General features: G+C 41.6%; 2 protein-coding genes and 1 long non-coding RNA gene across 7 annotated transcripts; all 3 read right to left on the reverse strand.

Moving 5' to 3' along the window:
- Window positions 1-3,878: 3,878 nt before the first annotated feature.
- Window positions 3,879-66,194, reverse strand: itga9 (integrin, alpha 9). Its single transcript, XM_015944486.3, has 28 exons — window positions 65,771-66,194; window positions 65,445-65,572; window positions 63,736-63,842; window positions 61,328-61,451; window positions 59,222-59,289; window positions 54,250-54,379; window positions 54,056-54,141; window positions 53,898-53,960; window positions 53,232-53,369; window positions 52,856-52,961; window positions 50,916-51,010; window positions 49,324-49,414; window positions 48,971-49,016; window positions 48,708-48,862; window positions 46,042-46,202; window positions 23,520-23,672; window positions 20,583-20,659; window positions 20,086-20,233; window positions 14,468-14,554; window positions 14,301-14,380; window positions 14,134-14,217; window positions 13,600-13,708; window positions 13,406-13,513; window positions 11,476-11,601; window positions 11,217-11,336; window positions 11,034-11,129; window positions 6,875-6,994; window positions 3,879-4,194 (listed from the first exon to the last, which is right to left on the reverse strand). Exons 1-28 carry the CDS (start codon window positions 65,959-65,961, stop codon window positions 4,096-4,098), a joined length of 3,096 nt encoding a protein of 1,031 aa, XP_015799972.3. The 5' UTR covers window positions 65,962-66,194; the 3' UTR covers window positions 3,879-4,095.
- A 1,522-nt stretch (window positions 66,195-67,716) lies between these two features.
- golga4 (golgin A4) lies at window positions 67,717-98,060 on the reverse strand. Of its 4 annotated transcripts, none has more exons than XM_015944481.3 (25): window positions 97,846-98,060; window positions 94,917-94,994; window positions 93,595-93,696; window positions 87,550-87,618; window positions 86,731-87,057; window positions 86,597-86,644; window positions 86,440-86,496; window positions 86,258-86,356; window positions 82,319-82,472; window positions 82,010-82,200; window positions 80,327-80,410; window positions 80,092-80,239; window positions 79,840-80,018; window positions 79,546-79,608; window positions 79,303-79,458; window positions 75,243-78,982; window positions 75,041-75,162; window positions 73,989-74,119; window positions 73,580-73,666; window positions 72,539-72,559; window positions 72,369-72,437; window positions 72,039-72,114; window positions 70,832-70,929; window positions 68,383-68,469; window positions 67,717-68,286 (listed from the first exon to the last, which is right to left on the reverse strand). In XM_015944481.3, the coding sequence occupies exons 1-25, from the start codon at window positions 97,921-97,923 to the stop codon at window positions 68,272-68,274; spliced, it is 6,279 nt and encodes a 2,092-aa protein (XP_015799967.3). In that variant the 5' UTR covers window positions 97,924-98,060; the 3' UTR covers window positions 67,717-68,271. The 4 variants fall into 4 exon arrangements, with proteins under 4 accessions (XP_015799967.3, XP_015799966.3, XP_015799969.3 ...); XM_015944480.3 differs by having other exon boundaries at window positions 79,546-79,644; XM_015944483.3 differs by lacking the exon at window positions 93,595-93,696 and having other exon boundaries at window positions 79,546-79,644.
- An 8,356-nt stretch (window positions 98,061-106,416) lies between these two features.
- LOC129166787 (uncharacterized) lies at window positions 106,417-107,374 on the reverse strand. 2 transcript variants are annotated; one of them, XR_008565695.2, is made up of 3 exons: window positions 106,890-107,374; window positions 106,564-106,796; window positions 106,417-106,495 (listed from the first exon to the last, which is right to left on the reverse strand). It is a non-coding gene; the product is annotated as an uncharacterized lncRNA (long non-coding RNA). The 2 variants fall into 2 exon arrangements; XR_011515670.1 differs by having other exon boundaries at window positions 106,417-106,796.
- Between the last annotated feature and the right edge of the window lie 5,398 nt (window positions 107,375-112,772).

Consider the following 112,772-nt stretch of genomic DNA (forward strand, 5'->3'; position numbering starts at 1 on the left):
AGCTCTTAGAACGACCTCAGTGTGAAGAAACAGAGACTAGCTCTGACTTAATTGACAAGCTAACAGCTAGCCACAGCTGTAAAATTGTCACAAAGGTTCACGCATAAAGTTTCCATAACAGGTTTTTCTGCAGTTGAAATGAACAAAACTAGTTCAGAATTAACTCTCCTAGTTGAAAATTCACCATATTTTTGCCTGAATAAAGTTTAATTTTACCTTTTATGATTGCCAATTTACATAGATATAACATGTCAGTAATAAAGAAACACGGTTAAGTCATTTGCTGCCAGCTGTTTACTGATCGGTAAAGCCCTTTGCTGCCAGCATTTCTCACCATTTTTACTGTGTTTTTAAAAGTCACAGAACGTTGCACGCTAGGATGATGTTGATGCCAAAACAACCAAAACAACCAAAACAAAGCGGAGACTCACCTCTTACATCAGGAAGAATCCGCGCGTTTTGAGCGTTATCCGTTCTTTCATAATCCGTTGTTGAATTGTGATCGGCAGAAGCTTTTCCGGTTCGCGCTTCACTTTTTTATTTACAACTGCGGCCCAAAACGATCTCCTAACACATGGATTTTCTGCTTCCTGGTCACGTGACGTGTGACGTATGCAGATGAATATCAGCTTTAGAGCTGAGATGTTTGTTCTCACGGTGCGGGGGCTCGTTCCGACACCCCCACAGTAAAAAAAAATGCAAATGACGGCTTTAGTCGTCATTGGCAGTGAATGGGAATATTAGCTTGTTCGCATGGCATCATGTAATATCTAGCAAAAGCATTAGGTAACACTTTACAATAAGGGTTCCTTTATTAACGTTATTTAGTGGATTATTAAGCATTATTGAACAAAGGGTTCCTTTATTAATGTTAGCATTATTGTTAAATATTAAATATTGTTAATAATGGGACACTTGTTGTATAGTGTTACCAACAAGTAAATTAATAAAGTTCCAGTATACACTATACTATACTATGCTGTTCTGTACTATACTATACTAAACTGTACCATACAATACTATACTGCACTAAATTATACTGCACTATTCTATACTAAACTAATGCATTTTACTATACTGTACTGTGCTAAACTATACTATACTGTACTAAACTATACTGTACTATACTGCACTAAACTGTACTGTACTATACTGTGCTATACTATACTATACTGTACTAACTAAACTATACTGTACTATACTAAACTGTTCTGTACTATACTATACTGCACTATTCTATACTAAACTGTACTGTACTATACTGTACTGTGCTAAATACTAAACTGTACTGTACTTGACTATACTGTACTATACCACACTATACTATACTATGTTGTACTGTACTATACTACACTAAACTGTACCATACAATACTATACTGCACTAACTGTACTATTCTACACTAAACTAATGCATTGTACTGTACTGTACTGTGCTAAACTATACTGTACTATACTATACTGTACTGTACTATACTATACTGCACTAAACTGTACTGTACTGTGCTATACTGTACTATACTGTACTAACTAAACTATACTGTACTATACTAAACTGTTCTGTACTATACTATACTGCACTATCTTATACTAAACTGTACTGTACTGTACTATACTGTACTGTGCTAAATACTAAACTGTACTTTACTTGACTATACTTTACTATACCACACTATACTATACTATGCTGTACTGTACTGTGCTAAACTATACTATACTATAATAATATATTTATGAGTGGTTTCATTGTTTTTGACAGAATTCAATTCAAGTTTATTTATATAGCGCCAAATCACGACAAGAGTCGTCTCAAGGCACTTCACATAATAAACATTTCAATTCAGGTCAGTTCATTAAGCCAATCAGAAAAAAATTTTCCTATATAAGGAACCCAGCAAATTGCTTCAAGTCACTGACTAGTGTCAGTGACTATACAGCAATCCTCATACTAAGCAAGCATATAGCGACAGTGGAGAGGAAAACTCCCTTTCAACAGGAAGAAACCTCCAGAGGATCCTGGCTCAGTATAAGCAGCCATCCTCCACGACTCACTGGGGATCGAGAAGACAGAGCAGGCACACACACACACACACACACACACACACACACACACACACACACACACACACACACACACACACACACACATACACACACCAAGCAATGTGGCCATGGTTACAATGTGATTGCTTAGTAAATATTCTATTTGGTGAGAGATAAACTTTATTGTATTTATCCTAGTGAATCTATTGTTAAACGGGTAAACTAGCGGTAGCACATTCAACGTCAAGGAAACAAAAAGTTATTATCAGGAGAGGGAGAATGAAGATGGTCTCAAATAAACAAAACAATTTTAAGAAGTTTTGTGAATATCCAATAATTGTAAAAACTACAAAAAAACATAATTAAAACTTTGAAATTGAAAATAAAGAAATAATTTAACAAAGTTGGCCGCTGTAGTAATTTGTGTACTATTTTTGGCCATTTTCTACTTTCCCTACCAGCATTTCTACCAGCAGGGGGCACCATATCCTATCAAAACACTGGCTCTAAACCAGGCAACAAACACATCAGACATGGTCAAATAAACAAACGAGCAAACACAGTTCAGATATTTCACTCTGAAATTTATCAGCAGATAAATACACAGCTCAAACATGATTTTAAACATCAAACATTCATCACACTATAATGAAAAAGATACTCACTGACAGTAGTATACTCAGAACAAAAATAACGACATAACGGTGGAAACAGACAGAAACATCACAGTTACACATTAAAAAAGTCAAGTGTTGGTTTGTTGCATATATTTAGTAAAGCGTCTTTAAAAATGGTGCAGAAGGTGGAAATGCGTTTATGAATGTGATCTATACAGAAACTCTAGGATTGCACTTTTTGCTCTGACCGGTGTTCTTCTATTTTATTACAACTTCCTCTTCACCCAACAGTCACTCATAGGGCGTATCTGCTATTTTCCAACCTATTTATTTGCTAAAATATCAAGTCCAAACATTCTTGCTGTTCTAGCCTAATTAGCTCATCACTTTGCAGAATGATGATGATGATGATGATGATGATGATGCATCTTTTTGGAGACTCCACTTTGTCTCTGAGTGACTTATTCCCATGTTTCTGTGCAGTGATTGAATGCAGCAAATTAAATTCCCACGTTTTTAGCGTATTACTCACACCCCAAGGTAGACTCTCCATGCTGACTTTCATCTGCCTACAGAGATCACTCTAAAGCCGACTGTCTAATAATAAAGTGTTTGAGGGAGGTCTGGAAGGGTTTGGAAGCTTTTAGATTAAAGGTAGAGAAATTTGAATTACTGCAAAAAGTAAAATATTACATTTTTATGTATGGATGATCAATGTATAAATGGTGGACCTTTTAACGGCAGTTTGAAGGTAAAACTAGCATTTTTAACATGAATAAAGTGAAAACGTGGCAAATAAAAGATTACTAATATCAATGCATTGTGTAAAAAGACATTTTAAAGGTAATTTTCAGAACAGAAATAATATTTGCTATCTCTCAAAGGAACAGATGATCAGGTGAACTAAAAATTCAGGAAAACACCCAGAAATGATACAATCTTCCATTCCCAGAGTGGGGTGATCTTTGGCGAGGCATTTACTTTTATCAAACATCAGTGCTTCAAGAAAACATCCTGCAGATGTTTTTAATGGCATTCAAAACCCTAAAGCTCAGTTTTATAATATGGCTTAAAGTGTATGTATAAAAAAATAGATTTACTATATAACACGGCCCTGAGGGGTTTGTTGTCCACCAGTACTCATGCTGTCTCCATGTCCTCCCTCTGGACATGGCTCTGCATCAACAGCTCCACTCCATTGGCTTAGAAGGTGACTGATTTCCAAACCTTCTGGAAAGCCACATAATGACCTCAGGAAAAAAATACAGAGTCTCCAAAAAATATGGAGGATAAACTTCTCTTCCACATATGAAAGACATGAAGGACCTGGTGCCACCAGGGCGGCTGGGCTGCGACACCCCCGTGCTATTGGATCCGTCTCGACCCAATCCTTAATCTCACTGGGACCACCCCCACCCTCCCTAAGTCTAAATGTCTCAGTGGTCCTTGTCCATCCAGTCCCAGCTTTCATCACTGTCTTTTCTGTTCTTTTCAGCCTCGATGATCTCTCTGTAGCGACGACGGAAGAATCCCATCTGTTCCAGAGAACGAGACAAATCGAGAGTTTAGAGATGCTTTAAAGTAACAGTTTTGGGTTTTAGCTCTTCACAAACACTCCACTGAATGATTTATTCACTTCGTTACAATCACAGGACATATTTTGATTCAACTTTCAGAAACCAACCATTAGATGTAAAACTTTGATTGAATAAAGCTCTCATTCACTCATTTTTCCAATACATTTGCTGTGGTGTTGTGTGAATTACTGCCTTGCGAGTCGTTTTCTTTGGAAAAAAGATTTATCTCGCACTCCAATTTCAGAGAGTGGAAGTTTGTCTGAGGAGTGGAGGACAGAAAACAACCGGATTATGGGTCTTCTGATTGGCTAACAGCAATGTGACTCTTCTGCCGCCTTCCTTTGCTCTTCTTTCTTGGGTGAAAAAATGCAACCTTGATGTGTTTTCTCGATAAATAACACAAGCTTGAACGTATTCCGCCATGTGGTGGAGTCGCTAATGCTAATGGTTAGCTTCTGGCAGTCAAGATGAGGTATGCTCTTTCCTGGTCATAAAATTAACAGACTTCTGCGGTCCCAAGCCAAGATAGGTGTGTCCATGGACACTATTGTTTCCTGTGATGTGGAAGAGACAGGCTTTTTCTGAACCGATCGTTTTCCCGTTAATTTCCATTCTGTGGCTAATACAGGCAATCAGGGTAGAGAAAAATGTTCACGTTTAGCATTCATATGCAACTTAGAGTGAAAGGACAATTATTACGCGGTTAATCAGTGAACGAGACCTTTAAGTTCTGGAGTCAATCAAGATGGCTGCCACAAACTTGCTATAATTTGATGAAGACCCTGTCCCAATAAATGCACATCCTCGCTTGTGCTCCTGAATTGTGCATTCCCTTCCAGGGGTGCAAAGGATTACAAGTGGATCTTGGCCCCGCCCCTTTTGCACCCTAAAGCCACACTTCACTGAAATCTGTGTAGGTGCGGTCTTTGGCGAAGGATAACCAAACCCACAAAACCATTGATGCATGTAAACTCAAAGAAGGCAGAGAAATGGGCCCTTTCCCAAAAAATGTATTTTCAAGTGTATATCGAAATATTGAAAATGTAATTCATTTGTAAATACCGTATATGATGATTCTCTGTTGGAAAGATTCATTACATACTGATAACTAATAACAATGTAATCACTTGTTTTAGTATCATTTGAAGCAGCAAATTTAAACAAATAGCAAACGGCATCCCCGTTTGATAGTCCGAGACACGAGTCAGTAATCATGCATTGTTCACTGTCCCAATTCTGCAATTATTTGCACACTTGTTCACTACACACTCGAAGCCTTACACACACTTCTACCAAGTGCACTTCGTAGAGGACTGTAGGCTGCAGAGAGGGTATTGAGACAGGGCCCAAGTAGATAAAGGCCATTCACAACACATATTGTTAAACACACTAGGGTATAAATAGCTATTTGGATTATAAAAACATTACGTTCATGCATTTATTTTCCTATTCTTTCTCTTTTCTCTATTTTAAACGCCAATATTAGTACAAGCTCACCCTCAGGCATCCTGTACCAAATTTCTTTCATTATGTTATGTATGACCCACAAGACAACAGCATTATTCAAAGATGTTCTTGGAACAATCCCCTGATTGTGTTTTTGATTTTACACTTGAAATGTTATTAGCTGATTCTGAGCAGCCGATTGCCTTCAAACACACATCCAGTGAGGGCTTATCTAAAAGAGCTTCTTGTTTCAGCCAAAATATCATAAAAATAAAATAATTTTGGATTGCATAACAAGAAAGAGCCCGAGTTACACGTGATGGATTTTATCTTTAAGTGAAATCATGGAAAGTTGAGATTTCTCCTGCAGAGAAACATATGGAAACCAGCAAGAACTCTGTTTAAATATTGTGCTGTGTCATTTTATCCACAAGATCCCATAATTTTAAGTTTACATACAAAACCATGCACAACCACAAGGTGCAAATCAAGTATTTCCCTTGTAGAACGGAGTTGTTTCTTTGGGAATGTTATACTTTGTAGTTGTTTGCATTACAGGGAGCTACAATATGTTTTTGACAAGAGTGACACGAGAGGTGTGAAAGTCTGAAAACAGCAGTATGTGTTCTGCAGCTTCTTTCACTACGACTTAATTCATTTATCTGCTTTTGGCTGTTGAAGTTTATTGATACAGACCGGCGCTCTCCTAAGGCATTTCCTGATTAGAGCAAAGCAGGACATGCGCCGATCTTGTAAATGGGGTTTATTTTGGCAGGATCTGGGGGTCTCGGAGAATGGAGGAGGGGGTGATGTATCCTTGGACGAACATTCCTTGGTTTAGTTGTATTCCCGGTGGACGATGAAACAGGGTAAAAGAAAAGGAGTTTTGTGCTGACAGGGGCCCCTGGATATCAGTGTGATGGCCATTTCCCCATTAAAATTCTTTCAAGTGAACGGTATGGTGTGAATTACTGTCCTGCCTGTGATTTGTCCATTTCATGCTTGTCAGAGGCCTTAAGCGAGCTCTCTCGGCCCCACGTCTTTCCCCGACCCCCAGCTGTCTCTGTTCAACTGGATGCTGTGCTGACATGGAACCAGAGGTAAGTGTCGCACGTGTTTGTGACTTATATCTGCTGCACGTTATGAGCTGGGGGAAAACAACAACACTCTCTGTTCTTTTGCATGTTTTTACCTTCCAGAGTAGCACAGCTAACAGCAAAAAGATGAGGATTCCCACCAGGAGACTGATGGCGATGATCCAGCCGACTACGTAACCCCTCGGCTCCTGATCATGGAGAGCCTCGAAAAACAGCTGAAACATAGCAAGCCAGGGTGAGTCACACTCTAATACAACACAGGGACACAGATTGAATCATGTGCTGATGATGATGCAATGCAGCAGACTGACTAGTCACATGCTGGTTCAGTCTTAGCTTTGCTACAAAATCTAAAATCAGAGCAAAAAACTAAAGTCAAAGCTTGAGCTCACACCCAGAAAGGCACAAAGTTGAGCATTTGTACACTCACTCACTCACTCACTCACTCACTCACTCACTCACTCACTCACTCACTCACTCACTCACTCACTCACTCACTCACTCACTCACTCACTCACTCACTCACTCACTCACTCACTCACTCACTCACAAATATGGTCAACAACAATATGTTCAGGTGTACTTTTTTCAAACCAGGAAAATATATAATTTGTTTACATAAAGGAGGCGGGGTTAAAAAGCTGTCCTGGAACCAGCCACCAGGGGGAGCTTGCTTTGTTTGAGCTTTATTTAAATAAGCTGTTTTCATCCATGCAGATGTTTACAGCATTAGCATAATTAATCAACAGATTTCCCGTTAACACATTAGCTAAAGAATTCATCTTTTACTGATGTGTTTATTATCATGCAAATGTTTGTAAATGTAAAATTTCAACTGCAAATGCATTTCCACATTGCTGTCATCTCTGCAGGTGTGAAATAAAAGTATCGATAACAAAATTAAATGATATATTACTGCCAGTTATTTTTTTGTTTGAGCGAGATTCTGATATTTTAAATGAAAACTCTTAAACACAGAGTTGATCTCACAGGGATTTTACTGCAAACCTTCATATACCTCACACGGTTGGAGCTTTTAAGAACACTATTTCATCCACTCCCTTTTTTGATTTGGTGCTTCAACCTTTTTAAGGGATTATTTTAGGTCAAAATGATGCAAATGATGAAGATTATCTTCATTTTTGGAGTTCTGGCAACCCCCACTGACGACTGTGTAATAAAAAAGCAGCTTTTTGGATGACATAGAGAACGCTGAGCAGCTGGAAGGTTTATCACTCAGAACAGACTCGGTTCATCTAACAGAGGATTTATGTGAGACTGGCTGAAATGCAAAATGTTAAATGAGTAAACAAAATAGTTTTTTGACATTAGCACTTTACATTTTAAGGCTGTTCTGGAGCAAAGTTATTCAAAATGAACAGATTTGACTTGAAGAATTGCATCAATCTCCAAAGCAGCTAAGCCTGTTTAATGTGGAAAACTACGGCCATAAAATGAATGGATTTATTTACTAAAAATCTTAAACAAGACCAGACCCTCTATTGTCTCAAACGTCTTCTAAGGCATTGTGATGCATTTTTACCCAAGAGATTCAAGACAGTTTAGGGAATGTCAGAGTACCACACCCCCGATCTGCACAGGCTCGAACTTAAATGTGGCATGAGACGCCAACTGTTAGCCAAGACGAAGCCAGGTGAAAAAAAGAGAATGAACCTCTCTGTTGAATAGTTTCCCACATTAACCCTTCGCTCTAACTCTCGCCTCTGGGAAATAACGGTTGTCATGCGCGCCACCTTTGTGTGTACAGAGAAGATGAAAGCTCCTCTGGTCATCGCTCTCTCACTCTGCAAAGTCCACTGAACTCAACTTCTGTTTGTAACCTGCGCGACATTTGGACTTTTTCTTTCCTTCACGTGTCACGGATGATAAAAACCAAGCCTGTCATTCTGCCAACAACCAGCTGAGCAGCACAGCCATAAACAACAAGTCATATTTGTGCTCTAGCTCGCCGTGATCCCAAGGGAGAGGGTTAGAGTGCTTAGGAAAGCCTACAGGGGCAACTATCGTAGGAATGAGCACGCCCGGTTAGTGCTGAAAGAGCGGCTCGGCATGCACAAATTCATAGCAGGTCAGAATTTTCCGAGCACCACTGGAGCTGAGGGTCAGCCGGGGTGCAACCCAGTCAGCACCCTAATCTCTCAAGAGAGCCCCTTCTGAGCACGCAGGGTGCTCAGTGTGATTGTCAAATTTGATTTGTTGGGCTATTTAATCACTCAGCAGCAGCATGGGGGAGGGTCTGTCCTTGTGCACAGCTGAGAACCCAAAAACAGTCAATCGAAGTGAAGCTGAGGTCCTCAGCTGCTCCCTAAACCCATATTCTTTATGACTAATCTACTAGAGCACTTTAACCCTAATCACAGCATGATTGACTGTGTACATAAAGACAATATTATACATTTACTTATTGATTGGTTTTCTTCTCCAACAAAGCAATATGAGGATTTAGTTGCTCTTTTATCTAAATGGATTGGTCAATAGTGCTTTTAAGCGAAGCATAGCCCTCGATGCTAAAGGAATTCAGCTCCTAAAATGTATAACAACACATTTTCTGTTTTTGTATTCTTACCTAAACCTCCGACACCTGTAGACTGCTTAGATGCCTTTCCACTATGAACTAGGAGTTCTAAGACATTTCTGGGAGGGGGGAAGGTGACCAGGATAATACGCTGACTCAGTCCTCTCCGCATTTGTGTCTCCATACTAAATCGGCCCTTTCAGGACTTTGCTAAGATGTCAGCATATCTCGACCCCATCGGCAGTCAGTGACATCACTGATCAGCACCAAAAGGCGTCCACAAACATTAATCCATCATGGGACGGCGAAAGCAGCTGTGTGACATAAAAGTGGTGTTCAGTGACCACAAGAGTCCATATTGCCTTTTTTTTTTTTTTGCATTCCATTCTGCTTCCCCAGCAGATTTTCCAGCTTTACAAATGCCGGTTGTTTGGCGAAATCTGTTGATGCCGCATCGTATTTCCTACTAAGTTATAATCAATCAGCATTAGTTGACTACAAGTCCCTCCCAATGACTGCACTGGGCCCCAGTACAGGTACTCTGTTGGTTCCCCGAAATGGCCCGGGAAGTGGTCCTTTCAGCCGGCTTGGTGAAATGGAGACACGTGCGTATTGTGAGGGTCTGGTAAAATTACCCGGAAGTTCCGATCGGGGAAATGTCCCCTTCATTTGGCAATTTTCCTTTTCTGTTCTTCATTCTGTACTTTAACATTCATCCGTTTCTTTGTCATCAGAAAAAATATGAATTAGTAAATATCTGCAGGTGTCACTGGCACTAGATGCAGGTTCAGTGAATACCAGCAGCATGGTGGAGGGATGGCCAGCGAAGGTACCACAGAACCAGGTCAAATTGAGGTGTCTCTTTCTTTGAAGTGATAGGATGGAGGCCTGCTGCTGGTAAATTACACATTTACCACTTGGAACGTTTTGAGCAGAGCAAAAGCCAAACAACATTTCTGATTCAGGAAAACAACTTTTCACTAAGTTTGGTTCACGCTTGACCAAAAACGCTATAAAAGCAATTAACTGTAAACTTTCTCGCTAACAAATTGCTACACACATTGAGATGATTGGTGAAGATCCACTCATATTGCTTGATGCGTCCTTTTTATAGTGTATCCCGCAATTTGCTTTTAATTATTTTGTTGACTATTTTTTATTTTATCACTATAATCAGGTAAGACAATGTGACCCAGTGTATCAAACTGCTGCCTAGCTATTCATCAGACAGAGAGTAACACAAATTTAGTGTTTTCACTGAATTTGTCTCCGCCAACCACTGACCAAGTTACGTGGTTCAGTTTCAGTTGAAGCCAGATTATGCGGCTTTAAAAAATGAATAAGTTTCTTGAGCCATTATGTGATAAAATTACCCTTTACAGGGTTATTGAAATGTCACTCAGACCCCCACTGCCCTCTGTGGCCAGAATGTCGCACTTGCAACTTAAGAGTATCTGGTCCGGTCCCTGTGGAGCTTGCATGCCAGTGCTGGAGCCTGCTTCCAGCCCGTTTCCTGCATGTGTCAGAGCATGAACACAGCTGATTTGTTTGATCTCGTGATGAACCGCTCCTGTGGAAACTAATTAGCCATTAGACTAAGGTGTTAAAATAACAAACACACAGTGAGGAGATAAGTTTCACTTTTGCCTTGACTAACGAACACTAGGGGGTGCTAAAAACTAGCCAAAAACGGCAAAGTATCCCTTTAATATACTCACTGAAATGTCTTCTGGCAGGCCGTTGGGCACCTCCACTGTCCGATCGGTCACTCGCATGTAGCCTCTTGTCACAAACTGGACCACGGAGGAACTATCCTGTGGGTGAAGGAACAACAAATGGTTTGCTTTTCCAATTCAAACCTAACACAACACTGTATTTAATGAGTTCAACAAATATCTTACTATTTTCAAAATTTCAGTGTTCAGTAGTAGTTTTATGTCTATGCTCAGAGGCTCCTCTTTCAACTGTGGACCCAGACTGCAGGAGATTGTCAGACATGCCCTTCCAGGCCGATCACAGTCCTGTAGGAGAACCAGAGGCTGGTTCAGATGTGTGCTGAACAGATGTTGAGTTGATCAAATGTAAGAAAATAAACAAGAATCCGCAAAGGAGGTGACGCAGTCATCTTTGATATGTCAAAGAGCAATGAAGATTGCTTACCAAGACTTTGCGTCCTGATTTGGTGAAGAAAGCAAAGATGGAGTGGAAGATGCTCTCGTTGTTTCGGGGGATGGTGCACGGTGTCGGGTTCCTGTGAGGGGTGCAGTTCCCTCGACCGTCAGACACCTAAAGAAGGACATCGTCATCGAAGAACCACATTTTTCTGGTTAAGATCTTACAACAACAGGGTTTTGTAGATAAATTAAGGCCAGTAGAAAACAGTTACGTACAAACTGATTAAAATATGTCTAAAGCTAGATACATATTATGAAAACTTTATAAGGGAAAGTAACCCACTCGAGAATACATGAAAAATTGCAAAAGTCATTGAGAATCCAAATTTCCATTGAAAATATGTCAACAGTTTTAAGTTAATTTTGGCAAATGGCCTGTATTTAATTTAATGTCTTCTTAGGGTTGGACAACCCCCCAAGGCGCTTCACAACACAATCAGTCATTCACACCCTAGTGGAGATGAGCTGCAATGTAACCACAGCTGCCCTGGGGCGTGTTGACAGAGGCAAGGCTGCCGAGCACTGGCGCCACCGGCCCCTCTGACAACCACCAGTGGGCGAGTTGGGTTAGGTGTCCAACTGCAACAGACGGGACTCGAACCTGCAACCCTCCAGTTACGGGCCAGGCACTTCAAACCCTCTGCCACCCACCATCAGCCTTTTTAAATGTAAATGAAGATGAGGAGACTAAATTCTTCATTTTCATTTAACATCTGAATCTGTGAAATGATTGGTTTCCCCAAAACTTACAGAATTTTGTCTCTTCTAAAAATCTAATACGGCTTAAAACACACAACTTTAAGCAATCGTGCACCAAAGAAGTGAAAAAACTAATAATTCTTACAGGTGTAACGGGAACATTGACGTGTTTACTGGCTCAGGTTTGCATTGCACCCAAAATCACCCACGCTGTACTTCTGTCTCCATAAATGGCCCAAATCTGTTACTGTTATGGCCCTCCAGGGCACACAGGAAGTGCCCCCCCAATTGGAACATGCAGGTACCCCTCCCAGACAGCTTTCCCATATGGAGTGATTTAGAGGTGTCTGTTTTACTGCCCAGACCCCGGGGAACACTTCCCCTTTCCCCTCTCCTCCGAATGACCTGAAGCTCGGTAGAACGTTCCTCTGGCTTATCCCGTCGTCTGCTCTGCTACCTCCCAGCATGCTTGGCTTTTACTGCCATTGCTGGTGTAAACGCAGTGATGCCTCCAGTAACTTTAACTAGACAAATCCTCTGCAAGAGCATTTTCACAATGAATAATGGAAATGAAGGGATTTTATGTGCAGCACGAACATGCAATGTATACAGTATCTTACCAAATACAGAGAATGCAACCGAATCTGTGCATAAAATATAAGCGTGCGACAGGCTGGATGATGGTTTATGATACATGCTTCCAGACTCGAGGTGGTTTGAGACAGTGGCCAGCTCCGCAGGTGTCCCATTCCTTATTTGTGCATGCTGGCTGATACCATGAAAGTGGCTCCAGATGGAGGTGGGATACACCAACTCTGTCCCCCCATCCTATTCACAGTAAATACAGTTAACAGCTTGAGCTCCACCAGAATCCACCTTTATGAAAGGAGCAATGCAAAGGTTAGGAAAACATCGAGACTCGTCGGGAGTATCGCGTATCTTTGTCTAAATGCAAAATATTGTGAAACAAAATGAGTCTACGGTTGCAGTGGCAGCACAAGCATTTGGGCTTAGATTAGCTCCAACGGAGCCCCACGCTGAGAAAAACCACCAAGAGACCCACGATTCTGGAGCTATTCATGAACTTGGGCTGCGAAGTGAATACAAGCATGAGGAAAAACATATCCAACGGACAAATAAGCTGAAAAAATGGCTTCCCGCAGGTGAATAAACTCATATATAACGACTCCTGGGGGAGTTCTACTGCTGGTACCCACCTGGGTTTCAACGACGTGGAACATGTCAGCTCCGTTTCCCGCCAGCCGGTTGGGGATCCTGATGTCCACAGTGGATCCAGGCAGCCTGCTGGGCCCCTTGTTAATAGCCTGGAACAACGTCACACAAGGAGATGGAGGTAAGAAAAGGATATAAAAGGAAAATGTTCAAAAATATAACCCTGCAGAGAAATTACCTGGAAAGTCAGGTTAAGAGGCTGGAAATTGCATTCCATGTCTTCCAAGTGGACGAATCGCGAGGCATCGATGGAGTTTCCGTACACAAAGGAGCTCGGTGTTACCACGCTGAAAAAACCAAGAGGCACAAATGTGAGGAGGGAAAAATATGAAGTGTTCATAAAAAGTCTAGTTTTCTCTTAAAAACAACAACAATAGCCTCAACAGATGTCAGATTTCTGATGAATATGAGCTGCTTTACATCCATCTCCTTCCTGTGTGAAGCCGAGCTGTGATAAAGCCTGAAGAGATACGGCTTTTCATGTTGATACCCTCCATATGGAGCAAAAACACTCCCATTCTCCCCTAGTCCAGACAGGTCGAAAGCCTTTAAGTAAAACTTTATTTATGAAGCACCTTCTGAGACATTAGTTACAATGGGCTAAACAGAGGAGCACCCCAATAAGAAACACCTCTCAGTGGAGCAATGTCCACATAAAAACTAATTTAAATTATTTTTGTGTATTTTAAAGCGAAACGCTTTTTTTTTTTACCCTGTGATGGTGGCATCTGTCTCGTGGATCAGAGGGATGGATAAATCCAAACTGTTATCGGAGAGATTGTGCTCCGGATTGGCACTAAAAGACACAAAAGATTCACATTTATATTTTTAGTCGTTTGAATTTTAAAAAATGCAACTAATGCAAAGACTGACTGACACCTTTTAGCTTGAACCAAAAACTGTAACGTATCATTTTCCCCGGAGAGCCGCGTCGTGTCAAAAATCGCTGCAAAATGATACTAGAAAGAAAAACAGAGAAACTGATCATAAAAAATTATTCTAAAAAAATCACCTTTTGCACTGAGATCTAATTTAAATGAAACTACCTTAGTTTGTGCTCTCATGAAAGGAAATCCCACGATGCACTTGAGGAAGTCCAAATCGACCAGCTCACAGGAAATGCCCTTCTCTTCCTGCAAAAAGACAGATAGACAGAGAGTGAGAGGAGGGGACGGAGACAGACTGAGTGGAGACAGATTGGTGACATGCATGGAGACAGATGACACAGAGAGGAAGCACCAGTAGACGGGAGGCATGGCTGTAACACAGAGCAATCAGTTCTGATAAGGACAAAAAAGGAGAGACTGTGGCTAGCTTCAGATGGAGCAAGGAACCTTCAGATGCACGTAATTCCTAAAATTAAGAGCTCAAAAAAGAAAAGCGAAAGGTTGGAGTCCCTCATGGAGGTCTAAGTCATGTTAAACAAAGAATGTACAAAGCTGCGATGGCACACACGTCTTAGCGGGTGGGTAATTGGACAACCTCCAGGCTGTGTGTTTGGAAGCTTGTCTAAACAATATGGAGCTTCACGGGCTGCGCTGTATAAACACAGAGGTCTCGACCTCGTGAGGAGTAAGAATTCTTTTAGTGAGAGTTCACTGGGAGGCTGTCAGCTGATCTCATGCACTGGGAGTCAAACCTCACAACTGTAAGGAAGAAGAGGAAAAGTTCAGAGTTAGCGCTCCCGGAATAATTAATGAGGAATTCAAACACAGCATCTGCTTGCATGGGCCGACTTCCAGATTTAGACTATTTACAACTTGTTTTGAAATATGACAGAGGAAGACATTTTTAGAGGGGGGTGTTGTCACTGCTGCCTGTGCACATGCCCATCATCGATCAGATTTCCAGGGTGGGACAGTGCTGCCCGTCTTCATGAAGACATCAGACCAGTGAGCCAGGCAGTGAGAGAGCAGGGGGAAGGGGTGCCCAAGCATAACTGGCGATGATGGAATTTCCTCTACTTCCTGTATCCCTCTGTGCCTCTGTGCAAACACGGTTTGTCCCATGGGACTGGGCAGGATTGGAGGAAGTCAGCCTATTTACCCATCACCCACCTGGAAACCTCGGAGAGAGCAGAGCTCGGAGAGCAGTAACAAAATCCGCGTTTGCACTGTAGGAGTTCTGAGAAATTTCTGGGAGGGGGCAAGGTGACAGTGACACAATAAGGGCTCTTCAAGGACTATGTCAAGTCATCACAGGGTTGGCGGCAGGTGGGTGCTTGGGGTTGCTATAGAAATGGCAAGATTAGGGCCAAGCAATGGTTTAGTAATCTCCAATTTTAACCCCCCGGATGATTTGCGTCAATTTGCATGTGCAATCCCCCTGGTTTGCCTTAGTCTGTTGCAGCGCTCCACCAATGACGATGGCGACCGTAGATCAAGGGAGATCAAGGAAGCATAATTTCACAGAAGCAGAGGTTGAGGTACTTGTGGGTGAGGTGGAGAAATGAAAGGAAGTGCTTTTGCAAAACAAATAAGAGAAAATCCACGGAGTGGCACAGCGTTACTGAAGCCGTCAATGCTGTGAATTCTTCAGAGAGATCTGTGGCGGATATAAAAAAAAAAAAGGTCCATAGGGATTCGATCCCCAGACTTCCGAGTGAAAGTCACATGCGCTAACCAGTCACCCAAACAGAGATCTCCCCTGTACAACTAGCCAGGGCACATGATCAATCGGGTCACATGGACAGGACACACACTGTCACAGACGCATGACCTTCTGTCTCAATCTGCCCCCCTGCTGATATTCTGCATTCCATAATCTGCGCTTCAGGCTGTGTTTGTGTGTGTGTGTGTGTGTGCGCACGCATGTGTGTGTGTGTGCGCGTGTGTGTGTGTGAGTGTGCACGCATGTGTGTGTACGCGTGCGTGTGGGGGTCTTGTTCTGTGTGAAAACGAAGCAGTACAAGTGATAATGTTGCAGGATTTCATAATTTATCCTTCTCAGCAGCAGCACTGGAGGTGCTCTCCATGTCCAACATGTGCATAAGCCAGGTCCTTACTTAGTCAGCTTAAAGTTGCGCACATTTTTCTGCTAAGTTTTCTTTCATAAATCCCAAAGTTTGCGTGGAAAGTTGCTTACGCAGTTTTCCGACCCCGTTTTGTGCGTAAGCAAGCTTGATAAATGAGGCCCCTGGACTGTTTACACTGCTTCATCGGCTGAGGCATCTTCTGAAGTGGTACATCAGTGTGGATGACAATACACAGGAGGACTGTTTTGCCTTCAAGTCTCTATTAGTCTGGATATTTAAACATTTGGCTTTAGTTCGGTCGATGTTTTCCAAGCCACTGTCATCACCTACTTAATACTTTCTTTGGTCGGTATGAAGATGAAGCTTTTCGATGGCCGAGTTATGCAAATCCGAAAGCCAACAAAATCATAGATTCATATATTCTTTGGTTTGAAGGTCCACAGAAATTTACACTTTTCTCTATTGCAATTCAAACTTCTGGGCTTTTCGCAGCAACGTTCATTTAGTTCCAAAGGTCAAATCACCAGAAATCTGGATTTAAGTAGTTTTACAGTCCTGTTTACAAAAACATCTGTAAGGAGGAACTTACTTCTCCATAGCACCATAAGGTAAAAGCCCTGAGAATAAACACAGTTTTAGATTTTTATTGTGTTATTTTGCATAATGTCGCAAGTCAAGTCATGGATATGAAATCTTAATTTATCATTGTGTGCGATCTCAAAAGTAAGGACCGTGCTTTTTAAACCATCAGTGATTTAAACGTTTCTTCCCTTTTTTTAAATTCTCATTTTAAGACCAGAACATCCAGGTTTCAGACAAGCACCTATCCTTAAGTCTTTCACTTCCTGAAAACCTCTGATTCCACCGCACAGCAGATTTAAACACTGGTGTGAGCAGCCGCTGCGTTAATGTTTTCATTGCATCTGAAGCAGGATTGTTTCATGTCGCTGTTTCAGTCTGCTTTGACTGAGTCTGACAAAAACTGCAAAGATGAAAAGTTCAAACGAAACGGTCCAATCTTTTAAATCAAAATAAGAAAGAAAAAAATAACTCTGAAGTTCATAAATCTCCATGTCTGACTAGCGGGCAGGCAGAGCTCCAGAAACCCCCTCACCTCCACATCTCACCGACTGGCTGGGTGGCAAAAACAACAGAGATAACACACTCTGCTATTTAATAAGTCACGGTTGAGTCTGAGCAGAAAAAGTCTCAGAGGATGGTTTTCTAAGCTAAATGTGACCCAAAGAAGTCTCATCAGCAATTAGGACTTTTTTCACAAGCAATTTAAATTCTATAAAACAAAACAAAAAAGGTTTTGCGTAATCTTTCCCTGTTTCCTCTTCCTTCACCCAGACTTACAAGGATCCTGATCACAATAAGGCTGTAACCAGGCCCCTTTAATCCTGTTTTCATTATGGGAATTCTGGGAAATTTCAGATAGGGGGAATGTAACTAAGGAAAGTCCTCTCAGCTGTAGTGCCTCCATAAAAAATGGTCCCATTCAGCACTTTGACAATGCTTCAGCATATCTTGATCGTTTTATCAGTGAGTGACATCACTAATCAGCGCCAAACGGCATCCACGGACATTAAAACATTGAAAGTTTTATTGTGCCAAAGTGTAGCATAGTTAAATCTATTCAGCAAACGGGGAGAGTGGCAGAGTTGTCTAAAAAGTTGCATTCTATGACCTGATGAAGCGACGGTTTGTACGGCGCTCTGTGGGAGACCACAAACAGTCAAACTTACAGCGTTTGTGCGAGGATTTCAATGTCCATGCTGCTTGCCCTTGTTCTTCCAAACCGCTTCACCGGCAACTCTTCCAATTTTATAAATGTTGGTTGTTTGGCGACGTCTGCCGATATATTTCCCATTGAGTTTCAACCAATCGGCATGATTTAAACACAAGTCCCACCCAGGGACTCTACCAGGCCATTTATGAGAACATAGCCCAGTTCAGGTACTCGGCTGATTCCTGAAAAGGCCCGGAAAGTGGTGGTTGCAGCCTGGCCCGGTGAAATGGAGACACATGCATACTGTGAAATTCTGGAAAGTTTACCCGGAAGTCCCAATAATGGAAATTGGCCTGATGTCAACTGTGATCAATAGATTTGCTATAAAGCCAAAACTGATTCAGTGATTTATTTATTTATTTATTTGTATTTTCCTTCAGTGTATTTTCTGTTTAAATTCAGCTCTACCTTTGTTGGGGTCCTCAGCTTTGTTGTGTGCTTTGCTCAGATGCTCTTCTGCAGCGTAAACATGACATTCCTCACGAGAGAAGTAAAGCCTTCCTGATGAACTTCATCTAAAGGAGCTCTCCGAGCTGAGTTGTGAAAAGGTCTTTGAGTCTTTTTGCACCAAGTGAGCAAACAGATGCAACCAAAAGCAGAGGCGGTCCCAGTGGGGCGTAAATAGGAAGACATTTCTTTAGCAGTGGCAAAATGTTAAAAACATTAAACAATGTGAGGTGCACCTCATTAAAGGTTGGTTATAAAGACTTTACCCCTTGTCCTTAAAGTCTATTTTCCCAACACAATATTGCATTTTGAACGGTATATTAGTCAAACTGGTGGGAATATAGTGTCATTGGGTCTCGCCGTGTTCTCATATAACTCATTTGCTGTTGACACGGCATGTCTGTCTTAAATGAGTCACAGAGTCATATGACAGGCCAGCTAAAGGGGCTGCCCTCGGAGGGCGGACAGCTGTTGCTGCTTGTGCCGGGGCTCGTCGGGTCTTTATCCTTTAATCTTGTCCTCTACCTACACAACTCAGAGAAACATCATTCCTCTCTCATAAAAGCCTAAAGAAGTAGTTTTAAAACTGGCAGATTTCTGAAAATGTGTATCTAAATGCAAGTTCTGAACATATTTGCTAAATGTTTGTATTAGTTTCACCCAAGAATACACAGGTTTTTCAAATAATCTAAAAGAAGATTGACTGAATTGAACAAAAATTTCAGAAGTATTTTAGAATATGAACATTTACACAACTAAATATTGCATAAAAGGACAAAAAAGGATGTATTTGCTCAAAGGATCAATAAATTGCTGCTACCCCCCCCCCCCCCCCCCCAAATATACAGAAACATGCATACCCCTCAGTGTGCATGAATTGCACATTCTTGGCTCAGAGCAGCCAAACAGGAAGAAAAGCCAGAACTGGGCTGCCTAGTGTAATAATCCTAATGTTCTCTTCTGTTTGTTGTTTGAAATGTCATTATGGAGTTGTTCTGTTTGGAGTCTGATTCCCTTCTTGTTGAAAATTGTGTAGGTGATGGACCTGCTGTCTGTGAGCGCAGCCTGTCATCTGTCGGCTGGCAGAGCTGTCTGTCAGTTTGTTACCTTGGCAATGTGATTGTGTGTGGAGGAGCTGGAGAGTGGAGAATGAGTCTGAGAAGGTTTGGGGTTGATTTCCGAAGTTTTGACCTGTTATTCTTGGGGATTTCCTAGATTGCTGGTGTCACCGAGCTGCTGTGATTTTCAAGTTAAGCTTGCTTGAATGGCAAGAAACTCAAAATCCATTGTACTTTTTTCTCATGTGGCTTGGTTTTAACTACATGCATGTTTAAATGTACCTATTAGAAAAACAGAAACAGTTTTCTGAAGGGTTCACAAACTTCCATGCACCATTCTGTTTAAAAGTCATGCATCTTGTTCTGATTCACTCGTTCATTCAAGCCACACACCTTCTGCCAGAAGTTGATGTAGAAAACCTCTTTGGTGAAGTTGAAGTAGATGTTGGTGTCGTAGGCGTCGTCTCCGGCATTGGAGATGGTCACGTTCAGCGAGATGTTCCTCACTCCTCCGAGGGCCAAATGGGGTTTGCTATGGAGACTGTTAGAAACAAAGTAAACCTCGTGATCAAAGAGAAATACAAAGACTGGCAGACTACAATGAGATGAATCAACAAGTACATTTTCCATTTCTAAAGGTAGTTTACTGAGATGGTTAAGGCCCATAAGAGAAAACATGTTTATTAATCAAACTGCAAAACTCCAAATAAAAGATAAACAAAAAATAGGTAACTCCCTAACTACGGAAACACATGAGGGTAATCGCAGAAGTGCGTCATGGTTTCACCACCCACACCCTCCTGACCTATTACGTCACTTTGTTCCCTTTGAGCTGGAAGAAAAGGCTGAGACATGGAATGGATCTGAACTACCAGGTTGGAGGTTTTTACCCAGAAAGCAGCAGTTTCCCATGAAGCCTCAGGTCTGCAGCACAGTCGTCTGACAGGCAGTTCTTCTCAAACCAGGTCTGGAGAGGAAACAGTGAAGCACTCAGTTAGGATGACCTCATGCTGTTTGTGCTGACTCCATGCTCAGACCAGGGGGCGGTGCTGTGTGACAGCTGAAACGCTCCCGTAGATTTTTATCCAGGAAAGTCAAAAACTCTTGATTCCTTGTTAAATTATTCAGAGGCTGGATCACAAAAAGAAAATCAAGTCAAGCGGTTGAGCTCGACTACTTTCTGTGAAATTCATTTTGTAGATAATGAAAGAAGCACGTCCCTTTAGTTTCTTCTTTTTTCTTTTAAACAAAAATTGCAGACACTAAGGAAACACACATGAGGTTGTTGGAAAGAAAATAAAGCAATCAGTCCTTTTGGATTCCTCTCACGAAAACTTAACAGGCAATAATAATAATCAGCTGGTAACCGAGACAGAATCATTATAACCCCATTCACTTATTTCCTTTATTTCTTTTGTAGCACACAGGAAAACCGTTGGCTTGCACCAGGTGTGAGGAGGAACTCACGTTCAGTACAGAATGAAGTAAAAACAACTTATCAGCCTGCTTGGAGAATATAAACATTAAATCAATTTAATAACAAATGCAAGGTTAGAAAGACAAAAAGAATACTAAATAAAATTGGCTCACAATTTAAAGTGAACTGCAGAAAAGAATTTCCCTGATTTTATTTTTATTTCACTTTTATTTGACCAGATGGTCAATTGAGAACTTATTCTCATTTATAATGACGATCTGGCCAAGAGGCAGCAACAACAGTCACATACTTAGCTTTACACCAAAGAAAAACAGATGAGATTAGAACAAAAGATACAAATAAGATAAAACAGACATAAAGACAAATGACTGTTCTCATAAATAATATGTACAAGCAATCAAAGCAGACTTAAAACAGTCTTTAAGTACTCAGAAGCAGGCACATTGATCAGGTACTATTGACTGCAATGAATAATTGAAGGTAGATAATGGAATGTAGGTAGCAAGCTTCTGTGACTTTTGCAGCTCATTCCAGTCGTTGGAAGCAGCAAACTGGAATGAGGAGCGGCCAAAGGGGGTGCGAGCTTTGGGAATAACCATAGTGATTCCGTTCCTGGAACATAAATTGCGCTGGTTGCTGGAAATTATTTACTGATTTACCGGTCGATCTACGCTCCTACCCTCACCAATGGTCACGAGCTTTGGATGGTGACAGAAAGAACGAGATCACCGATACAAGCGGCCAAATTGAGTTTTCTCCACAGGGTGGCTGGGTGAAAAGCTCGGTCATCAGGGAGGGTCTCGGAGTAGACCTGCTGCTCCTCCACATCGAGAGGAGCCAGTTGAGGTGGCTCGGGCATCTGGTCAGGATGCCTCCTGGATGCCTCCCTGGTGAGGTTTTCCGGGCATGTCCAACTAGGAGGAGACCCAAGGGAAAACCCAGGGCACGCTGGATAGACTATGTCTCTTGGTGGCCAGGGAACACCTTGGGATTACCCCAGAGGAGCTGGCTCAAGTAACTGGGAGGCATCCTGGCTTAGAATGCTGCCCCCACGACCCGACTCCGGATAAGCGGCTGAAAATGGATGGATGGATGGATGGATGGATGGATGAATAGATGTTGGAAGTGATGAGTAATGAGGGAAGATATGACGGTCTTCTACCGATGATTGTTTTGTATATAATTTGATACCATTGTAACATCCTGTGGGAATGGAGTGATGGCCAGTTAAATAACGAGTGAGTATAGATCACAATGATGAGTAGTGAAAGGGGCACCAGTGACGAAAAAGATTGCTGAGTGATAAATGACATCAAATTTATGAAGAAGTTTTTTGGAAGCAGTCCTATAAATGATGTCACCATAATCTAAGATGGAAGGACAGTCCTTTTGACCAAGGTTTGCTTTGCAGAGTGAGTAAAGAATGACCTGTTGTAGAAACCAAGATAATGACTGTAACCTGTTTGAGGACTCATACTTAAATAAAAACCAGTTTAAAAAAAAATGATAGTTTTAGAAATGGGTGACTTGACAAACATATGAAGAGTTAAAAAATATAACTCTGTTTTTATTAACTGTCTAAAATGCATCTTTTTATGTTACGTCATGTAAAAACAAACATTCAAAGAGGGCTTTTAAGTGTTTTTGCAAATGAGCTCTTCATATTGACCATCTGAGATTGGTGGAGTACATCAACAGATTTTAAAGGAGTAGTTCACTTGTTTAATCAATAGATTGGCAGTGGTCTCGTGTGTCCATCATCAGTCCAGCGGTCCTTTCATTTAACTAAAATCTGAGCTAAACCCAAATTACCCCAGATTAAGTGATGGTCTGTCTTCTGTTGTGTAGGTGTCTCGTGTGTCATAGTTCTAAGCTTATTAGTGTTCTACCTCTTTAACAGGATTAGTACTTTCCTCAAAAACCTGCTTTATTGAAACCCACCCAAGCATGTAAACACATTGTTTTTACCTTAACTTTAAACCAGTAAAGTTTAGAGGTCTGTTACATTGTTTTTAGTTTTTCCTTGTTTGTTTGGCATCTTTTTTGTACAACTGTGTCCTCTTTAATCTTTTAAATTAGGTTTTCTTGCCCTTTCTTATATTTTATGGGGTTTCTTCCTTAATCTTTAATAGTTTTATTGTTAAATGGGTTTTATTTTGTCTAAAACTATAATTTATTTGAATGGAAATGCACAAAAAAAGAATGCTTACAAAATGTAATAATGTTGTTTTACTACAAAAAAGAGCTTTAATGTTACATTTAATTATAATTTTGATGTATGATTTTCAGCCAGTATGAATTTTCTATTAATGTTGAGGTATCAGGCTCTGATGGGTTAAACTGGTATATGACAGTGTGAACTCTATGCATCCTCGCTGAAACACCGTACCTCGTTTCTCGCTGCGATCTTGTTCCCTCTCTTCCATCGTAGCACCGGAGTGAGCGCTGGCATGTCTCGCTCCTGGTGTCCACTCACCACATGCTTCCCCAGGCTGTAAGCCACCTCAAACGTGATGGCAGTGAACACATCCTTCACGTCCTTCTGCAGAGAGCACAAACACCCGGGAGATTGGAGACAGTTGGTCCCACAATACACACACACACACACGCACATGCAACGGTTAAAACTAAATGCAACCTCAAAGAAATAACCATCATGTCAGTGTCTGGGCAATTATAGCAATTTAACATCTTTCTCCAATTAACATGTGGTGCTAAGACTGAATGTGCTGCAGATCATGAGAAGATCACACAGTCTGGATATGGCAGTCCCCGAGCCAAAGGGCCTTGAGGTTGAACGCAGATCCAAGTACTCTGATAATTTCTTGTGAAATAGTTTAAATGACAGGGCTACTCATTTCTCGCATCAATGGCCATTTCATATATTTATTTTATATTTCTCAAACGTTTCTAGAACGTAACGTTTTGGAAAACTAGACCCTGCTCCCAACCTGCTGGTACTGCCTCTGGGAGATACCGTGGAGCTTTTGGCTGCTCCATCCAAGATCACAAAAGAATAGTTTAATTTGGCGCTGAGCTTGGAAACAGCGCAGACAGAGTAAAAACAGAGAGATTAATGTGATCAGAACCCATCTTCATTAGACGACGGCACTGGAGGAGGCACGTGGGAAAAGCTGATGTCGGAGTGCTGGTGGGGGTTCAGCGATGCTCCACTCTTTGTTAGAAGCTTGATGAGTCATGCTCTGGTCTTAAAGTAAAAACAAAAACACAAGATCTAAGTGCAACAAGTACCCCTGTCCAAACTGATGTCCACCAAAAAACAGCCAAGCCCACTAAGTCTACAGAAAGCACTTCCTCATCCTTCCACTCGGTCTTCATCACTTTCGCTGCTTTGTGCTTCATCAGAGCGCTTCCCTTTGTCAGACCACCCATCCTCTTTCCTCGCTCAGGTGCAAGGGCCAGTCTGGGCTTTGGGCACACGATGCATCACCGGTTTCACACACACCCAAACACATCAGCAGCAGGAAAGAGCTGGTGTTAGTGCAGGACATGAATAGACAAAAACAGCAGAGTTAGGGAAACGGTGCTGCACACAGATAAAGCCTTGGCCTTGATGATAACATCTAATATTTCGGTGACTGTTTTGTTGCTACCACACCTCAAAAGAGTGAAAGTGCAATCAAGCACAAAGAGAAGCTGACATGCGAGGATGATTTAAACAGAATCGCTGAGCTGCTGTTAGAGGGAAACTTTCACACACTTCAGAAAAAAGAGTTCCTAATAACACAGATTTACTATCAGAGAGTTTGTTTTAATCAGTAAATTGTTTTCTTTGCTAACATTTCCAAGAGTTTAAGCTGGAGTCTTTAGATCAATGAAGTTTTTAACATTTGATTGGTGAGAAAACAAGTTGTAAGAGCAACTAATGGCTGTAAATTTAAATAAAAGTAGTTTTCTTAGAGATGCTCAATATTATTGGCCGTTATTGGCATATTGCAAATGATTGGTCTTGGTTATTACTCTTTCAGTGGCACAACTTTTACATCCCATTCACATACTGTATTATAGTACATTAAACTCTTCAGCTACTTGTCCTCCAACTCAAAATCAAAATATGATGGATTTGAGGTTTAGTTTATGGGATATTTTTGTTTATTTGCCACAACCGTTTTCATATTTTGTACGGATAATGTCTAACGTTTAAGCATTGTCACATTGTGAGTAGGAGGAGGTTAGGACCCAAGATGCAGAACACCAGACGACACGAGGCAGGAGCGATTTGTAAAAGTCAAATCCTTTTATTAGGATGGGGAACAACAATCCAAAAAAGCAGGAAGCCAAACCTGATATCTAAACTGAAAGACAAAAACCAAAAGCTCACTCATGAGCAGAGACCTAGAGACTTAGTGGGGGTGGCAAAACAACGCTGACAAACATCAATGGACCGACAAAACAATGAGACGCAGACAGGGTTATATACACAGGAACTGGGTGATTGGGAGACGAGGAGCAGGTGCGTGGGGAGAGAGAACTGAGGGGAGACTGGTGAGATCAATTAACTAAATGGGAAGGGAAAACCAAGCAGAGGGGATAAACCCTAACCTATGAATCTCTAAATAAGTAATAAACCTAAAAGACTAAGGGCACAGGAGAGCCAAAGAGTAAATAACTAATGACCTGAGGAGTGAGGGAGACTAATTAACACGTGGGAAAGGAAACACACACTAAAGGAGACTAATAAAATGAAAAAGCTGAACCTATAGAAAAACTACAGTGGGGTCACTAGGGGAGACCTGAGGGAGACTGGGAGGGAGCTAGGGACAAAAAGGGGCACAGGAAGCTTGGGTAGACATGAGGGGGATTCTAGCGGGACACCTGGACGGGTTGGGGAACACAAGGAAACACATAAGGGGAACCCAGAGGGGGGCTGGAGAACACATGAGGGGGACGCAGGACACAGACCATGACAAGCATGAATGATAGGAAATATAAAATGTTTGTTAACTAAAACTATTTAGTTAACCCTGCATACTTTATTGATATCATTATTATTCCAGTTAAGTTGAGTGCTAGCTTTATTGTGGTTTAGGGTCAGGGTTAGTTAAATTCCTGCCACTTCTAAAAGTGACCCAAATAATAAAACATCAACATAATTGCTAAATAAATGTTGTCTTTTTTATTGAGGGATCGAATGATGACAATATTGAAAAGAACCCATTCAGATAAAGGACGTTCACACAACATCTGCCACAGCTTCACACCTCATTGGGCATACAGAGTTGGTGTTGTTCCAACTGGAGGAAACAGGACACGGTTATTCAGTGGCGGCGCAGTCTGTTAAACGCCGGCAGAGCCTTCAGCTTCACTGGCAATTAAAACAAAATGCTTGAAATGGCCCTTGTCCTCTGAATGAACTGACCTCCTGGGAGAAGACGGCTTCTTCCAACTCCCCCCGCTTATCTCACATTTTCAAATGTCTCAGCGGACACCACAGCAAACGACAAGGCTTGAAACGGAAGATTAAATCCCTCGTTTCTACGCAATCTAATGCTTTACTTGTTACACAAGCAAACAGGCCTGATCTGTCTGCTGCTGTGGATGCATTTCTCTTTCATTTCTAACAGACCATCTAGACTGTTCTCCCATTAACAGAATTAAGGACTGCTAATCAACCAGAGAGCTCCAGAGATGCACCACATGGGGCTGTTTGGCAACATTTAGAGAGCTTTAAATATCCATCGATCGATGCTGCCAATTTCCCCTCCCATATTCACACCCTTAGTTGGGTCATTTACTCCCTCAGAATCCTGCTCACTTCCTTTATTTATGGAACAGAGGAGTTCCTGCAGCTGTGAGAGGACACTGGCTGGTTCTAATTTTATAAGAAGAAACCCCAACAACTGCCCCTCACATGTCGGCTAAGCTCACACAAGAGGGACTAAGCTATAGTTAACAGACGTGCTCTGTTTTAATCCTCATTCAAACACACAGGGTGTGTCACAGATCTCAGATCAGAGACAGAAACAGAACGGATGACATTTCAGTGCCAATCTCCTACGTTAAGATGCAGTTATATGTGTTTTACCAATCAGTTATGGTAAATGTATTGTTCTATTGGAACATCTGGGTAATTTAACCAGACCCTCGTGGAAAGCTCATGTCTCTAAATAACAGGTTCCACCTAAAAGCTAAACCTTCCAGTTCATTTCAGGGACCAACCCAGTACCTGAACTGGGGTATGTACTCTGAAATGGTCAGGTAAAGCCATTGGGCAGACTTGTGATACATTCACACCGATTGGTTGAAATGGGAAAATGATATGGACAGACTTCCCCAAACAACCGGTATTTGTGGAATTGGATAGACAAATGGAAAGAAAACAAAACAAGCAGCATTGACAAAATTTCAAAACTCCCAATGCCTAAACATATGGTGGAAATCCTTCCACAATGTCATAATTTACTCTGCTTTGTGGTCTCAGAGAGCACCATGACAGCTGTTTCTTTTGGTCATTGAAAGCCACTTTTCACGTTACACTGCCTCTCTCTGTCTCCTGAATGACAGAGCTAAATTTTATACATGTTAGCAACATCCGTGGATACTTTTAGAGCTAATCAGTGAGGCCGGTTTTAGCATATACCTGAAAATGACTATTTTATTTGGAGACACAAAAGCTGGGAAGACTGAGCCATCATATTTAGTTTTCTGGAGCTCCTACAGAGGAAACACAGTTCTTGATAATGACCTTTTATTCCCTTGTCTGGAGCAGAAGCTGGGTGGGGGCCAGGAATGTAGCACCAGAGTGATTCCGGTTCTACTTAGAAGATTAATGAGTTTATGTCTGGTCCTTTCTTGTATGAGGTCCCTCAGGGCTCAGTTTTAGGCCCTCTCCTTTTCATGTTTTATTTGTTCCCACTTAGGTCCATATTTAATGCGTTTTCATACTTGCAGTGTTCAGTCCATTTAACGTAGGTCCAAACCGAGATACCAAGACCTGATGGAGTTGGTGGAGGTGGCCATGAAAATGATAACTCAATCTGATGAAACAATCACATGTATACTACAAGTTTGAGCTAAACGCCCTCCAGTAGCCAGGCTTGTGTTGCATTCTGGGACACGGGAAAGAACATAAATGTGTATTTAGCAAGCAGCCTCCAGGTAGTCAAAAATGAACCAACATAATCTCACTGATATATGAGTAGATGACCAGATTATTCACATCAGTCTCCTAACATACACTTAAGAGTTCAAATGGTTCATAAACGGCCCAGGTAGAGAGGGCTAGACCAAGTTATCAACTAGCTTAGAGGTTTCCCTGTGTGATAAATAAATGAGCCACAGGTAAAAGCTACAAATTCTGATTTATTCCAGAGGAGTTGAACTACAGGTGTGAAAACACCTTTAGAAATACTCATTTGCGTTCCACTGTTTTGTGGATTGACTGCAACATTTAAATTTAACAAGAAAAATGGCTGAAGTGGTGATTTTTGGAAGCTCCGCTGAAGCCCTCAATGTGGAGACAGATTCCTTGGCCCAGTAAACATTAAGAACCTTTTCTGGATTCATGAAGAAGAAGCAGAACAGAAATAGACATAAAAAAGACAACACACTTGATTTACACTGAGGCTGCTGCAGCCATTAGCTTCCAAACTGTCTCCAAGTGGGTGGAAAGTAAGGTAGCGTGTTGCACTTTTACACCTTAGAACAAATCCCTGAATGATACTAATAAAGTTTTTCATGGATCCCTAAACTGACTCCTGAAACTCTCATCCTTCCATGAAGACAGTCATTTATTAAAGGTTCCATTTTTACAGTGTGGAGAAAATCTACCGAGAATCAGCAGAAGCTTTCCATCGTAGGTGTAAATTTTCAGCTATTGGAATAAATACTAAAAATCTGCATGCTTCAGCACTTCCCGTTCTTTTACGACACTCTTGACACAACTTGAATATGAATTCACAGGATGCATGTCAGTTTGCATTCCTACACACTTTAAAGAAAACAACTTGTAGTCAAACTTAAGCGGACTCCACTCTGTTTATGTTCTCACTCAGAGCCTTTTTCGTTTAACAGAGCATAGTTCACACTTCTTTCTGTTACTCATGTGACTCTTTCCATAAAGTTAGCATGCATCCCCCAGGAGCACACGGCTGCTACTGTGTGAATTAATCTGACTGTGTTGAATTCATTCATTAGATTTCTACTGTAGTTCCACTACTGTTACATACGCTACGAGCTTTTATGTAGATCAACAGAATGGTAACACACCAAATCGCCTACATCCTGCGTTCGAGCCAGTGGGTGCGGGGAGGCTGACGTCAGCCTGCAAAAGACTCTGATGCTCAATTTAAATGCCTCACGCTTGGCTGAAACACACAAGAGCTCCACTCTCAGCCAAACCTCAGAAGTGTATAGCTTCAACCCCCGTCACGGGAAGTCTTTATTCACTCAGGAGGGCAAACGCACACAGAGCTCCTTTTTAAGCCAACGCATGTTTATTCGACTTACATGTTGAGGCCATTTTATTGAAGGGCTAAATGCCAGGGAACATCGGTTCAAACGGGGGAAAAAAGCTTTTTATTTATGTGATTAATGTCAAAGTTTAAGGCTACGTGTGTTTGGTGACACAACTTTAAAGCGTTACGAGGGACGTGTGCAGCATATGGCAAACACGCTCACTAAGAGCTCATCTTGGTTCATCCTCGGATGAAGAGTAGATGTTAGACGAGTTCCTTTTATGATTCAGCAGCTGCTCAGCTCAGAACACATTAGCAGATGTGGAGACGTCTCCAATGGCAAATCGTGTAGGTGAAATAGAGAAAGTTGTCCAGTTTTTTCTTATCCTTCAATGGCAGACACATTAGACTCAGGACCAGAACTCCATAAATGTATTTCAATAAACCACAGTTCTATCCCCCATTCGCACCACTTATCTCATACAAGAATTTCAATGACTTTTAGGAAAGTGCCCCCTCACATCCTGTTTATAGTCCCCAGAGAACGTCTCCTCGATCAGGCTGTTGTTGTCGGTGGCAGGATATTTATTTGTTTAATCTATATGGCTTCCTGTAAGGACAACCTCAAGGATGTCCTTGTGAGAAGGATTTCTGCTGCCCATAAACCTGGATTTCCTTTATTTAATTACATTTTTGTGGGCTTTATTGGTTATTTTTTGGCTGTGTGGTGGTTTTCTGTCTCTCTTGTCATGATAAACAATCTGCTTTGTCTTTTATGTCTTTGGATACCAACTTGGTGTTGTAGTCGCTTTTTATTGTTCCTTTGCCCAAAATGGGTTCATTCACATGAGAAAAAAAGACAATGTTGCAATAGCCAAAATTTCTTTGTTCCTCAAATGACCCATGGTGTTGAGTCTACAGTATTGGTTACCTCTAAACCTGAAATCGGAGGACGAGTCGGCTGCAGATCAAAGCGACGTCCAATTTGAACCCAGACTGTGATCTTTTCCACAACCTGAGTTATTGGTGAATGAATTAAAGCAAACTGTAAACATGTTGAAAAGGAACAGAAACAGCAACAGTAATAAGTAACCAAAAAGCACTGATTGCATACGGTCCCTTGGTACATTTTGGTTGCAGGTCTGAAACCTGCTCATGATGACCAAATGGTTTTATTACCTTTAGCCTGCTCAACCAGTTCTGAGAAACGTGAAAAACCCAGACTACCAGTCATACCAAACCCGTGCCGTGTCTTTGTTCTCATTCAGTGTGAGCCATGTTTCCTCCAGATCACTGGAAAGGATTTCACTCACACTGATGTTTTAATGGAGCCAGTCAGCCTCAGATGTTTGTCCAGCTTCCAGCCTGATACATGACACAAAAGCTGTTGTGCAATAAAGAAATATTGTGAATGGTAATAAAAAAAAGAGAGAGCGTAGTTTACAGTTTATTATATGTTAAACAGCAAGAAATAAAGTATCTAATGTTAGCTCTGCTTATTGTGCCTATTTGGCTAGAAATAAAACAAAAACAGATTTAAATGACTGTAGAATCAATTGAATCTAAAGCAAATTAAGGCCAATCACGAAATGAGTTTTCTCTGCCGGGTGTCTGGGCCCTCAGAGATATGGTGAAAAGCTCTGCCATCTGGGAGGGGCTCGGAGTAGACTTGCTGTTCATCCATATCGAGAGGAGCCAGCTGAGGTGGCTCAGGCATCTAGGCCTCCATGGTGAGGGTTTCCGGGCACATCCAGCCGGGAGGCGACCTGAAGGAAGACCCAGGACACGCTGGAGGGGCTGTTTCTTAGCTGGCCAGGGAACACCTTAGGATTCCCCTGAAGGACCTGGCCCAAGTGGCTGGAAAGTGGGAAGTCTGGGCTTCTCTTCTTTGGCTACATTTGAGCCAATCCCGGATAAGTGGATGATAACGGATGGGCGGATTAAGTTTATCACACTTCAGCTATAGTAGTGTTGCCTTGCCAGCTTTTGCACATGCTAGGTAACAAAAAACAAAAAGAAAATATTACAAAATATGGACAGAAGGAGTAGGCGGGAGGGACAGTAGCCCTAGCAAGGAAACTCAGACTGTCCTCTCCTTGGCCACTTTCACCAACTCCTCTGGGATCCAAAGGCATTCCCAGAACAGCCTAGCGATATAATCCCTCCAGCTTGTCCTGAGTTGACCTCGAGGTCTCCCCCTGACAGGACGTGCCTTACACACCTCCCTGGGAGGCATCCAGGGCATCCTGACCTCCTGCTTACACCATCTCAGCTCAAATCAACCTCTTCACCCAGTCTCTAAAGCCCTTTTCAGATAGATATTCTGGAATATGTGTGGACAATTCAATCCGGTTTTTAACCGGAACTGTGTTTTCATACACACCACTTTTGTACCGGAACTTGTCCTTCACACAGCAGGGAAAAGTTCCAGATGTCGTGGGGGTGGGGGGGTGGGTGGGGGGGTCGGACTTATGTTAAGCATAATTTTGCGCACACGAAGATGCATAAGAGACCTGGATGATGAAGCTCAATGGTTAAAGGAATCAATGAAGTGCTCTGTCGTGCGTCTAGACGGTACCGTAGGAGGCGAGCTGCCATGGTTCGCTGCATACTACAGCAGCGGGCCATCTAGGTGCGCACAGCGTCCCCCAGTCCCCTCCTCCTCCCCCTCCTCCCTGTCCGGAACTCTACCTCACCAGTCTGAAGCAGCCACCTTGTCCGTAACAAGTCCGGGCCTTTTACTAGGGGCTTTGTCCGGTTAAATTACGGAAAACGTTATTCGGATGTTTGTATTCAGACACAAAGGTCTTACGGACAGAGTCTGGAACATTTCCGTTTTTCATGGCCTGTCTGAAGGGGGCTTAAGGCTGAGCCTGGACGGAGGATACTCTTTAGGTCACCAATATTCACCATCTTTAATGACCTTTATTTAACCAGGTGAGTCGAATCCTTTTCTCAGGACACTTGGTTTGAGCAAACATCAGCTGGTATGCAGATGCTGCCCCAACCCACCAGTTGATCTTCTAAATGTTTCCTTTTCTCAAAAGCAAAACCCTGAGAACTCCTCCCCTTGAGGCCTACCCCTACACCCAATCCTCATCCCAGCTAACGCACACATAATGAAGCTAAAACTCAGAGATGTAATATTCATACCATCAAACTCAACACTTTACACCCCACCATGCTCATAAAAGTTATGAAAAGCCTTCAAGAGGTCAACGGTAACGGGAGCAAACCTGCACGCTTTTGGCAAAGACGCTGAAAGTCCCTTAACAAAAGGCCTTCCTCCCCATCCTCCACAAGTACAGTGATCCCTCGTTTATCGCGGTAGATGCGTTCCAGACCTGGCCGCGATAGGTGAAAATCCGCGAAGTAGGGACACCATATTATTTAACAGGTACGTATTCAGTATTCAGACTTTTAAAACCCTCCCTTTACATAGAATTTTTTTTACTTGGTTTATTTATAGTTTTATTACAAAAAGTGCATTTTATGATGAAATTGATGGAAAAAACAGGAATTTCTTGATATTTCACATAGAAAAATACCGCAAATCGGTGAAAACTACCGCGAATCAGCGAATTTCCCTTGAATAAGGCTCCAAAGAAAAAGTCCGCGAAGTCGTGAATCCGCGATAAACGAACCGCAAAGTAGCGAGGGATCACTGTACCCCCACTCAGTGTGGCTTGGGGGGCGCGGTCAAGAGTCATTTCCAAATCCCAAAATAACACGTCGACTGCTTGGGCAAACTCTTAAGCTGATTTTTTTCTGTTTCTAACAAATTATTGACCATCGTTTCAACTAACATCTAGACCTTTGTGTCTTTGATCCTTTAAATCTGCCACACTGAAACCTTTAGGATGTGATGGTGTGTTGCAAAGCCTCCCGTGAGTAATCAAACATTTCCTCCTGAATTCAGAGACTCACTTAGCTGTACGGAAATGCTCACCATCTGCTCCACCAAGTGCATTTCTGTATCACAATGGGAAAAGATAAATGTGTAGAGCTCCTTTTTAAAGAAAACATATACAACTTCAAATCTTTATTTTCCTTACAAAACAAATAAAGATGCAGATATCGATAGGCTTTCTGTAACAGGGTAAAATAGGGTGCAGAAAACGAGATCCACACCCTTCTGCAAAGAATGTAAATTAAGAGAATTTATGGGCTTTTAAACAATGCTCATGTAAAAAGGTAAGTTTACAGCAGACTTTTACGGCCTGAACGCGTCATGAAGAAGGCATCCAGCATCTAATCGCTGGGAAGTTGGCGCTACAGCTGGGATTTATGGAAGAGCTGAGAAAGGTGCCTCTCTTCCCCAGTGGAAATTAGCAGATGGAACCGGTTAGCTGCTCGAAACTCATCAGCATCTTTTTTTTTTACAACAGTCCATCAACAGTGGCTTGATGTAATGCCAATGCTAAGTATAACTGCTTTATCTGAATCTGAAATTCAGCCAGGCACCTATAAATACACAGATGTGCTCCCTCAGCTCTCAGCTACTCTCTCATTGGGACGTTTTTAATGCATTATTTTTTTCTGAATCATTTCAGCGATTGCAATTAAATCAGACTAGAAAAAAATGTAAATTTTTGCAATCACTACTGAAATAAACCCAGAAGCAACAGGAGCAGAGGGGAAGGGCTTATCTCACCTTAAAAACACAGTGAGCAGTTTCCTTCTTCCCCGCCCTCCTGGTGGAATTACAACTTTCGAAATAAACCCCTTCTGTGTAGAATTAACAACAAGCTAACGCTAATGTTAACCAACAAATACTGAAGTAAACCACAAAGTAAAAAGATCCACACTGTTGGACAAAAAATATAATTACTTAGAGTAGCAACAAAGCCAGGTCACCATCAGTCCATGATTTTGTAGCCTCCTCTAGCTTCCTCAAGCTAATGTAGGCCCTACCAATGTTCACTCCGGTTTTAGCTCTTTGCTTCGCCTCTCAAGACATTAATCTCTTACTTTTACTTCCATAAAAGAGAATTTGAATTTGGTTATGTTGCATCTTGAGAATTCAAACAGAATAAATATGTTGCGGGGGTCATTTTAGGAACATTACTGATAAAAACAACAAAAAGAAAACAAGAAATGTGACTAAAATTCTTCCAAGAGTTTGGGGCGATCGCTCATTGATGCTACTATCAAACCATGCTGCAAAACTCCTCTTCCTGTTTCTATAATTAAAGGATTCTGCTTGAGATGCAGATAACAAAGGGAGGATTGTAGACATGCTCCCTTTGGGAGTGATTTCAGTCACAAATGATGTTTCATTCACATTAACTCAGGAACCCTGTTGCTAATAGCATCGCAGTTCTGTTTCTAAATATTGTTGCTGAACAACAAACCTCTGAAAACTTCCTGTCGTTGAGAGATAAACTTCCTTCAAGATCCTGATAAATATCGCTGCATAAACAAGAAGCATGTCATCTAAATATTTTACACAATTAATTTTGTTGTGAAAACAAATAATTGAAAATAAACCACCGGTTTAATTTTTTAGAGGTCACAGTTGCTGATGTGAAAGATTTGATGAAAAGGGATTTTTCAGTCTCTACTGATGGGTGTGTGTGTGTGTGTGTGTGTGTGTGTGTGTGTGTGTGTGTGTGTGTGTGTGTGTGTGTGTGTGTGTGTGTGTGTTTCATCCTGGTGACAGAGTGAGTTTCCAGATGCTTCCTGCAGCTGATTTTGTCACCGTGTAATTCTGGGTCACTTTTACTGCCTTGTTATTGTTGGAGCCATTGTTTTCAGACAAAGCTCTGATAAAACTGCAGCAAGCAGAGATAAATTAGTTAAATCTACCTGCTGAACATCCTGCAGGATGAAGTTTTTCTCAAACAAAATATCATGTTTTTTTTTTGTTGGATTTCCTCTGTGAAGGACTTTGTTTATGCAGGAAGAAGAATTTGATAATGAGGCCACCAATTAGTTCTTTTAGTTTGAATTTATGACATTTCCCTGCAAAACAGTTGCTGGTGCATCACAGTCCGAGCTTGTGATTCCACACTGAACATTTGAATACATACAGTGCCGGTTTCCTCAGTGGTGTAAGAGGAAATCATGGCCAGAAAAACTCTTTCATTGTGGTCAAACTTGCCCACCCATTAAGCTGCCTTGTGGTGGCATCATGTGGCAGCAACATGGCCAAAAGCCTGCAGAAACACTCAGCTCAGCGTGCAGCCAAAATCAACAAATCATCAAAACTGCACAACCTCTGGTCAGATTTGATACGACTAAAAACGATGAATTTGCCATGGCAACTGCACAGACTTGGGTTAAACGAGCAGTTATACAAAATGTGATACTTTGCTTGCAGCTTGCATGCACACAACGACCTCATGAGAAAGTTGACTTGTTAGAAAATCCTTGGAAACAGCCTTTGGAGAAGGACTGTCTCGTGTTCTTGCTGGCGTGACCATGTAGGGAAATCCTGACGAAAATGTTACCCAGAGCTAAAATTAACTCGAACAGCTCCTCTTTAGTATCCTGCAAGTGCGATTAACACTCAAATTTGAAGCCAAAATATTTAGTTGAACTTATTTATGACTGTGTAGCTGACATTTTCCTGCAGATTTATTATCATCTGAACAATTTTAGTCTTTATTAAAAATGTTTCTTCAAATACTCTGTATAAATAGGTGCCTGACATTTTGCCACATGTAACAGAAGACAGCTGGGTTTGGTTATGCTCCTGTTATATGGTTTCACTGGATCAACTCTCTTGGCCTGAGCTGAATGAACCAGCTGGAGGGGACAGCATCAGGGGGACTGAAACGTTCTGAAGAACGTAAGTGGAAAACAAAGCAGTCAGTGTGACCGTCGCTCAGGGCTCCCATGTGTCCAATAGGGCTGAGACTTTGTGCCGCTGGAGACTTTTTGGGATGCAGAGACAGGAACTCCTGCCCTCTTTACTCTCCTGGGTTTCCTGTTTGTTTGTGGAGTGCAGACTAAGGTCAGACATGAAGGCTAGCCAGTTTAGCACTTTAACTTTGGCCTATTCTAAACAGATAGTTTGCAGAATAAAGGTCAAATTTGATCTGTGATGTATCAATCACAGGGAATTTTAAAATCTGTCAGCCACAAATTCACCAAAGCCTTGCACAGGTGTTGTGAGTGCAGTTTGGGCTTTCACATCACCGTTTAATTCACAAAAACTTTGCAAACAAGCATCTGCTGCATATCACTTCATGCTCCCATCCAAACCGAAACTTTCTTCACTGGTGCAGTTTGCCCAGATAAGTTGTTATGCAAGCATTTAAAAACAACCATGCACGTTCATGGAAATCAATGCCATGAAAAAAAGTGTGTGGTTCTGAAAGAGCTGCAATGTTTATGATGTTCATTTTGTGTGAAAACTTCATCCATCTCATGAGAGTTGGGGCTATTTGCATCTTGAGGAAATTAAAGAGGAGAACAAGCATTCAGGTGCACTTTTTCCGTAACAAAAACAGGGCAGGCGTGTCAGGAAAATCTAATTTACCACCTTTTCCTCTGGTGAGACAATGTCAGTTTGTTTTATTGGACTGATGTGGGCTCTGGCTTTAAGAGTGTATTCTGCCATCTTTGGGTAAGACACTCTTCCTCTCATGCTGGTGGTGATCAGAGGGACCGCTGGTGCCAATTGTGTGGCAGCCTTGCAACTGTAAGTATGCCACAGAGCAGCTGTGGCTACATTACAGCTTATCACCATGAAAGTGTGAATGTGCGTGAAAGATTGTACTGTAAAGCACTTTGGAGCCTCCAACTTAGAAAACTGCAATATTATTGTATCAAAATGTGTCTGATTCGTGTTGATGCTTTGCAACGATTAGAAAGCAGCAACCCAGACTTGTTTTTGTTCTTTTCTTTTTATGTTTGTTTGTTTGTGGAAAGAAGAATGTGTACTTCTGATTTAGGAAGCACAAGATGTCTCTGGTTGACTTATAAATGTAACCCCGAATCTACTTCCTCTCTGAGGAGGACTGCCTTTGATCACTATCAGGGAAAAACATCACTGTGAGAATATTTTTTCTCTTTTTTCTGTCATGTTTGTACCAGCTTGGCTCTTCCGTGGGTTCCTCAGAAGGAACAACTGAGATCAGATGTTAAAGATGATGGGCATGTTTGCACCAACATAGAACGAGTGCTATTTGGGAACCTGAAGCAGAAAATGGGTAGTTTAGAATCCAGACCAGGGGTATTCAATCCCGGGGTCTGGAGGGCCGGTATCCAGCACGTTTTATTTCTAACCCTGCTTCAACACACCTGATTTCAATCAGCAGGTAATTAACAGGCTTCTGCAGAGCTTGACGAGCTGCTGCACAGGTGATTCAACCGCTGAATCTAGTGTGTTGAAGCAGAGAAACCACTAGAACGTGCTGAATACCGGCCCTCCCGGAACTGAGTACCTCTGATCTAGACCATAATTTGCCGAAACAAAATAATTTTGCTTTGCGTGTCAGTCTAGGCACGCTCCATTGGAACCTCCGCAGCCACGGTCAGTATTGTGGCTGACCAATCACATTGTGTTTATTTAGAAAAAACATGTATTGTTTTATGTTTTCTTTTATGTTTATGTATTCTTCCATGACGTAATGGCGGACTACCCTGCAGACTGGCACCCGTAGAGGTCCAATCACAGCGCTCTATTGGTTTGGTGGACCACTCTGAAAAAACAAAGATGGGGACGGCTCGTTTGAAACTTTGCTTTTGCTTTGGCATCAACCATGGACTATTTGGACTTGGGCTTTTCTTTGACCCTAGAGCTGATAGAGCTACTGAATTTTATTTAGAAAAAGGATGTATGTGTACCTTCTTTGATGCTGCATCTGTAGCGGTGAGTACGTCACATTGTTTGTTATCCATTAGCATGAGAAGACAGTTTGAAAGACAACTGTTGATCCCGCCCAACGACTGAGTGCTGTCAGTGGATCATGGCCAGATGATATAGGATGACTTGCCAGGTCAAAAAAACTGAAGCAATTCAGACACAACATGGGAATCTTTCTACTTTGACTGAATTTGAAACATCCGTGTTTCTTTTTGTCCTCAAAGACCATCATCATAAATTCTATACACTGCAACAGTTGCATGCTCTGTACCGTGGAGACTGTTTGAGGTTTGAGTAAAGAAAGACCACCAGTGCTTTTAGCTTTGACATGCACCGCTCATCCCATAAATGCTTCAGCAACAGCAGCAGCCATCAGAACAAAGTTTGCTGGACCTTTAAATACTTGAGTGGAGCCAAGCAAATGTTACAATGACATGAGATATACATGTAGGACAGAGTGTGTAATGTAGGCCAGTGGAAAGAGGGGTGGAGAGGTTAGGATGCCTTACCAGCTAAATTAAACACACAACTGTTACAGGCAAGGCTCTGGCTGCTTATTTTAACTCCTCTTTGGAGAGCGGGATGCGTCTGTAGTGCTACACTAAGCTTGTCCCGACCACACACGCAACAGGCTTTAGGCGTGATCTCAAGGTTCACGTGTGCTCTGTAGTAACACGACTGCTGGAGTAAAACACACACGATGATGGGTGGATAACAAAACGATGTTAACATGAACAAACTCAGAACATTTAACAAAGGAATGCTTGCATGGTATTTACTGAGACACACATTAAATCAAAGCCACGTAAGCACAGTCAGCCTGATGGACACTTTACACTTCATAGGTAAACATTTACCACAACTTTGTGTTAGCAAAGCACTTGTAGTACTTTAAATTAATGAACACCCATGTTCTTCACTTAACAAGGACAAGATACACACACAGAAATCCAACTATGGACTAGGGTTGGAAAACGGATTCTGTTTTCTAGAAAACTCCTCCGAATAAAAGAACAGCTTCCACACAGGAACTAAGAGTCACAAAATATATTTGATGCCAACAATTTACTCAGAAAAGAAAGTATTGCTGTACGGAAGAGGGAACAAGGTCATCGACAAGCAAGTTTATTAAAAATGTTTAAGGTGATGCTCACCGAGGAGGCGCATAATACTTGTTCTTTGTAAAACACGATTGGTTGCTGACTTACATGTGTGCAAAACATGAAATCCCATATTAGTTACATAAAAGGTAAAATTGCCAAATCCTTAGGAGTGTTACATAGAGTCACGTTTTTACTGACTAATTCTGGTTTGTTGGCATTGTACAATTCACTGATTGTTCCATACTTGACTTATTGCGTAGAAATCTGGGGAGCAACATACAAAAACTACACACAACCCTTATGTATTTTACAGAAAAGAGCTCTGAGAATCATCAGTTATAGTGGCTGCAGAGATCCATCAAACCCATTGTTTATTAAATATAAATTACTAAAATTTCTTGATTTAAAAGACTGGAAAATCATACAAACCATGTATAAAGCCAATTTAGGAACTCTGCCAACAAACATTCAGGGGATATTTGAAAAGAGAACTAGTAATTACATGCTGAAAGAAACTGATGTGTTTACAAAACCCAGATTTAGAACTAAAATTAAGGAGTAGAATATATCTGTAAATGGTGTTAAATTATTGAATAACCTTAAAAGGGAAATGAAAAAAAACTCTGTAATTTAATATATTCAAAAAATGTACCAAATTGAGTGTATTAAATAATTATGAAAATGTAAATTAAATCAATGATCATGATCTCACTGGGATTTAGAACAGGAAAAGGTTTAAAATTAATCTGTATGTGTGTCTGACAAATGGTAATTGTGTATAAATTGATTATTTCTTCTGGAAAAGGGGGCAGAAATTATAAGATGTTTTTCTTCATTCTGCTCTTTTTCGTTCAAATTTGATTTTTTGTTATGTATTTCTTATTGTTTGTATGTTTTATTTGTTTCTATTCTGAATGAAATAAAGAAAAAAATAGTCTTCTGCCCCTACTTCTCAAATTAGTTGCTTTAAGAAAATAGACGAGGAAACGCCTGGGTCAGAAAAAGTCACACAGATCTACATCACACTGCTAATTTGCTTTAATGAACTGACCCATCTTCACTTGCTAATGTAGTAAGCTGTTTATTTCAGCACTGTGAGGACAACATGTGTTGGCTAGTAGAAGCTAACCATTTGCATTAGCAAATCCACATAAATAGAACTCGTTCAGGCTTGTGTCATTTGTGCAGATTAGACATCAGCATTGTAATTTTTTTTCTAAGAAAAAAGAGTGAATGAAAGCAGCTGAAGAGTTGTGTCGCTGTTAGCCAATTAGAAGCAAGCTGCTTGCATATCATGAATATTAATGAGTAAGACTCATAATCTTGCCACTTTTCTGTCTTCTGCTCCTCCCAAAACTTTAACTTCCTAAAACAGGAGTGCCAGAGCTTTTCTTCTACTGAAACAACTCTAGAGACCACAGCATTTCATTTAAAACAAGCAAATGATTAATTCACTCAAAGGATTTACAGAATCGCTGAACAAAAATGTCATGATTGTTTCCAGATGAGTGCCTATTTGTTTAAAAAATATGGTTGCCCGGTGGTCTAAGGATCAAAAAATGCATCTGAAGAAACAAAACGACTCCTGAAACATTGTCTTGAACAGAGAATATGATGTTTGTCCATGTCGTACAACCAGTAAGCATGGTGGGGGGTGGCTGGTAATTTGGGGTCTGGTTTGAAACCACAGAACATTACGTCCTGTTAGAATCAATTGTGAAGTCAATTATCTGACAGATTTGAAGAAACTGAGTCGGGATATAGAATGGTTTTCCAGAACATAAATCTGCCGCAGAATGGTCAAAAACAAAAGAAATTGTCCAATTAAAATGTGTATCATGAGCTATTTTAGGATTTTGCTCTTGCAAAAGCTTAAAAATGTACACAAGTACCTACAAAACTCAACATAACAAATAAGAATGGATCAAGATGGCGTAAAAAACAAACACAAGGAACCGGATTAGTTTTGGTCACTGTGCCTGTAAGCCCAGCCAAATCATGGCACTGTTAATCCACTGTTTCTGTTTCAGCTCAGATTTATGTAGATTCATTCAGACATTAGCTTTTGCATGTTTTTTTTATACATACAACTTTGTGTTATACCAATTGCTTTGTTTCCCAGCCTCTATTTGCCATTCTCCTACCTCACATAAAACAAGTTTACATTGAAATGAAGCATCTTTTTGTTTCTTGTATTTTCTTGCACCCAACGTACCCGCTGTGTCGGACTGTCAGGAACAGATTTGTGGCTCTGGGGTAGAAATACCTGTGTAAAAAGTCAGTTAGCTACTTCATAAGTAAGCCTTGTTATAATAAACTTCCATAGCTGAGGTTTCCATGTTCCCATGAGTCATAGCACAAATATTCAAGCTATTTTACTACAAAGAACTTTTCCTGAAGCTAATAACAAGCACACAATTACCACAAGAAATCAAACCTAATAATTCCTGCTCAATTTCCTTGTTTCTCTCAGTAAATGAGTATTTTCAGTCGTATGCACGGCTCCTCTGGTCATCAGAACATCTCATCACTCACCAGACAAGCAGGGCTGCTTTCCCTCCCTCAATACGACTCAAGTGAAAGTCAACAAGGAGATTAAAATTAGCCAAAAAAATGACCAAACGTGGACCATCTGGAAGGCTGGTATGCTTCTAGGTCAAAGACAGAAAAATCAGGATTAAATCAAAGAAATTGTGCATTTTTAGAAGGAGTTACTCCCTCGTTAAACTTTTAGCTTCTTCCCTCTCTGACAAACTCTCATTACGCATCAGTTCTCTCAGGACTTGTTCGTCTACTGAGCAACAGGTTCAGCTTTTTTCTTGATTTCAAGCAGAAAAAAATTGCGCATATCAGCCGTGTGTGTGCACAGTACTGCAAACACGACGATAGCAGTTACATTTAACCTTCAACAAGCTGCCTTTATTTATGTTTTCCCATAACAACTTGCTTTATCCTGTAGCTCCAGAAAATGTGTCACATGGGGATTATTTTCACATGTTTACTTCATGCTATGAACGTTTTCGGCACAGTTTATAATTCATTTGACAGAGATCCTTTAAAAGAGTTTAACTTATAAAATCAACAAAGGGTGGACTGATGGTCACAGTTAATATAAACATGACAGCGGCTCAGAATAGCCTGTGTACCGCTTTCACCATCCCTCATATATCAGCACTAAAGCAACCAACCCTGACATGAGACTTTTCCATCAGCGGCGCTTACGGTGGACACAACGGCAGCACAGCGCCCTGCTGAGACCCTCTAGTATGTTTTGTTTTGAGAATAGTTCAGGCTGGGGTGCAGAGTTTCCCTCCCCTCTTCCTTGAGGATGCAGTCCGGCCAGCAGCTGGTTTCCATTAGCATAACTCTCCAGCGGAATGACAGGACTGGCTCATGTGGGCAGAGTCAGACGCACGGAGGAGGCAGACGATGAGGTCGGTCGAGTAGACTAAACCATCTTTCAAAGTGACACTGGATTATCTATGATTGCTTCAGATTAACACAAATACCAAAAAAATATATATCTATAACATTTGACTGTTGCCATGCTAGCTTAATCTTTGGCATGTTCATGCACATTTAAGGTCAATCAGCCTGTAAACAGTCTGTTGAGTCTGTAATTTGAGTACCACACCTTTGCATTTCTGCCTGGTAATTTGCTTCTGTTTTCCTTCTGAGCAGCTGGAATCTGTGGTCGTATTTAGCAAAAGCTAATCTACAGTAGCGATCGTGCTGCACTTCATGCCTCGCTCCAGAAGGTATTTTTCATCTGCAAACTTAAATATTTACACAGCATGACTGGAATATTCCCACATGCCTGAGGATAACTTTATTTGCTTTTTTTCTCAAGAGAAGATCAAAACCCTCCTGTCTGCATATCACGCAGGTGCCAGAGGACATTTAGCACCAAGACTGACAGCAGAAGGAAGCAGTTAGCCTGGCTCTGTGCAGAGGTAATAAAATCTGCCTACCTGCACCTCCAGAGATGTGTTCAGACTGTTGGCAGCTCTGCCTTTCATTACCAGCATCACTGTTTATATTCATCTAGCAACTTTTGCACTGAAACCAAGCAAACAAGCTGCTAAAGAGGGCTCGCTCAAGCACCAATACATGACCTGGGGGCTTTACACAGAAGTATCTCTCAGCCAAACATCTTCAAGCTGAGAGATATTCCACTAGGCCACCCACAGACGTCAAGGTTTCTGCTTTAAAGCTGGATTACATAGGTTAGAGATTTTGAATTTATATAAAAATGCTTAGATTTGACTATCTGACCCTGTTCTATGAAAAAAGTAGACACCCATAGTCCCTCCCCTGGGCTCTACAGCAAAACTAATCATCTACGTGAGACTCGAGCATTTCCACACGAAGAAGCAACAAACAAAAGTGCATCCCAGTCCCCAGCATGCACTACAGGATGACGCAGATACTTCTCAGTCAGCTTAGCACACCAACATAGCTTGAACGCTAACTCAACCTAAATTTAATTAATGTTATTCTGTAAACGTCAAGCTAACTGAGGAAGAGCAGGGAGGGAATGAAAAGGGATTTATCGTTTGTGTTTTGGAGCTAAGTGGTTGGCGTAGCCAACCCTATGCTACATCGGGCTATTGTTAGCCTGTTCTAGTGTTAGCAACGATCGCTAGCACCAGTTCTTTGATGGTTTTAGATGTCCCCGTGCTTAAGCACTACAGATTTGACTAAAGCGAGTGATTAGCCGTTTCTGCAGAACCCAATGAGGACCAAGGAGATAATTCAGCAGTTGGAATCAGGTGTGTCTGAGCAGGACCATGTCAAAAAGATAACTTTTCTGTTAGCGCTACAAAGCTATTTGTGTGTGCAGTATGAGACGTGGCTTTCAGCTTCTTCCAGAAGAGGAGATGAAGCGGGAGGCAAGATCTGCTCGGGTGCAAGATCGGCTCGGTGTCCGTCGACTGCCGATGACGTCAAAGTAGTTGATTGGCTGAACATGAACCTTACGGAATTACATAATCACGTTACATTGTTATCACGTTACGTTGTTATAACGTTACGTTGGTCCAGGCAAATTTTTCTGTTGGAAAGATGGACAACTTTTACAAAGAAATCCATCATTACCTCTTTGAAAATACACTTTTAGCATAGAGTTGCATGTATATTAGGGCTGAACGATTAACTGCATGTGCAATTAAATTGCGATGTGACAAAAGGAGATTTTCTAATCGCAAAGGCTGCAATTTGGCAGTGAGTGGTTAGCACAATGCTAATATACGTGGAAAAACCCATAGGACTGCTAATGCTAATATCAACGATTACATTATTACAAATTATGAATTAGAAACGTGCCAAATGATTACATTTGGAGTCTAATAGAAAGTAAAACTACCATCAATCAAATAAGTACAGACAGATATTTTAGTAAAGCCAGAAAACTTTTAACTCCAGAGTTTTGGCCAGCAGCTATGAGCGTACCTGAACCACGCATGGACAAGACGTCAAAAACTAAACACAAAATACTTCAATAAATGGGACACACTTCTTTCCTGCGAATACAATTTCACAGGTGTTGCTAATACCTATGATCCTTCAAGGGATGTGCTCAAAGAGTTCAACATCATGAATACAATATAGTGTTTTATTTTACAAATACCATTATAAACACAAACTCACGTCTCAAGAAACATTATTTTAATAACGAAACGGCAAAATTCTTTCCAACAATATAGATGTGTAGTGTATTTTGTCCGAGTGGGTTTGCCGTACTTTGACGTCATCGGCAGTCGAAGGACCCCGAGCCGATCTTGCACCCGAGCAGATCTTGTACCGACACCGGAGCTGTGGCTGTTTAAATTTCTAAATCTCCTCCTCTATGATGTCAGATTTGAAAGAAATGATAACTGATACTCCTCTTTCACGTGTGTGAGCTGTATGACTTACAACTTAGATGAATAACGAGAGCAGAGCACAGCAACGACAGCCTCCCTCAGCTGGTAGCTCTGCCTCCCACAGTGAAACAGCCTGAAGAGCATCACTAATAACACCAGTGAAATTTACAGGCCTGCTGTGGGCCTCCGTAATAAAGCAGCGCAGCATGGCTGGTACCCTCGGGATGAGGAGCCTCGACGTGGAACACAAGACTAAATCATAGAGAGAACACAATGAGGGGACTATGCAGTGACACAGGAGAGTCTGTTTCCTGTTTTTGCAGGCGCACATTTGAGCAGCAGGGTTTCAGGGACCATCACACTCCAGAAGGTTAACTTAAACCTAAACCAACATGGTGACACAAAAAGCTTCCCATGGAATTTCTGCTGAACTGAGGCCTTCGACCCCTCAATGAACTCTAATAAGCAACAAAATAGCTCCTCTTCCTTTTGTTATTTACAAATTTCTCTTGTTCTTCTGGGTAAACGGACTGAATTGCTCGAAGTAAAGTCAAAAATGAATAAATTCAGAAGTGAAACAGGCCTCACGAGCAAATATCTCTAGTTGCTGTAGGGGTGGGAGCTGAGTAGACATCAGCTGCGCACATGAATGAGGGCTCGGGTGACCTGTCACAAACACAGCCAGCTGAGGAACTGCACAAGCCACTCTTACCTTAACGTAGGCAGTGTAACGCCGGCACGCCTCTCTGTTGATGTCCAGGTTCAGCTGCTGGCTCATCTGGCTGATCTGAGATCCAACCTGAGTGAAGTAAATCCTGGGCGGCTGGCTCTTGTGCCGCTTATCCACATCAGCAGTCAGGTTGTACAGCAGCTCTGGGAAGAGACGGAAACACGGTTACAACCCTGAGCAGCGCTTTATGCAGTTTGGTCTTCTGGTAAACGCTTATTAAAACATTGCGGGAGGGAAGGTTTCGGTGGGTTTAATGACATTTCCCAGAGTTTGCTGCTGTAGTAAACAATCCTTCATTAACGAGGCAGGGAAGGACGTGAAGTTCAGCCAAACAAAAACATTTGTGGTGATACTTTTATGGTTAAAGCTGAACTAAAATTAGGATTAACAATGAATTAGGTTTGATGTGCAGCTGTTTGCAACGAGGGACAACATTTAAAGGCTTCTGGCTGTTTAAAGTCTGTTTCTCTTAAAGAATCAGCCTCTTTCTGAGGTGATTTCCTGTAGAGGGTGTCATACTGGTAGAGCAGTGGGAGGGGTGGTCAACACACCCAGTTTGGACCACTGTTTCTGTTGTCCCACTGAGCAAACGCCATGAGCTCATTCCAGAGGAGGTGAAGGAAGGTTTCATTAAGTCACCAAACACATGGTGCTTCAATTTCCATGGCGATGGCCAGACGGCTACACAGAGAGGCTTTATTCCTACAGACCAGGACATAATCATTATGTAACAACAGGGCTCCTGTTCCCCTGGGGGGTGGGGGTGGACTGACCACACCCAAACTCTAGAACAGGGCTCGCTGAAACCACACCAACACGTTAGCCAACTCAGACGAGTAAGTCAGACTGACCGTGTTGATGACATTTCTCAGAATTTTTTGTTTGTGTTTCACATCATAAAAAACCACATTATGACAAAAATGGGTTCGGTTGCTTATCATGATCCAAGGCGCTTTTCTCATCTGGAAACTTCTAATTTGCATGTTTACTGGGAGAAAGACGCGGTTAAAGACAAAAAAATATGTCCATCCATCCATTGTCTGAACCCGCTTGTCCATGTAGGGTCGCGGGGGTGGGGGTGGGGGGGATGTGGGGGTGGGGGGGGTGCCTATCTCCAACGGTCAATGGGCAATCAGGCGGGGTACACCCTGGACAGAGAGCCAGTCCATCGCAGGGCAACACAGAGACACACAGGACAAACAATCATGCACACACACACACACACACACTCACACTCACACCTAAGGACAATTTAGACAGACCAATTAACCTAACAGTCATGTTTTTGGACTGTGGGAGGAAGCCGGAATACTCGGAAAGAACCCGCGCATGCACAGGGAGAACATGCAAACTCCATGCAGAAAGATCCCAGGCTGGGAATTGAACCCAGGACCTTCTTGCTGCAAGGCAACAGCTCTAACCACTGCACCACTGCGCAGCCCCCATAAAATATATATTTAGGATATTTAACATCCACAAGTTTTCTTTGTGCAATCTATTGATCAGAAAGACCAAAGATAGGCTTAAATACTGAAATGATATCATGTCTACTTCCACTTACTGGTTTTTACTGGATCACAACTTTTTTATTTGAAGGAGATTTCTTGGTTGTTGTTTCTTTAATAACCACAGAAGTAGGCCTGCATCTATCTGAAAGTCATTTTTCAATGCCTTTGCTTTGTTTTTGTTAGACTTTAACTTAAATAAAAGTCAGAGCAAAATGCATCAAAATCAACAAACCAACTAACCAAGCAATCAGTCAGCCAGCCAACCAACTAACCAACCAGCTAACCAGTAAGCCGGCCTGCCAACCAACCAATTAACCAGTCAGCCAACATACCAACCGACCAAACAACTAGTCAGCCAGCCAACCAACCAACCAACTGATCAGCCAACCAGCTAGCCAACATTTATGCAGTTTTGTCAGGGAGGCCCAGACTTTCCTCTTCCCAACCAGTTGGACCAGCTCCTCTGGGGGAATCCCAAGGTGTTCCCTGGTCAGCTGAGATACATTGTCCCTCCAGGGTGTCCTGGGTCTCCTCCCAGTTTGGTGTGCTGGGAATACCTCACCAGGGAGGGGTCTTAACCAGATGTCCTAGCCACCTCAACTGGCTCCTCTTGATGTGGAGGAGCAGCGGATGATCTATTTCAAACCCCTCCTGGATGACCAAGCTTCTTACCCAATCTGTAAGGGAGAGCCCAGCCACCCTGTGGAGAAAGCTCATTTCGGCTGCTTGTATCCGCAATCTCAATCTTTCAGTCACTACCCAAAGTTCGTGTCCATAGGTGAGGGGGTGGGAATGTAGATCCAATAGTTAATCAAGAGCTACAGCTTCCGGCTCAGCTCTCTCTTCCCAACAGACCGGTACAATGCCCACATCACTGCAGACACAACATCAATCCACCTATCGATCAAAAAAATATAAAATGTAAAAAAAACAAACTTTTTTTTCCCCAGTGCAGTCTTTTATTCAAGGTTGAAACCATGCCAGCTGCTCTCGAGTTTTCTTTCTTTTTTTTTCTCCTACTTTATGTGTAAACTTAAAAGCACAAATGATCTATTCATCTCAATCTTTGAAAAACATTAAAAAGCCCAAAAGGGAACAACAGACCCAGAGCTTGTCAAACATGACTTGAGCCTGTCTCACCGATTTGTCCAGGCAGCTGTCTTCCCCTGAAGAGCATGCAGACGGTGACGTTGAAGCAGTTCAGGTTCGGGTGGCCCTCGTGGCACTGTGGCACGGATATATTGATGGAGACGGGTAAGAAGATGGAGACATCCACTGTAATGATAGGTCGGGACCTGAAACCACATAATTCCAGTCAGAAACACAGTGTTGGACAAAACTGATCATTTAAACCACCGTGGAGTTAAAATAAGTAAAAAGTAAAGCTTCAGCATCACTCTCACCTAAGCAGCACCACACTGTCTGCCATGAAAGCTCCGATTGTGACATCTGCAGCAAAGACATGATTGATTTGGAAAACCATAAAGCAGATATGACACGAATGCAAAGTCTGCAGTCAGCAGTCTTTACACCTGCAGATCCAAAACAATGCTCAGAGGTCTTTAACCATCGTGCAGCCTCAGCTTGACTTTCAGCTGTGGAATGCAGTAAACAACATGCTTCTGTCACGAGTGTCTGCTTGTGACTGAGAATAAGAGGCAACAACCATAACGGTGTAAAAACAGATTTATGCCTTTTAAACACGTGTTTAAGTTGATTTCACGGTTAAAGAGAACCTGGTAGAATCATGTTGTACCTGCGTATCCATTTCCATCCATGTCCACATTCCCAGAGATGGACTGGCCAAACATCTGCAGACCAGGGCTTACACTGCGCCCAGCCAGTTTCTGGAACAAATGGTACCAGCCTTTAGGTAACTAAATATGGATATGTGAGCCAAAACAGACAGAGCTGTGCATGATTTGTTTTTCCAATATGCTTTTTTTATTTTTTAAGTTCAAACGCTTGTAACCTTAAACTTTCAGAAAAAAAAAATTGAAAACAACAAGAGTGAAAAAATAAACAACTTTATTTAGTTTTCCCATGTTGTTAGTTTGGCTTATTTGAGTTATTGTTTTTAGAAATTTGGAAGGAATCCGGCCTGATTAATTTGTTTACTGACGGCTCTCAGATGAGGTAGTTTGATCACCTGCTACAATTTTGATGCTTGTTTTGTGAGATGAAAACCAGGGTGTGACTCATAACTACTGGAAAAGACAACACGTCCCAAACGTCTTTCCCCGAGGACAGCCTGAAGAGTGGTGTGTCCATTCCCCCGTTACTACTGAGACACTAAAATTGACAGAGTGGTTTGCAGAATGGACCAGTGGCCTAAGTTACAGAAGGGAGGGGGAATTGCTGTGTGCAGTGGTTAAAAGTGAAAATATTTAGTTTGAGGAACATTTTCTGGTTACTTAGGACTTGTTCACAAGCTCTGCAAGTCCAAATCATCCCAAAGATAAATCATCACCTGTCACTTTGTCTGTGACCGTTTTATTTGCCATATAGCATTTTATGAATAACAAAGACTGGAAAACAGTTAAATAATTCACAAACAACACTTACCCTTATAAACAAAAATGGGTGAAGAATGGAGAAAAAGCTGATAAATTATAACAAATAGCATAAAGCACATGGAGCAGCAGAATGCCATCACGTGTACAGTAACATTTTTAAAGATATAAAAGAAAAACATGGAATTTTTTTCATTTCTTGACATTAAATGAAGACTTGAAGGATTAGTTTTTACATGTATGAGAAATAAATCAGCTAATCAGTGGAACTGGATTTTGGTAGTTTCTAAATATGAAACCTAAAAGCAGCATTGTGAGAATTGGAGTGTGCCTAGAAAAGAACCTTGAGGAACTCCTCACATAAGTGGACTACAGAACCTGAGAAACTCCTTTCTGTCAGTTATCATTTGGATGATTGTAGTTTGTTTTAGACACTGGTCAAGCTGAGATAAAAGTCCCAACAGAAGAAGGTGATTTGGAACCCATAAAAGTGTTATTAGGTGGCATTGCTTAAAATTAAACTAAAACTTATTGGAGATGTAATTTTTTTCTCAGAAAAGTTTGTCAGTTGCATAAAACAATTTTTGGGAATGGGTTGGTAATTGGACTAAGAAGATGGATTTTCCCACGGTGTATTTAAAGGTGGTTGGAGCACAGCCTGAACTGGTCACCTCAGTAATGGTCACCTCAGTACCGAGGTAAATTCAAAGGTAAACAAACAAAAAGACAATTTCAAACCATAATAAAATACAAAAAGTAATGCAGAACAAATTGGAAATTTGATTGCATGTTTTTACTGCATCATGTCAGATAAAATAATATTTTATTTTCTTACCATGGAGTATTTTCTGGTAATCCCTGTTGCATCTCCGTGATAGATATAGACAGCTCCTCCATAGTCGTCCTCTTTAGGTGCTCCTATGGCCACGTCTGAAGAGACAAATAAGGAGAAAAAATGTTCCAGTGAAAAGCTGGCGCACAAACGTGTATGAATGTGTAGAAATAGCCTTCATTAACCTTCTGTTCACTTTCAACTGGCCAGTGCTTAGGAAATAAGCTCTCAAAAAAAAGAAAAGACTTGTAATACGATAATTAAGCATTGTTAGTGACCAAAAAACTCATGTGACTCATGTGAATCTTACACGGAGATGAAAACGGGACAGGAGCATGAGACGGACGCCAAGTTGCGCCTTCAGATCCACACCGTGGAAGTGCCAGGAAAACAGACAGGATAATCATAAGTCTCTAAGTGTGAGGATAATTTGGTTTGTGCCTACGCTGCTCCTGTATATATGAGTGCCAATTCACTCTATACTGCAGGGGGAAAAAGACAAGCTTTGACACACCTAAGGATAATGTCAACCAGTGGAGCTCTCTTTGTTGCTCCATGTGGGGAAAATAAATGCTGGAACTTACTTTATCTGGCCTTGGTGGTGCAGATTAAAGTTTTCTCATCTTTTTGTTTAAAATACTCTTCACATACCAATGGCAACCAAATAATTAAATGTTTTAGCAAAAAAAAAAAAAAAAGAATCATTTTAATCAGCTCTGAAACTAAAAATCCTGGAAAACCCTCATCCAATCATTGTGAACGTCCCATTCTTAATGACTGGATCCTGATCCGTCCATAAAACTGCCCTCTGACCTTCCCTCCCCTCTCTACACTTACCCCTCTTTGTGTACAAATTGTGCATTATCAGCTTGGAGCAGCTGAACAGGAAGCTAACCTTGACTGTCTAATGTAACGAACTGAAAGTGCTGTTGTTTGTTTGCAATTTTAATTTAAGGTGTTGTTTCACATGTTCTGTTCAGAGTCTTGCTGTATTCTTGATGGGAAACCTGGTAAGTGACGGACCTGTTGTCTGTGAGCGCAGGCTGTCCTTTGTCAGCTGGCAGAGCTGTCGGTTGGTTTTTTGCCTTAGCACTATGTGTGTCGGAAGCCGCTTGAGAGGAAAGAGGGAGTGGAAGGGGGTTCGGGGCAGATTCTAGAAGTTTTAACCTGTTTTTTATGGAGTTCTTCCCAGATTGTTGGTGGCGCTGAGCTGCTGTTATTTTGAAGCTAGGAATAAACCACGAAAGCTGAAAACACCCTAATTTTTCACCATAAAAATGTCTCACTAGGCTATATTATTGGCTGCATGGTGGTGCAGTTGTTAGCACTGTTGCCTCGCAGCACAAAGGTTGCAGGTTCGAAACTCGGCTGCGGCCTTTCTGCGTGGAGTTGCGTGTTCTCCCCATGCATGCGTGGGTTTCCTCCGGGTACTCCGGTTTCCCCCACAGATCACAACATGCTCTATAGGTTATAAATTGTAAGTCGCTTTGGATAAAAGCGTCTGCCAAATAAATAAACATAAACATATTAGCTGTCAAGCTAAACTGTTATATGGTTATAGACGTGCAGTTATGCAGGAATTATTGCAGAAAACTTGCCAACAATAGGTTGAAAATGTAAAACTGAACCCTCAGGAACAAGCATTCTGTGTTCCTGTATCCTGGAGGTATGGCTAAAAGGGGGTTGGACCTTTTGAATTGAGTATTTAAAAAAAAGTAGCTTCCTACTTCCTACAGCAAGAAAAACGCCTCCTATTAGATCTTGTCTTTTCCATTTTGTTGACTATATCCTGCTGGATAATTCAAGGTATATTTAAATTTGCACATATAAAAAAAAATGAATAATTTTAATTGATATATTAGCTTTTTTTAATTTGTGATCTAAAAACAAAAGATGAAGTAAAAACTATACATTCTCTGAGACTTTTAAGTTTTTATACAAACCTTGATAACCATCGTCATCAATGTCTCCAATGGCAGCCAAGCACTCTCCAAAGTGCGCATTGAAAGCATTGTCACCAGTCAAAACTGCATCCTCCTCCATCACCCCCTGCAAAAAAAAAAAAAAAAAAAAAAAAAGATATAGATCAAGTTTTTCATTGTAAAACTCAAAGATCCACTTATTTTAATCAAACGTTATAAATTTACAGGTAAAAGTATCAAATTAAACAACACTGCTGAATAATTTACTGCTTTATCCTTGCTGTTGCTTGGTTAGACATGGATTGAAACGTTACTAATGTATGTGCGTATTTGAGGAAGTGAAATCAGTCTGCTGGTTATAGGTGTCACATTCCTTTTCCACTCATGTCCAACTCACATTGCCCTTGCTGATGTACACAGAAACCTGGCCCTCGTCCCGGAGCTGGCTGTGCATGGGTGCCCCCACCAGCAGGTCTGACAGGCCGTCCTGGTTCAGATCAACTGCACACAATGAGGAGCCAAAGTAAGAGCCCATCTGGAACCAAGTCGAGCCACAGAGCATTGGGTCAGATCACAGACAGTTCCTCAGCAATACATTCACACTAATCACACTTTTATGGATTTCTTTCTACGTTTAAATCTCTATCAGCATAAAGTGACTTCCCTTTAAAAGCATTAGCTACCCTCCCTGGTTTTGGTCTGTGGCGAGTGTGCCGCTTCTTTAAGTCTGTTGCTGCCTGAATAGACATAAACAGTGCAGTTCTAACAACAAAACAATAAGAGCAGCGTGTCTGCAGTGGATCTCAAGGACCAGCAACAGGATTTCTAACAACTAAATGTTTATTTGGTTTCTGGTGTAAGGGAGCAGAATAAGTCAACAAAAATAACACAACGTCATACAATAATTCATAAAAGATGATTTTTAGAAGGTTAGATCTTTGTGTTGAGCTTCCTTTCAAACAAGACTTTCATTCATTTATTTAATTGTTTAGCATTGTTTTATTAAAGTAAAGTAAAAGTGAATCCAATCTTTAGAACAATGAGACGACATCTGAGTTTGTACCATTTTCCCTGAGGCTTGAAAACTCCTCACCAAAGATGCACCATCAAGTTTGAAAATGTAAACCTGTCCAGGAGAGAAACAAAATCACTTTAGAAGGCAACACGAGAGGATTTGAACTCAACAGCCATGCATGAGTGAAAAAGAGAAGAAACTCTTACTTTTCCAACGCCGTTGTGCTGAGGTGCTCCAGCAGCTATGTCTATCATATCAGGAGAGGAGAAATGACCAGCAGTCACAGCGTAGCCTGCGGAAGCAAAAATAATATTTATACTACAATCAGAAAAATCCAACTAGCTACAGAATAAAAATTCTCCAGCATTGTTTAATATCTCAAAAGTGCAGCAGATCTCACCAAGGTAGCTGTATCTGTGAGAGTCGATGGTGTCTTTGTTTAGATTGTATAAGGTGTCAGTCGTTAGATTGTAAACCTTGACTGTTCCAGTCCAGTAGTATGATCCGGGAGCCCCCATCACCACCAGCTCCTGAGAAGGAACATGCCAATAGTCTTAAAGAGCACCTGTGCTCGGTATTTCAACATCTGCTGTCGTCTCTATGAACGAACGCAAGTTGTCCTCTGAGGAAAATAAGCTCTGGCGCTCCTGTTTCAGGAAGTAGAAGTTAGTAATGAGCAGAAAACGGCAGGGTTTGGAGTCTTATTCATCATTATCCATGATATTTGGACATTTAACATCTGATTGGCTAACAGCAACGTAATTCTTCCACTGCCTCCACTCACTCGGCACTGTTGTCGTGTTACTTGCAAAAATAACACAAGCCTAGAGGAGTCGTGTCGTGGAACTGCTAATGCTAATGGTTAGCTTCTACTAGCCAAGACATACCCTGCTCTCTCCAGGCTGCAAAATTAACACAGCCTGGTCGTGAGCCAAGATGGGCAAGTCCATTAATGCAAATTTACAGTGTGACATAGATCTGTATGGCTTTTTCTGACGCGAGTATTTCCCTGACTGTTTTCTTTCTGAGGCTAATGCAGGAAACAGAGATTATAAGAATATTTTCATGTTCAGCCTGCTTATGAAACTCTGAGTGACAAATCACATTTGAAACATAGCAATTATTATACGTGTACTAGTGAACGTTCTCTTTAAGACAGACCGATTGGTGCAATATGCTCCTAACCACACATCCACGAGGCCTAACGGAAGCAGTCCAAATCAAAAGGGAAAGTCGTAATATTCCCACAAAGAACAAAAGAGGAGCAGTAAGGATGCTGTCTTTGATTTCACACACTGAGAGGTTGTTCGTTATCCCAATTAGTTCCACTGTGGGGGAGGGTTGGGGTATGGATTCACCTCCATTTCTTCTTCCACACAAACAAACTAACCAACACAGTCAGGACCTTACACAGCAGGACGCCTTCCCCGTGCAGTGGCGTCAAACATCTGGGCACCACCCGGCGTGTGGAGCAAGGTTCAGACGAGGATACAGCCTTAACAGTTGGATGTCTTTGCTTTCAATTCCTCACATTCTTTAGTTCAAGGAGGGGGGTGGAGTTCAAACGCTTTAACAGATCAACTCTGGCATTCCTGATCGGTGGAAAAAACAGGTAGCTTGATGTTTTCAAAGGCAGTGGTCGTTGTGGAAGCCAGGTCATGCTAGCAGATCATTTGAAACCATTTTCTAGAGAACTTTCAATTTACCTGAAAGTCACTCACTCACTCACTCACTCACTCACTCACTCACTCATCTTAAGCACGTTTCCTCAGTAGGATCACAGAAAGCAGGTGTCTATCTCCAGCAGTCATCGAGCGAGAGATGTTGGATTAATCAGTGACCGATCATTACTAAAGTATAAAAAGTTACTATGAACCAGGCATGAGGAATAAAAAAATCTAAATAATGATAATGTGAATGGATTTTTAAAAAGTCTAAAAAAGGAACAAATTTTGCAAGATCAAAATCTTCGCTTTTTATTAAAACTAACCCAAACAATGAACTCAATAGTCCTCTGCAAACACACGTGTATGCATCCTAATTTAGACTTGTGTCTAAATCGAGCATCACTGAAATCTGAGACGTGAAAAGGACATTTGCAGAGCAAGGCACTCGTGCCTAACACCAGGATTGCATCCTGACGCTAATGCACTGGAAACAAATGGTTTCCCCACGTTTTTGTCTACAGCTGCAGCTTTACTGACTGAATGCCAAACATGCTTTAGACAACAAATGGATTTTTTTTAAATGCATGAAAGGATGTGATGCGTGAAAATCACAGCAGTGTGTAGAAGCATCAGCAAAAAGTTAAAAAGTCCTGCAGAGGTCACATGAACCAAAGCGTATCTGCAGACCGAAACATAAGCTAACACTTAACAGAGGATAATCAGCAGCGTTTTGGTGGCCTCTGGTATAAACCCCATTTGGAGAGTTTGATTTTCCACATCATTTGACATTTTAAACAACTGTGGAAAGATATCATTCAGCTAATTATACAAAATGCCTCTGCTAACTACACTCTAAAAAATAAAATCTTGAATTTACTTAACCAAATTTTGTAAATGGGTTTAGCTAAACCTAGCTGCTTAAATGTAAAGTATACATTTATTTTTAACATATAACAATGTTTAACAGTATATCTTTGCATTTAAGCAACTAGGTTTGATGGAACCAGATGACCTAACTTGGGTGAATAAATTCAACATTTCATTTCTAATCGGGCTTTTCCACCAAATGCACAAGCAGCGCTTAACGTAATAAACACATTTTACCCACAAACTCAGTAACACATCCTTTCCCAATGGGAGCGTCACAGATGCGAAACGCCAGCGAAAGCGTTCCACAGGACCAGAAGGTCACAAAATCACTGGAGACCACACGTGATTTCAGCAGTTCACAAAGAATGCAAGGAGAAAGATGGCAGCATGCATCCAAAAAGGTCTGTGGCAAGTTTTCTGTTCTGTTCACCTCTGCTGTGGAGGTTTCACAGGTAATGATGTACTTTGTTTTTACCAGTTAAAAAGCTGCGTGCGACTTTTACTTTTCAAGTTTTCAGGTGTGTTATGCTGCTTTCTTGTTTGACTTCCTGACTGGCTCAGTTTAAACTGCTGAGCTCGACGCATTCTGGAAGTGCATTGCGTAAAAAAGACTCTAAGCATAAATTTAGAGGAGCAACATGTCACTACGCTTCTCAGACATATCCAACCATCCACTATAATTTGAAATTTAAAGATAATCTGGAGCATTAGTTATGCATTAGAAGTAATTTCTGGTAAAAAAAATAAAATAAAATGAAGCTTTTTGAGAAGGGAACAGTGCAAAGATAGTATAGTGACTACTTTTGTTCTCCAAAATCAAAATTTGAAAAGAAATGTTTTATTTCAATTACCAGAATGGACGACATAAACAAATACACTCTCTGCTGATGAGATTCAACCCCTGTGTTTGATTAGCATGGTTTTATTCTGAAAGTTAACAGTTTATATTTAGCCACTTCCTGTCCCTGACACCTAATCGGATCTCTGTCCTTTCCCTCTCGTTCAGCTGGACTCGCTCTGGGTCAGCTGGATTCCCTTTCCACACAGAACTCCCCCATCCTGACAGGAGACTCAGCTCTACTCTCTCCTTCATCATCTCAGATTGCTGCATGTCCTGCTGGTGACCTCACATTACAAGCTGTTTCATAGCGCCATCAGAGGAGTTCTCTGCAGAAACCATTTGGAAAAACACACATGCTTAAAAAGTTATTGCCACATTTTTGCACAAATGTTCTTTTTCTTATTTTCTCAGATGATTTTGGTTTGTCTGATACATATCCATGTAGAAGTTTGACAATCAATCTGTTATTTGATAATCCAGCTATTTAAAAAGTAATTTACTTCTCCGATATTAGTATAATTCTTAAATTTACTGGGGAAAATTAAAAATAAATAAATACACACACACACACACACACACACACACACACACACACACACACATAAATATATACACACACAAATATGTATATACACACATACATGTATATATACATGTGGAAAAAATCTTGGGATACACATATATATGTATATATATATATATATATATATATATATATGTATATATATATATATATATATATATATATATATATATATATATATATATATATATATATATATATATATATATATATATATATATATATATATATATGTACCTGAACACTGCTTTTAAATTTGGATTAAATCTTTCAGTGTATCAATTAGGCCTGGGCGATAAATCGATTTAATGAATTAAATCTAATTTTTTGTTGCGGGCGATAAAAAAAAAAGTTAATCGGATTTTTATGTAATAGCGCCATTTTGGCCCCCCCGGATCTTCCGTAGCATTAGTTTCAAATAACCACAACAACAACGTCACAAGCACGCACACAAAACCGCAACAGCAAGCGACTCTATGGCCACCAGTGAGAAAGGAATGAAGTCATCCGTTGTTTGGAACCGGTTTAGGTTTGCTGCGATGGACGTGGAGCGTGGCACTTTTATTCCAAGAGGGTGTTCGTTCATTCATTATTCATCTCAGAAATGAGGGTTACATTTGTCTTGCTTGTGATTAAATAAAAGACAAAATTGGCTTTAAGTGCCCTCCATTTGTGCTTATTGCTATTCTTCATTATTGAGGGGGAGAGAGAACCGGAAAAAAATCGTGAAACAAATTAAAAAATATAAAATCGGAGATTTCGTTTTAAGGCCGTATCGCCCAGCCCTCGTATCAATATTTTCTTACATTTATGTGATCCAGCTCGATCTCACTACTTGCCAGCTAACTATATGATAGTGGAGGTTGAGCATAAAAGTATGTTGGTGTTCCTTTTAGGGAGTTAGTATTATTTTAAAATTGAGTGAAAAGAAGAAGAACAACACCACAGTGAAATGCTGTCCTTACCTCTCTGAAAACAGCAAAGGCTGTTTAGTTTGGCCCGGGCTTAACGTTTAGAAAATAAAAGAACTGATTTGCACAGCGAAGGCGATCCGTAGGATGTGAAACGGTGTACAAGAGCCAACCTAAGTGGCTCATACAATTAGCAAACTGCTTTTCTAACATGATGAAATTATGTCCATATTTGTATGCATGAAGGGGAAAATCCATTTTATGCAAAGCACATGAAACAGACTAATGCAAGAAAATGAACCGGTGAGCATAACAAAGTAAATGAAAGCACAAAAAATAAACTCCTTCAGCACTTTCATTTACCACAAAGAGAACTGACTGATGAAGTTTCCAAGGTTTCCAGGCAGCAGCATAAAGACTTGAACGAACAATCTCTATTGAAGATTCAAAGAAACGAGGGATTAGATGTGTTGTGAAGACGAACAAGCGCTGTTACTGACCTCTGTGAAAACTCCCGCTATCCCAGCTTGGCACGAGCCGTGCTCTTCCCCATACTTCTGCTTATAGTCTGCAAGAAAAAACAAACCGCAAATTATTTCACTGTGTGCTTAAGCCAGCATTAACCGGAGTTTTTCCTGCATTCCATATGGAGCTAGTGAAAGAGCCGGTCCCATCCAGGAGGAATCCAGGGGCACAAGGCAGACTGAAGGAAGGGGTACAACACTGTTTTTTTTACCAAAACGACCAAGAATAAGAGGCGTGTGCTTAGGTTACATAAATGATGAGCTTGGATTTGAGTAAAACGTGCTGTAAATAGGGTCACATGCAGAAAGTAGCAACAAGAGGCAGCAAAGGAAGTCTAATGCTGACCTGGGAGCACAATTAAAGTCCATATAACAGCCTCTGACAAATGGCTCCATGTCAAATTATAGACTAAGCATGCAGGAGTAAAAAATATTTCTCAGTACATTCATTTTTTATGTAATAGAAAACATGTAGGAGGAAGAGGTTTGATTTACTACGACATGTTGCCTCAAATAAACCTCATTTCTGAGAAATCCAGCCTAAATCATCGCTCGTTCAAACGGGCTGTTGTTGCACCTTTGTGGTAAAGCGTTTCAAAACACAGAAGTTACGTTGGACTGGAAGATGGATCAAGCTTCAAGGCTTCGCCGCTGCTCCTGCCAGGACACCACTTACAGCCCAGAACTCCTCCTGGTGTTTGAGATAACGCTCAAAGATGAAACCTTTAGTGATAAACAGATCTGAAAACTGGCTCAAATCTGAGATTCTGGACTCAGATTAATCCATGAGATCACTCAGTAAATAAGGAAATAAAAACAATCTTTATGAACATTAGTAGTGGATAATAATTTCTATACAAAAGGGCATGAAGTGTAGTTTGATGATTGTGACTAAGAGGTTTTATAGGAACAAGCAGAGGCGCCTTATCCATAAGGGACGTTATGGTGTCACCCTTCCTGACATAAAGGAAAACAATTCTTAAAAATAACGTTCATTTTTCCACATCCGTTTCACCAGTTGTGTCTCATGAAACAGCAATTTTCCTCCAACAGACTTATTTAAATTATACCTGGGGCATTGGGAAAAGCTCCATCTGAAGTGCAGTAAACCACCAATCGTGTTCAGTTGCTAGGGAGAACTGGATCATTTTTGGCAAATCAGCATCACTGAATTTAAAGCATCTGGAGTGCTGGCTACTAGCATCCATGCTACAGGAAACAGCTAGCTAGCATGCTAGTAGGTGCTGGATAGCACCCAGATAATGTGGTAGGAAATCGATTGCATCTGCATGTAAACGGCTCAGTCGAGTTCATGTCGGTAGCATGTCAAGACCACGGCTCACTTCCGTGGGCTTCTGATAATATCACTGCCACAAAGTAACTTGTGCAACACCACCAAACGGTACATTAAATACCAAACAAGCTGTGCTGCACTGTTATCTATTTCTTCGGCCATTGTTTCCCATTTTCACTTTGTCTGCTTCACTTCGCCAGTGTTTGTTTACTAGACTGCGTTGCAATAAACTAACTGGAAAAATACAGACACAAAGGGGTGCACGTCGCCACCTACTGCACCGAAATGGAACGAACTTCATGTGAGGGTTCAGTTTTCTATCATACATGGAAAAGGCTGGATTGACTTAGATGCACATGTAAACACTCTGACTCACTGTCATACCTGTAAATGTTTCAGTAAAATGTGTTTCTTTCCTCTCATTTTAAGTGATTATAATGTTCAAAACAGTGCACGCTTTGAGGTGTGCATGGTTTAAGCAGATGATTAACTGAGACACAAACCAGCGTAGACCAGCATAGCTGGTTACCAGTATATGTTGTATTTTGGTGCTGGTAGGCTGGTCCAGCATACGATGCTATTCCAGTATGGAATGCTAGTGATGGGAAGCTGGATTAGCATGCATGGCCAGCATCCCATCTTGGACCAGCACCAAAACACAACATATTAATCAATCGATTGATTGATTGATTGGTTGTTTGGTTGATTGATTGATTGATTGATTGATTAATTGAAGAATTGATTTCACCAGCCACCACCATCCAAAGGTGCTCTTGCTTCTACTGTACCTTCATAACAAGGGATGAGCGGTTTAGTGCTGCCCTGAAGTGTCGGGGAGATGATGGAGCAGTATCCATGTGGAAGGATGTGCTCTGATTCATAGTAGACGTTTTTCCAGCGGTGAGCACAGGCCTGCAAGAGAAAACCAGAACTCATTCGGTAAGCACGAACACATCAGACCGTACGCAAGCCTTCCCCCAACCACGCTGAAGATTTCCTCCTCGCTGAGCTGGAGTCAGTCCGTCTCTGTGGCTGTCAAATGATCGTCAATGAGAGAGGGAGGATTAAAACTCGTCCATAACCCCCTGACCATACTGTAACGGCCCTGGTCTGTGGTGTGAACATCTCTGATGCAGTCTGAGGTCTGTGTTTGCCAACATTTTCACATCAACGTTTGTGTTTTAAAGATTTTTCGGTTTTCAAAAGACAAAACTGCTCCTGAAACAACCAACTGGAGGAACCAGAAGTTCAAACATCCCAGAAAGGAGCTGAGCAAAACTAGATCAAAAGACAAAAAACAAACTCCCACTTGAGCATCCTTCTTCCCAAAGAGGGAGAGTTTCTTAAACTGACGTATGAAGCTCTACAACAATATTGTGCTGTTGCTCTTCCAAAATGAGAAATTCCACAAATCGATAACCAAACAGGATAATACAGTCTAGAGTCTGAAGTTAGTGCAAAACAAACCATGTGAATGTGTTAATATGGTAATAATCCCCCCACCCCCTGGGGGACTGGCGGTGGAGCTCCTGTGGCTCTGGGGGACAGCTCTGGATGCCTCTGTGCAGACGAAGTCCACTTAGCCCCCCCCCCCCCCCCCCCCACACACACACACACACGCACACACACACACACATAATCACAGCAGAATACAATACACAGACAGAAAATGAGACCTCAGCAGATTGCTGGCATCAGATAACTCTCTGGGAGAGAGGTTGGAGTTATCGTGCTTGCACAGTTCAAGTTAGCCTGCACTTTCTTAGCTTTGAGGAGTTCACAAACAAAGCATTCACTGAACGCACTTATGAAATCACGGTTGCACACATCTGCCTGGCAGCCGTCTTTCTTCAGCACGCGGAGGCACAGCAACACGTGGCTTCACAGAGAAAACTCCTGTTTTATTGTGACCTCATCAGAACGGCCAAAGAGTGTGCAGCTAAAAGTGTGATGTTATGCAACCGAACGCCCACATCCCCAGGGCTGACAACTCCAGGAATCACTCCGATTTTAGACAAGCTGATTGACAGGTAATGCAAAAGGGTCGGAAGCCGGCACATTCCCTCAAAGAAAATCCCACTGAAAAGAAGAAATGGAGGACAGAATACAAAGATCTGGACATCATCTGAGGGAGGAATTCTCTCTGACATTTAAATCAAACATTCACCTGTAGGAGCATGTCACTTAGAAACAAACAAAAAAAAAACACGTCCCCATAAAGCCCAGCTCACCACTCGCCCACCACAGGAGACGGGGTGGCTGCCCATAAATGGGATCACCTCAGTTGAGCTAAAGCCTATAAACAAACTCTGCCAAATGTCACCCAGCACCTCTTTGACTTTAAAGGGGACATATTATGACTTTTTTTTGTTTCAATAGTTCCATTGTCAATAACAAACATGTTCATTTAGTTTTTTGCAACAAATCCCTCTTGCATGAAGTAATTTCAGTGGTTTTGCCCATGACATTTTCAGTACTTTCCAGAATTAGCCATTTCATGGCTTTGTCACTTTAAGATTTCAAGCTGGAGCTGGTCACGATCACCCCTGCCCTGCTCGTGCTGCGATAAGATGAAGCTCCAATATCCGGGAGTAGCTCGTAATAGAGTTGCTGCTTTTCCAGCAGCAGCTCTCTCTTGCATTCTAGTTTCCTCATTTGTGACATCACAAAAGGGGGCTTTTGAAACTGCTTGTTTTTGGCACATAGTTCCTAAAACACAACACTGACAGAAAATGGATGAATAGATTTTTTAACATTTGGCAGAACAAAAGGATGCATAAGGTGAGTTCTGCATTGCATGTCTCCTTTAAAACTATGTTCTCTCTCTCTCTTATTGGCAGAAACAATCTTCTGATTTGCTGACTCTTGCAGCTCATCACACGAGGAGAAGGTATTACAGAAATATGTAAACACAAGACCATTTCCACATGGCTTCTGTTCTTCCAGCTTTACATATGCAAAAAGTCACTAAGTTCTCTCGTTTTACACTCTTTGTTTTCGTTCCTACTTGTGCCAGGCAAAGCTTGTAAGACTGGAGAGCTCAGGGGGTGATGTCGGGACCAGCTGTGGTTTTAAAAGCGTGGTTCATGGGGAGACATTTGTAACGATGATGCTGGTTTCATTTGGTCTGTTTTTATGAGCAAATGTGGTTAAATAAACTGTGGAGGGAACTTTGGTTCTGTGTCCGTGGACTCACCAGGATTTTTCCATTAACTTTGTCCTGACGAGCCAGGCTGACCCCCATCCACTCGTCAGCCCTGTCTCCTTGACACGTCTTCCCACACGACTCCCTCGGCTTGTTTCCTGAAAGACAACGAGAGCAGTTTGCAGTTGTTGAGTCATCGGGATGGAGGAACAAGTCATTAGTTTCTTCTGACTGGGCCAGCTGACAGTTTAGCATTTTATTCATCAAACAATCTGAAAAGAAAAAAAAAAGGATTGGAACTTCTTTAGGGCTAAAAATAACTTTTTATAACCAAGAGTCTGTAGAGAGTTAGATTCTGATTAAATTATGTAGATTTGAGTCGACTATCTTAGAGATAATAAAGAGAAAATGTAGCTGTAGTGATTGGGAAACGGAGCGTGGTTCATCGTCCTCTTATGCACCATTTCCCAGTTATCACTACAGCTACATTTTCTCTTTATTACAGTCAGTGACTTGATGCAATTTGCTGGGTTCCTTATATAGGAAAAAAAAAATTCTGATTGGCTTAATGAACTGACCTGAATTGGAATGTTTACTATGTGAAGTGCCTTGAGAGGGCACTTGTCATGATTTGGCGCTATAGAAATAAACTTGAATTTAATTGAATTGTCATTTTCTTGTGCAGCAGAAGAAAATTTTTTGCAAGCTTTTTTAAATTTCTGTCAGCAGTTTTCCCACTTTAAAATTCTCACTTCACTTCATCCTTCCTGTTAACTGCTCACAAGTTTTATCATAAAAAACTTCAACTGACCAGCTCACCGTGACAGAAATATTAACTTTTGGAAAATGTTTAAATGCTTTGGTCCATCTGCACAACAATCAGCACCACACTTCTGACAGAACCAACATCTCTGGCCCAAATTAGTACACAGTAATCAATGAACCCTTCTCTCGGAATGCTGCAATCCAAAAACGTGATCCTGGTCCGGACGGCTATTCAGCATATTTTAGTAGTTTCTCTGCTTCAACACATTATTTTAATCAGCAGATCATCATCAAACTTCTGCAGAACTAGACAACCTTCTGAACAGGTGATTCAACCATTGAATTATGTGTTTTAAAGCAAGGAAACAACAAAAACATGCTAGAAAGCTCTCCAGTGACCGGGGTTGGGCATCCAGCAGGCAAGGGCAATGGACAAGTGTCCATATTTCTATTACTGATGAGCCACCCGATTCAAATGTTATCCCACTGAATGGTTATTATCATCCTGTCATCCCCATTCAATGGGCCCAGACTGTCCCGCATTTGAAGCAAGTGGATGAGCACAAAAAGTTGTTCTGTTATTTTGTTTGTTTGCTCTGTTTTGTCTTGGTTACTCATTGACTGAGCCCAGAGTTAATATTAAAGCCATGCTTGCACCCTGTCGTTCCGGACCACAGAGCTTGAAGGGTGGTGGGTGGGGAGGGGGTCTAAAAAGGGACTAAAAACTCAACTCTTTTGGCTCATGTGCTTGGAAAATATTAGCAGAAGCATAAATCATATGAATGACAATATTTACGAATGTCTGCACACAGAACCCCTTTTCTTCTGCATTTGCAGCTAAGTGCAGAAAAGGGTTTATTATTCTGATAAAACAAAACAGATGCTTGAGGAGTTTATGCAAAAGAAAGAGGCGAAAAAAAACTGAAAGAAACCAGAAAAGCCCGTTTGAAAGTGCACCAGATCTGTGCAGATGTTGTTAGTGAAGTTGTACCGACCTCTTCCCAGATCCATTTCTGTGCAGCGCCGCTCTGGGTTGCTGTGAACTCGACACTTAAACACAGCTCCAGGAGAGTGCACAGAACTACTGAAGAAAGAGTTTGCCATAGGTGCTCCTACTATTATCCTGCAGACATGAAGAGGGGAGAGGACGGAACGCACACACCTCATTTATCTCCAGATTGTCTCCGTGAGACCTACTAAACAAATTCCCATTTTCCTTAAAAAGGGATGCACAACACATGCAGGTTAAACCTTTACCACATTCAAACAAATAAAAGAAATGCTGCATGACAGGGAGTGAAAGGGAGCAAATTAGACTCACCAGCGTGTGTTGTCATGATAATGCTCCAAAACAGAGTAGCCGAAAAAACTAGAGTTTGGTCCGCGGAACACTAAAGGATGTTCTACATCAATGTTGTATGAAAAAGACAGTGAAATAGAGAGAAAGACACAAAAAACTTGCTGTATTCCCGTTGTGCGTCCCAGCAGAGGAGCCATCCCTTTGCGCGTCATGCGTAAAAATGCGCTTAAAGAGCCAAAAGTTACCAAAAACGACAACAACGAGGAGGGGACGTCCGCTCCTGAGATGTTAGACTTCTAAAAAGTCTGTTTCGGATGTTTTCTCTTGGTTTGGTTTAGTGGGTGATGGCATGAGCGAAGTCTCGAAAAGCAAAGTTGACGGTCCGGTAAAAACGTGCGTCAGCTTCTCTCCATTCTGCGTCAGTCTGGGTAAGTTGTTGCTCGCAGCCTCCGTGACGGAGATAGAAGCAGCGAGAAGTCACGTTTGCGGGAGAAATCCTGGTGAAGAAAACGAAGGAGATGCTTCTCTTAAAATAAAAGCATCAGGGTCTGTGACCTGAAGTGCGACAGCTGATGGGGAGTCGGGGTTTTAACGTGAAAGATCAAACCGGAAGGCGTCTTTTTTATTGCGGTCCACGAACTCTGGTGAGAGGGGGAGAACCGAATGGTTTTGAGGCGTAAAGCATCACATTTCATCAGTGGGCTTTATTGGGGCTCAACCCACCGGACGTGAGAGAAGGGGAATCTCGGGAGCGCGCTGCTGCCACCTACAGGTCAAGATTAACAGAACACAACTTTATATTTGATCATTTCAAATGTTTTGATAATATTCAGATAAGATGTGTATCTTGGAGAATCAACATGGTCCGTGCATGACTTCATCCAACTGTATTTAGCTACCTCATTTTTAAAAACACGTGATGATGCTGAGCTGTCAGGGAACGAGTTGAGGAAAAAAAGCTTAAAATTAAGCTAAATATCTAAATTTATTTCTTTTAATCGTCTCTCTCTCTCTCTCTCGCTCTCATACACACACACACACACACACACACACACACACACACACACACACACACACACACACACACCAGATCTCTCTGTAATTCCTGTGATATAATGCAACAACAGGGCTGACCCTAGCACTAATTTTATTCTTGCTAGTCAAAGTTGCAAATAAAAACAACCATGTTGTTACCAGTAGAAATATTTGAATTTTGCACTGCTCACGGTAGCAGCATGTTGTAGTAGCTCCGTTTCATATTTTTCTATTTTTTTAAACTTATTTTCCACCTTTTTGGGTAAATATTACATTTTTTAAACAGCTATTCTCTCCAGCTTTGGATGCTGTGCAGCTGGAAGGATGTTTGCTTTTTTTTTAAGTTTGATGCTACAGATCTGTAGCTTCACATCCCACATCATGCAGACTCCTGTTGACCCATGTGAATAAGCACCTGTTAAAAGTGCATGAAGTAAGAACAACCCTATAAGCACCCCCCAGTAGAAGTATAAATTAAGGGAACTAATGCAAATGAAAAACTGCCACTTATCTGCTGACTGGAGCAACGTTTGAGTTTTTACCAACATCCTTGCAGACTGGATCTATTCAGTGATGCTTTGTCACCGATTCTGTTCTTGCATCACTATTTCCTGCAAAACCCACTCAGATCTTAGCCCCAAGGAGAAATAAAAACCAGCTTTTCACATCAGACACATGACCAATGAGATTAACTTCTATTTAAATGCCTGCATTTCTGTATTCATCAAAAAGTATACTAAACAATAAGAAAAGTAGTTCTAACATTCTCAAGAAAAATATTACAAACATGATGTGGCATCATCTTTAAAATGCCGATTTCTTGTTGCATGCATTGCGACAAAAAACATTAAACTGTGAGCAAAAAGTAAATAAAGACAATTAAAGTGTAAACATCGTAAAAAAGGATAAAGTGACAAAACGTGATTGGTAAATAGTTTCATATTGTATTTATTAGTCTGAAAAATGTGAAGCAAATCACTAAATGCCCTATATTACAGTTTGTCTTTTTTATTATACAATTTACACTCTTGGGTTTGGATTTTTTAACCATTTTAAAATATAAAGTGTAAAAAAGCTGTGAACAAAAGAGGTCCAGAGACCAGAAGGTTAATTTAGTGCAAGAGCAAAGTTGAAGGGTCCTTTACAAAATAACAGGTGTGATTCAGACAAGAGCACAAAACAAAAACATAGAAATCAACCGACTGTCGGCGTCAGTATGCGAGATCTTTTATTGCACAAGCCAGTCTGTATAAACACAACAGGAAAGCCTCTTACCTTGATCTAAAACATAAATAAAATTTATTTTAATGTAGATTATGGAAGATTTTCATGTTTCTGACAAAATACCGAATTCCCTCATACTGTACTCACTCACACACGCACGCTCGCGCACACACACTCATAAAAAATGAAATATGGAAAAGCGCTTGATATACATCATGGCTGTCTTCTCCTTCAGCAGCAGCAGAACATCAGAAGTCAGACGCTCATCGTAACCAAGGCTGTGGAGGCATGAAGAGAAGATTAATGCTGATGGAGCTACTAAAACTCACATCTGAGGGGTTTACAATGTGCTCGGATCGTAACAAGATGCTTACGATTGTTTTTGAATCCTCTTTGTCCAAAACCTTCTGGGCTTGGTCTGGAGAAAACTTCAGCATGGAAGTAATCACTTTGGCCATCGTCTGTAGAAAACAAGAGCAGTTTCCTTTTAGGAAAACGTTGGATTTTCCTTTCACAAATACAAGATTTGGCGACTGTTATCTTTTACACATCACACAGATCAAATCAGAGCAGCTCTGAGACAATTAAAGCATGAGAAAGAACAAAGGAATGAAAATTATCTCCATAATCAACTCCAGGCCCGTCTGCCACCGAGCATACATTTCCCCATAAACTGGAAGGATAATCAGAAACAGGGCTCCTGAGTAGGAACCCGCTTGGCTAACGATGAACACGGCCAGTGTGGCTTTAAATGGCAAATCTGCGTCATGCAGGAAGCTTGTAGGCAGCCTGCAGCACATCCTCCACACAGGGGAGGTCTGCCGTGCTGCCATAAAGAGCAACTGTTTGGTGAGGAGCAGGGAGAACCCCGCTGAGTTTAGGACCCTGCAAACAGCACACTTAAGTCAGGGAGATCCCTGTCAAGCATCATAACCAAGACTGAACACAACCTGACTTTTATACGGTGTCTGAAAGGGCTGTGAAGGCCGTGCTGCAGACAGAGGTCACTGGGTAAAAACTCAGACAGACTCTTTAAGCCCATGCTGTAGTTCTTCTTTAAAACACAGAGCAGTTTTGTTGACCCGTTTTCCCGCTACGTTTCGTTTGCGGCTGCAGACTTCCTCAGGCTGAGGAAACGAAACGTAGCGGGAAAACAGGTAAACAAAACTGCTCTGTGTTTTAAAGAAGAACGGCAGCATGGACTTAGAGATACGACACAGCAACAACACACCTAAGATGTTCAAAGAAAAATACGGACGACAAGGAACGAAAGACTCTTTAAGCATTATTATGGACTTGGTGATTCAGAATCGTTTCATTTGTAGGAAGAGAATTTGTCCCAAATGTTTTTGAGTGAAACTACGTGAAGTTTTTAAACGTCATATTCACTTGTTTATCCAAGAAATCTGCTGTATAAATTAATGAGTTGCTTTCTGTGGGGGGAGAAAAAGCTCTGGTGCTCCTGTTTCAGGAAGTTGAAGTTAGTTAGAAGATTGTTTTTGGGGGCGGAGCAAAATTTAGAGTCCATTACCCATTTACATTCATGACATGCAAGCATCTGGCCTCTACTTGGCTAACAGCAACGTGACTCTTCCGCTGCCTTCGTTCACTCTTCTATCTGAAAACATTCATGTATTCATCAGCCTTTGGATGTTTCCTATGCTGCACCTTCTGCACTGTAACTGCTCACCCTTTAACTTTAAAGTATTTTTTTCCAGATTAATCTGTTCTCATTTCATTTGTGTACTTTGATTGTGCTGTCACGTTACTTTGATGCTCGTGCTATTCTTGCTAATTCAAAGCACATCGAATTGTCTCTGTGTATGAACTGTGCTGCAGAAATAAGGCAGCTTTGCCTTTCTTGTGTAAATAACTCAACGTAGATGTTTTATCTCGTCAAATAACACGAGCCTGAATGCTCCACCATGTTGTGGAGTGGCTAATGGTTAGCTTCTATTAGCGGAGATGCTATCTCCTGGCTGCAAAATCAAAAGTGCTTTTTACAAGATTCACTGTGCCGGCAAACCGGCGTAATATTGCAACAGTGCCTTATAAACGCGCCGTGCTGGCATGACGATGGGTGAATTTTATGGCATTTGTTCCACCTTGCTTAGTAGTAACATTGCAGTAAATGTCTTATAAATGGCGATTGCGCCTCGGTGCAACAGAGGGAGGTGTCATGATGACGTGGGGAGTTACTGCAGAGTTCCGGCCGACAACTATATTGAAAATTAAAGTAAAAACGGCAACCTGAAGCAATGCAGCGCTCCTGGAGCTTCTCTCCATTAGAGCCGGAGGTCAGATCACCAGAGACTGCACAGGGAATGTGGGGAACAGACACCTTTAGGAGCGGCTTGTCAAAAAAAAAAAAAAAAACGTAACGAGCACGGCTTCAATCGCAACAAAAAGCAAGATCGCCATCGCCTAATCTTTTGTAAAAAGGACACGATTGCGCCACATTACTGCCACGGACTGACCACTCAAACAACCTAAGGCTCCCCAATGCCGCCATGGCGTTGTGGCAAATTGGCGGCATTGTTTTGTAAAAATGGCTAACAACAGCCTTTTGTGGTAGCAAGCCAAGGTGGGCGGAGCCATGAATACTCATTTTCCCTGTGACAAATAGAGAAAAGCTTTCCCCCGTCCATTTCCTTTCTGTGGCTAATGCAGACGAAGGGGGTTGAAGAAAATGTTCAAGTTCAGCATGAAAAGAAAAGAACCAACATTACACGTTTGTCAGTGTAACACACCCTTTAACACAAACTAAACTGATAAAGAGCTAAATATTAAATCGTTTGTTTACCGTCAGAACAAAAAGCTTACTTTTGTCTCCCGTCCCATCATGTATTCAAACAGCACTTTCCTCAGGTACTCCATCTCAGTGGGCTCCGAGAGCGTTTCAGCAGCGTTGACTCCGGGATCTACGAAAACACACCAGAAACGTTTAAATCTCACCTCAGAAGGATTTTCTTGCTTAACGTTAGTAGTGAGTAAACATCGTGCATCAAATCTGCGTTGGCAAACGAACGCGTCTACAGAAGCACCTTCTGTGTTCAGGCACAGGCCAGGTATGGGAAAGAATGACAAGTCTCAGCGGGAGCGATTTACAACACTGAACAGTGAAGGTTTTAATCCTCCGCCCGAAGCTAAAGCATCATCAACCCACTAAAAACCACGAATGAGAACATTTGTGTTAACGGCCTGGATGAGTCTGGTAACGCTTACGGTTTTACAGCTGAAATATCCAATCAGGCTAAATTTGTTTACTGAATAAGTAAAATCATCAATCAGATCACAACGTGTGTCTGAATTCCTGCTGAGTGAGAGAGTGCAACCAGAGGAGGGAAATAAATAAATAAACGAACAAAAGACAGATGGAAGGGTACCAATAACTCTTTGATCTTTATCAGATTAACAGGTCACCAATAAATCCACTAGCCTTTTGTCCTTTTGACCTCGTTTTGCCCCGACTTAGCAAAGTCTCTCACCACTCCCACCACGCCGCTGCAGAGCTGAAACCAGCCATCAACAGCTGTCTAAACTCCCAGGTGGTCCGATTCGGTCTAACAGAGACCTCAACCAACGAGGAAGACGTAACCCAACATAAAGTCATTTGTGTTCAACAGAACTCAAACATCTTTGGTGTTTGATAGACCAGAGGATCCTTTTACATACAATCCACAGAGGTTTACCCCGACCTTTACCATAATGGTAACCTACGCGACACAAGCCGAACCACAATCACAACCACAGCCTCAACTTAACCTGGAAGCCTACAATCGAGCTCGGCTGACCAACGCTCGGCCGAGCCAGATGACAAACAGAAATCTTACAGATCTTTAAAACGTTGCTGCAACTCAGACATGTTTACACAACATATAATCAGGTTTTCTGTGTGAAACGGACTAAACCCATCAGCATCTGCTACACGTTCTGAACGGAACATTAAAACGTGTCACCTTGGTTCTGCTTATCCACGAGGAAATTGAAGCATGAAGCAGAACTAAGCTGTTCGTGGTGTTTAGATTACCTTTGTATGTGCTTCCCAGATGAGTTACAACCATGTTGCGGTGGGCACTTTTTATGTTGTCTTCAAGCGTGTGAATCTAGAGCGGAGAAAGACGCGTTATTTTTTACCCTGTGAGTCAATTTAGTCTTGAGTGTTAATGGGGAGCTTTTAATTGTCCATCCTTGGGGGATGTTAGCCAGGAGGGAAATCCGTGGGAGGCGTTGGTCGGATTGTTTATGGGGTTAAACCAAACATAAACAGATGTGTGCCTCAATTAAGTCATTTTATGCGAGGCCATGGATTTCTGGGAAAACATCGCTTTTGAGACATCCCACCATAAACGACACGTACTCGTTCGATAAACTCCTGCTCCTTCAGTCGAGCCTCGCTCAGTAAAGTCGTCTTCTCAGCAAGCTGAGACTGTCGGGTGGGACGGAGAAGAATAAATACCACAAAACGAGAAATTCTGTTGGAATTTATATATTAAATTACAAAAAGGATAGAAACAAGGATAAATGTACCTGTAGGTCCTCTGGGGTCACCTGTACACACACACGGACACACACAGAGAGAAACGATAGTGTTTGTTAAAGTGTCTGGTAGCTGAAAGTAAAAACTGTGAACTGGGATGAAGGAAGACGAGGATGAAAGTCACAGAACACATCAAAAAGTTTGTGCTTTTAACAGGATAACTGAAATTAGTCATGTCACTGCCCATCACTTCATTATATGGTGTAGACCTCTGGCTCCTTCATGACAAATGGTTAGTGAGGCCCAGAGTTAGAAGAGGCCCGCCTGAACATTAAGCCTTACAACCCCCCTCACAAGTTATTACCTCACCTGGGAAAAATGCATGGAGCGCTATATAATTCTGAGTTTGTGTGCACCCATGCATGTGTGTAAGGCTGGAGGGGAAAAAAACACTGCATGGGTCCAACAGCACCTGGGGACATCTCCATGAAGTCCTAACAGGCCTCAGGTCTATATTTGGTGTGAATATTCCTCCTGTGGTATTAATTTGAGTCTGTGTCGCCTCATATGATGATAATTGAGAACAGCGATCGGGGCCGGCCGCTGCCTCCCCGTTTCTGCTTTCTGAGAACATTCCTGACTGATTCAAATGAGCTTGCAGCATCCGGCGTTCCTTGGAGAGCCGCCACAAGACCCCCAGTGAGACACGGATCAGGACAAAGAAGCAAATCGTCCTTGGGCTTTTAGACGGAAACCTTCGATTATAAAGCAACAGAAAGGAGAAAACGATTGCTGATAACTGCCGAGTCTGCTGACCTGGACGTGAACATTCAAAGAGGTATTATCAACAGTAGTTGTGTAGTGAAGCGAAAAGACAAGTCCTTCACTCAGAACGTCTAGTGCCTCCATCAGACCTCATCTTCGTCCCAGAAGGAATATTTTAACGTGGCCAGAGACTTCAACAGGATTACTGTAGAAATGTCATCTAGCTTTCTGAGCCCCAGTGAGGCGTCTGTAATGGCTGAAAGGATGAATGTATCTCTGCAGCTTTGTAAAAGAAGAAGATGTCGCTGGTCCCAGACCAGTCGTACCTCTGAAGTGTCCTGGCAACGTGCTTGCAACTCTTCCAGTTGTTTCTGAACCTGCCACACTCTGTCTCCCATCTCCTCCTCTCGACTCTAAAATCCAATAAATACATCCAACTGAGTCATTTCCCATGCGTCATCTCAACATCACAGCTTAAATATGTCACCCCGTTGCAGGCTTCCCACCCTTACTTTTAACCCAATTTTGGGATTTTAGTAACAGAAGAAGAAAGAAGTGAAACAGAAAACTTTGAAAAGCATCAAAGTTTAGAAGTAAAAGTCAAATCAGATTTAGTTTTATACCCACTTTGATGTCATTACGAGTCAGTTCGAGCTAGTATGTTTTCTTTTCTACTAAACACAAATAAAACCTGGCCTCCAGCAGCGAGGGTGTATAGTAGATTTTTAACAATACCTGTATAACTTGTTCGTATCTCTGAACGGTTCTTTGCAGATCGTCCTCCTTCTGGGAAATCACCTTCTTCAGCTGGCTGGCTTCTTCATGATGGGTATGGATTAGCTCGGTTTCGACCTCCTGGGCCTTGGCTGAGTCGGAGAGGAGGAAGAAACCAGACTTAGCTTCTCATTTTAGATCTTTAGTCTTCATCGATCTGTTAATTTTGAATTAGTAACAAGTAGAGATGGAGGACATTGACCAAAACATATATCTGGTTTTTTAGTTGAATTCCGATACCCGGTACATATCTCAATATTTTACTTCTTGGAAAGTAGTTACGAGTCATAGTTAAATGTCTTGAATTTTGTTTTAGAGGTTCAACTCAGTTCAGTTTATTTATATAGCATCAAATTGTGACAAGAGTCTTCTCAAGGCACTTCACAAATTAAACATTCCAGTAAAATTCAGTTAATTAAGCCAATCAGTAAAAAGTTTCCTATATAAGGAACCCAGCAGAGTGCTTCGAGTCCCTGACTAGGCCGCGGTTTTGGTTTTAGCGGTGTAATAATATTTACCAATGTGAATAACTATATAGATTTGTGAATATTGATTTTATGTTATTTCATGAGATTATTTTTCCCTTCTATATTAAGACTTGTGCAAAAAATCCAAGAGCTTTCAGTTTGGAAGACGTTTCAAAATTCCACCTGTACTAAAAGGTGCATTATGCAAGGATGAAGTAAGACTGACATCCTGTGGTCAAATGTGGGTACTGCAGCCCATTTTCTAAACACTAGTGACACTCTCATTCGTTCTGTGGGTTTCATGGCGGTTTCCAGCTACGGACCAGCAGCAGAAGAGTCTAGATGGTGAGTCATACACGGTAAGTTGGTAAGTAGATACATACATTTCACTGTATTATACAGTTGTTGGTAATTGAAAAAGCAGCTTGAGATATTTGGTAACGAGGCATAAAAATGTGTCATTCCACACTGTTTTACATAATCCATCACATTTTTTTTTGCCATTTTTTGAGAAAAACTAAATTATCTTGAATCTGTTCGTCTCACCGATGGTCTCCTTCATAGACGTGTCCAGCTCCTTCTCTTTCAGGGCCATCTGCATGTTGAACTCCCTCATTAACTGCTTTATGGTAGAGTTGTGTTTCAGCTCTGCATCTTCCAACTCCAGTCTAGAGGTGGTAAAAAGAACACTGGCATCAGAAAGAAATGACCTCCACAAAGGATTTACGCTTGCAAAACTTAAACTTACTTTAATTGTTTCTCATTCTCCTCTAGTAACTCTTTCTTCACGCACTCCAGGTCATGTTCATGCTCCTTCCTCAGCACCCGCATGTCCTTCTGTAACCTGTTGAAGTCCTTCTGGATTTTCTCCTTCTCGTTCTTCATCTGAGTCAGTTTACTTTGGAGTGCTTGCAACGACTCTTCATCGCCATCCAGTTCTCGTACAGGAGGGTGATAGCCCACCATGCTGGCGGTCTGCTGTACGCTGCTACATTCCACCATCACCTCCTGGGCAATGTTTGAGGTTGCTTCCCGCTGATTGAGCTGGGCTTCTTTCTCACATATTTCCTCCTTCAGGCGATTTATTTCAGCAAGGAGGCTTTGATTCTGCTCCTCAGCTTCCTTTAGCTTAGCCTGAACTTCCTGCAGGGCTGATTCTGTTTCTTTGAGCTCGCTCTGTTGCACGGCGTTCCTCTGAAGTGATGTCAGCTTGTCTTCATACGTGACTCTCAGCTCTTCTAAAGACCCTTCCTTCTCCAGCCTCTCGTTGCTCAGAGTCTGCTCCAGGGTTTTCTCCTGCTCCTCCGAGACCTTAAGAGCTTCTTCAAGCTTTCTTGTTTTCTCTTCTAATGCTTCCATTTGTTTTTTGCCCAAAGCTTCGTTGCTCTTGTTCTCCTCCAGGCTACTCTGAAGAGCCTTAATCATCTGCTCTTTTTCCTCCAGCTGTGCAGTCAGCTGCTTTTTAATCTGACTAATTTTCTGTTCAGCCTTCTTCTTCAGCTCCGACACTCTCCGAGCACTCTCGGCTGACCACCTTTCTTCGGTTTCTTTCAGACTCTCCTCCTTGCTCTTGATGACTTCGTCCTTCATCCTTTTGAATTCCTCCGTTTGACTTTGGAGCGTGTGTTTGCACTTTTGGTTTTCCTCCTCGAGCGAGCGCAGCTTTTCTACCATCTCTTCTTCCAGATTACCGTTCTGAGTGCACTGTGTCTGAAACTGCTGCAGCTGCTCCACCAGCGCCTTCTTCTCATTCTCCCTGATGTCATGATGCTGTTTGAAGTCGGACGCGAGCTGCTCACACTCTTTTGTTTTTGAGACCAACTGCTCCTGAAGCTCACCGAGCCGAGCGATATAACCATCGAGCTCCGAAGTGAGGTCGCTGACTTTCTGCTCTTTTTCACTCAACACTTGATCCATCTCAGATTTGCTGATAGACTGATTGTCAATAGCTGCCGACAACCTTTGCAGGGCTTCGTTCTTCTCAGAGATCTCCTTCTCCAGGTCTTCCAGCCTTTTCTGCAGCGATCTAATCATGTCATCATCCTGGGTGAACTTGGTCTCTGTACTCTTCTCTTTCTCAGACAGGCTGCTCCTGAGTGCATCTGCCTCCTCTGAGGCGTGCTTCCTCTCCTGCTCCAATCTCTCAATGCTCTCCTTCATCTGCTGTCGCTCCTTTTCACTCTGCTGCTTCAGCTGAGTTATGGCTTCCTCCTTGTCTTTGATGCTGCTTGCAAGCTGGTTGTTCAAATCCGCGACCAGACTTTCCAAGTCAGCGACATGCAGCTCGTTTGTTTTCAGACTTTCTGATATGACTCTGTTCGCTTCGCTCAACTCCTCGATTTTCCGCACGTGCTCACTGATGAACAGAGAAAGGTTCTCCTTCTCGTGCGTTAAGGCTTTTATGTGCTCCATGTGAACGTTTACCTGAGCGGTAGTCTGATCTAATGAAATGCATAGGTTCTTGTTCTCCTCTTTGTGCTGGAGAAGGCTCTCCTCTAAAGTGCAAACTCTGCTTTCCTGGGTGAGGAAAACGTTTTTGACGTGGCCTAACTTTTCCTGGCTGCACAGCAGCCTGTGGTTTAGCTCTTTTAGTCGACCCTCGACTCGTTGCTGGATTTCATGAGAAGAACAATCTATTTTAGACTGAACCTCCAGACAGTAACGGCCTGTTTGGTTGACGAGTGCATTTAGTTGCTGCTGGAACTCTGCTTCCTTGGTTTGTAGCTGGATGGTCGTTTCCTTAAATCTACTCTCCAAGTCCTCAGTTTCACTCAGTCTAGAATTTCTCAAAGCGTTAAGCTGGTTTTCGGTTTGATTCAACTTCTCAGACAAAGTCTTGATCTTCTCCAAACGCTCTTCTTCAGTCGTCTTCAGCTTGTCTTGCAGAGTGTTTCTCTCACTCAGCGCCTGGTTGAGGTTTCTCTCTGCCGTCTCCGTCTGCTCTTTAAGCAACGCTTCACCCTGAGACAAACTTTCAAGCTTCACCGCTGCTTCCTTAAGTTTCTCCTGCAGCTTCTGCACAGTGGTCTCTCTGATTGCCAGTTCCTCTTTTAATCCTCTCAATGTTTTTTCATTTTCCTCCTTGTCTCTGCTAAGCTGCTGAGACATTTCCTCCAGGTCCCGAACCTTCTCCTGTAGTGTGAGTGAATGTTTCTCTGTGAGCTCTTCCTCTTGCTGCGCCAGCATCTCCTGCCAGCGGCGCTCTAGCTCTTCGACCTCGAGCTTCTGAGTGGCGCAAAGCTTCTCCAGTTCCTCCTTATGGTTGGCTTGGAGCTCTGACACGGCGTTGCTGAGGCCCTGGGAACTCTGAGCCATTTCTACAAATTTCTCCTGAACTTGCTGCTCCTTCTGTTGAAGCTCCTTCTCTTTCTTTGCCAGCTCCTCTTTCATGTTGTCTTCAGTCTGGCGGAGCTTTTTCTTGAAGTTCTCCTGCATTTCTTTGGCCTTCTGCTTGAACTTTTCCATTTTTGTTTCCTGCACCTTCAGCTTGGATTCCAGCTCGGCTTTAGCGTTCTTCAGCTTCGTCTCGTGCGCGGCTCTTTCATCGTCCAGCTGTTTCTTGAGGCGTGCTTGCTCCTCCAGATTTCTGCCCAGTTCTGCTGCATGAAGCTTCTCCTTTTCTGAGAGCTCATTTTTGAAATCTTTTAATTGGTTCTCCATTTCCTGGAGCAGCTTCTCCTTTTGTTGATGTTCATTGTTTGACAAATCCAGCTGATGCTTTAGATCAGTCAGCTCCTTCTTACACAGATCCAGATCCTCTGAGACCTTACCAAACTCTGCGTTTGACTCTTTGAGGCTCTTGTTTTCTTGCTGAACTTTTAAAAGTCTCTGCTGCAAGTCTTCATATTTCTTGAATTTGGAATTTGATTCCTCCTGTAGTGTTTTTTCTTTGGAGATGAGCTGTTCCATCTCCTTTTCCTTTTCTTTCAGAACTATTTTTAGCGCATTAAGCTCCTGTTTCAGAGTTTTTTCTACACCTCCAAGTGACTCTTCATGCTCGCGTTTGACATTTTCAAGCTCAGCATTGTGCTTCGTCACCTGATCCTGGAACTTTCCTTCGAGTTCCTCTTGAGCGACCCTAGAGGCCTCTTCAGCTGCCCCCAACTTCTCCTCCAGAAGTCGTTTACTCTTCAAAGCCTCTGAAAGCTCATCCGACAGCGACTCCAACTCGGCCTGCTTCTCATCCAGTTTCACTAAAATCTTCTGGTTCATGTCTTCAACGTGAGCTTGGAGTTGAAGCTCTTTCTCTTTCAGAACAGTCTCCATTTCAGATCTGTGCTTTTCCTTGAGCTCCTCAAGAGTGGTGTCACTCTGCTCCCTCAGAGCATCCTTGTGCTTTTCCAGCTGCTCCTGATGCTTTTCTTCCAAAGCGGTGATTTGCTCTTTGTGTTGATTCTTCAGCTCTTCCAGCTGACTGGACTCTTGGTGAGACAGGCTGGATTCATCTCGAGAGATCTTGTCCACAGAGCTCTCCAGCTCCAATATCCTCTGCAATTATATCAAATGTAGGTTGTTAAAACAAAACAAAATGCATGAAAGCTGCTAAAATATTTCACTGCAATACTTTCCAAATAGCTTATATGGAGTCACCAAATATTTTACAAAGTCTACAGGGATAAAAAATTCATTATTTTTATTTATCAAATACAAAATTTGCCATATATATTTCCTTCTCCGCTTTTCCCCGACAGAGAATTTTCCACATTTATCAGCTACTGCACAAACAAGTATTTTATTTTACCTTAGTTTTAACACCATTACGTCATTCTGTTTTCATAAACTGAGTTTAAAAACAAAAAGCAGCTCACGGTTCTTGCAGTTTCCAGCTCCAGCTGCAGCTCTTTAATCGTATTATCAGCTTCTGCTCTGACGGCCGTTTTCTGCAGCTCCACATCCTCCAGGGCGAGCGAGGCCTGCTGTTCTCTCTCTTTAGATAACTGTGCAAACTCGTCTCTGCATTGCTCCTAAGTAGTAAAAACATTGTCAATTGTCTAATTACTGCAGTAAGAATATGTCACAACCTCTAATGACCAGTAGGAGCTAACACCTACCACTGCTTTGTTGATTCTGTCTTTTATTTCCTCCTCTTTAGCAGCCAGAGCTTCACTGTGGGTCTTTTCCAGATTAGAAACATTTTCTTCTGATAATTTCTAATATTTAAAAATTGCATATTTATTATGTCTTCAAACATACTTTGACTAAAATAAAAGAACACAAAATATTTCAACATGAAATTATTTTGATGGACTTTATGACAACAGAAAATTAGTTTAAATTAATGATGATGAAACTTTCTGTAACAATAACTTCATCAAACTAAAAATACTTGAATGAGTCTTTCTGACCTTCATTATGGTGACAGCTTCCTGTTTGACACGCGTGAGCTCCTGCTGAAGATTCCTCCTCTCCTCTTCACTCGCCCTTTCAACTTCCGTCACTTGCTCCTCCAGCTGAACCTGCAGCTGTTTTCTGGCCTCCTCTGCCCTCTGAGCTACGCCTAGAGCCCGCTCCAGCTCCTCAAAAGCTTCACAACATAAACCGTACTCATCGTTACCAAGATTTCTTCTCAGAATGACTTCTGACTCGATTGTTCTCACCTGATTTCTCAGCCTTTTCTTTCTGTTCCTGTAGTTCCTCTTTCTGAACGGTGACCTGATGCAGCCGCGAGCGCAGCTGAGCAATCTCCTCTTCTTTCATCTCCAGCGTCTCGTGCATCTGCCGCTTCGTCTCAGCAATGACCATCCCCTAAAAAGGTCACACAAAAATAATTGTAAACAATTAGGATTTCTATTTGAAATTGACAAACTAAGTAAACATAAAATCTGAGCGAACCTTGTCTTGCTCCAGCTGTTCAATCAGATTCTTGGCATCCCGCAGCTGAGTGATCAACTTGGTCTTTTCTGTTGTGTGAAGTTCCTTAAAAAAATTAAAGATTTCAATGAAAACGTGACTGGAACTAATATATAGCAGCTTAATTATAATATTTCTGATTTCTTTCCTGTGTATGTTCTTGTCATATAACTTGAAAATGCGATGTGTTCTCTACCTCTCAGGGTGCCTCGCCCGCAAACCAAACAAGTCCAGCTAAACCAACAAAGCCAAAGAAGTTGCAAACTTCAGCTTGAAAACTGATGCCATGAACAGCGTTGCTCTTAATTAAATTTCTGTGTTTTCCATGTCTGAAAAAAAGATCCTATCCCACGTTACATTTAGCTCTTTTGTTGTTAAATTTCACATAATGCAGCCAAACCTTTAATGTTTTCAGCACAAGTGTTATAAGAGGCAGGTGTGTGTGTGTGTGTGTGTGTGTGTGTGTGTGTGTGTGTGTGTGTGAGTGAGTGAGTGAGTGAGAGAGAGAGATGGGATAGAGATAGAGAGAGAGAGGAGATAGAGATAGAGAGAGAGAGAGAGAGAGGAGAGATAGAGGAGAGATAGAGAGAGAGAGAGAGAGAGAGAGAGAGGAGAGAGGAGAGAGGAGAGAGAGAGAGAGAGCGAGAGAGAGAGAGAGAGAGGAGAGAGGAGAGAGGAGAGAGAGAGAGAGAGAGCGAGAGAGAGAGAGAGAGAGAGAGAGAGAGAGGCAACCCAAAGTCATGTGACAGAAAGCAGCAGGAGGAACGGAGCTGTGCAGCTCATGAACAGGGTCATTTTTCAGGGAAAGCACTGAAAAAGTTCATTATTTTTGGTACCAATACTAAAGCGGTACCAAGTTTTAGTACCCGCCCTACTGCAGCCTTCTGTGCAATTGCAGCTCTTATCTTTACCATACCTTTTTCTTCTTTTGGTTGTCACGGTGATTCAAGGTATTAAAGCTTCATTCATGAGGAGTTTTTAACTCAAGATGAAGATGCTCAGAACTGCGAGAGGATTTATTCCTCCAAAACACTTTAAACAAAAAAAAAACAAACGGAACTAAATTACAGCAAAACGACATCAATCCCAGACTTTAAATCTATTATTACGGTCTCCTCCCAGCTGTAAGCAGCTGCCATCAAATGCTGCAAACCATCAGAACAGCTACAGACATGCTACACAAGCCAAACATACCACTGAAGCTAAATGTTTTGAATTCAATGACAGCAATGGTTCAGTTATGTCAAGCCGACATGACATGAACCCCTCACTGTGGAGCCGGGCCAAGGAATGTGGATATCTGGAGACGGAGAACCACATAGCAATCTTCTGTCACACAGATAATGGACTCACATCATCAGTGGACCATAAAGACTCTGGCAGATACTCTTCAGCACATTAATTAGCCCAAACACTGCTCAGTCATTAGCAGCATCTCAGCCCTGCCTCCGTTTAATCAAACCTCTTCATAACTAGTTTACTGCATCATTAAATTCCTCCGTACGTCCAGCCCGAAGAGAAGAATTTGAAATATTTGGGCTATTCTTTTTAAAATACTGATGAAGAAATGATGCCTACGAGCCCCAAAATTTATAGATTTGTTTATCTCACTAAAGAACTCGGCACTGATTCTGTGTTATTGTAGTTAAAATAAAGAGTGTGAACCTTCATCTTCTCCAGCTCCTGCAGGCGCTCCTGCAACTGCTCCTGCAGAGTTTCGTTCTCACTGCTCAGCTGTGTGCTCCGCTCCTTGTGCGTACGCATCACTTCTTTGCACTTCTGCAGCAGGTTCTCTTGCCTCTTCACCCTCTTCTGTAGAGCCTCCATGAGTTTGGTTGGATCACTGTTGCCCTCTCCTGTTCAGAAAATTAAAATGCAATTGTTGTAAAATAAAATCTTTAGCTCCGTAGAACAAAAAGACACACTTTCACTTTTAAGTTGATTCACATATGAGCAGATAAAAACATTTCTTGCCCTCGGTGCTCTCTGGCTCCAGTCCTTCCTCTTTCGACGGACTCTGCATTACAGATGTAGAACCTTGAGCTTCCCCAGACTGGAGAACGTCACCTTCAGCAGGGAGCGACCCATCTGTAGAAACCCCCTTAACTCGCTTCTTTAACAAAGCAACCTTAAAAAAAGAAAAACAAAGAAATTAAAACTGCTTTATGACAAAATGGGCTTCCAGTGTTCCACACCTTTAAGTGGGTGAGTGAAGTGTTTTTCAACATTATACAGTTAAAGACACCAAGTTGGAGTTCTGATGACTCAAATAATAAATAAATGAAACAGACATTTTTAAATTTCGTTTTAAATGTTATGTTTATGTATTTAGCAGACGCTTTTGTCCAAAGCGACGTACAAGTGATAATCGGCATGTTGCCCTTGAGGCTAACAACAATAACAACAACAACAACAACAAACAATTTCCAGTCAGTCGTAGGTGGCAGTGAGGCAGCATGATGAATCATGGAGAGGAGGGAACAAGGAGTGGACAGTAGAGAGGGGGGGACAGGTGCAGGGAGGGTGCTAGTTTAGAAGATGCTCTCTGAAGAGCAGGGTCTTCAGGAGTTTCTTGAAAATCGAAAAGGAAGACCCTGTTCTGGTAGTGCTTGGTAGGTCATTCCACATTTGTGGAACGATGCATGAGAAGAGTCTGGATTGTCCTGAGCGTGGTGTAGCCACTGCTAGCCAACGATCCTGTGATGACCGGAGCGGCCGGGCCGAGACGTAAGCCTTTGCAAGAGGATTCAGGTAGATGGAAGCCGTACCATCTCAGACTTTGTATGCTAGTGTTAGCAATTTGAATTTGATGTGTGCTGCTAGCGGTAGCCAGTGGAGCTCAATGAACAGAGGGGTGACGTGTGCTCTTTTTAGCTGATTGAAGACCAGACGCGCTGCTGCATTCTGGACCATTTGAAGAGGTCTCACAGTACAGGCTGGAAGACCAGTTAGAAGGGCATTGCAGTAATCGAGGCGGGAGATGACAGTAGATTGCACCAGGAGCTGGGTGGCATGTTGTGTTAGGTATGGTCTGATCTTTCGTATGTAATACAGTGCAAAGCGGCATGAACGAGCAACAGAGGCAACATGATCTTTAAAGGTCAGGTGTTCATCAATCTCAACACCCAGATTTCGAACTGCCTTTGAAGGAGCCAGAGATAGGAAGTCATTCTGGATTGAGATATTGTGCTGTATGGATGGTTTTGCTGGGATGACAAGTAGTTCAGTTTTAGAGAGGTTGAGTTGGAGATGGTGGGATTTCATCCATTTTGATATGTCAGAGTTTGATATTCATGCAGAGACAGCGTGGTCGTCCGGTGGAAATGACAGATAGAGCTGGGTGTTATCGGCATAGCAGTGGCAGGAGAAGCTATGTGATCGAATGATCTCACCCAATTAGGTGGTGTATATGGTAAAGAGAAAAGGTCCTAGTACAGAGCCCTGGGGACTCCTGTGGCAAGATGGTGCACGGTAGAGGATTGTCCAAGCCAAGATACACTGAATGATCATCCTGTGAGGTACGATTCAAACCAGGCATGTGCTTTCTCTGTGATGCCCATGCTAGAGAGTGTGGACAAAAGGAAGCCATGGTTAACAGTGTCAAATGCAGCCGATAAGTCGAGCAGGATAAGCACTCAGGATTTGACAGTCGCTCTAGCTTCTTTTAAGGAATCCGTCACTGCTAACAGAGCAGTTTCAGTGGAGTGGCCCTTTTTGAACCCAGATTGGTAAGGGTCAAGCAGACAGTTTTGTGAGAGGTATTCTGTGATCTGCTTGAAAGCCACCCTTTCAATGATTTTGGACAGAAAAGGGAGGAGAGAGATAGGTCGGTAGTTCTCCACATGATTTGGAGGAAGAGATGTTTTTTTAGCAGCGGTTTAACCTGAATGAGAGAGGTGGCAAATGTACCGGATGTCAGTGAAGCGTTGATCACGTGTGACTGCTGCGGCTACTGTAGGAGCAATAGCTTGGACCCGCTTAGTCGGAATGGGGTCCAGTGGGCATGTAGTAGGGCGGCTGCACGTGAGAAGCTTGGACACACAGTTCTCAGTGAGAGGGGAAAAAGAGGAAAATGAAGCAGTAGGGCTTGAGATGGTTGGGCTAGAAGGAGTTTGTGGTAGCGAATGTTCAGGAGTGGCCAGTTGAGTAAACTGTTTGCTTATAGCTGCCACTTTGTCAGTGAAGAATGAGGCAAAGGTGTCAGCTGATAGATTGTTGGTAGGAGGTGGAGATGGAGGGGTGAGCAGAGTTTTGAATGTCAAAAATTGTTTCTGAGAGTCAGTAGAGCTGAGAATTTTGTCAGTGTAGAAAGCTTTCTTTGCACCAGTGGTGCTGGCAGAGAATGAGGACAGTAATTCATGAAATTTCAATTGATCAACAGGATCTTTTGTTTTGCGCCATTTCCGTTCCGCAGCTCTAAGATTGGTGTGTAGAGACCGGAGGGTATCATTTAGCCAAGGGTGCGACTGAGAGGATCTAGCAGGTCTAGTGGCTAAAGGGCACAAGTTGTTGAGACAAGAGAAGAGTGTGGAGAAGAGAGACTCGGTGGCATCATTTACTTCATAAGCAGAGAGTGGAGGCAACAAGAGAGGAGATGTGGTTGGGTGCCAGATTGCGGAGGTTGCGGCGGAAAGAGACCATTGGGGAGGAAGCAGTTGACCTTCCATGTAGTCATGCTGAAATGGATGAAGTAATGATCAGAAAGATGCAGCGGTGTGACAGAGATTGTGTCTATGGCACAGTTTCTGGTGAAAATGTGGTTAAGTGCTTTTCCAGCTTTGTGAGCTGGAGGACTCTGTACTAGTTTTAGATCAAATGATGACATTAGTGACAGGAAGCCTGATGAGCTGGGATTGTCCAGGTGAATAATCATGTCTCCAAGGACCACTGTGGGACAGTCGTGCTCAGGAATGGAGGAGAGCATGGTGTCGAGTTCATCAAGAAAGTCTCTTGAGTTGACCTGGTTGGCGATATATGACAACTAAAAAGATTTTTTTCAGTACAGTTACCTGGATGGCATGGTATTCAAAGGAGTTGTATTTAGTGATGGGTAGCAACTGACTGTATATCCATCTGTTGGTAATTAACACGCCCGTTCCACCACCTCGGCCAGATGCACGAGAAGTGTGGGAGAAAGTGTGGTTAACTGAGAGAGCAGATGGGGTAGCATTGTCACATGGTTTGATCCAGGCCTCAGTGAGAGCCAGTGCATCGAGTGACAGGTGGTTTGCATATGCGGTAATGAAGTCTGCTTTGTTTACAGCATATACAGTAAAATATTGTATATGATCCAAAGTGTCCTCTCTGTTAAGAAATTCTTAATTTTATTTTGTGAAAATCTACTGATGATGCAAAAAAATCTACATCAATAAATTAACCATGTACTAACAACTAAAGTCGTCATTTGCATTTTTTTACTGTGTGGGCATCGGAACGAGCCCAGCACCGTGAGAACAAACACCCTAGCTTTAAAGCCAATCTTCATCCGCATACGTCACACGTCACGTGATCAGGAAGCAGAAAATCCATGTGTCAGGAGATAGTTTTGGGCCGCTGCTGAAAAAAAAAGTGAGGCGCAAACCGGAAAAGTTTCTGCCGATCACAATTCAACAACGGATTATGAAAGAACGGATAACGCTCGAAACGCAGGGATTCTTCCTGATGTAAGAGGTGAGTCTACGCTTTGTTTTGTTAGTTTTGGCGTTGACATCATCATAGGGTGCAACGTTCTGTGACTCTTAAAAAAAAAAAGTGAAAACGCTGAAAAACTCTGGCAGCGAAGGGCTTTTCGGATCAGGAAACGGCTGGCAGTGAATGAGTTAAAGACCAATAATCCATTCAATTTTTGTAAACTTAAAACCAAAATCTTTGTTCCACTTTTTCCCACCCTTCATCTCTCAGCTGAACGCTCACCTGTGTTTGAAGGACAGTGATCATCTGGTCCTTCTCCTCTAGAGCCGCGTCAAACTCATCTTGTAGATGTTTCTTAGCCTGCTGGTCCATGTGAAGCTCCTAGAGGACATTAACAGAGTTTATTTCCACGTACACCTTTAGTGTGAAAGATCGATGCCGACACAAGTAAAACATGCCGTCACCTCACGAAGCTCTCCGATCCTGCGGAGAGATTTATCTTGACTCTGACTGAGGATGGCCTGAGTGGAGCGACAAAATAAATCTAATTAGTTTCCAAAAGATGTTTAAGGATAAAACCAATAAAGGGAAAATAAATAAAGACTATGTCAACCAAATTACCTGCGTTTTCTCTTTTTCCCGATGGACTGTCCTGTATGCAGTAACCAGCTGCATGACAAGAAAAAGTTTGTGCATTTCACTGAACAGTTTGTCTATTTTAATCGTCTAGAAGCCGTTGTCTGCGGGCGTCTCACCTCGGAGTACTTCCCCCTGTACTTCCCCAGGCTCCTCTCGACTTGAAGCAGTCGGTGCAACAGCTGCTCTTTAGGAAGAGACTCGACACTTCCTGCCGGCTCCTCGGCTTCGCTCTCAATATCTGAAGGCGGATCGTATGCGGGGGCCACAGGGGACTCGTTTTCACCCAAAGGCGTCAGCGACTCGCGTGAGGAACTTCGAACCAGGTTTTCTTTGGAAGAGGAGCGGAACAGACTTTCTGCTCGACTCGCACCGCCACGAATCAGCGACTCCACTGAAGGAACCTTCAGCTGCAGCTTCTGGGTAAAGGACTGTGACTCCTCTTTCTGTTGTATGCATAAAAAGTGAATTGAGCGGATCACCAAACAGGTTACAGCATTATACAAATGTGCTTAAAGAGCAAGTCACCCTCAAATCAACTTTTTTTTCCTGATAAACTATATAAATGTGTGTCTAATCGTGCTGCAGACACGTGTAGTCAATAGTTTAGCACTAAAGTGCATTTTAGTTAAAATTTTTATTTTCTGCCTAAAACTGTCAGTGTTGTGCCGTTGTCAGGTAAAAACTCTGCACTGCATTTGAATTTAAATCTGCCATTACTATTGACTAAGAGGTACCCTAGAACGTTAGCTAGTACCATATGATGTCACAATGATGTTGTGAGCCTGTGTGTGTGTGCATTTGTTAGTGGCTACGCCCTCTTGGTCTGCTAGGCAACAGCATTTGTTGCATTTTTCAAACAGGAAGTGGGAGTTGAGTAAGAATCTGGTAGGGGGTGACTTGCTCTTTAACGTTCTTAGATGATGTATAAAACGTACGTAAGGAGAAGCACTTCCATCCCCATTGATGCTCCCTCTGGGGGACCTGACGGGTATTTTGGAGGCACTCTGCAGAATAAAACCACATGATGAGAGAAAGAAAAGCTGTGAAGATGGACTTGTCCTGGAGCCAGTTAGTAATCCACACCCAGCATGGCCCTCCCTGATTACTCTGGAGGGAGCAATATTAGTATTGCTGGGAGCAATGCAGGGGCGATGTGTACCCTCATGCAATTTTGGAAAAACAGAGGGGTTAAATACAAAAAAGAAGGCATCTCTATCATCTAATAAACAAAAAAGGGGTTAAAACGTCACTCTAGAGAATAGCCATAAGATCAGGACAGACAGACACATTGAAGTCAAGCAGCACAGCTGGTATTTGGATTAAAGGTGCTTTGGCAGTACGGTCTGAAGCTGTATTACAAGAGCACAAAGGTTTAAATGAAGTGAGTCGATATTCAGCAGCCTAGCTGGTTTAGTCGACGTGTGATCAGCAGCATCAGAGAAAAAGACTGTGTTCTCCTCACAGGTTACGCCTTCTTCTAGGTTACAGAGAAAGTCAACATATTCGCTTTCTTTCTCAAAGGATGGTCATCAGTCACAGATAACGCTAATTTTCCTATCAAGTTTTATTTACTAGAGCAAAAATATTCATCTCCACAGTAGAGTAACAAAACATTTACAAGATTATCTGACTCAATAAGCATCTTGGAGAGTTTTAGGAGCAGCAAACAAGGATCTAAACAAGAAAGGACCTCATCTTCAGGAAAAAAGCTGTTAGGCAAACCTAAAGTCTACATAAAATAAGCAAGCACAAGAAAACCACAAAGCAATGGGTCTCATCACATTTACACACCAGCTGATTGGTTGTTTTACATCATGCAAAAAAACAAAAACAGGTGGAGAACTGAAAGGCTGTATTTCTCCAATACAACAAGCTCAAACATCTCAATACTACATCAAAAACTCGGAGAAACAGATTTTAACGAAGCTCTGACTCCAACCTTCTGACCTACAGAGGACAAACTTGGCTCATAAGCCACATTTCTAAATAAATAAATATTGATTGTACTAAGAAAAACTAATTGAGATTTATATGAAAACATCAGACATCAACATCATGTGGGGACATAGTGTTGGTACATTACAATGAGATGAGTTTAGGAAGTTTGAAGAGAGTAAATGTGACTCCTGATGAATCTCGAAAAGCACAGAACACACCAGACATCACACACACACACACACACACACACACACACACACACACACACACACACACACACACACACACACACACACACACACACACACACACACACACACACACACACACTACAGTCCACCTAGGTGAAGCCAAGCTCACTCACTTATTTTTAACTTGTTTCATAAAGAGACTGATTTTATTTAGTCAGTTTTCTAAATATCGCAGCCAAGTGGGGCTGAAGGACCATTTAACTGAATAATCACCATGTCCTAAAGAATGATCCACATGAGCAGAGATACATTCTACAATAAATGTAAAACTAACTTTAGATAAAGTTTCAGTGTCACTATGACTGGAGTTTTACAGCAATCCAAGTAGCACAATCAAGTTATGTTTGCTTAAACTGGCTTTTTTTTTTCTTCTTAGTTGTTGCCAGCAGCTAATCCCAGTTAAAGGTCTCAATCACTCGTTTTTGTTAATAAAGTTGCTGTGGTCTCTAGAATGAGTGAACTTTTGGGGACAAAAGCTCTGGTGCCCCTGTTTCAGGGGGTAGAAGTTTTATGGTTGAGTAGGGGGGCACAGCATGTCAGGACTTGTTGTCCACCTCAATAATATTCATGAGACACAAACATCTCACTTCTGATTGGCCAACAACAACATGACTCTTCTGCTGCCTTTGTTTACTTTTTTTCTTGCAACGTTGCTGTTTTACCTCCACAAACAACACAAACCTGAATGTGTGCCACCATGTTGTGGAGTTGCTAATGCTAACGTTAGCTTCTACTAGACCAGACGTGCTCTGCTCTCTCCTGGCTGCTAAACCAACCAAATCTTCCGTGGTCACAAGCCAAGGTGGGTGGGGCCATGAACTCTAATTTCCCTGTGTAACTCATAAAGAATATAAGAAAGTTTTACAGTTTCTCGGTGAAGGAGACCTACAGATAATCAGATCCAGTGTTAAAATCTCAGTCCCAACTATCAGAGATAACGCTTCTTATAAAGAAAATTTTGGATTTTACAATAATGCCGTCAGTAACTTTCCTTCTACACAGCCCAACATGCTAACTTAGCAGCTAAGCCTTTTGCATGAGCTCTGTTTACAATGAAATGTAACGTAGACGTGTTCAAATCCACCCTACCAGGAGACTGTTTGTCTGGTAAACAAAACTAATTCAATTCAATTCAATTCAAAAATACTTTATTAATCCCAGAGGGAAATTGATTGCTGCAGTAGCTCAGAATAATAATAATAATCAAGTTGTCAAAGAGTTATTGTAATGTGGATGTAATGATGAAATAGGTCCCTTTACTAGGAGAATGTTATAAGCATTAATACACATGAGCATTGTTAATTACAGGAAACACAATAAACACTCTTCACATGTGATGTTAACTGACAACCGGATCTGTGGGTACGTGTTTTTTTGTTAAAAAGCAAGTCACCCCCAAATCACCTTTTTTCCGATAAACTATATAAATGTGTATCTAATCGTGCTGCAGACATGTGTAGTCAATAGTTTAGCACTTTAGTGCAATTTAGTTAAAATTTAAATTTTCTGCCTAAAACTGTCAGTGTTGTGCCGTTGTCAGGTAAAAAAAAAAACTGCACTGCATTTGAATTTAAATCTGCCATCGCTATTGGCTAAGAGGTACCCTAGAACGTTAGCTAGTACCATACGTCACAATGTCGTTGTGAGCCTGTGTGTGTGTGTGTGAGTGTGTGTGTGTGTGCGTGTGTGTTTGCAGCTCCGCCCACTCGGTCTGCTAGGCAACAGCATTTGTTGCATTTTTCAAACAGGAAGTGGGAGTGGTAGGGGGCGACTTGCTCTTTAAATGTATACACCAACAGTCACATTTTTAGAACTCATTAACAAAACAATTCTGAGAGCCTAAATCCTTTATCTAGTAACTTGTAATTAGCCAAATATGAAGCACTTTGGCTTCATTAACTAGTATAGCAAAGTTTTATTTTATGAGGAAGTGATGCGTTATGATTAATAACAACAACCTGGCTGAACTCACTGTTTAATTTTTAATACTTTATTCGCAAAAAATAAATAACATCTTTTAAGCTACAAGAGCAGTCACAAAGGTATTCTGAGCTGTTTGTTTACTTGGAGAAGTTTCACACAATCTAACTCGACATGACTCAAATAAAGCCTGGTTCATGCTTCTCCGTCAGCTCCGCAAGGGACAGACACGATCGGATTGACGGAAGCATTTTGCTCTCATACTTCTCCGTCTCCTGAAGTGTTGCAAAGCAATTCCCCGGCAGGACAACAGAGGGCGTAGCGCTGTTCTGTGGTATCCTGTCATGTATCGGTCCAAGATAGTGTGTTTACATTATGTTTTTTTTGTATATAAGAGACTTTTTAACAGACACATTTGTCTCTCATTCTCCTCCACCTCTCCATGTGCTCCCCACCTCTAAACCCACATTTCCTGTCATTTCCGTCCACAAATAAAACGCTTGCTGCGCATCTTTTCACTCCTCCAGTCACATGGGAATTACACGTTCATGTGTTTAGAGTTTTTTCGCGAGGTATTCTTCAAGCTTCTCCATGTCTACCGCTAGTTATCCTCGGCTCTCTTTATGTTTTTGAGGGCGCAATGGCGGTGCTGTAAACAACAGCGGCGTCCTGACCAATCACAAGCTTGCGTAATCCGTCTCGTTCGACGGAGGTTTAAAAAAGTGAGCTTGACTCCGTACATACAGTGGGGCAAAAAAGTATTTAGTCAGCCACCGATTGTGCAAGCTCTCCCACTTAAAATGATGACAGAGGTCAGTAATTTTCATCATAGGTACACTTCAACTGAGAGAGACAGAATGTGAAAAAAAATCCATGAATTCACATGGCAGGATTTTTAAAGAATTTTTTTGTAAATCAGGGTGGAAAATAAGTATTTGGTCAATAACAAAAATTCAACTCAATACTTTGTAACATAACCTTTGTTGGCAATAACAGAGATCAAACGATTACTATTGGTCTTTACCAGGTTTGCACACACAGTAGCTGGTATTTTGGCCCATTCCTCCATGCAGATCTTCTCGAGAGCAGTGATGTTTTGGGGCTGTCGCCGAGCAACACGGACTTTCAACTCCCTCCACAGATTTTCTATGGGGTTGAGGTCTGGAGACTGGCTAGGCCACTCCAGGACTTTCAAATGCTTCTTACGGAGCCACTCCTTTGTTGCCCGGGCGGTGTGTTTGGGATCATTGTCGTGTTGGAAGACCCAGCACGTTTCATCTTCAAAGCTCTCACTGATGGAAGGAGGTTTTGGCTCAGAATCTCACGATACATGGCCCCATTCATTTTGTCCTTAACACGGATCAGTCGTCCTGTCCCCTTAGCAGAAAAACAGCCCCAAAGCATGATGTTCCCACCCCCATGCTTCACAGTAGGTATGGTGTTCTTGGGATGCAACTCAGTATTCTTCTTCTTCCAAACAAGATGAGTTGAGTTGATACCAAAAAGTTCTACTTTGGTTTCATCTGACCACATGACATTCTCCCAATCATCTGCTGTATCATCCATGTGCTCTCTGGCAAACTTTAGACGGGCCATGACATGCACTGGCTTCAGCAGCGGAACACGTCTGGCACTGCAAGGTTTGATTCCCTGCCGTTGTAGTGTGTTACTGATGGTGACCTTTGTTACTGTGGTCCCAGCTCTCTGCAGGTCATTCACCAGGTCCCCCCGTGTGGTTCTGGGATTCTTGCTCACCGTTCTCATGATCATTTTGACCCCACGGGATGAGATCTTGCGTGGAGCCCCAGATCGAGGGAGATTATCAGTGGTCTTGTATGGCTTCCATTTTTTGATAATTGCTCCCACAGTTGATTTTTTCACACCAGCTGCTTGCCTATTGTAGATTCTCTCTTCCCAGTCTGGTGCAGGTCTACAATTCTTTTCCTGGTGTCCTTCGAAAGCTCTTTGGTCTTGGCCATAGTGGAGTTTGGAGTCTGACTGTTTGAGGCTGTGGACAGGTGTCTTTTATACAGATAATGAGTTCAAACAGGTGCCATTAATACAGGTAACGAGTGGAGGACAGAAAAGCTTCTTAAAGAAGACATTACAGGTCTGTGAGAGCCAGAGATTTTCCTTGTTTGAAGTGACCAAATACTTATTTTCCACCCTGATTTACAAATAAATTCTTTAAAAATCCTGCCATGTGAATTCATGGATTTTTTTTCACATTCTATCTCTCGCAGTTGAAGTGTACCTATGATGTAAATTACTGACCTCTGTCATCACTTTAAGTGGGAAAACTCGCACGATCGGTGGCTGACTAAATACTTTTTTGCCCCGCTGTACTTGCATGCCTGCCGGAGCCCTACACAAGGACGGATAATGGTGTTGCGTGTCTCCGCACTGACGCAGACGGAGAAGCATAAATCAGCCTTAACTTCTGTCCTAATTAACCTTTGAATAAAACATTAACTCTCCAAATAAACAGACTTGTTGGGAGAAAGGACAAAAAAGCAGGGTCTGGGGTCTACAAGGCAAGCAACTACGGCTACCTAAAACAAAATGTATTGAAGTCTTAGACAGGCGTTCATAACTGAGAGGTGGGGTAATAAACCAACACAAGGCAGGAAGCACAGAGGACTATCCCACAATAAACCACATCTTCCATTAGATGCAGGGCTGACCTACATACAAGATGCCTTCTTGTTGCTAAATCTAATGCAAACAGGAGACAGAGAAGAGGGAACAAGCTGTCCCTACTTGGGGCCACAGTCCTCTAATTCCTCAAATGCGCAGAAGACGGGAGGAAGGAATGGGACGGGAGGAGGAGAAGGAGAAGAAAGAAGCGGCAGGAAGTGAGGGCAAACTCACCACACTGGCTACCTGGGCCGTTTTGGGTCGTTTTGAATGGTCCAGAGCAAAGATAGTATACTCAGAGAGAAAAGCAGGCTCTGCTATCATCCCGGCCAGCATCTGACGCCGTCAGTGCAGTAACGGGACGAAAGGTGGGGAAAGGAGAGGGGACACAGAGAGCAATGAGAAAAACAACACCATGAGAGTGGAACAGCGCTGAGGGGAGTGTGTGTCCAGCCCGTCTGGAGGAGGCAGGTCGACAGAGATGAATGGAGAAGAGAAAGCATAAAGTGAGAAAGAGGGAAATACACTACATAAACTGGAAGAAAAAAAATGTGAAAAGCTGAAAAGTGAATCACCGAAATAACATCAATGGTATAAATACAGTTTGGCATCGCTCTTTGTGTTTGATCATGAAAAAATGGGCCAAATCTGCTCAGAATAGTTAAATAAGCATCTGTTAAAAAGCGTCAAAATGTTCAAGCTGTGAGATGAAGAAAAGATGCTGCAATGGCACCAGAAACGCCTACGATTACAGTATTCGAGCCTGTAGTTTAACAACATATTTGTAGTTTAAAAGGATGATGATAAACTAAAGAGTCCTGACCTGAAAGGATGTCGTTACTGATCCAGTTAGCTGTGCATTATGAGTCAACAACAAATGCAATAACCATCCCCCACTTCTAATTCTGATTTATCAAAAAAATTAAATAAACTTTCACTGATTTGTCAGTCATTACTGAAGTAAAACAAGCAGTCACTGGAGAGAAAGACACTGAGAGGATGGATGCATTATTATTCATAAACCTGTTGAAATCAATCTTCTCCCGACAGTAGCCGTTTCTAAAAACTGTTTAAAATTATTCTGGTTCACTGTCTAAAAAAAAAAGTAATCCTGTATTCTTATGCTTTCAAAGACTGTTTTATAAGTTGTAACGTTTCCTAACAAAAAGCTTACCATAAAGATCAACATTATTCTGAACTTAAGACATAAAACAGGAAATGTGGAAAAAGAAAACAATGCAATAACTATGTTCCAATTGCTCTTCTATGTACATTTTCACCATAACATGATTCATCTGTGAAATAAAAAATTCTTCCTCAGAAAGAAGGAAATAAACTGTCTGTGCTCCAGAGTTATAATGCCTCATAATTTATTATAAAACCATACGTCATAATAGGTGAACTTCCAGATTGGGTCAGATGTGTTATTGGTTCATCTTTTTACAAAATCAAATCAATTCTAGATGAAAAATCTGAATTTAAGCTGGGAGATGCAGGCTGCAGCTTAAACACAAGCACACATACAATAACCCAACTGTACACAACATTAATCTCACCTCTCTGTCAGTGGGAGAGGGCGAGCCATCGTGGTGGTGAGAGGGGGTCTGGTTGCTGCGCTGGCCTCCACTGCCCATCTAATAACACAAATATAATTTAATATATAAATATTAATAATAATTAGTGATGCACCGATATCAATATCAGGCCAATACAATACCAGTATCGGTAAAAGTTAACAGATACCAATGCAGTTGTCTGAAAGTGGCTTCACTACAACTTGTCACTTTACCTAATATTTTCTTTTTGTGATAATTTCCATTAATAAATTTTATTTATCTACCTCACAGTATTTTCCTGTTGACCGCAGAGAAGAAAATAAAACCTGTATTCCAATTCATTGCATTTTTTTGTGTGGTAGAAGTATCGGTAATCGGTATCAGCGTGTACTCAGATCCAAGTATCGGTATCTTATCAGTTTGGAAAAAAATGGTATCAGTGCATCCCTAATAATAATTAAAAAAAAAAACAGCAAGTGTTCCCTGTTTCAGTAATTATGTAAGATTTTTAGAAATCCTTAAAAGTCACTGTGATATAATGTAGGCAATACGTAATGTTTTTGCTAAGCCAACCCTCCGTTCTGTAGAGCCCAGGCCCCCACAATGCGGGTGATAAATTGAAGCAAACGCGGAAATGAAATAAATTGCAGTTCCACCCTCATCCACTGGGGACTGGTGTCAGAAGCGAGCAAATCCTCATTGACTCCCATGTTAAAAAAAACAATTTCACAGCAGAAATAAACATGTTTACAGCCTGGTACCAACACATGTTTTTTGTTTAAATTATCTAGTTTACACTCATGACAACTCTGAGGGGGGTGAATTTTTTTCTCACTCTTCTGTTTAAGTGTATTAAAAGCCAAAAATTCTGAATAATTAATGAGCATCCGACCCACGTGACCGCAGAGCTAGCTCCGGGGAAAGGCCTCAGCCTGAGCCTCGGCCTCGCCTGAAAACAGTTCGGTCATTTTCAGTCTCTCAACTTAGACCATTAGTTGTAGCATTTGTGTATTCTTTTTTGGATATTATTTGTGCAATTGTTGGACAAAATGACTTGCTGTGGCATTAATTGCACTAATAGAGCGTCCAAGGAGTCTCCACTTCATTTTTTTCGGTAAGTAAAATTTATGTGTTTTAGGTCACTGCCGCTCTTGCACTAGCTGAGCTTAGATTTTGACATGTACCGTTAAACCATGAAATTTAAATGTAACAGGGTAAAACCCAGTGCATTTAACATAATGCTGCACTTTAGAAAATGGGTTGAAATATAACATGTTGGTGGAGCTGGGTTCCGACTATCGGCTTGTGGAGCTCTCGGGAGACCTCGGTTTTCCACCCGGTTCTTCCCTCCCCGCAGGTCGGCGCATCTCTGTCTGATCGCGGCTTCTGTCTGCTGCGCGGGCTGCCGGCTTGTGGAGGTCTCGGGAGACCTCTGTGTTCCACCCGGTTTTACCCAGCGGTCAGCCCGGCGTATGTCTGACTCAGAGGCTCTGATGTTGTGCACAGTTAACTGCGGTTATAGCTAGGATGCTACCTCCGTTAACTTAGCTCCCACCTCCGCGTTAGCTTTGGGTTAGCTTCAGGTTAGCTTGTAGCTAGTTCGACCGGGTGTCGTCAGTTGATCCCAGCCTTACAGCCCCACCCTCAGCTCCACCTCTCTTCCCTTTTGTGGAAGACGGAACCTGTGACACGGTCAAAATGGCGGTGGTGACCACCTCCCATTTTTCTTCAAAAACGTGTTACTAGAGCCTATGAAAACCCATTGTCCAATATTTATATGTTGATGGTAGAGCCCCATGCAATTTATATTGGCTGTTGCTTAGCATTAGCCAGTGGCTTTAGGAATCTGATTATGAACAGATGTCAACTGAGCATACGTATGCATTTCCAAAAGTACCTAAACTGTTGGAGAGTTGGCAACATTTCTTATGAGCAGTTAAGTGTTTTATATAAACAGCATAGCACAAAAATAATAACTGTAATGCAATGTGTTTGAGCCCAGCTAAAGGTGCGCATTCACAAATGAGAAGCAACCATAATCACAGAAGCAGGCCGAGCAGCTTGAAGGTGCAACACATTTTTCCACTTCTAGATGGTGACCTCTGACCACAAAAACACTTCAGATTGCTGCTTTACTACAGAACAATAATACTGTGGTTTGTTCCAAATTTGGAAAGACTAGAAATTTATCAAGTTAAAAATAAATAAATAAAAACTATTGGTTGATTACTGGAATTGAGTAATATTTAATATGATCAGGTTTTTGCCCTATCTGAAATTCAGAAATCAAAGGGCAAGAGAAAATATCTCATGTTTCCCCTGCCCACAATCTTATCATTGCTAAATGCAAGTCTTCCATTAGAAAAATGTTACTAACATCATCTTAGTTTAAATTTTTTTTAAAACTAGGTGGAAAAAAATCCGGATCAGACAAAATCAGAGTTGTAAAAAAATAAAAAAATAATCCGTATCAGTCCGCAAAACCTAAATCGGTGCATCGCCATAGTGGTAGAGGCAGGCTGAACTTTCACATAAACTCTAACCCTAAACCTTTCACTTAGCACAACAGGACGTGCGAGAGTCCAAAAGCTGCCAGCTGACTTGCAGCTGGAATAAAATAAACGAAGACCGGTATTCTGACTTGGACAAACTTTAAAGGTCACTCCCTGCTACGTGTTCTTCCACCAGGTACAACAAGAATTACCAGTTCCAACTTTTTTTCTCTTTGAACTCAAATAATTTACATCTACCCAGCTAACTGAACGGAAACAAGTACTTCAGGTTGTCAAACTGACAAGAAATAAGCGTTTAGACGATAAAACATTACCGGACATTCGTTTCAAACTCTAAGCAGCTAGCTTTAAGCTGCAAGGTAAACAGATGTTAGCTTAGTTTAGTTTAGCTAGCTCTGAGCTCCATAGAAACAAACCTGGGCCTGCTGAGCTGACTGCGCATTCCTCTGTGGCGACTGCTCCTCGTTTATCTTCTGCTTTAGCTTTTTAAACATTTTATCACACCGACGTCGCTACCAGCAGGACAGAAGAGGCTTACTATCCGTCAGGACAGTATCTGGTTTTATATTTCGCCAAACATTCAGAGCCAGACTTCCTTTCTCGCTTGTGTTTTCCAGCAGGTGACAAATCTCTCTGCGCATGTGCGGCCAACGTGGAGGAAAACGCAGACGTCAGAGTTAAAGGGCCAGGTTAGAATGAAAGTGCCACAGCGCCCTCCGTGGATGATATGAAGCACTGCAGCCATTCAGTTTTTTCTAAGAAAAACGAAGCAGCTTTTAACCTTTAACATTGTTTCAAAATCATTAAAAGCTACGTTTCTAGTACAGTTTCGAAAGTTTATTAGGTGTTATGTATTTTATTACAACTAAATTAATATGTAATGTATAAACATAATTATCTTTATATAAAATGTTGTTTTGCAATAAAACTGACATTTCTGTGATGGTAATTTAATAATTGCAAATTCAATATTTTACTCTGGGTTAAAAATGTTGAAAACTGTCCATAAAATGTATTTCACAAAAATGTCTTCTACAGAGCTAATATAGTGGTTTGTTTGTTTTGGCTTTATTTGAAAAGAAAAAAAGTGAGTCTTATTTATGTTTACTGTCTAAAAGGTACTGTGCAGGTGCAAGTGTTTCTTACTGTTGTTTGTTTATTATGGGCAGAAGAGGGCACTGTTTAAACATGTTCAGCACGATTACGCCACAGGCTGGTTTGTCTTGTATTTACTAATGAGTTTTAAGGCATATATATATATATATATATGTGTGTGTGTGTATATGTGTATATATATATATATATATATATATATATATATATATATATATATATATATATATATATATATATATATATTTATTTTTTTTTTGTGGGGAGCAGAGCAGCAAAATGTTCCAAGGGAAATATGTGGTGACAGCATGCACAGTTTCTACCTTGGCATTACCCTGTGTAATAATTAATGTCTCTCTGCTGCAATGCCTGCTCCAGTGCCAGTCTTTCAAGTGCAGAGCCCAAAGGTTTGCACCTAGTAACCTTGATCTCTCTCTTCCCTTTTGCAGTTTTTTCTTGAAAGAGAGAGTGAGAGACCAGGAGGGAAAGAGAGAGGGAGAGAATGAGAAATAATTTCAGCTGCAGCACTGCAGTTAATTTCACAGGGGTTCATATTTTTAATGACATTAATTGTCATCATGCTGTCACACTGATTTAGATTAAGAAAAATCACATGCATAAATAGTTGGATTTGCTTTTGATAAATCACCTAAATTCTCCCAAATGATTAAGAGCAACTCTTACTTTACAAATAATAAACAAACGATCCGATTAAAGCTGCACTAAACCAGTTTTTACTGAGTGGTAATTATGTAAAAACACATTGAATTGATTTTCTGCTGCACATTTGTTTCATGAAAGTTTTTATATACTGGAATTTATCAATAAAGTGCCACACATTACACACGTGCCATGTACTTTGATGTGTCATGATACTATAGGGCCGCATAGTAAAAATAGATGAGTGTACATTTGCATTATCTGAGTCATTGTGTCCTTGGGTAATACAAAAATAGCAAAAGACAGAAGTTTATCGAAAAGATCACACTGTAGACATGAGTCGTCTTTTGAATTTGCAATCAGTGAAGCCATGTGCAGATCTCCAAAGCACCCATCACTCAGAATTGTCTTGTTCTTGTAAGAAAGAACTAATTCTTGTAATCTGGAGCCGTGAAGCCATTAACACAGAAAAATGAATGTGTGTTTTGCATTTTTTTTAGCATTCTGACTTAAGTGCCTTCGCCTCAGTTGGGTGACTCAGCACCCACCCGTCAGATCAGAGTTGATCTTAGATGGGTGGCTGGCACAGTGATGCAAACCATGGGTGGTTAACAGCAAAGTGATGCAGCTGCACCACTCCCTGCAGAAGTTAATGCTTCACCCCGAGGCATTCAGCTCAGAGTATAGAAGCTACTGAAAGTCTACTAACAGGGTTTTTACCAATGTTGTGTTGTACCACACATCTTACATGGTTCACGAGTTCTTTGGAGTGCAAAAACAGTGTTGTCTTCAATTGTGTTCTCGCTACCTTTGCAAACCACTTTAGTGCAGGATTAGCACATAGTTATTATAAATCACACTGATGAAAAAGAAAAAAACCATGCTTGCACAATTGTTCACCAGCTAAATATATATATTTTTTTCTTTATTGGGAGTAATAAGCTGTTAGCTACCTTTTCTAATCATCCAGTGAAAATGTATAATGGGGATGCATATTTCCAGTGAAGTACTTGGCACAGAGCTGCCAAAAGTATTCACATTCTTCACCCAAGTAGCAGTAAATACTACTAAGAATTCAGCAGGATGGCTGGGTGGGGAGATGTGCCCACTTGTTGGGATATGGTCTGGGGGCCCTGGTCCATGCTGTAGCATGATAGGCTGCCTGCTGCATCGGGTTCCGTCCGGGGTTGTGGGGGGCCTTCCTTTGCATGGTTCTTTTCACTCGCTCTGAGTTGGCTTGCTTCCCCTGTGCTCGGTGGTCCCTCATGGGGATGACTCGCATCGGTGGGGATGATGGTCTGCCTGGGGCTGCAGGCTTGAAGCCCCCAAGTTGGTTCCCTTTGACTGGTGGCTGGTGTCCAGTCATCCTCTGGCTGGCTCCCCTTCTTTCCTGGGCTTGGGTCTGCATTTGCTGACTGGTGTCTGTCCTTTGGGGGCTGTCAGCTTCTGGGGTATGGCCCCCTGGTTCTGGTGGGACCTGGACTGTCGTGGGGGTTAATCAGTATTTACTCTAGTGAGGTAAAGAAAACCAGCATTTCTATTTAAAGAACAAGTTACCGCCTACCAGAGTCTTACTCCACCCATATTTTTAGTTAGAAAAATTTGCCACAAGGAGGCGTTGCCTGGCAGATCGAGAGGGCGGCAGTGAGTGACACAGCCTGCTTATATTAATACCAAAATAATGACTACACAGCACTAGTAGACTCTCAATTGTAGTTTGTCAGCAAGAAACAAGCTGATTTGGGGTAACTTGCTCTTTATGTAAGGTAACAAAGTAGTTTTACCCTTTTGACTTTGCATCATTTAACATCTGGTTCCAAACACTCACAAAGTGCGCAAAGACCAAATCAAAATGACGACATCTAAGCCGATGTTAAGGGAGCAAACCTTAGACAATAATTAGTTTTTTGGACAGCAGGTCTGAAGGGGACAGAAGCATTCTGTATGCGTATATATATATATATATATATATATATATATATATATATATATATATACATATATATATATAATATATGTGTGTGTGTGTGTGTGTGTGTGTGTGTGTGTGTATATGCATGAAGATGTAACAGAATTGCTTTTCAGATTCATCGTTTCCAATGTGAGTTTCAGAGAACAGCTACAAAGCAAAATGTGATTTTTCTACCTCATCATGAGTTTTGACAGTTATTTTTGTGCTGTCGTGTCGAGGTGATTAGGCCCAAACTGCTTAATGCCCAGTCGACTAAAACCACTCCACACATAATTGTCTCTGGAGGGAACCACAGTGATAAAAAATGTATGCACATCTTCCCTGAGTTGCCTTGTCTTCTCAAAGCTTCTTCCTTCTCTCATTTTTCCAAAATAGGTAAGTAAATAAATTTGTAGCAATCAAAACATATTAATTATGACCAATAAGATGTGATGATTGCATATAAATATGAAATATCAATCTGATTGATCTTTGAATGTTTAATCAGAAGATTCAAGGCTTCTTTGCTTCTTCAGGGACCGTAAACACACTTTGTGTTAATTCAGACAGAGTCAGTATATAGTTTATAAAACAAATTTATTTCTTTTTCCTAAACTAACAATTTATACATGACAAGATATGAATACTGGGATGCGGTGTGGTGGGTGTGAGGTGTTGCGATGGAAGCTAGATGTTGTGGCAATGTTGTGTTTCTTTGTATCTGAGAGAAATTGTGAAATCTGGGTGTAAAAGAATTTGTTGTTGGTTAAAAACTAGATAATTGTTTATTTATAAACCTCATCAGACTCCAGAATGCAGGCTTACGATACCCTTGTATGAGTTGCTCCCGGCGGTCTGGAGAGGTGCTGTCAGAGTGGTGAGGTCACCGGACATCGAAACCACAATACTCAGAGATTAGTAGCTTCCTCTGAGTTCAGCTTCCCCGGCCTTGAGATGCAACCTGGGGTCTGCAGGTTAGGTGTCCAAGGTGGATGTCTGAGAGTTGAAGTAGCTCTGAATAGAGGTGTTGTGTCTGTAATCACTTGCAGCAAAAGGTTTTTGACTCACCCCGGGTTTCCACGGGAGCCGTCAGCAGCACGTTACTGCAGCAGCACGTCTAGCTGCTGCTTGGCCCTTCCCACGAGACGCGAAGCAGCAGGGGAGCAGCTGTCACCGACCGAGCACGAAGTCACACGAGTGACTTCGTCAGTAAACACAACAACAAGCAGGAGAAATTTACAATATGGTTTGTGTTTTATGTTCTGTCCGTTTTATAATCAATACGGACCTGAAAAACAAAGGAGACCGCTAGCTAGGTGATAACTTCTCACGGGGCGCACAGTTAGTAACCTTTTTTAAAAGTAAAGCAACCGGAAGGCAGTACGTTCTTTATTCTGAAAATCTCGGGAGCTTCTCTCCATTTCCGCGTCCGATTTCCTGTCTTTCCTTCCCCAAAAATGTCGAACTTGACCCGTTTCAGAGGCGTCGCGCGTAGAAAATAGAACCGGCGCGTAAAGGCCGCGACATGCTGCTCCTGAGATGCGGCCGACTCGCGCTGCTGACGGCTCCGGTGGAAAAGGTTCTGTTGACCACAGCGGTTCCTATCAGCAGCTATGACGTGCTGCTGCAGTAACGTGCTGCTGACGGCTCCCGTGGAAAGCCGGGGTTAAGGTCAAAGGAGTTTGTTTCGAAAGAGATGCTTCTTTACCGATTTGTCCGAATCGGGGGTCAGCTGGAAACTGAATTAATCTGGAAGTAATTCTTGTTTTAATTAAACTACTTTGTTATGATTTCTGGCGAAGTTTGGCAAATAAGAATTTGACACGTTTCTGAGTATTTACCAACATCCCTCAGAAAGCCATGCCTTCTTGCAGATGTTTTTAACACAGTGAATAAGAATGTTCAAACTCTTATTGTGATGTGTGTAAACAATGTGTGTAAACAATGATTAACTTGTTAAATCAAACACATGGTGATTTGTGATATAAATGGAACATTGTAAGAACAATATTCATTTCAAATTCATTGATTTAAGCACAGATTATTCAAACATTTCGTTTAAGCATCTTGTTCGTTCATCACATATGATTATTTAACTTATAACTATAAAATCATGGAGTCTTCACTTATTCAGAGTGAAGAATGTTGACGTCTGGCTTTCACAGGGAGTGAAGGAGCCTTGGAAGAGAATGTTTATTTGAATGATTTGTCTTCATGGTGTAGTGGAGGCAAATTGATGATTTTATCTGTTATGACCAGGAAGATGTAATATTCTATATAAATCTAAAATATTAACCTGCAAGGTCTTTATTGTAATTATTCAGAAGATCTGGGTTCTTTGCTTTTTCAGTGATCAACCACACTTCGTGTTACTTCAAGAAAGAGTCAAGTTTATAAAAGTAAGAATTTATTTAACAAACAATTTAAAACATGACTAATGAATTAAGCATTTACTCTGAGTGAATGTAACTAAATGTGCTGTGAATGCGATGTCAGTCAGAGCTTCCTTATCAAAATAGGCTGAGTTCTGGTGAAAAGAATTTGGTTTGCTCTAAGCCAGGGGCGCGTTAGGCCCGGCTACTTGGGCTCAAGCCCCGAATGTTTTATGAAAAGCCCCGGATCTCAAACGTGGAAGTAACATGCAGTACCAAAGTCCAACAGAGAGGGAGCAGCTAGCAGTAGTTTTATACAGCCTGCCTGAGCCTCCACCACTGAAGAAGAAGGCCTTCAGCAGCCGGCTTCTTCTACACTCTCTGCCTGAAACACCTGAGTGAAGATGGACATAAGGACGTTTTTTAGATAAAGTACCGCGACAGAACCCCAGCTTTGATGAGACTGGTGTTGACTCAGGTTTGTGAGTCTTATTTGAAAATATTTGTTGTGCTGCTGGTTTGTCTAAAGTTAGCTCATCAGGTAAAGTTGATGGAGAAAGAAAGGGAATATTTACTATCATCTCACACTAAACACTAACGGGAACAACACTCTGCCCTGAATATGCTTAATATGTAGCTTCAGATTAAAAATTATGCGGTACAAGACAAATGTATATGATGTTGACTAGTGCGTGTCATGTGTGTGTGTGTGTGTGTGCGCGCGTGTGTGCGTGCATGTGTGTTAAGCCCCGGATCTTTTTCAGTTCTAAATCCGCCCCTGCTCTGAGCTATAAAATGGTTATCATCAGAAGAACATTCAGACGCAATCTGTCATGTCTACTTCACCCGTTTCGTAGAGACCCTCTTAGTGGATCCGAAAGTCACAGGGGTCGGCTGACCGCTGGCACCGGAGGGCTGTAGAATACTGTGGTACCGACTCTTCAGTCCAGAGATGTCTCGGGTCACGACAGCTGGATGGAACCGTGCGTCATGTGGACTCTTAGGAGTCTAACAATATCTGCTTTGTTTCTGCAGGAACTGTTTGTTCATCAGCTTCGCAGGTGCAAAAAGGTTTTGACGGCGTGTCAAAATCTTTGATGGTTGAAGAGGTTTTGCTTCAGGTGGCCGGTCTGAGCGATTCTCTAGAACTGTCGAATCTCTCAGAATGCTCTAGTTTTAAGGTTTAGCTGTTATTATTTGGACAGCCATCAGAGGCTGACAGGTTTGAGAGATGTTACCAAGACAACTCAGAAACACGCCTTCTTGATACAGGATGTTCTGACTCGGTTAATACTATGTGTGTCAGGGTTTAACTTAACCGTACTTGTTATTGTGTGAGTGCAGGTGTTAGGATCTTGTAGTCAAAACAGGTTGAACCCATAGCAGGTTCTAGTGGACACCATAATATAACATCTCTTCAGTGTGCACAGACTAATTAAGCATTTCATTATACTATATAATGATTGTAAGTAGCAATAAACAAACATTTATTTAATGATTTATGACTGATTCTAGCTGGAGTTCTTCTTTCTTCTGGATCCAGACAGATGGGACCTTGGGGAAAGAAAGTTATTGTTTATCTTTCAGACTTGTGAATCCCAGCTGAAGTGAAGGCAGACTCATTTTAAGGGAACACATGCAATCAAGGGCGTCAGTTTGTTTTCAGAATTGCTGGGGACAATAACCATACACTTGAGTGGGGTTTAAAAATTGCCGGGGACAATATAGGCTAGCACAGGGGTCGGCGGCTCTGTAGCCGCATGCGGCTCTTCCATCCATCTGATGCGGCTCTCTGTGCTCTTAAAATAATGAATGGATATTTAAATAAAAAGCTTTATATTTTACTGCATTAATTTTACACCTGTATGCTAATTCTAAATGTAAAGATTGTCTGCGTAAACCTGAACAGGTCCAACCCGGTCTTACTGTGAGACCGGGTTGACGCGTCACGCTTGTGCGTAATCATAGGCGCTTCCTGAGCTGGAGGATGTCAGATTCTGGGATTCTCCTCAGACGGCTCCTGGATGCGTCGCCACATTGGAGACAGGAACAAGCGCTATTCAGCCAAAGTTTCATAATCAGGGAACATTTTCTAAGTGACAAGTCTCTCTGAGAGACAGGGTTTGGAAAACACTCGCTTCAGTGGGAGGAACCTTCCACATGCGCTCTGGTTCTGAGAGCCTGGATTTGTATTCTGAACAGTCTAAACATGTTTTTAAAAGAAACGTATGACAAAAGGGGCACCTGCTCAGTAAAACCACCAACAGGGTGAAAAATATCAAAATATTGTAGGCAGAGACGGGCTACAACTTCTGGATCATCTTTATATAAATCGTTTTGATTATCTTCTTATGAAAGATAACTTTGACGTACACGAGCGACCAGGCGCGTTGCAAGATTTTCAAAAGTGTGGGGGATGTTGTCTGTGCCTAAAATAATTTGATGTTATTCACCTTGTTAGTTTAATTTCCATAATAGCTGAGCAGGTGCGAATTTTAGACGCGTCACGCATGTCTCCATTTTAAACATGTTTAAACTGTTCAGAATACAAATCCAGGCTCTGTCTCGTTAGATTGGTGCAACTAAAGTTTGTACTGAATGAAACTTTACATTAAACCATGTTGAAAAGAAAAGGATCCGATTAAATCTTTCCCCTCATTTACAGTCACGACGTACAGCGCAGTGTACGTGGCTCTGGGGTTAATCAAGTTTAGTTGTTTCTCTTTGCAACAATCTTCACAAGAAGGCAAAACAGTTAAATGGCAGGTTACAGATATTTCCATTTGACTGTATTTTGATGGATAAACTCAAGGATGCTGGCTGTTTTGAAAGAATTTGTCATGTTGGGTTGAAGTCTTTTGACTCACGACATGCAGAATCACACACAGGCAGAAGGTGAGTAAAATTATTTATTAAAGTTGGATGAGTGATGCAGATGTTGAATGGGATTCGGGAGGTTCTGATGAAGTTCTGCAGCAGAAAACCAGAGTGAGTAGTTGCAGGACAACGGGCATAAAGGTAATGAGATTTTGTCTTACGGTTTCCAGTTAGTTAGAGAGAGTTTTGAGAGGAGGGCACGTCAGGGCTGGCTGAGTTGGTCGGGCGAGAGGCAGAGGAAATGGCTGGGAGCTGAGCACCGGAGTCCAGGTTGTACTGATGGCATGTGGGGGTTGGAGAGCAGGCGGTCAGGGGCGAGTGACGGGCTGGTGAGCAGGATGATCCGGTGAGTTTCTTGCTTGGTGGTGGAAGTTGGCAGATGAATGGAAGGTACCTGAGGAGGTCAAAGGTAACAGGGCAGATTAACTTGATCGAAGCGAGGTAAACAGGAAATACAAGACAGGCAAGGTTCTGGCGAGAATACTACCCAATACTGAGTAATCATCCAGCGCTGATGTGTTGTCCCAACACTCCTTAAATCCCCTGACCACTGATGAGGAGATCAACAACAGCTGCTCTCTGGACACACCCACCTGCACACAGAGAAACTCAAACAGGTGTTAGCTCAGCACAGACCATGACAGAATTACCCCGACGCACACTGATGCGCATGGATGAGCTTGGAAAAATGTTCTTTTTATGAAATTATGAAACTTTGGCTGAACAGCGCTTTTTCCCGTCTCTAATATGGAGACGCATGACGCATCCAGTCTGAGGCAGAATAGCCTCTTCAGCTCAGAAAGCACCTGTAGAGACATTTGATCACGCACAAAGTTTATGTGGAGCAGAAGCGGTCGGGCCACGGCAGGTGGAACGTTCCTAGCCTACATGAAGTGAAACTGTTTAATTGTAACATTAATATGTTACTGGACACACTGGTCTGGTTGGTTAGACCAGTGTTGGAAGTGGAAAACACACACACACACACACACACACACACACACACACACACACACACACACACACATACACACACACACACACACCAATTAAAATAATGCTGATAGCATGGACTAGAAGACAGGTGATGGTTTTATTTAAATGATGATCAGGCTGCTGTAAAATGTAATCTCCATCCACATCCAGATGGAATGATCCTCTATTCTATTTGCTCTGCTCTTCTCTGGGCTGATGTAGCTGACGGTGCGCGCGGCGCGCCTAACGGCTGTGGTGCACATTTTACGCATTTGGAGAGGTGGACTGGATGCTTTGCTTTTACTGGAAGATGGTCCACTTAACTCACGGGTGTAGACTAAATATTAATGACAAATGAATGGAAATTAAATTGGGAGTTTTTACTTCATATTTTAGAAATAAAAATGACAGGGTAAAACATTCATGACGTATTTTTAAACGAAATTTTCTAGCGCGACCTGCCTGCTTCACTAAGTCACTGCTTATTAAGGTCTGTCCAGAATTACCGTGGCCCACCCAAAAATGAAAACCTGGCGCAGTGCCTGTTATAAACCTCTGCAAATTGTTGTTCTTCACGTTATCAAACTCAGACTTTGTACAGCTAATGTCAAGATGTAAAATTATGAATTCAGTCGAGCTCTTCCGTCCCTCCCTCTCCTGCTCTCCTGGAAACCCGACATTGGCTGTCAGAAGCGGGAGGTGAAGAAGGAGATGAGGCAAACAGAGTGAGTGCGACCTATAGAAACCAGACTGGTGTGGAGGTGAGCAAAACAGCTGGAAAAGTGTGGGTGTTGAATCCTCCACGGGTGCGATGCCCATGCGAGCGACCGGTACCTGCTGCTGTCACCTGGTTGTGAGCAGCTCTCTGCTGTCTGAGGGTAGGCCCCGCCCACAACGCCGCGGCTGCTGCGGTGTTTTCTTTACTGTGGGAAACGGGTAATAATGGCTCTTTGATGGGAACAGGTTGCCGACCCCTGGTATAAGATCTGAGCTGGTAAAACAAAAATCCTCATCAGCAGGCTTTTTTGAAAGTGGGGGGGGACACAGCTGCCAATCACAAATTTTTCCGGGGACATGTCCCCGGCGTCCCCGGTTAAAATGACGCCTATGTATGCAATGCTGTGTCTCCTTTCTGACCAGATGTTGAATAGATGCTGAAAGGTCAAACAGTGCCTAAACTGGCCATTGCTGGAAGCTACAGTGGAATGTAAACAAGCGCTGAGCAGAACCTTCTGGGTTTAGAAGGCCAAATAGAAAGTTGATTTATTTCTGTAGAAGAAAGGTTATATGGTGGTCAGTATGTAGGTGAAAATAGACCCCTTTGGACATAAAATCAAATCTCTCACAATGCAGATTAGATTTTGGCCAAGTCTGTTCCTTCCATCTGAGAGGTGGTCATCTATTATTGCCAGATACCAGGTTCAGTACCTTCTTTGTTTTTTTCTTTTAATGTTCTTCAACTTTTTCCACAAAAGCGTTTAACAATAGATTAGCGGTCACCTTTTTCTCACAGGTCGATGATTTGTTTAAATCATTTTTCGCTGGGCGTCCATGTTTCGGTTAAAGATGAAGCTGCTTGTTTTGGGGAATATGCATGTTTTCCTATTTTGAGACGAGCTTGTGAATTCATCAGCTTGAATGTCATAAATCAGTCGTTTAATGAAATTTAAAATTCTCCTTGTGATTGCAACAGCTCTTTTAAATAATCATTGATGAATAAATGATGGTAGACTGACCAACTCTCGCTTCTTTCCCATCTCCCACGGTGTCATCATCTGGTTGTTTTGTGCTCATACATCCTGTTCTCCACGAGAGCGTGCCAGCTCTTAGAGCCTGTTTCAAAGGCATTTTCTGGGCATGTGTTTGTCACTGACATATGGATGGGGATAGCAAAGTTAAGAGCATCTATTTCCATGATCATGATCATCTGACTGACCGGAGTTAAAAATGTCATGCTTATGCCAGTTATGCTAAAGAAAAGAAAGTTATTTAAAACAGTCAATCATTTTCTTTGCATTAGCAGTTTTATTATCATAAAAATTAGATTTCACATTATTACATTATTTCATATGCTAATTCACATGTACAGTATTATTAAAATGTAGTTCAATTCAAATTCTAATTCAAAGATAATTTATTAATCCCAGAGGGAAATTAGAGCCCTGAAGATTTAAATGAGTTATATTATGACTTTTTTATAGTTATAATAGTTTTATTGTGATACAAAACATGTTTGTGTGAAGTTTTTTGGACAAAATCTGTCTCACATAGAGCGATTTCAGCAGTTTAATTCTTGACAGTTTCCAGTGTTGGGCAAGTTACTTCAAAAGTGTAATGCATTATTTATTACTTGTTACCCTCATTTTAAAGTAATTCATTACATTATAATATTACTGATTTTAAATTGTAAGGCATTACACTACTTTTGCATTACTCTAAGTTACTTTCACCAAAACAACTTCAATATGAATCTGGTAATCTGACCCTCAGTGAGCTCATGACATATATGTGGAAAGTGATGTGGTATCTGAGCTAGGGTTGCTGTTAAAAACAGTCAGATATAATAACAGTGCTTTAAAATCACTGTTTATTAAATAAAAGCAACAACAATCTGTACTCTCAGCACACTGCCATCTTATATTAACTGAGCAGGGAGTGGGGTGGTGGGAGCTCCAAGTCCATATTTGCCTTGGTCCCCAAATGCCTTGATACGGCCCTGGATGTGGGACTGACTTTTTTCACAGAAGCGTCCCAAAATGATCTCCTAATTCATGGATGTTCTGCCTCCTGATCACATGACGTGCAATCTACTTGGATGAAGATGAGCTTTACAGACGTATTGTTTATTCTCCCGGTACGGGGGCTCGTGACAACGCACGCCCATTGATGACTTTATGGCAGCGAGTGGTTGAATTTAAAATGAAGACTTTTGTCATCAACTTCAGTAAATGAGTTAACATCTGGTGTAAAACTAAGACCAGCAGTCAAACATGGCAGTGGGAGTGTGATAGCCTGAGGGTGATTTGCAACTTCAGGAGTTGGACCACTTGCTCTAATTGATGGAACCATAAATTCTACTTTCTTGCAGAATTTCCTAGAGAATTCCAACCATTGACCTTAAAGGGGCATTATGGAAGTTTGACAGCCAAAACATGTATAGAAATAATAAATTTCTTCTTCATACATTCTCCTGCAATGCCCTGGTCCTGTAGAATGAGCCCTGGCATTTTTACTGTGATTGCCTGTTTTTCTGTAAAATCACAGAAAAAGAGAGCTGCTCGGGTCGAGCAGGCTGCTTCATGCGCGTTCACGCTCAGGCATATAGCCCGTATCTATCCGTAGCTTTAGCAGCAGAGAGAGAGGCAGTTCCACTTTGTCGCTGTTCCTAACGCCTAGTAACAAAGCTAGCTACATTTCTGAGGACCCTTAGCTACTTTCTGTATAACTTTCTTCGAGATATTTCCTGCAAATTAGCAACAAAATAGCCATTTTTGCTCCAAACCGTTCTTTGAACGTTGTTTCAGCTATTAGCAAGGCTATAAATGTTATGGATGCAAAAGACATCAATTGCACTTTAGCTCACTTATTTAGACATCTGACTCTCATGCAGGAGACCCGGGGTTCGATTCTGGATGTGAACATAGTTTATTTAGAGTTTCTTTTTTACATTAATGGTATATTTTTTTTTTACAGTAAGATGCCCACATTTTTTTTTGAGACTCGCCGAACGGCATTTCATTCACAGATAAAAAAGACGTGGGTTCAACTGTCATTTTGGAACAATTTTTCAAGAGCATGCAGGAGGACTGACCCGTCTTAAACATTTGTCAGCTGTGCTGAAGAGAAAGGTACAGAACCACATTATTTAATTAATTAGCTGCGCGTTCTCCTGTCCTCCGTCCTCCGGGCCACACACACACACACGGGACTGTCTCAGCTGTTATTTTCATTAAGGAGTGTGCACGTACAGCATGCGCGCCTCGTGCACGAGCCTACTATTGAAGCTGCCATTACGCTTTTGGCCTGAGGGGGCAATCGCGAGCATAAAAAATTCTAAACTCCGTAAAGTCCCTTTAAAGGCATACTATGCAACTTAAAAAAATTCTTGAGCCAGTATGTGTTAAAATACCCTTTTACAGGTTAATGAACTGTCACCCAGACCCAACTGCTCTCTGTGGCAGAATACCACACTTGCAACTTCAGAGTTTCCGGTCCGGTGCCTGTTGGACCCAGTAAAGTGTAGCTGACTTTCCTGGCACTGGAGTCTGCTTCCAGCACATTTCCAGCATGTTTTAGATAAGGAACACAGCGGATTTGATGATTTAGTGATAAATCGCTCCTGTAAAAACTAATGAAGACTGAGAAGATAGTTTAGCAGTTGTTAAATAGACAAAGTGAGAAGATAAGTTTCTCATTTGGTTGCAACAACGGACACTAGGGGGTGCTAAAAGCAAGCCAAAACTGCATATCCTTTCAAACAGGTGACTCATACATGATAACCCTTCTATGTGGTTGAATTGAAACAATCCTGCAAAAAAGAAGAAAAAAGTATCATTTCTATAGCGCCTCTCAAGATAAAAATCACGAGGCACTTTACAAAAACAAAAAAAGTAAAAATATAAAAAATAATAAAAAAAATGATTAAAAATTTATTTTAAATGAGCAAAAAAATTGACAATTGTGATTAAAAATGTAAAGAAAGAGAGAGAGAGAGAATAGGAAAGAGGTGTCACGGTGAGAGCAGGTTAGGACCCAAGATGCAGAATCCCCAGAACGACTCAAGGCAGGAGAGGTTTAAGAGAATACTTCCTTTATTTTATTTTAAAGGCAGATGCGCCAAAGTCGAGAGGCATAAAAACAAACCTGACTTAATATCAAACGAACGAACGAATGAACAAACACACAAACACAAACAAAAACAAACAAAAAAAACAAAAACAAAAAAACATACTAAAACAAACAAAAACAAACTAGCAAAAACAAACAGACAAAAATAACAAACTAAAACAAACAACAAAAACAAAACAAACAAACAAAAACGAAAACAAAACAAACAGACAAAAACCAAATAAAAACCAAACAAAAACAAAAAAACAAAAACAAACAAACAAAACAAAAACAATCCGTGTATCATTCGTTCTTTCTATTTTCGATTGAAAACAAACAATCGAAAAAGGAAAAATGGATTTGTTTTTTTGTTTTACAAACGGATTTAAAAAAAGAAAAAAAGTCGTGTTTTTCGTATTTTCTATTCTAGTCTCTGATCAAATATGAGATATTGAAAAATGGCCGCTGGACCGAATTTGATTTTAATATTTCGTTAATAAACGGGTTACGTGACCCGGAAGTTTTTTTTCTTGCTAGTGTTCGAAACGTTAACGTTAGCTTCAGTCCT

Source organism: Nothobranchius furzeri, chromosome 12 (genome assembly GCF_043380555.1).
Source record: "Nothobranchius furzeri strain GRZ-AD chromosome 12, NfurGRZ-RIMD1, whole genome shotgun sequence".
In the NCBI taxonomy this organism is placed as follows: Eukaryota; Metazoa; Chordata; class Actinopteri; order Cyprinodontiformes; family Nothobranchiidae; genus Nothobranchius; species Nothobranchius furzeri.

Excerpts from the sequence above, each read along its gene's own strand:
- itga9 (XM_015944486.3), bottom strand. The coding sequence starts at position 65,961 with ATGACGCGCAAAGGGATGGCTCCTCTGCTGGGACGCACAACGGGAATA. Across the intron at positions 52,962-53,231 it reads TGTACATCAGCAAGGGCAAT|GGGGTGATGGAGGAGGATGC; the intron begins GTGAGTTGGACA and ends TTTTTTTTGCAG. Across the intron at positions 14,381-14,467 it reads TCATGAGAGCACAAACTAAG|TATCATTTTGCAGCGATTTT; the intron begins GTAGTTTCATTT and ends TTTTCTTTCTAG.
- golga4 (XM_015944480.3), bottom strand. The coding sequence starts at position 97,923 with ATGTTTAAAAAGCTAAAGCAGAAGATAAACGAGGAGCAGTCGCCACAG. Across the intron at positions 82,473-86,257 it reads TCACTGTCCTTCAAACACAG|GTTGCTTTGTTAAAGAAGCG; the intron begins GTGAGCGTTCAG and ends TCTTTTTTTAAG. Across the intron at positions 80,240-80,326 it reads AACAGCTGGAGCAAGACAAG|GGGATGGTCATTGCTGAGAC; the intron begins GTTCGCTCAGAT and ends TGACCTTTTTAG.